Source organism: Coregonus lavaretus, assembly GCF_964263955.1.
Source record: "Coregonus lavaretus genome assembly, chromosome: 24".
NCBI classification, from domain to species: Eukaryota; Metazoa; Chordata; class Actinopteri; order Salmoniformes; family Salmonidae; genus Coregonus; species Coregonus lavaretus.
Window position 1 is genome coordinate 9,322,063 of NC_140011.1, and position 144,179 is coordinate 9,466,241.

A 144,179-nucleotide genomic window follows, 5' to 3' on the forward strand; every position below is an offset into this window, starting at 1 on the left:
TAAATTCATGGTTAATGCATCATTTTCAGATCTATTAGAAGCGATTAATAAAAATCAAATCACATTTATTGGTCACATACACATGGTTAGCAGATGTTATTGCGAGTGTAACGAAATGCTTGTGCTTCTAGTTCTGACAGTGCAGCAATATCTAGCAAGTAATATCTAAAAGTTCCACAACAAATACCTAATACACACAAATCTAAGTAAAGGAATAAGACATCGGGTGCTGTAGGTGTCCTGGAGGGCAGGTAGTTTGCCCCCGGTAATGTGTTGTGCAGACCATACCACCCTATGGAGAGCCCTGCGGTTATGGGCGGTGCAGTTGCCGTACCAGGCGGTGATACAGCCCTACAGGATGCTCTCAATTGTGCATCTGTAAATGTTTGTGAGGGTTTTAGGTGACAGGCCAATTTTCTTCAGCCTCCTGAGGTTGAAGAGATGCTGTTGTGCCTTCTTCACCACACTGTCTGTGTGGGTGGACCATTTCAGTTTGTCAGTGATATGTACGTTGAGGAACTTAAAACTTTCCACCTTCTCCACTGCTGTCCCTTCGATGTGGATAGGGGGGTACTCCCTCTGCTGTTCCTGAACATTTTTACAATCCATATCACGAGCAGATAGTTGCTTTCAAGGGGCTAACCTGTGGAATGCAAGTGGAGACGCAGTATTACACAGCGATCACAGTGTCATTCCCAGATGTGTGTGTCCATTGTGGATGTCCAGATGTTCTTGAGGGGGAAGAGGTGATGAGGCTCAAACAACAATTCCAACATGTCAGTGTTAAAGCAAGAAGAAAAGCAGTTCATTACGAGATCTCCAATAAATCTTAAAAAGAAATGAACACCTGTGAGACCAGAATAAACAACAAATAAAGGACAAAACAGACCGTGCTGTTGAACAGTAAAAAGCAGCAGGTGATTGTGCTATTGCCTCTGACCACAGAACATTGGCCGTCATTTTCATTTCCAGACGATTCTACAAGTTGAATCGCCATTGTTTGTTGACACCCAGTAGGTGATCTACTGCACACGGGCAACTTTAGTTATGGTGTCTTGTGAAGCTGTTCTTGATTTTTATCAGAGATTTTTTAAAATCAGGAATAAAGAAACTTTCACAGGTTATACTTCCCATTGTGTTTCATTTCTCATGGTTATAACAACATCGTAACATCTGCATTCTTTTAAGAAATATTGTGTAGGTTTTCAAATGGAACTCTTGAAGCTCACATTAGGTCTAGAGCCTGCAGAAGTGCCTAGGACAATGTGGTAAAGTACTGTTATTCCTTATCCAATCTGAAAGGCCTGAATAAGTTTGAAGAATAGTGAAATAGGGCGGTGAGTATGCTGTCAACTGGGCCTGTCAGATTGAAACAGACAAAATAAGAGGTTTGGGAAAACTGGTTTAGAAAAGGGCTCTATTCAACCCGTATTGCGGATGTTTAGCATTACAGTGTGATTGAAATACACTACATGACCAACAGCATGTGGACACCTGCTCGACGAACATCTCGTTCCAAAATCATGGGCATTAATATGGAGTTGTTCCCCCCTTTGCTGCTATAACAGCCTCTACTCTTCTGGGAAGGCTTTCCACTAGATGTTGGAACATTGCTGCGGGGACTTGCTTCCATTCAGCCGCAAGATCAATAGTGAGGTCGGGCACTGATGTTAGGCGATTAGGCCTGGCTCGCAGTCGGCGTTTCAATTAATCCCAAAGGTGTTCGATGGGTTTGAGGTCAGCGCTCTGTGCAGGCCAGTCAAGTTCTTCCACACCGATCTCGACAAACCATTTCTGTATGGACCTCGCTTTGTGCACGGGGGCATTGTCATGCTGAAACAGGAAAGGGCCTTCCCCAAACTGATGCCACAAAGTTGGAAGCACAGAATCATCTAGAATGTCATTGTATGCTGCAGTGTTAAGATTTCCCTTCACTGGAACTAAGGGGCCTAGCCCGAACCATGAAAAAAATCCCCAGACTATTATTCCTCCTCTACGAAACTTTACAGTTGACACTATGCATTCGTGCAGGTAGCGTCCTCCTGGCATCCGCCAAACCCAGATTCGTCCGTCGGACTGCCAGATGGTGAAGCGTGATTCATCACTCCAGAGAACGCGTTTCCACTTCTCCAGAGTCCGGTGGCGGCGAGCTTTACACCACTCCAGCCGACGCTTGGCATTGCACATGGTGATCTTAGGTTTGTGTGGGGCTGCTTGGCCATGTAAACCCATTTCATGAAGCTCCTGACGAACAGTTCTTCCAGAGGCAGTTTGAAACTCGGTAGTGAGTGTTGCAACCGACGACAGACAATTTTTAAGCGCACGCGCTTCAGCACTCGCCGGTCACTTTCTGTGAGCTTGTGTGGCCTACCAGCTCTAGCAGGGCAGAAATTAAGACGAACTGACATGTTGGAAAAGTGGCATCCTATGACTGTGCCACGTTGAAAGTCACTGAGCTCTTTAATAAGGCCATTCTACTGCCAACGTTTGTCTATGGAGATTGCACGGCTGTGTGCTCGATTTTATACACCTGTCAGCAACGGGTGTGGCTGAAAGCGCCAAATCCACTAATTTGAAAGGGTGTCCACATACTTTTGTATATATAGTGTATGTTGGCTCAATTGGAAATACCTTACCATTTCTACTGCGCAATCTGTAACGCTTCAGTGATACAGATTCAATAGAGCTCAAGAAAGTAGTGGACGGAAGACACTTTGGGTTATTTTTTTATTCAGCCAGCTGTGTCACTGAGTTGGGTTATTGAGCAATGATCTACCGGAACAGGTCATAAGACGGAGGCGTGGCTTAGTAGGGGCGTGGATTTCGGATTGATCTTTATTGCCACCCGTGAGAGAAAATGTAATTCCCGTTCATCTGTTCTGTTGTATTGTCAACATATGGTAGAGTATTGACATGTTTGTAGCATAATGAGCTGTACATAAGTTCAGTTACTGAAGTGCCTATATGTGTATTCCAGTGTTACCACTTTCTTATTATGTTTAAATAATAATGTTATTAATTGTGTATTAAAATATGAATGTATTTGTTTTGTTTTCCCAAACAGTTTTGAATGTGGCTTGCATGCTTTTGTATGTTAATTGTGTATTAAAATATGTAACGTGCCAAAAAGGTCAAAGGGAGATTCAAATTAGCAGAGTACGGACATAACATGATGTACAGCAATGATATTTACTCTCACATGACCAAAAATACCTATCTGAAATCCATGCCCCCAATAGGCCATGCCTCCTGAAAATAATATTGACCCATCTCCTGGGTCAACCCACATGAAAGTAAATGAAAACCCAACTGATGGTTCATTTAACCCATGTTTGGTTAATCCTAAAAGGTCTTGGCCTATTCGGGGCGTGGCTTCCAGATAGTTATTTTTGGCCACCAGTGAGAGTACATTTCATTCATGTTCATCATCTTACGTTTGTACACTTTACATTAACATTTGTCTTCAGAAATGTTTCTAATGACATTCTATTATAAAATTAATCACATTATTATTTAAATATTATTACAAAGTGGTAAATACCTCAACATTGCAATATGCATAGGCACTTAAGAAACTCATACTCTTGTGTAAGCCTTGATTAAAGCAACAAAAGTGTTAGTGGTCAACCTTAGTATAGCAACAGAACAGATTAACTAGAATTACATTTACTCTCATGGGTGGCTAAAAATAACTATCTGAAAGCCATGCCCCTACAAAGCCATGCCGGTGGATCATAGCTCAATAACCCAGCATCAACAACCCAACTTAAAGAAAACAATGGGATGTTTGTGACCCAACTAGCTGTTTTTAACCCAGCATTTTTTTTATTTGTGTAGGGCTTCATGAGAGGGCATGCCTGAACTGTGACGTGGGAGCTGTCCATTCATCACCACACCACCCTGGACAGCGATCTCTGACAAGGCATCAATACCCTTCTCATTTTCAGCACCATGGACAGCCCTGTACAAGCACTTACGCTCGCACGCGCACACAAGTGTCTCTGTCCTTGGTGGGTGATCTACCTTGCTGTTGGCCCAAACAAGGGCATACAGGCCAGGGTCTCTGTGTCCTTCACCTTCCTCTGCTTCCCCTCTGCTCTGCTTTGTGTAATTGTGCTCCTGGAAAAGTCACAACAGACACCTGATGCTTCAAAGTTAGGGTAGGCTTCAGTATTACTGTTGCTAAATAATTAGCAAGTGGCATAGCTAGAGGAATCTGGAATACACAAGACAATAGATACAGGAAACAAACATTATGCAGCATGATGAAATGAAATGCAACTTTCAGAGTGCTAGGGGGTATGTTGTGTGTGTGGTGGGGGGGGGGGGGGGTAGTCGTAGGGGTGCAGTGTGTGTGTGTGTGTTGTGTGTGAGAGAGATGGGGGGTAGAGGATGCTGAAGGTTGATGTAGCGGTGTTGTGAGTCTCAGTGTGCCCGCCAATCACACTCTTAAACATGGAAATGTATTCGGTTCTTGATTGACAGCTCATTGTAACACACTCAGAGGCCTTGTTCAGAACATGTTATATCTTTCTTATTGTTTATTTTTTCTTTCTTCTTTCTCTTTCAGTTTTTCTCCATCGCTATGTCTTTCCTTGTGGAGACCAAGGATGCATGTATTGGCCAAGCACTCTCACTGAAAATAGAAGCAATCATTTATTCATCGATTGAAACATCAGAGGACTCTGGAAGCATGAGAGAGAGAGAGAGAGAGAGAGAGAGAGAGAGAGAGAGAGAGAGAGAGAGAGAGAGAGAGAGAGAGAGAGAGAGAGAGAGAGAGAGAGAGAGAGAGAGAGAGAGAGAGAGAGAATGGCTGAAGGATGAAGAGGGGGAAAGAGTGGACAGGAATAGGGAGGGGAGAGAGAATGAGGGTTAAACAGGGAGAGGGGAGAGAAAGGGTTGGAGGCGAAATACAGAACGAGATGGAGAAAGAGGAGATATATGGAGCGGGCAGAGAAATCAAACAAGATCGAGAGAGAGAGAGTGAGAGGAGTTTGATAGAAGCAGAGAGCGGGAAAGAGAGAGATAGTGGCAGAGAGTGAGAATGGTAGACTTTGTGAACTTTACACCAAAGTCACTTTACACCAAAGTATTTTATCTCCACAAGAGATTAGATTTGACCCATTTTAAGGAGACTCCACAGATTGCTGAGAAATAGTTATACTAAGGAAGGAAACATGAACAACCCCCATCCCTATCAGTCTCTGTGAAAGCCCACTGTGATATAAAAAAATCTGCTTAAAATAAATACTTTTTTAATGGGTTACATTGTGCTTTGTGATGTTTGATGTTAGACGTGTGATAACACAATTATGACACTTACCGGTAATTATGTTTGGGAAATTAGCATTATAAAGGACTAGTGTTTTCCCACAGTGTTGTGAATGTGACCTACAGGCAAGCAGATAGTGCACATGAAGTCTAATCCGCCATTCTTAACATTGTTGGGGAAGCTACTCTGAAAATATAGTTTACCAAGCTACCAATTACTTCAAACGGGAAGACATTAAGCTACACTAAAGCTACCCTTAAGAATAATATAGTTTACTTAACTAAAGTTACTTTGAAAAAGTAGTTCACTACATCAAAATTCCTTCATAAAAAATGTTTATATATACAGTGGGTATCATAATGTATTCACCCCCTTGGATTTCTTCACATTTTATTAAAAATGATTAAATTGTCATTTTTTGTCAATGATCTACACAAAATACTCTGTAATGTCAAAGTGGAAGAGAAATTCATTAAAAAAAAAAAAATTAATTACAAAATAAAACACTAATATACGTTGATTAGATCATTATTCACCCCCCTGAGTAAATACATGTTAGAATCACCTTTGGCAGTGATTACAGCTGTGAGTCTTCTTGGGTAGGTCTCCAAGAGCTTTGCAGACCGGAATTATGCAATATTTTCCCATTATTCTTTTCAAAATTCTTCAAGCTCTGTCAAGGTGTTCGGGATCATGGCTAAACAGCTATTTTCAAGCAGATTTAAGTCAAAACTGTAACTTGGCCACTGATGACCATTCACTGAATTCTTGGTAAGCAACCACAATGTAGATTTGGCCTTCTGTTATAGGTTATTATCCTGCTGAAAGGTGAATTCCTCTCCCAGTGTCTGTGTAAAGCAGATTGAAGCAGGTTTCCCTCTAGGATTTTGCCTGTGCTTAGCTCCACCCTATTTATTTTTATCCGGAAAAACCCCCCTGTCTTTGCTGATGTCAAGTACACCCATTCCATGGTGCATCTACCACCTTGAAAATAAAGAGGCAGTTACTCACTGATGTATTGTGTTGGATTTGCCCCATACATAAAGCTTTGTATGTACACAAAAAGTATTGCTTTGCCGTGGGTTTTTTTCAGCGTTACTTTATTGCCTTGTTGCATGTTTTGGAGTATTTGTATTCTGTATATTTGTATTCTTCTTTTCACTCTGTCATTTAAGTCATTATTGTGAAGTCAGTACAATGTTGTGGCACCATCCTCAGTTTTATCCCATCACACCCATTGAACTCTGTAGCTGTTTTAAAATCATGGTGATATCCTTCAGCTGTTTCATTCCTGTCCTGCAGCTAAGTTCAGAAGGACTACTGTATCTTTGATGTGTCTGGGTGGTTTAATACATAATCGACAGCATAATTATTAACTTGCCCATGCTTAAACAGATATTCAATGTCTGATTTGTTATTGTTACCCATCTACCAATCACAGCCCTTCTTTATGAGCCTTTCGAAAAGCTTACTGGTCTTTGTAGTTGAATCTGTGCCTGAAATACAATGCTTGACTGAGGGACCTTACAGATGTTGTATGCATGGGGAAGAAAGGAAGGGGTAGTCATTTAAAAATCATGCCAACCGGGAGTCCAAATTTTACTCCTGAACTCATTAAGGCTTACCTAAACAATGGGGGTGAATACTTATGCAACACCTATATGTAGTTATATAATTTGTATTAATTTGTAAAAATGTGTATAATTGTATTTTTTTGTGTAGATCAATGAAAAACATCACTAATCTATTTCAATCCCACTTTGTAATGCAACATAAAAAATTGTTTTAATGAAAAAGACTACAAATTGCAAGAACAGTTCACTCGGGAATCAGATGTTGACAGAATGTGTAATTTAGTCTATTAAACACAAAAACTATGTTTCAAGTGAGTATTAGGCAGTTCTGATGATGAAAAAGAAAGGACATACTTGCCGATTGTCTTTTCTTTCCGCAAAAAAAGTACTGTGTAGTTCCAGTAGTTAAGTACACCGCTAACATGGCAGAAAAGTAAATAACTATTGAAAACACTAACAAGATTTGAATGTAGGTAAACTACCACCAAGTTACTACAAAATGTACAGTGCCTTGCAAAAGTATTCATCCCCCTTGGCGTTTTTCCTATTTTCTGCATTACAACCTGTAATTTAAATGGATTTTTATTTGAATTTCATGTAATGGACATACACAAAATAGTCCAAATTGGTGAAGTGACATTCTATAAATTCTAAAAAAGAAATAACGGAAAGGTGGTGCGTGCATATGTATTCACCCTCTTTGCTATGAAGCCCCTAAATAAGATCTGGTGCAACCAATTACCTTCAGAAGTCACATAATTAGTTAAATAAAGTCCACTCCACCTGTGTGCAATCTAAGTGTCACATGATCTCAGTATATATACACCTGTTCTGAAAGGCCCCAGAGTCTGCAACACCACTAAGCAAGGGGAAACACCAAGCAAGTGGCACCATGAAGACCAAAGAGCTCTCCAAACAGGTCAGGGACAAAGTTGTGGAGAAGTACAGATCAGGGTTGGGTTATAAAAAAATATCAGAAACTTTGAACATCCCAAAGAGCACCATTAAATCATTACAAAAAAATTGAAAGAATATGGCACCACAACAAACCTGCCAAGAGAGGGCTGCCCACCAAAACTGAATAGTTATGCACGCTCAGGTTTTCTGTTTTTTTGTCTTATTTCTTGTTTGTTTCACAAGAAAAAATATGTTGCATCTTCTAAGTGGTAGGCATGTTGTGTAAATCAAATGATACAAACCCCCCAAAAATCCATTTTAATTCCAGGTTGTGAGGCAACAAAAGAGGAAAAATGCCAAGGGGGTGAATACTTTCGCAAGCCACTGTAGTTCAATTACTAGTTTAACTACATGTAGTTCACTACTCCCACCACTGATTCTGAAACACTTGTCCACATACAGGAAATATCTACAGTAAATTATCTACATTCAGGGACTAATCTTTCTTTAAGTTTTATCTGAAGCAGAATAAACTCCAAAGACATGAGTTGATCTTGCAGTCAGTCACACGCACACGCACAGAAACAACAGCCATAACCTGGGGTCTGCAATCTGTGGTTCTGTGCGGCTCTTCAACTGCCCTGTTGTGACTCCATGGCAATCAATAATGGGTCATTCAAACTGCGTGAGGCATCAGCTCAGAACAAAGATTCTCTGTTTATTGACACAAATCATTAACTATCTCATCTCAGGTACAACACACGTCCAGCAAAAGCACAAAAAGAGTGAAAAGCCATTGTCCTCTGCAAGAGGATTTACATTTAAACAGCATAATCCTTTGCTAGGTGGGTGGGAGGGGAGATATACATTTAATAGCATTACCCTCGACTAAGAGGGATACTTCAAACAATAGGCTGATGATGATTCAGTTGAAGCCATAGGACTGAGCCCAGGTCTCCAGGATACATTACGTGGTACATTCTATTGTTTTCTATTCTTCTGAAATATATAAGCTGGATATGAGCTAGGGTTCTCCTACGCACGTTCCAAGTAAACACAGACAGAGAAGCAAAGCCGGTGCCAACAGTTAGGGGGTGATACAAGAACATTACCCCCCCCCAAAAAAATCTGAATGGAAGAAGAAAAAAACATTCTAAAAACAAACAAGTGAAAAAGCAAACAGCTTTGCAACTCCCCTCCCCTGAAATCCCAAAGGTAACTACACTAACCCTTTACCCCGCCCCATCCCCCTCTTTTATAGGTATAGCATCATACAGCAAAACGACGTTCAGAAGGTAGCAGACCAGAGTGGTAAAAAACACTCATGCAAATCAAGGCTGTTTTACACGGAGTCACAAACACAGGAAAGTCTTCAACCGGGATTCAATCCATTAGGCGTGTCTTAGCGCAGTAGACAATTTGGCTTTTAAAGGCAAAGTTCGCGGAGATCGCGCCTACGTAAACACTGCAGATGTTGGCTCAATCAATTTACCTTTAAATGTCAAGTGCGCTACTACACGGCTTTGATTGAATCCCGACCTTCTTCTTGTACAGTACAACAGTTCGCCCCAACAGTCAGTGCCTTCAGGGACCGTATTCAAACATCCATGAGAATACCTGGGCCTGTATTCACCAAGAGTCTCAGGGTAGGAGTGCTGATCTAGGATAAGATTTGCCCTTCAAACATAACAGATAAAAGAGGGGACCTGATCTGAGACTCTTGGTGAGTAAAGGCCCAGGTCTTCTCATGGATGTTGATGTTGTTGTTGCTTACTTGTTTACAGACTTCTTTATTTTCTACTGAACGGATAAAAAGGATATGTGTGTGACAGACTGTGGTCATAGGCTCCGTGGTCTTCTGGACATAATATCCTGGTTCTTCCCATGGTTCTCCAAATAATGTCCTAGTTCTAACCGTTTGACCAGGTTCTCCTCGGTTTTCCCCTCATCTGTTCGAGGGGCGAGGTTCTCCCTCTCTAGCTGAGGGTCCAGGTTGGCAAACAGTTAATAACCAATCCCATAGTCTTTTGCTAGGACCTCCCTGACCCTGAGATAAGTCCAGGAGGGAGGAAGGAGAAGGGAGGAGGGAGTTACAGTACTTCCAGAGACAGAAACAGAGCCACAAAGACAATCTTCTACGATGGTTACTATTCATTATTAAAAAAGGCATGATGTTTTTTTGGCATTTGTTCTTTTCAGTCCAATATATCATTTTGAACTCTAAATGTATCATGTTCCCTTTCTTTTTAGCAAACAGTTATCTTTTTAATTCCAATAGATAGTACACATTCATCTACGTTGCAGTTCCATTCACATTTAATCTAATCTCTCTTAGTACAGTCTTACGATATACTATATATGATGCTCTTTCCATTAAGTATTTCTCTCATAGATATATGTTCATATATAGGATGATCTCTCTCTCTCTATTGTGTATATAGCATATTGTATATAGTCCTGTCTCTGTGGTTACAGTTCCTGTGAGCTGATGACGTGGAACAGTGTGACGTTATATAGAACCTGGTGTCCGTTGTTCCAGGCGTAGAGCGCACGGTCCCGAGGGTTGTAGTCAAGCATGGAGATATGGGAGTACTTGTTCTGGAAGGCGATGTCTATGTACTCGTATGTGGAGGAGTTAGTGCTATAGGCGTAGTACACCTTAGTCCCTCCAGAGTAACCATTGGTAACATAGAGAGTACCACAGATCATGAAGGCTTCGCCGGCGCTCCTCTTGGGGTGGTTGGTGGTCCAGCTCTTGATGATCTGAAGCGTGCTGGGATTCAGCTTGCTGATCACGATGTTTCCCGCATTCTGATTGGTGGCGTAGACGGCCCAGAGCCCGCCCTCGTCCACCATGAGGTCGATGTCAGAGTGGCCGCCCCAGGCGTAGTGATACATGTTGTTGAAGCCAGCGTTGTCCAGCTGCCGGGACTTACTGATGGCGGAGGTCTTGAAGTCAAACTTGATGATGACATGGCTCTGAAACTTGTTGAAGTAGATGGAGCCATTGTAGACCACCTGACCCGTCCCGGACCACGGGTGCGGGAGGCGGTGAGACGTGAAGTTGTCCGTCGTCATGAAGTCCGCCATGGACTTGTACTCCCGCACGAAGCGGTTGTTGTGGTAACCATCCATGTACCACACCTAACAGACAGAACAGATAAGAAGGAAGAACAGAGGAAACATTAACAGTCAGAAGCAACTCTATAACACAAACAAGATAAAACACACCCTGCAGTCATTTTAAAACCCTCATATCAAACTCCTCAGTGCACCATTACGTGGATGGGAGCCATATACATGTGGATCTCAGAAAGCCTCATTAAATCGGAGGCTCGGCTCAGAGCGGAGCGGGGAGCAGTGTTCCTGCCTCCTGATGGAGCAGACCAAGCTGAGATTCTGCCTGCTGCTTCGGAATACAGACAGTCAGGAATGACAGGCAGCTGCAGGTGGAGGGAGGCCAAGATCGGGGATGAGCACCACAGGGATAATGCGGATCATTCCAGATAAAAGGCTAGTCTCAGCTGCCTTCTCCCTGTGGTTTTGGTTGTGGCATTAAGGAAGGCGCTTCCGGAGCACCAGCTTGGACCACTTCCCCCTCCCTCCCTCCCTCCCTCCCTCCCTCCTCCAAGCTCTTACACACCTCAACACCCCCCCCCCCCCCCCCCCCCCCACCTCCACCCCTGTAAACTATGAGTTTCAGGTCACTGTATAAAGCCTTTTCATATATGTAATGATTCAATCATAATGTTAAGATTAGCTTAGAAACTCACTTGGTGAAGGCCACTGGACTGAAAATGAACTAATTCAACAACCATGTCTCTGTCACTAACAAATACAGTGGGGGAAAAAAAAGTATTTAGTCAGCCACCAATTGTGCATGTTCTCCCACTTAAAAAGATGAGAGAGGCCTGTAATTTTCATCATAGGTACACGTCAACTATGACAGACAAAATGAGAAAAAAAAATCCAGAAAATCATATTGTAGGATTTTTTATGAATTTATTTGCAAATTATGGTGGAAAATAAGTATTTGGTCAACAACAAAAGTTTCTCAATACTTTGTTATATACCCTTTGTTGACAATGACACAGGTCAAATGTTTTCTGTAAGTCTTCACAAGGTTTTCACACACTGTTGCTGGTATTTTGGCCCATTCCTCCATGCAGATCTCCTCTAGAGCAGTGATGTTTTGGGGCTGTCGCTGGGCAACACAGACTTTCAACTCCCTCCAAAGATTTTCTATGGGGTTCCTTCGTTGCCCGGGCGGTGTGTTTGGGATCATAGTCATGCTGAAAGACCCAGCCACGTTTCATCTTCAATGCCCTTGCTGATGGAAGGAGGTTTTCACTCAAAATCTCACGATACATGGCCCCATTCATTCTTTCCTTTACACAGATCAGTCGTCCTAGTCCCTTTGCAGAAAAACAGCCCCAAAGCATGATGTTTCCACCCCCATGCTTCACAGTAGGTATGGTGTTCTTTGGATGCAACTCAGCATTCTTTGTCCTCCAAACACGACGAGTTGGGTTTTTACAAAAAAGTTATATTTTGGTTTCATCTGACCATATGACATTCTCCCAATCCTCTTCTGGATCATCCAAATGCACTCTAGCAAACTTCAGACGGGCCTGGACATGTACTGGCTTAAGCAGGGGGACACGTCTGGCACTGCAGGATTTGAGTCCCTGGCGGCGTAGTGTGTTACTGATGGTAGGCTTTGTTACTTTGGTCCCAGCTCTCTGCAGGCCATTCACTAGGTGAGTGGGGTGAGATCTTGCGTGGAGCCCCAGATCGAGGGAGATTATCAGTGGTCTTTTATGTCTTCCATTTCCTAATAATTGCTCCCACAGTTGATTTCTTCAAACCAAGCTGCTTATCTATTGCAGATTCAGTCTTCCCAGCCTGGTGCAGGTCTACAATTTTGTTTCTGGTGTCCTTTGACAGCTCTTTGGTCTTGGCCATAGTGGAGTTTGGAGTGTGACTGTTTGAGGTTGTGGACAGGTGTCTTTTATATTGATAACAAGTTCAAACAGGTGCCATTAATACAGGTAACGAGTGGAGGACAAAGGAGCCTCTTAAAGAAGAAGTTACAGGTCTGTGAGAGCCAGAAATCTTGCTTGTTTGTAGGTGACCAAATACTTATTTTCCACCATAAATTCATAAAAAATCCTACAATGTGATTTTCTGGATTTTTTTTCTCTCAATTTGTCTGTCATAGTTGACGTGTACCTATGATGAAAATTACAGGCCTCTCTCATCTTTTTAAGTGGGAGAACTTGCACAATTGGTGGCTGACTAAATACTCTTTTCCCCCACTGTACATTCATGGATGGTAACTCTACAATTCAATCGAAAAGGCAAGGCACACTGGGAAATTATAATTAAAACTATAATTTTGTAAATGCATTTGGTGTGTCATCATAGTGGTATCTGACTTGTGGTCAGACTCGCTCAGGTGGAACAAACTTAAAATTGCAGCTTTTTTCAATGCTGATTTGAATATCATTGAGAAAACAAAAAAGTGTCCAAATATATTTTTTTGCGCAAACATCCTTTCTGAATTTAAAAGTAATCCTAGAAGTAATCATCTAGTTTTTCAAAGTATCTGTAATCTGATTAAAATATTTTTGCTGGTAACGGAACGGATTACAGTTATAGTCTTTGTAATCTGTTACATGATTGACGATTACATGTAATCCGTTACTCCCTAATCCTAAACGTTACACAGACAAACCAAGGGTAAAAAGCAATAGCAAGGATACCCACATATGACTTAATAATGTAACGTACAAATCACATTCATGTACACATGATTAAGACTATGAAAGAATCGTGTGTATGTTTTTAAAAAAACATCTTGGCTGACATACTGTATAAAAATATTTGCTGACACCCTCCCTTCATTAGTGGCTGTCTGGGCTCAGGTGTAAACCACACAGATGTATCCTCTGCATTTGCATTTTTATGTGTTTTAGTAATGAAAGCCTCGCCTTTTCATTTTTTCAACAGACCGACTGACTGACAGACAGGTGTGTGGGTGTGTCAGGGCTTTTAACAGCCTAGCCACTTCAACTCAGCGCCATTAGTGATGTCATCTGAGTGAGGGTAATGAAGTGTGTGTGTGTGTTTTTGGTTTTACTATCCTTGTGGGGATCAGAAGTCCGAAAAGCCGGAAAAGTGGGGACATTTCGCCTGTCCCAAGGAAAAAGGCTATTTTAGGGTTAGGTTTAGGGTTAGGGGTTAGGGAAAATAGGCTTGAATGGGAATAAATTGTTTGGTCCCCACAAGGATAGTAAAACAAACGTGTGTGTGATCTGAGTGAGGGTAATGCAATGTCAAGCACTTCAAATCAAATCACATTTTATTGGTCACATACACGTGTTTAGCTGATGTTATTGCGGGTGTAGCGAAATGCTTGTGCTTCTAGCTCCGACAGTGCAGTAATATCTAACAATTTCACAACATATACCCAATACACACAAATCTAAGTAAGGAATGAATTAAGAATATATACATACATGGATGAGCTATGTCAGAGCAGCATGGACTAAGATACAGTAGAATAGTATTGAATACAGTATATACATATTTGAGATGAGTAATGCAAGATATGTAAACATTAAAGTGACTAAGATACCGTAGAATAGTATAGAATACAGTATATACATATGAGATGAGTAATGCAAGATATGTAAACTTTATTAAAGTGGCTAGTATTCAATTTCTTAAAGTGGCCAGTGATTTATAGTCTATGTCTATAGGCAGCAGCCTCTAATGTGCTAATGATGGCTGTTTAACAGTCTGATGGCCTTGAGATAGAAGCTGTTTTTCAGTCTCTCGGTCCCAGCTTTGATGCACTGACCCCGCCTTCTGGATGATAGTGGGGTGAACAGGCAGTGGCTCAGGTGGTTGATGTCCTTTATGATCTTTTTGGGCTTCCTGTGACATTTCAGTTTGTCAGTGATGTGTACGCCAAGGAACTTGAACCTTTCCACCTTCTCCACTGTGGTCCTGTCGATGTGGATAGGGGGGTGCACCCTCTGCTGTTTCCTGAAGTCCACGATCATCTCCTTTGTTTTGTTGACGTTGAGTGAGAGGTTATTTTCCTGGCACCACACTCCCAGAGCCCTCAAATCTCGTCATTGTTGGTAATCAAGCCTACTACTGTTGTGTCATCTGCAAACTTGATGGCCACGCAGTCATGGGTGAACAGGGAGTACAGGAGTGGGCTGAGCACGCACCCTTGTGCGGCCCCAGTGTTTAGAATCAGTGAAATGGAGGTGTTGTTTCCTACCTTCACCACCTGGGGTGGCATATCAGGAAGTCCAGACCCAGGGCCTCAAGCTTAAAGATGAGCTTGGAGGGTACTATGGTGTTGAATGCTGATCTTCCAGTAGAAACAGGACTAAAACACAGTACGCATAAGTATTCAGACCCTTTGCTATGAGACTCGAAATTGAGTTCAGTTGCATCCTGTTTCCATTGATCATCCTTCAGATGTTTCTACAACTTGTTTGGAGTCCACCTGTGGTAAATTCAATTGACTGGCCATGATTTGGAAAGGCACACACCTGTCTATATAAGGTCCCACAGTTGACAGTGCATATAAGAGCAAAAACCAAGCCGTGAGGTCGAAGAAATTGTCCATAGAGCTCCGAGACAGGATTGTGTCGAGGCACAGATCTGGGGAAGGATACCAAAACATTTCTGCAGCATTGAAGGTCCCCAAGAACACAGTGGCCTCCATCATTCTTAAATGGAAGTTTGTAACCACCAAGAATCTTCCTAGAGCTGGCCGCCCGGCCAAACTGAGCAATCGGGGGAGAAGGGCCTTGGTCAGGGAGGTGACCAAGAACCCGATGGACACTATGACAGAGCTCCAGAGTTCCTCTGAGGAGATGGGAGAACCTTCCAGAAGGACAACCATCTCTTCAGCACTCCACTAATCAGGCCTTTATGGTAGAGTGGCCAGACGGAAGCCACTCCTCAGTAAAAGGCACATGACAGCCCGCTTGGAGTTTGCCAAAAGGCACCAAAAGACTCTCAGACCATGAGAAACAAGATTCTCTGGTCTGATGAAACCAAGATTGAACTCTTTGTCCTAAATGCCAAGCATTACATCTGGAGGAAACCTGGCACCATCCCTATGGTGTAGCATAGTGGTGGCAGCATCATGCTGTGGGGATGTTTTTCAGCAGCAGGGACTGGGAGACTAGCAAAGATGAACTGAGCAAAGTACAGAGAGATCCTTAATGAAAACCTGCTCCAGAGTGCTCAGGGCCTCAGACTGGAGCGAAGGTTCACCTTTCAACAGGACAACGACCCTAAGCACACAGCCAAGACAACGTAGGAGTGGCTTCGGGACAAGTCTCTGAATGTCTTTGAGTGACCCAGCCAGAGCACAGACTTGAACCGGATCTAACATCTCTGGAGAGACCTGAAAATAGCTGTGCAGCAACGCTCCGCATCCAACCTGACAGAGCTTGAGAGGATCTGCAGAGAAGAATGGGAGAAACTCCCCAAATACAGGTGTGCCAAGCTTGTAGCGTCATACCCAAGAAGACTCAAGGCTGTAATCGCTGCCAAAGGTGCATCAACAAAGTACTGAGTAAAGGGTCTGAATACTTATGTAAATGTGATATTTCCGGGGGGTTTTCTTCATAAATTAGCAAAAATGTCTAAAAACCTGCTTTTGCTTTGTCATTATGGGGTATTGTGTGTAGCTAGATGAGGGAAAATTAATTAATCAATTTTAGAATAAGGATGTAACCTAACAAAATGTGGAAAAAGTCAAGGGGTCTGAATACTTTCCGAAGGGTGTGTGTCTGTGCGTGTGTGTGTGTGTCTGTGTGTGTGTGTGCATGTGTTTGTGTGTGTGTGTGTGTGTGTCTAAGCCAGTGTTGTGTTCGAGACCACCTAAAGCAAAACTGATTCAAGACCAGAGCAAATTGAGTCCGAGTCAAGACCAAGATCGGAGGGGGGGCGAGACCGAGGCCAGACCGAGACCGGGAGGGGGACAAGGGGTGCGAGAATGAGTCAAGACCGAGACCAGATCAATGCGAGTCCAATTCAAGACCATGATTGTAATTTTGTCACATCACCACATAATAAGAGTTAAAAATATCCAGTATTTCTGTGTTCATATTTCAGAAGAACATATGGATTCTTTAGACATTCAGAATAGTGAAAAAATGCATGCTGAGGGAATATAAAGCCACCCTACAAATTACTACTAACCGAAACACAGTGGGGAACAATGGGCCTTCTACACCTTCAGAGAAGGGCTAATGATTTATAAATTAATGATTATAATAATATAATAATAATGATAATTATAATATTATTTTAAATAATGCTCTGATTTAATCTCCTCAGTTTTTGTTGGGGTTAACACGTTTGCTCTCTGGGGAGATAAATCTAGCTAGCTAAGTCAGCCATTGGCTAGGCCGTCAGAAGCTAGATAAAGGCATCTGCCATTCAACTATATTAGGGCAAAATTTTTGAAGTGACAGCGGAATCAAGCAATCACATTTTGACTTAATGAGTGGGACCGTTTTTACAAAAACATATGGAAACTTTTGTGAAAATTCGTTTTGATAATTAATAGACACTGCAGTAAATAAAACCAAATAAAAACATCTGTCTTGTCCAGGACCGGAGTCTACACAGACCGGTGCACTATAGCCAATCAGAGCTATAGTAGGCCTTTATACAAACAAGCCATTTGCCACAAGGGCCTGCCATCATTCACTTTGAACTGGACTGTGTGTTTACAGGCAGTTACAACAATGTGACTTTAGATCATTAGAATGCATTCTCCAAAAGCCACAAAATACACCTGAATGAACTTCTGCAAATACTGTATGCAGTGGTGGAAAAAGTACCCAATTGTCATACTTGAGTAAAAGTAAAAATACCTTAATAGAAAATGGTTTTAAATATACTTAAGTATCAAAAGTAAAAGTAAAAGTATAAATTATTTAAAATTCCTTATATTAAGCAAACCAGATGGCACCATTTTCTTTTTTCTTTTTTTACGGATAGCCAGGGGCACACTCCAACACTCAGACATAATTTATAAAACCAAGCATGTGTTTAGTGAGTATGCCAGATCAAAGGCAGTAGGGGTGACAAGGGATGTTCTCTTGATAAGTGTGTGAAACAGACAATTTTCCTGTCCTGCTAAGCATTCAAAATGTATCGAGTACTTTTGGGAAAATATATGAAGTAAAAGTACATTATTTTCTTTAGGAATGTAGTTGAAGTTAAAGTAAAAGTTGTCAAAAATATAAATAGTAAAGTAAAGTACATATACCCCAAAAAACTACTTAAGTAGTACTTTCAAGTATTTTTACTTAAGTACTTTACACCACTGACTGTATGTAAACACCACGGGAGTCCTCTAACATTTGGGAACTTTACAGTTCTATTGATCAAACAACCATGAAAAGGTAGGCTCTCTCTCCCTCAGTTATGCACATCAACAACAACAAGATCAACAACTATTGCTAGCCAGAGCAAGATGAGCTAAAAACCTAATGAAGGAACATTTGATAAACCCTCAAACTTTTTCAGCTAGTTGGCTGTCAAAATTGCAGTGGGTGGGCCTCTGTCGACCCAGGCCCATCCATGTCTACGCCCCTGATAAAAACAGTGCATGATGACAATTGCGCATCACAAATAGCCTACTAACCAACACTTCGGACTAAACTTGTTCAATACGTGGTTTGCAAACCCATTGTTGCATTACTTTGCATTTACTGGTTGATATCATAGGTTGAAACGTCTTTCATACCCTACCGGCTACCGATGTCATTCTTCTGGGAGCTGCTCCATGCCAAAACCAGTTGAGAGCTGCACACTCTTGCTGCCTGCAGATGATATTCTGCTGAAACTAGGCTATATGTGCGGCGAGCATATTCATATATTTCACGTGCTTTGTGATTGTGTAGGCTACTTTGTGCATGATTTGTCTATTGTACTACATAATTGATAAATTGCATACCTCCACTACACTACTTTGATACGCATCAGTGGGGATTAAGAAGTGAGTATATGCAATGCCCACTGAAAAAAAAGTTGGTATACGGCTTATACCTGTGTATACCCTCTACTACACCACTGGCCCTTTGTGTTTAAAAAAAAGTGCATTCTCCTACATGAGTGTGCTGGTATTACGGTTGCTGTCCTTTCAGAATCACAAACCTGTCACACACTGAAGGCCTACAGGTTCGCCACTGCGTAAACATGTCTATAATAGATATATAGGCTGTTAAGATATGAATGTATATATTTGGCCTGGAGAAGTGGTTTTATGCACTGACTGAATGGAAGCTGATAATTATGAGTTTTTTTACTCTGCTGGTCTCGGCTGGTCCCAGGAAGAAATTACGAGTCTTCACTGTCCGAGACCGGTGTAATTCTCCTGTCCTATCTGGTGTCCTGTGTTAATGTAAGTATGCTCCCTCTAATTCTCACTCTCGGACGTGCTACCTTGTCCCGTACCTGCTGTTTTCGACTCTCCCTCTCTCTCTCTCTACCGCACCTGCTGTCTTGACCTCTGAATGCTCGGCTATGAAAAGCCAACTGACATTTACTCCTGAGGTGCTGACCTGTTGCACCCTCTACAACCACTGTGATTAATATTTGACCATGCTGGTCATCTATGAAGGTTTGAACATCTTGAAGAATAATCTGGATTTAATGGCCATGTACTCTTATAATCTCCACCTGGCAGAGCCAGATGAGGACTGGCTACCCCTCAGAGCCTGGTTCCTCTTTAGGTTTCTTCCTAGGTTTCTGCCTTTCTAAGGAGCTTTTCCAAGCCACTGTGTTTCTACATCTGCATTGCTGGCTGTTTGGGGTTTTAGGCTGGGTCTCTGTATAAATACTTTGTGGCATCTGCTGATGAACACGGACATGAATTATCTGTTTAGTGTGCTAACACACTCTTGGCAGTTTGTTGTAACCAAGTATTGGTGCTAAATTGTGTGTTAATGGATGCCAGCTTGCTAGTTAGCTATGGCGTCATAGCTTGTGGGTAGTTACTGTAGGTTGGCAGTGTCTTCGGCCGTGCCGGCTGTAGCACGAAGCGAGCTAACTTGCCGTTTTTCGAACAGAGTCAGAGTCAACACAGTAGCCATTGTGTGCCGGGTGTAGCACGAAGCTAGCTAGCTAGCCGTTCTTCAAACAAAGTCAACACAGTGGCCATTGCTAGCTACCCAACACGACCAGCTAACTGTACTGTAGTAGCTAAATACAATATACTTGTCCTAGCTAGCCAACGTTTAATCATTGCTGCGTCATGAAAGGAACTTGACACAGACACGAATGATCTGTTTAGTGTGTTATCACACTATTGGTGTGTCTTGGCAGTGTCTTCGGCCGTGCCGGCTGTAGCACGAAGCGAGCTAACTAGCCGTTTTTTCGAACAGAGTCAGAGTCAACACAATAGCCATTGTGTGCCGGGTGTAGCACGAAGCTAGCTAGCTAGCCGTTCTTCAAACAAAGTCAACACAGTGGCCATTGCTAGCTACCCAACACGACCAGCTAACTGTACTGTAGTAGCTAAATACAATATACTTGTCCTAGCTAGCCAACGTTTAATCATTGCTGCGTCATGAAAGGAACTTGACACAGACACGAATGATCTGTTTAGTGTGTTATCACACTATTGGTGTGTCTTGGCAGTGTCTTCGGCCGTGCCGGCTGTAGCACGAAGCGAGCTAACTAGCCGTTTTTTCGAACAGAGTCAGAGTCAACACAATAGCCATTGTGTGCCGGGTGTAGCACGAAGCTAGCTAGCTAGCCGTTCTTCAAACAAAGTCAACACAGTGGCCATTGCTAGCTACCCAACACGACCAGCTAACTGTACGGAAGTAGCTAAATACAATATACTTGTCCTAGCTAGCCAACGTTTAATCATTGCTGCGTCATGAAAGGAACTTGACACAGACACGAATGATCTGTTTAGTGTGTTATCACACTATTGGTGGTTTGTTGTGACCAAGTGTTGGTGCTAAACTGTGTGTTACTGGATGCTAGCATGCTAGTTAGCTAGTTAACACACTATTGGTGGTTTGTTGTGACCAAGTGTTGGTGCTAAACTGTGTGTTAAACTGTGTGTTATTGGATGCTAGCATGCTAGTTAGATATGGTGTCATAGTTAGCTAGCTGAATAAAGTGGGTTGAGTCTATTCCTTTAAACATTGAACCGCTGTGGTTCACAACAATTCTGATTTCTAAAGGTGGAAGCTGGGAGAGTTTTTGTTCGGGTGGTTCAGTGAAACAATTTTAGTTTCTGAGGTAGAAGTTTTTGGTGAGGGAGGCCCTGCTCTCTCCTCTCCCAGATGCTTAGCTCATTTCATTCCGATCTCCTCTGCATTTTTGTAGCCATTTGCTACAGCCTGTCAACTATGCCTCTGCCTATCCCTGTTCTCTCCTCTCTGCACAGGCTACACAAACGCACCACACCGCGCGGCTGCTGCCTCTCTAACCTGGTGGTCCCTGCACGCACCCCACACCTGGAGTTCCAGGTCGCAGGCAGCCTCTGGAACTGCCGTTCTGCTGCCAACAAAGCTGACTTCATCCCAGCCTATGCCAACCTCCAGTCCCTCGACTTCCTGGCGCTGACGGAAACATGGATCACCACTGAAAACACTGCTACTCCTACTGCTCTCTCCTCGTCTGACCATGTGTTCTCGCATACCCCGAGAGCATCTGGTCAGAGGGGTGGTGGTACAGGAATCCTCATCTCTCCCAAGTGGACATTCTAAATTTTTCCCCTAACCCATCTGTCTATCTCCTCATTTGAATTCCATGCTGTCACAGTCACTAGCCCATTTAAGCTTAATATCCTTGTCATCTATCGCCCTCCAGGTTCCCTTGGAGAGTTCATCAATGAGCTTGACGCCTTGATAAGTTCCTTTCCTGAGGATGGCTCACCCCTCACAGTTTTGGGGGATTTCAACCTCCCTATGTCCACATTTGACTCATTTCTCTCTGCCTCCTTCTTTCCACTCCTCTCCTCTTTTGACCTCACCCTCTCACCGTCCCCCCCTACTCACAAGGCAGGCAATACGCTTGACCTCATCTTCACTAGATGCTGCTCCTCTACTAATCTCACTGCAACTCCCCTCCATGTCTCCGACCACTACTTTGTTTCCTTTTCTCTCTCGCTCTCCTCCCACACTACTCACTCTGCCCCTACACAGATGGTAATGCGCCGCCGCAACCTTCGCTCTCTCTCTCCCACTACTCTCTCCTCTTCCATCCTATCATCTCTTCCCTCTGCTCAATCCTTCTCCCTCCAATCTCCTGATTCTGCCTACTCAACCCTCCTCTCCTCCCTTTCTGCATCCTTTGACTCTCTGTGTCCCCTATCCTCCCGGCCGGCTCGGTCCTCCCCTCCAGCTCCGTGGCTTGATGACTCATTGCGAGCTCACAGAACAGAGCTCCGGGCAGCGGAGCGGAAATGGAAGAAAACTAAACTCCCTGCCGACCTGGCATCTTTTCACTCCCTCCTCTCTACATTTTCTTCATCTGTTTCTGCTGCTAAGGCCACCTTCTACCACTCTAAATTCCAAGCATCTGCCTCTAACCCTAGGAAGCTCTTTGCCACATTTTCCTCCCTCCTGAATCCTCCACCCCCCCCCCCCCCTCCTCTCTCTCTGTGGATGACTTCGTCAACCACTTTGAAAAGAAGGTTGACGACATCCGATCCTCGTTTGTTAAGTCTAATGACACTGCTGGTCCTGCTCACACTGCCCTACCCTATGCTTTGACTTCTTTCTCCCCTCTCTCTCCAGATAAAATCCTGCGACTTGTGACTGCAGGCCGCCCAACAACCTGCCCGCTTGACCCCATCCCCTCCTCCCTTCTCCAGACCATCTCCGGTGACCTTCTCCCCTACCTCACCTCGCTGATCAACTCATCCTTGACCGCTGGCCATGTCCCTTCCGTCTTCAAGAGAGCGAGAGTTGCTCCCCTTCTCAAAAAACCAACACTCGACCCCACTGATGTCAACAACTACAGACCAGTATCCCTTCTTTCTTTTATTTCCAAAACTATTGAGCGTGCCGTCTTTAGCCAACTCTCTTGCTATCTCTCTCAGAATGACCTTCTTGATCCAAACCAATCAGGTTTCAGGACTGGTCATTCAACTGAGACTGCTCTTCTCTGTGTCACGGAGACTCTCCGCACTGCTAAAGCTAACTCTCTCTCCTCTGCTCTTGTCCTTCTAGACCTGTCTGCTGCCTTTGATACTGTGAACCATCAGATCCTCCTCTCCACCCTCTCCGAGCTGGGCATCTCCGGCGCGGCTCACTCCTGGATTGCGTCCTACCTGACCGGTCGCTCCTACCAAGTGGCGTGGCGAGAAGCTGTCTCCGCACCACGTGCTCTCACCACTGGTGTCCCCCAGGGCTCAGTTCTAGGCCCTCTCCTTTTCTCCCTATACACCAAGTCACTTGGCTCTGTCATATCCTCACATGGTCTCTCCTATCATTGCTACGCTGACGATACACAACTAATCTTCTCCTTTCCCCCTTCTGATAACCAGGTGGCGAATCGCATCTCTGCATGTCTGGCAGACATATCAGTATGGATGACGGATCACCACCTCAAGCTGAACCCTGGCAAGACGGAGCTGCTCTTCCTCCCGGGGAAGGACTGCCCGTTCCATGATCTCGCCATCACGGTTGACAACTCCGCTGTGTCCTCCTCCCAGAGTGCGAAGAGCCTAGGCGTGACCCTGGACAACACCCTGTCGTTCTCCGCCAACATCAAGGCGGTGACCCGCTCCTGCAGGTTCATGCTCTACAACATTCGGAGAGTACGACCATGCCTTACACAGGAAGCGGCACAGGTCCTAATCCAGGCACTTGTCATCTCCCGTCTGGACTACTGCAACTCGCTGTTGGCTGGCCTCCCTGCCTGTGCCATTAAACCCCTACAACTCATCCAGAATGCCGCAGCCCGTCTGGTGTTCAACCTTCCCAAGTTCTCTCACGTCACCCCCCTCCTCCGCACACTCCACTGGCTTCCAGTTGAAGCTCGCATCCGCTACAAGACCATGGTGCTTGCCTATGGAGCAGTGAGGGGAACGGCACCTCTGTACCTTCAGGCTCTGATCAGTCCCTACACCCAAACGAGGGCATTGCGTTCATCCACCTCTGGCCTGCTGGCTCCCCTTCCTCTGCGGAAGCATAGTTCCCGCTCAGCCCAGTCAAAACTGTTCGCTGCTCTGGCACCCCAATGGTGGAACAAGCTCCCTCACGACGCCAGGACAGCGGAGTCACTCACCACCTTCCGGAGACATTTGAAACCCCACCTCTTTAAGGAATACCTGGGATAGGATAAAGTAATCCTTCTACCCCCCCCCCCCCCCCCCCCCCCAAATTGTAAAGTGGTTATCCCACTGGCTATAGGGTGAACGCACCAATTTGTGAGTCGCTCTGGCTAAGAGCGTCTGCTAAATGACGTTAATGTGCCCTTGAGCAAGGCACTTAACCCTAATTGCTCCTGTAAGTCGCTCTGGATAAGAGCGTCTGCTAAATGACTAAAATGTAAATGTAAATGTAATGTAAAAAGGGCTTTATAAAAAAATTTGATTCATTGTCTGTGTCTTACCCGTGTATCTCCCTCCGGCGCTGCAGGGTCGGTCATCCAGGATCCGAATCTGGATCCAGACGTCTTGATGGTGACAGGATCACTGATACCCGTCAACTTCCCACATGCTGTGAAGGAATAACGAACATAGAAATACCTCTCATAGATACATATACTTCTCATAGATTCAGCATTCAAGGGCACATCTGTATGATTTATATTGTCTAGCGTGCTGTAATAAAGAAAGCATCTTGTACTTGCACATAATAGCATAATTTACAAAACATTCACTTGTAGCCTTCATTCACAAAAGGAGAATGGAATGTGTGTGTTTTATTGCTGTGTGTGTCTATGTTCGTTCCTCCATCTGTCTGTCATCCTGAGAGAATAGAGGTAATGGTCTTTGGTATTCTGTGCTTATGTTTGTGTCTGTGATTTAATTGTTATTCCAGTTGTGTAGGATTGTGCTGTTGCTCCTGCTTCTATTTGTTCTAAACTGTGTGAGCTGAGCATATTGTTAATTAGGCTTGATTGAGGTGTTAATATGAAGTTGACATATCTAGCGCTGAATGCTCGGCTGTGCCTCCCTCCCTGATGACAGCCAGGTAGTTGGACTAATGGGCTGTTTCCTTTAAACAGATGGGGAACAACCTCGTTCCAGTGGTTAGATCTTAATGTTAACTAAAGAGCAAACAGCTCAAACACACTGAGATTATGGTTCATTCATTTGAAAGGCAATATTTTGTTAAATGGATTTAACGCTTTGTTTGATGAATTGAAGGTGAATTAGATCATTTTTGATGAGTTTATTTATATCACTGAACTTGTTTAGTATGCTAATGGAAAACAATATACAGTGGGGGAAAAAAGTATTTAGTCAGCCACCAATTGTGCAAGTTCTCCCACTTAAAAAGATGAGAGAGGCCTGTAATTTTCATCATAGGTACACGTCAACTATGACAGACAAAATCCAGAAAATCACATTGTAGGATTTTTTATGAATTTCTTTGCAAATTATGGTGGAAAATAAGTATTTGGTCAATAACAAAAGTTTCTCAATACTTTGTTATATACCCTTTGTTGGCAATGACACAGGTCAAACGTTTTCTGTAAGTCTTCACAAGGTTTTCACACACTGTTGCTGGTATTTTGGCCCATTCCTCCATGCAGATCTCCTCTAGAGCAGTGATGTTTTGGGGCTGTCGCTGGGCAACACGGACTTTCAACTCCCTCCAAAGATTTTCTATGGGGTTGAGATCTGGAGACTGGCTAGGCCACTCCAGGACCTTGAAATGCTTCTTACGAAGCCACTCCTTCGTTGCCCAGGCGGTGTGTTTGGGATCATTGTCATGCTGAAAGACCCAGCCACGTTTCATCTTCAATGCCCTTGCTGATGGAAGGAGGTTTTCACTCAATATCTCACGATACATGGCCCCATTCATTCTTTCCTTTACACGGATCAGTCGTCCTGGTCCCTTTGCAGAAAAACAGCCCCAAAGCATGATGTTTCCACCCCCATGCTTCACAGTAGGTATGGTGTTATTTGGATGCAACTCAGCATTCTTTGTCCTCCAAACACGACGAGTTGAGTTTTTACCAAAAAGTTCTATTTTGGTTTCATCTGACCATATGACATTCTCCCAATCCTCTTCTGGATCATCCAATTGCACTCTAGCAAACTTCAGACGGGCCTGGACATGTACTGGCTTAAGCAGGGGGTCACGTCTTGCACTGCAGGATTTGAGTCCCTGGCGGCGTAGTGTGTTACTGATGGTAGGCTTTGTTACTTTGGTCCTAGCTCTCTGCAGGTCATTCACTAGGTCCCCCCGTGTGGTTCTGGGATTTTTGCTCACCGTTCTTGTGATCATTTTGACCCCACGGGGTGAGATCTTGCGTGGAGCCCCAGATCGAGGGAGATCATCAGTGGTCTTGTATGTCTTCCATTTCCTAATAATTGCTCCCACAGTTGATTTCTTCAAACCAAGCTGCTTATCTATTGCAGATTCAGTCTTCCCAGCCTGGTGCAGGTCTACAATTTTGTTTCTGTTGTCCTTTGACAGATCTTTGGTCTTGGCCATAGTGGAGTTTGGAGTGTGACTGTTTGAGGTTGTGGACAGTTGTCTTTTATACTGATAACAAGTTCAAACAGGTGCCATTAATACAGGTAACGAGTGGAGGACAGAGGAGCCTCTTAAAGAATAAGTTACAGGTCTGTGAGAGCCAGAAATCCTGCTTGTTTGTAGGTGACCAAATACTTATTTTCCACCATAATTTGCAAATAAATTCATTAAAAATCCTACAATGTGATTTTCTGGATTTTTTAAAATCATTTTGTCTGTCATAGTTGACGTGTACCTATGATGAAAATTACAGGCCTCTCTCATTTTTTTAAGTGGGAGAACTTGCACAATTGGTGGCTGACTAAATACTTTTTTTCCCCACTGTATATAACAATTTAAAAGGTCTAATTCTCTCTCTATGCTTCTCTCTCTCTCTCTCTATGCTTCTCTCTCTCTATGCTTCTCTCTCTATGCTTCTCTCTCTCTATGCTTCTCTCTCTCTATGCTTCTCTCTCTCTGTGCTTCTCTCTCTATGCTTCTCTCTCTATGCTTCTCTCTCTATGCTTCTCTCTCTATGCTTCTCTCTCTCTATGCTTCTCTCTCTATGCTTCTCTCTCTCTATGCTTCTCTCGCTCTATGCGTCTCTCTCTCTATGCTTCTCTCTCTATGCTTCTCTCTCTTTGCTTCTCTCTCTTTATGCTTCTCTCCCTATGCTTCTCTCTCCCTATGCTTCTCTCTCTCTATGCTTCTCTCTTTATGCGTCTCTCTCTCTATGCTTCTCTCTCTCTATGCCTCACTCTCTATGCTTCTCTCTCTCTATGCTTCTCTCTCTATGCTTCTCTCTATTCCTTTATCCCGCTCGCTCCCTCCTTCTCCAATTCTCTGTCTGGCACTAAAGTGGTTGTGAAATGCAGTTATGTGATGGAGTCATAGAATCCAGATTAGATTTTTGCTCCTTCTTTTCATTTCACCACCCTCAGTCTCTCTCACATGTCCATCTTCACCCCTCACAATTTCTATGACAACTGTATTCCTTTTTCACAGTCACACTTTGAAAACATCTGCAGCAGCGAGACAAACACAACATCACATGTGCAAACAAGCACCAATACTAGCAGCCCCTTACATAATACTTTGGTGGGAGTACCAGACTATAGTAATAATCTTTAGATCAACACCATTATCCCAGAAACCATAGACCCACTCCAATTTGCATACCGCCCCAACAGATCCACAGATGATGCAATCTCTATTACACTCCACACTGCCCTTTCACACCTGGACAAAAGGAACACCTATGTGAGAATGCTATTCATTGACTACAGCTCAGCGTTCATCACCATAGTGCCCTGAAACCTCATCACTAAGCTAAGGACCCTGGGACTAAACACCTCCCTCTGCAACTGGATCCTGGACTTTCTGACGGGCCGCCCCCAGGTGGTAAGGGTAGGTAACAACACGTCTGCCACACTGATCCTCAACACGGGGGCCCCTCAGGGGTGCGTGCTTAGTCCCCTCCTGTACTCCCTGTTCACCCATGACTGCATGGCCAGGCATGACTCCAACACCATCATTACGTTTTACGATGACACAACAGTGGTAGGCCTGATCACCGACAACGATAAGACAGCCTATTGGGAGGAGGTCAGAGACATGGCCGTGTGGTGCCAGGACAACCTCTCCCTAAACGTGATCAAGACAAAGGAGATGATTGTGGACTACAGGAAAAAGAAGAGGACCGAGCACGCCCCCATTCTCATAGACAGGGCTGTAGTGGAGCAGGTTGAGAGCTTCAAGTTCCTTGGTGTCCATATAACCTACAAACTAACATGGTCCAAGCACACCAAGACAGTCGTGAAGAGGGCAAGACAAAACCTATTCCCCTTAAGGAGACTGAAAATATTTGGTATGGGTCCTCAGATCCTCAAAAGGTTCTACAGCTGTACCATCGAGAGCATCCTGACTGGTTGCGTCACTGCCTGGTATGGCAACTGCTCGGCCTCCGACCGCAAGGCACTACAGAGGGTAGTGCATACGGCCCAGTACATCACTGGGGCCAAGCTTCCTGCCACCCAGGACCTCTATACCAGGCGGTGTCAGAGGAAGGCCCTAAAAATATAGCCTCGCTATTGTTATTTTACTGCTGCTCTTTAATTATTTGTAACTTTTATTTTATTTTTAGGTATTATTTCTTAAAACGGCATTGTTTGTTAAGGGTTTGTAAATAAGCATTTCACTGTAAGGTCTACACCTGTTGTATTCGGCGCATTTGACAAATAACATTTTATTTTATTTGATTACCTTTTGGTCTGGACCTCTGGGAGAGATATGCACATGAGGTCTAATCTAATCCCCTATTGGCCTGAATATGGCTCCAGCCAACCAGACTTAGACTAGGGGAAATCTCATGTAAATCACTACTAGACTATAGAATTGAAATTACCCAAACACCATCAGTCAGACATTGTGGAATGCAATGATGATTTGAGGATGATCAAATCAGTGAATGAATGTGGACACATAAGAGAGGGAACAGCCTGATCCTAGTGTGAAGGGGACAGAGATATTTCAGAGATAGAGAAGACTGGTTTTATTACCTTTAGGTTTTATATACTGAGCTGGGGTCAGAGAGAAGGACTATAGGAGAGAGTAGGAGGATTGTCTACTGAGACATAGAGAGAGAAAGAGAAAGGACAGCAGTGATAAAGTGGAAGATATAGCCATGATGTAATGTATACACTTAGAAAAAAGGGTACCACATGGTTATTCGGCTGTCCCCATAGGATAACCCTTTTTGATTCCAGGTAGAACCCATTTTTGGTTCCAGGTAGAACCCTTTTGGGTTGCATGTAGCACCCTCTGTGGAAAGAGTTCTAGCTGGAACCAAATAGGGTTCTTCAAAGGGTTCTCCTATGGGGGCAGCCGAAGAACCCTTTTAGGTTGTAGATAGAACCTTTTTTTCTAAGAGTGTAAATATAGAGAATAGAAAAGAGAGAGAGAGAGAGAGAGAGAGAGAGAGAGAGAGAGAGAGAGAGAGAGAGAGGGAGAGAGAGAGAGAGAGAGAGGGAGAGAGAGAGAGAGAGAGAGAGAGAGAGAGAGAGAGAGAGAGAGAGAGAGAGAGAGAGAGAGAGGGGGAGGGAGGGAAAGAGTGACTGTGTGTTTGAGAGAGAGAATAAGAGAGAAAGGGAGAAGGAGAGTGATGGAGAAAGATGTGTCTGGGGGCTATGTGAAGCAGTGATAGAGAGGGAGATATAGGTATCTCGGGGCTAGGTGTAGCAGTGAAAGAGAGAGAGCTGTAGGTGCCTGGGGAGCTAAGTGAGATTGCCTTTCTGCTCTATCCATCAGTACGTGATGGTGTCGTTCCACTGCCTGTGATGTCACACACAGGAGTCAGACTTGGGTTCAGATACTATTTAAAATATTACACAAAAAATTGTGTTTGCTTTAGCCTGCATGAAGTGCCAGATGGGCGGGGTTTGCACTTTTGCAACTTGTCTAGCTCAATCAAGCCCAGCTAAAGAATTTGAAATTATATCAAATAGTATTTAAACCCAGGTCTGAAAGGAGCTGCTGCACGTCTCGCCCTGTCATGCAGAACGTCACCGGCACAACCAGAGCCAGGAGCACTACAGGGTGATTTATTTATTTGATTATATCCCTGTGAGATGCCATGTCCCTGTGATGGATGGCCATTGTGTCCCCAATGTCACAGCGCTGTTACTCTCTCTACCACAAAACAGCCTGAAGGAAAGGCCTTCAGCAATCCATTCTCGCTATCTCTCGCTCTCCTTCAGCTGTCTCTCTATCTCTATCCATCTGTCTCTCTCTCTATCGCACTCTCTATCTAGCTCTAACTCACCTTCTCTCTCTCTCTCTAGCTCTCTTTCTCTCCCTTTACCTGTCTCCTTCACTATTTATCCTTCACTCTGTCATGCTCACTCATTCCCTATGTCCCTCTCCATCACTCCCTCCTGTCTCTCATTTCCGGAGTCGCTCTCTCTCTGTCAGTCGCTCTATGATTTTGCATTTTTCTTTGTCTCTTATTCTCTCCCCACTCTCTCCCTCTCTCTCCCCCCTCCATTTGCTGTTTTCTGATGCAAACCTAGTTGTTTACCTTGCTCAGGTCAGTCCCAATGAGTATGAGTGTCCTGTGTTTCCTGTGTGAGTGGCTGCATAATGCGTTCAGTGGCTGTGTGTGTGTGAATTCCATTTAGTTCTGTTTTTTTCTGAGCCCAACTCGCTGTTTCTCTAGAGAGAAATCAAATAATTCACGAGAGAGTGGGACGCTGGGCTGAAGGGAGTTATAGTTTTCATTAAGCAAATATTCAACCTAGTTCAGCGTAGAAACATGGTAATTAACTACAATGACCATAATCCATTGCGGCTCGCACAGCGATGGATACACTATTGATGTACATTCTGAGTATTTTCGGTGAGCCGGCTCATTTGGCTTAAAAATTGATGTAAAACAATGAAAAAAATGCAAATCTCCAATGTAAAGCCCAAAAGGTAGGCTACCATTATGTCAGATTGTGAAAAGCGAGTGAAAAAATGTATTTGGGGGGGGCAAATTATTAGATGTTTTTAGGCACTGACAAAATCTGCGTGGACCAGATTGATGCGCTCTCCCTACTCTTTATTGTTTCTGCAGTGAGGATTCACCCTCTTTAGAGAATTATTTTGTAACTTATCTGAAGAAAAACATTGTTTTGAGCTCAAAAAGCAGTAGTAACAGTATGCAAATCAGGGAGCCAAACAACCCATCACTAGGATACACTTTTACGCCTGCTACGTTACATTAGATACACACAGACCGCATGAGAGAAGAAAGTACACAACACAACGAAGAGAGAGCGTGATAGAGACAGTTCGTGAAAGTATGCCTACTACTTTGAAGAACTAGTAAAACGATTTGGTCCGACAGCTCTGCAGCATACATAGGCAGGCTAGCCTAGCTAAATAAGATGACTAAAGACAGTAGGCCTACAGTTTGGGGAGCAGAGAGAACATTGTCTGGCTGTTTGTCTGCTACTGCCTGAGCAGAGATGAGATGATATACGGTACATTTAATTATTTCATAGTAATTTCCTATTTTTCTATTGATGTCTACCCAATGTGGACCTGACAGAGATAGTGGAATACTTCCAATGTTTTGGAAATTGAATGTTCACTTTTTTCTGGCTTTGGAATGTCCATTAAAAAGCTGTAAAATCATTTAATGTCATTATTTCGTAACTATACTGGGTGGACTGTCTCCTGCAGTTGTTTCTCTTCATCCTCACAGAACTCTACATAGATAAGAGGCTTTGCATGTGGATTGATCTCGTGTGTGTCCCAAATAGGGGGGGGGGGAGATAGAGAACATGAAATAGAAAATGAGGGAGAGTGTGTATGTTACAGAGAGTAGTGTGTGTGTGTTTAGCATATGTGTGACAGAATACGTTTATGAATAAGTTAATCACACCTCAAATTGGGCATAAGTTGTGCATACAACTCATCTATGTTGTCAATCAAATTCACCTATATCACATTGGCTAATTGGCTAACCAGAGGCTAGATTGAGGCAAACATATGGGATAATGAGTGTAAAATGGGACTAAACAAAGATGGGCCTGTAGAATATTGAGAAACAGGTGTTTTGAAACACCTGTGTGAAAGATACATACAGTCAGGTACATAAGTATTTGGACAGTGACACAATTTGCATCATTTTGGCTCTGTACTCCACCACAATGGATTTGAAAGGAAACAATCAAGATGTGCTTTAAGTGTAGACTTCCATCTTTAATTTAAGGGTTTTGTCAAAATTAGTGTATGAAGCGTGTAGGAATTACAACCATTTTAGACATAGTCCCGCAATTTTAGGAGCTCAAAAGTAATTGGACAAACTAACAATCATAAATTCACTTGTGAGTTTTAATGCTTGGTTGCAAATCCTTTGTAGTGAATGACTGCCTGAACTCTGGAACCCATAGACATCACCAGATGCTGGGTTTCTTCCCTGGTGATGCTCTGCCAGGCCTTTACTGCAGCGGTCTTCAGTTCCTGCTTGTTCTTGTGGCGTTTTGGCTTCAGTTTTGCCTTCAGCAAGTGAAATGTATGCTCAATTGGATTCAGGTCAGGTGATTGACTTGGCCACTGCAGAACATTCCACTTCTTTGCCTTAAAAAAGTTTTGGGTTGCTTTCCAGTATTCCTCGGGTCATTGTCCATCTGCACTGTGAAGCGCCGTCCAATGAGTTTTGAAGCATTTGGCTGAATCTGAGCAGATAATATAGCCCTAAACACTTCAGAATTCATCCTGCTGCTTTTGTCAGTAGTCACATCAGCAATAAATACAAGGGAACCAGTTCCATTGGCAGCCATAACACTACATTTACATTTTACATTTTAGTCATTTAGCAGACTCTCTTATCCAGAGCGACTTACAGTTAGTGAGTGCATACATTATTTAATTTTTATTTTTTCATACTGGCCCCATGGGAAACGAACCCACAACCATGGCGTTGCAAACGCCATGCTCTACCAACTGAGCTACATCCCTACCGGCCATTCCCTCCCCTACACTGGACGACGCTGGGCCAATTGTGCGCCGCCCCATGGGTCTCCCGGTTGCGGCCGGCTACAGCAGAGCCTGGATTCGAACCAGGATCTCTAGTGGCCTTAGACCACTGCGCCACTCGGGAGGCACTACCTCCACCATGCTTCACAGATGAGGTGGTATGCTTCGGATCATGAGCAGTTCCTTCCCTTCTCCATACTCTTCTCCTCCCATCATTCTGGTACAAGTTGATCTTTGTCTCATCTGTCCGTAAGATGTTGTTCCAGAACTCTACAGGCTTTTTTAGATGTTTTTTTGGCAAACTCTAATCTGGACTTCCTGTTTTTGAGGCTTACCAATGGTTTACATCTTGTGGTAAACCCTCTGTATAAACTCTGGTGAAGTCTTCTCTTGATTGTTTACTTTGACACAGATACACCGACCTCCTGGAGTGTATTCTTGATCTGGCCAACTGTTGTGAAGGGGTTTTTCTTCACCAGGGAAATAATTATTCTGTCATCCACCACAGTTGTTTTCCATGGTCTTCCGGGTCTTTTGGTGTTCCTGAGCTCACCAGTGCGTTCTTTCTTTTTAAGAATGTACAAAATAGTTGATTTGGCCACACCTAATGTTTTTGCTATCTCTCTGATGGGTTTGTTTAGATCTTTCAGCCTAATGATGGCTTGCTTCACTGGCAGTGACAGCTCTTTGAACTTCAAATTGAGGGTTAACGGCAACAGATTCCAAATGCAAATGCCACACTTTAAATAAACTCTAGACCTTTTTTCTGCTTACTTGTAAATGAACTAATGAGGGAATAACACACACCAGGCCATGGAACAGCTGAGCAGCCAATTGTCCAATTACTTTTGGTCCCTTAAAAAGGGAGGGACCACATATAAAAAGTGCTGCAATTCCTACACCGTTCACCCGATTTGGATGTAAATACCCTCAAATTAAAGCTGAAAGTCTGCACTTTCAGTTCACATTCAGTATTTAATTTCAACTCCAATATGCTGTGGTAGACAGCTAAAATAATAATAACTTGGTCAATGTCCAAATATTGATGGACCTGACTGCATAATGCATAGATCAAATGTATGTAATAGTATGTCTGCTCATGAGATTTCCAAAGAAGCTAAGGTGTGTTCCAATGAGTTAAAATAAGGATTGTGTGTTTCTTTTAAGGTGTATCAATTGCGTACATTGTATGCCTTGATGTTGAATGTTTCTGAGGTGAGTACTACATGTGCCCGAAGCTCTAACTTTAGTCTAAAACTATAAAGAACTTGTCCATGAACAATAGAAATGTGTAAAGGCTGTGTTTACACAGACAGCCAATTCTGATCTTTTGCCCAATTATTGACAAAAGATCTGATCTGATTGGTCAAAAGACCAATTATTGGCAAAATATCTGAATTGGGCTGCCTGTGTAAACGCAGCCATAGCGTGTGAGTGTGTGTCAGAAACTTTCTCAGCCTACCTAATTTTTGCATGCATGCTCGGAGTCTCTCCTCAAGATTTGACACTCTGCTGTGGAGTTCCTCGTAGTCATAGGCTCCCATCTCCTCCTGGAGCTCGCTTAGAACTGACGTCAGATTCTGGACCTCTTCCTTAAACTGCAATACCAATTTGGCATCGGCCTTGTACTCCTCCAACACGGGTATCAACGGCCTAAGCTCCTCCATTTTCACTTTTATGGCCTGAAAGGATTCAAATAAACTGGGTTCAGTGTCATGCTTGGCGACAAAAAAGAAGAAACTCCAAAAAAGTAAAAAAAAAAAAATGAGAAAACACCTTTCTGGCCCTGACTACTCTAGCCTTCCCTACTCTGACTCTCTGACAATTCACAACTCTGTAACAACACCCTGTTTGATAGTGTTTGTGGGTGTACAATGTTTGTACCTGTGTATGTGTGTGTCTGAGTGAACAAACCCAGTGTGTGTTCCACCGTATCGGCGAGCTAGCAGAGGCTCCATCCTGATGCAGACGAGCCGTTGCGTTAAACACAAGCTCTCAGTACACCAGAAAACAATTGGGAAAGCTCTTTATTGGTCATCATCGTTTAAAATGCAACATCTTTAAAAGTTACATGCTTTTACATGTCACACACAACAAAGGGTTTGGGATTTTATTATCACTAATGTTTATAAGTACGTTGTAGTCTTTAGTAACCAAATATACATAGACAAAAAACTAAAGTAAAAGAACAATAATAATAATAATAATAATAATAATAATAATAATAATAATAATAGTAATAGTAATAATAATAATAATACTAATAATAATAATAATAATAATAATAATAATAATAATAATAATAATAATAATAACAATATTAATCATTGTAAATAACTCAATTTTTACTTTTGAAAAAGCTTTTGTATGGAAAATGTTGTAACAGTAACATGCAGGAAGTGATCAGTGGTAGGCAGATAGGTAGGTAGGCTGGCTGGTTGGGAAAGGCGATAGGTGGGGTTTCTTAGTTGTAGTACTAATGGTGCTAAAGGTAAATCATAAACTGTTTGATGCTCAGTACTGTGGTAGCCCAGTTCAGGTGGAACATGGGATTGACCTGCCCCTTCTTCTCTCTTTACATGTCCTAAAGTTAGCCCTGCAAGCAAGAACATAACACACTGTTGACATCTAGCTCACTAACCTATCTAACAGACACAAAACAACGCACACAGTAATACACACTGGATTAGAGAGTATGTTAAGCAGGCTTTGATTTTGCATTCATGATATGAAGGTGGGGGACATGCATTGGAAATGTAGACACTCCGAAAGGAATGCAGGAGGTGGAAATAGTTGTTTCGAAATTGTCATCGACACTGCTGTTTATGTGGAGATGTATAATATGTCCAAAGATGTACAAAATGTATCTATTTTTCAGAGTGCCAGGAAAGTAACATCAATGTGCAGGTGTAGCTTATGATTATGTGGTTTAAAAGGGGTAGTTGGTTAGCTATGACTTACAGGTGGATCTACTCTCTCATTGATTAGTCAACTCAATCAATAAAAAAACTATGTGGTGCTTAATTTGCATTGTTGATAATCATTTAACAGGGAGCAGAGGGAGGAGGGAGGGAGGGAAGGAAGGAAGGAAGGAAGGAAGGAAGGAAGGAAGGAAGGAAGGAAGGAAGGAAGGAAGGAAGGAAGGAAGGAAGGAAGGAAGGAAGGAAGGAAGGAAGGAAGGAAGGAAGGAAGGAAGGAGAGCTAAGCAATGAATGAATATCTGGTTGATGATAGTTTTTGCATGTGCCCACTGAATGGTCCAGAATCCCACCAGTACCAGCTCATACACTAGAATTCATTATCGTTACTAGTATTAGTAGTAGTAGTAGTAGTAGTATTTGTTGCAGTGGTAGTTGTTGTAATAACGGTTATTGTTGTGGAGGAAGAAGACTGTTTTTCAGTAAGAGAGAATTCAAAATGTTACTATTCAAAAGTTAATTTTGATACATACTGATGCATTAAATTCTGAGAGCTTTTCCTAGAGAATATAAAAAGCTCTCTAGACGAGGTTGGTAATGGTGAACCATAGAAAAAGGAAATATACAGCACTCCAATGGTTCAATATCAATACTCATTCATTAACCATTGATTAAACATGCATGGATAATAGAGAAGTATTGAAATTGCATTTTTGGGAGTGCACTCCATTGATTATCTGTGAGGATCCAGCACCCTACTATTTTTTCAAATACTTTTTGAGTGAGAATGTCGTTGTTCATCATCTGATGCTGGACCATATCCAGAGTGGGCAGTGGGCACACACATAAACCGATCCATGGTGGATGGAGGTGGTTTTTATCAGATGAGTGGTGGTGGTGATGGTGATGGTGATAGCCCACATAGGTTTAGGTATGCTGGTCTGCTGCTGTACCTTGTATTGCTTGGCAATGTTCTGCTTGTGGCTCTCCTCCACCTGTCTGAACTTGGTCTCCAGACCCCTCAGCTGCACCTCCATTTTCTCCACGTACTGCAGGTCTCTCTGGGTCCGCTGGTCCAGCACCTGGATGGACTGGGTCATGTTCTGGACCTACACAGGGGAGAACAGGGAAGATATGGAGATGGGTATGCCTACACTCAACATGGCCACCGATTCATTCATCACAGAACATCGACTTGAATGGGAATGCCCATTCTAGTCATGATATTTCTATGGTCTGGGCTCAGAGTCTGACTTCTGCAGAACACGTCTTAGCTTCGTGTGAAATCAGTGATTGGTACTAATTGGTGAGACGAGAAAGGGCCTGATCCTCTCTAGTAGGTGATGTTGTTATGTCCAATTGTATTGTACTCTATTTCTATACTTGTCCATAATAATGCAATGCATTATTAGTTGCCTATTGTATGCCACAGACAACTCCACAGACGTGACTGGACAACAAATCACTTAGTCTACGCAAGAGAGATTGTTATGCATCAGTTATACTTATTGGCAGCTTGTTCAATAATATGGACACTCGCCAACTGTTCTAATACACTCTGGGTTATTTTGAGATTAGCCTAACCCTTTGCTAGCCAAACCAGCACAAACCTTGCATCATAAATACCACAAACATTTTATAATTGTTCCCTCTCTAAGCACTGTTCTGCAGGGTTTTCCAAACTCAGTTTTGTCCCCCGGGGGCACGTTTTGGTTTTTGCCCTAGCACTATACAGCTGATTCAAATAATCAAAGCTTGATGATGAGTTGGTTATTTGAATCGGCGGTGTAGTGCTAGGGTAAAAACCAAAACGTGCACCCAGGGGAGCCCCAGGACCGAGTTTGTAAAACCCTGCTGTACTGTATATGCATTGAGCTGGGTTGCATCATCTGTGGTGTTGTTTGGCTAGTGTACAGTGATGTAATAGTGACTCCCATAATGCCTGCTTCCTGCCTGAGGTTTCCAGGGAACTCATTAGTGGCTGACTGGTTCCCGGTTCCCATTCTAGTCTTATGAACAACAGGGTGGATGATGATGGGGCCCGCAGGTAGGTGCGTGCGTGCGTGCGTGCGTGCGTGCGTGCGTGCGTGCGTGCGTGCGTGCGTGCGTGCGTGCGTGCGTGCGTGCGTGCGTGCGTGCGTGCGTGCGTGCGTGCGTGCGTGCGTGCGTGCGTGCGTGCGTGCGTGCGTGCGTGCCAACCATTCTGTATAGCTACACTATAAAATCAAGTGTTTAGGATCTGAACACAACTAAACACTTTTAACACCTAAAGGCATTTAGAATTTCAATGAAAATGCATCACAGTGTTTAGATTCTACATACCAGAACATGTTTATTTGCTCTAACACTTTGTAAACACATGAACACGTTTATTCAGCACAAGGTGTTTAGGTTATAAACACTGGGATGTTGTTTTAACACTGTAGGACAGGGCTCTCCAACCCTGTTCCTGGAGAGCTACCCTCCTGTAGGTTTTCACTCCAACCCAAGTTGTAACTGACCTGATTCATCTTATCAACTAGCTAATTATTAGAATCAGGTGCACTAGATTAGGGTTGGAGCGAAAACCTATAGGACGGTAGCTCTTTAGGAACAGGGTTGGAGAGCCCTGCTGTAGGGTGTAAAGCTATATTTGCATATTTCCCAGCATACCTTTCGAATGAATGTGAGAAATACCCACATACGACTGTGTTTGTTAGTGACAGAGACATACATGGTTGTTGCATTCAAAAACGTATAATCCTGAAGTGACCGCCTAAGTGAAAGTAAAACCTTTATGACCACATTTTATAAGGCAATCAGCTATCCTGGCCATCGGCATCTGAAAATCCTGGCTCACAGGCCTCATAATACCCACAAGTCACAACACACAAGTTTGAGAAGCGATATATAACTGCTATCAAAATCAAACCAGAGGGAGAACATCCAACAATCATAATATTTTATCACCCACAACCTGCACTCAGAATGACTGTTATGGTGAAGGATCCAACAAAGGAGACTACCTAAACCATCTAAACTGGAACAACCATCTCAGCAATGGGTACAATAAATCCAAACCCTTACAGACTGGATTAGTTATTAGTTATTTATCTTTGTATAGTATAAGATCAATTAATCAATCAATTTGTATGAGGAAACATAGATATTAAAACAAACTACTCTAAAAATCTACCTAGAACAAAGCATGCTGGGAAATATGATCATGAAACCCTTCCCACGTCTTTTTCACTCAGAGAGAGTTAACAGAAATGAATTCAACACAGTTGAGTAACAACAACACCATGTGATTGAAAATATTTATTTAATCAAAGGTCTTATTCACTTGTGCTGAAATGTAGGTAAGGTGACAGACATTCCTAACACTGATCTGAATAAAAGGCATGGCAAGTTCCATCAATTTCTAATCACTAAATGCACTCTAAACAGGACGATTGGAAAGTAAACACTAGTTTATAAAATCTGAACACTTAGGAGATATAGGTGTTCTTCTGGTTGGAAGCAGACTGGGAAAAGATGACTATCATGTTTAATCTTGCATTCTAAACGCCTGTGTTTATGAGAACACTTATTGGCAAATCTAAATGCCTAATGTTTAAGTTTTAAACACTGACGTTTAAGTTATAAACGTGTCACATGTTGCATGGTTTTACAGTGTAGCTACACTCAATTTGGGTAAATATTGGACAGAACGCATGTTGGGTTATTTTGACGCAGTCAGTTGAGTCACAAACAACCCAAGTTGGGTTGTTGATGCTAGGTTATTGAGCTATGATCCATCAGGTCAGATAAGAAGACTGGAGGTGTGTCTTAGTAGGGGCGTGGCTTGCAGATTGTTATTTTTGGCCACCCGTGAGAGGAAAAGTCATTCCGGTTTAACTGTTCTGTTGTATTGTCAACAAATGTTAAAGAAAACAATGCTAAATAACCCAATAACTTTTTCTGGGGGAGAGATTTGGGATGAACAAGTTCAAGCAGGATGCTGCAGTAGTGCCTTGTCTGGGTGAGTTGAATAATTACTCTTGAGTCTGTGAGGTAAGACTTGACAGGCCATTGGTTGGTGTTGCTGTGGACATTAAGTAATAATATACTGAACAAAAATGTAATCACAACATGTAAAGTGTTGGTTCCATGTTTCATGAGCTGAAATAAAAGATTAGACATTTTCTATACGCACAAAAAGCATATCTCTCAAATTTTGGGAACAAATTTGTTACATCACTGTTAGTGAGCATTTCTCCTTTGCCAAGATAATCCACCCACCTGACAGGTATGGCATATCAAGAAGCTGATTAAACAGCATGATCATTACACAGCTGCATCTTGTGCTGGGGACAATAAAATGCCACTCTAAAATGTGCAGTTTTGTCACACAACACAATGCCACAGATGTCTGAAGTTTTGAGGGAGCGCGCAATTGGCATGCTGACTGCAGGAATGTCCACCAGAGCTGTTGCCAGATAATTGAATGTTCATCTCTCTACCATAAGCCACCTCCAACGTCGTTTTAGAGAATTTGGCATTACATCCAACCGGCCTCACAACCACGTGTAACCACGCTAGCCCAGGACCTCCACATCCGGCACCTTCACCAGCAGGATCGTCTGAGACCATCCACACGGACAGCTGATGAAACTGTGGGTTTGCACAAGCAAAGAATTTCTGCACAAACTGTAAGAAAGCATCTCAGGGAAGCTCATCTGCGTGATCGTCGTCCTCACAAGGGTGTTGATCTGACTGCAGTTTGGCGTCGTAACCAACTTTAGTGGGCAAATGCTCACCTTCGATGGCCCCTGGAGAAGTGATGAATCCCGGTTTCAACTGTACTAGGCAGATGACAGACAGTGTGTATGCCGTTGTATGGGCGAGCAGTTTGCTGATGTCAACGTTGTGAACAGAGTGCCCCATGGTGGCGGTGGGGTTATGGTATGGGCAGGCATAAGCTACGGACAACGAACACAATTTGAATGCACAGAGAAGCGGTGACGAGATCCTGAGGCACATTGTCATGCCATTCATTTCAGCATGATAATACACAGCCCCATGTCGCAAGGATCTGAACACAATTCCTGGAAGCTGTCCCAGAAATGTCCCAGTTCTTCCATGGCTTGCATTCTCACCAGACATGTCACCCATTGAGCATGTTTGGGTCGCTCTGGATCGAAAGCATGTTCCAGTTCCCGCCAATATCCAGCAACTTCGCAAAGCCATTGAAGAGGAGTGAGACAACATTCCATAGACCACGATCAACATCCTGAACAACTTGTGGTCACACCAGATACTGACTGGTTTTCTGATCCACGTCCCTACCTTTATTTTTTAAGGTATCTGTGACCAACAGAGGCATATCTCTATTCCCAGTCATGTGAAATACATAGATTACGGCCTAATTAATGTATTTCAATTGACTGATTTCCTTATATAAACTTAGTAAAATGTTTGAAATTGTTGCATGTTGCGTTTAAATTTTTGTTCAGTGTAGTTACCTTCTCTAGCAGTTGCCTCAACTGTTTGGTGCGGGCATCTCGTGAACACATGGACTGCTGCGGTGCCACCACGGTGCACACACACCTCCCCTCACTGTCCTGGGCTGAACTGTACACCTGCCACGACTCCTCTGGGTTCGCTGGCAACACCTGGAGGAGAGAGATAGAGAGGGGGAAAAAAACAGAAAAAACAGATGAGACAAGAGAATAACAAAAGCATCCATCCTATAATCCAATTGTCAGGGATTTGTTGAACAAATAACTTATTCTACCCCATCTATCCCCGCCTGCTCTCTGACTGCATAGGCTTAGCTTGGCAGCACATTTCAAACATCCACTCTAGGCTTGTGGTGACGTATCGCACCATTTGGAGTGGTTAAACCCTCACTATTACATGTTTATTTTCTCTCCACAATGAGCGCTTACATAATGTCTGTCTGTGGGAGGCATGCAAACACAGGATTACGCACGGGGACATATGGCAATGACGAGAATCGTTGAACTCCTCCAACCTCCCAGCCCGCTCCATCCAATCATCAAATGGCAACAGAGGGGAACAGCAGCCAATCGAACTGGTCAAGATGTCGGAATACTCATGTATGTGTACATTATCAAAGTTATTGGTGTCCAACTATTTAACAATACGAGTATGAGGTGTGAGATTGTCAAGATTAAACAATGAACATAGTCCAATCAGTTTGCATTGAGACTGGGCTAAACTGGGTATGCAGTGAGGTCATTAATGAATACTGAATGTGGTGCTGATGCTGGTCTCACAACCAATGAACCACAATCTGATAGGGATCTGACAACAGTGTTGATTGACATATCTCTGTCCACACTCAAAAAAATGCTGGGTTAAAAACAATCCAGTGCTGGGTAAATAGTGGACAGAACACACGTTGGGTTATTTTTGACCCATCCATTTGATTGACTTAGTTGGGTTATTGAGCTATGATCCACCAGGTCAGAGCCGAAGACTAGAGGCATGGCTTAGTCAGGGCATGGCTTACAGATAGTAATTTTTTTGAGTAAATGTCATTCCAGTTGATCTGTTCTGTTGTATAGTCACCACATGTTAAGGTTGAGCATGGACACTTTTGTAGGTAGCTTAATTAGGCTTACACACACAAAAAAAAGAGCCAACTATTAACCCTCATTAAAAAAAAAAACACACCATTCCACTATTTTAACCCTTTCCAATCCTGCACCAGGCCGAGTGCCTGGGATGACAGAACACTATCAAATCAACACTCCCTGTAACTCTTCTGCAGTAAAATCTCGTAACGCCAAGTACTTCTCTGCAGCTGCCACCACATGTATTTTCCGTGACTCACATTCCATTTTTGCGGTACAGTTGATAACAATGGCTATCGGGTAAAGACTCTGTATCAAAACTCAGCAGGACAGACAGTCTCTTCTCTGTTTCACCACGCTCTCCACTGGGTCTGCGTCGCACCAAATGGCGGGCATCACATACACCTGGATCTTCCATTTCAGTTGATCCTCCTCAACACTTAACACCATCACTCCCTTCGATGGCACCCTGCTCCAGAGCGAAAAACAAGTCACAGTTCTTGTCCCAAGGTGCGTGGTTGTGAGCGCCCGTGTCCTCTGGACGGAAGAAATGCAAGAAATCATCACAAGTCCAATTCAAGTTACTTTCACTGACTCTTCTTCTTCTTCTTCGTTGGGATTGGGTTGGCGGGTCGCATCCAACTTTTAGGTGCATACACTGCCACCTACTGTACTGGAGTTTGAGGCCAGTCACGGCCTACCTACATTAACTTCCGGTAATACAAAATTGGGAAAAAGGAAAAAGAAAATTACCCTGCCAACTATTAGCCCTCACTAAAAAAAACACCACCCCATTCTACCATTTAACCCTATCTAATCCTACTCCAGGCCAAAGGTCTGGGAGGAAATAACTACCACTCAACACCCCCTGCAAATCTTCTGCAGTAAAACCTCACAATCCCAAGTACTTCTCTGCAGCTGCCACCACAACCTCTATTTTCTGTTACTCACGCTCCATTTCGCAGTACAGTTGACAACCACGGTGCTAGAAACCGACCTTACTGAAGCACATATTATTCACATCCCTCTCTATTGGTCTCTGCATACTCACAGAAATCCTCTCAGGATCCCTCACCATGTACCCATCTTCCTCTACCATTCTCTTCACTGTTTCAGCATATAACACTTTCTGTACTACTCTGACCCTGGCAACCTCAACCTGCCTTTGGCTCACCGGACATCTCCGATCTCCAGCCCCATAGATACCGCCACATCTAACACACAACTTTCTCCACCGATACTACACATTCCTTCGTCTCATGCCCTCCTGCACACTTGTCACATGTAGGAATCTCCCTCCTACACACTTCTGCAACATAGCCATGAGCTTGGATCCTAATACACCACAGTATTTACAGAACAAAAGCTCTCACAGGATAACTAACACATCCTAACTTGAACTTGTCATGGAAAGACTTACATCAAAACTCAGCAGGACAGACAACAGCTTCGCCGATTCTCCACCGAGTCTTTCACTGACTCAACCCTAATAAGTATTTGACAATACAACAGAACTGATTAACCGGAATGACATTCACTCTCACGGTTGGCCAAAGATAACTACCGGAAAGCCACGGCACTACTAAGCCACGCCTCTAGTCTTCTGATCTGACCGGGTGGATCATAGCTCAATAACCCAGCATCAACAACCCAACTTAAAGAAAACAATTGGTTGTTTGTGACCCAACTGGCTAGGTCAAAATAACCCAATATGTGTTCCGTCCAATATTTACCCAAATTGGGTTGTTTTTAACACAGCACTTTTTAGAATGCAGATAGCTTAGAAATTAGTAATCACAAAGCCTGTCAGCCAAAGACTCCTGCTCCATCTGTACATGTATCTACAGGCATGAACATAGGAAATAGCCAATACATATCTGCATTGTTCATCTGAAACCGTTGCACTTCCATTCCATTCAGTCTCTATACCTGAGCCATTACATATCTGCAGGATTAATCTGAAATCATAGCACTTTCATTACTACTGTACATAAAAGCCAACAGCGTCCTGATCCTGAATCCACACACTCATTCCACAATCCATAGTTCGACTGTACATCATGACCAGGGTGCAAGAGAAGCCTATTCCAATAGTGAATATTAATCTGAGTAAAATGTCAGGTGGCTGCTGAGAGTGAATGGATAGTGCTTGGATGCAGTTTCAGTTATCCCTACATACATCCCTACCTTATAGCCCTAAAGGGAACCAAAGAGATCACCAACAATTGACTTAAAATGTGGTAAATTAATTTGAATGTTTAAAGCCAACTGGCAACCTTTCCATATTCCCTTCACAGAGGCATTGACTGAATATAGTGAAAAGGTAGATGCTCAACTACACACAAGACAATAAAGGTTCTAAATAATACCAGATAGGGGTTATTTGGCTTGTAACCATAGCGGAACCCTTTTTGGTGCTATATAGAACCCTTTTTTGAAGGTTCAATAAAGAACCATGCTAATAAGGTTCTAAATGGAACATGTATGGTGATATAAAGAACCATTCTCAACATGAAAGGTCATTTGTAAATCCTTTCGGAAAACAATACAGGGTTTTTTATTCTGGTCAGCCAAATTATATTGTTATTGTTAAATTATACTCTAATATGTCGCCCCTACATTACAGTGCAGCCTTTATATTAGACTAGATAATATATATATATATATATATATATATATATATATATATATATATATATATATATATATATATATATATATATTAAGACATTATTGAAATTGTTTATGTTTTAATCAAATAGCTTTTTGCCAAAAATGTAAACCATGAAGGAGTGCGTTTTATGAATAGTTTCTTACTCAACCTCATTGCGTAAAATCACATTGAAAAATCATTCTATAGGTTTCACAAAATATTTCACAAAGTGTTAGCTATTTATGTTTAATAATAATTACATTTTCTTCGATTAACCAAAAGGTCAGATAGTGCTTGACAAAGATACAACGAGAAGAAGCCCTGTACCCCAAGTAATAACAGGACCCAATGATTTATCTGGTGCGCTTTTCATTCGATGTTTAGAGAATCAGAGACCCCACTGAGGGTGCCTGAATGCCGGGGACAAATATGAACACAGCTGTCTTCACTTTAAAGGTCTGGCTGCGAAATGTCCTTTTCAATTAATTTTCACCTTGCAGCGTTTTATCAATGACAGCATCCAAGTCCATTAACGCTCTCAGTTTCCACCGCGCTCCCTTGTTCTCCTACACCTCTCAGCGCGCTCCCCCGCCCCACCTCGAAAATACAGTAACCTACAACTAGGCTATCTCTCTCTCCATCTCCCTCGAGTGATATCAAGCTGAGAGATGCGATATCAATCATGCCTCTGAAATTCCATTTGCTTTAAGATCTGAAAGCCAGCCAAGCGCTGGAAATATAGACAGCACAACATAAAAAAATACTAGTGACCCTGTCAATCCCAAAAAAAAAAAAGAGCTTTAAGAGAAGCTCTTTTATATGTTTAATAATTAATGAACCAATGAGAGCGAATAAAATGAAAAATAATAGTTGAGAAAATAATATGCAGCCAAAATGAAGCCGCGAGAAGCGAAAAGTTGTGGTGACACTTACTCCGGTACTCCTGTCCGGGTAGCCTGCCCTCTCCGCGGTGATCTTGGTGGTGTTGAGCCCCACCAGCGAGGGCAGCGTCTGCGACATCCAGTTAGTGATCATCGCCATGGTGCTCAGCACTACACCGATCTTCAACAACGGTACCGACATCTCTTCACTCCGCGTTTAACCCAAACTAGCTTCATTCTATTTCAGCACAATCCGGCGAGAAACGAGCAAGGCAATCCATGTTGCCTGGTGAAGCCATAGCCTGCTGGTGTAACACCCGTAACCCCGTTTCGGACGGTCGTTTCTTGGACATCACTTGTGAATGGCGGAAGGGTTCGGAGCTGGAAAAAGCTCGGAGGAGCAGGTTTGGATCAGGTCAATGAGAATAAAGCCAATCGGACAGACCCGATTGTCGGGAGAAAGTGAGATTGAGGAGTGGGTTAGAGATGGATAAATCTGGATGGATAGGCCTATCTCTTTCAATTCAATTCAAAGGGCTTTCTCTCTGTGTGCTGTCCCGCGCTCTGGTGGCGTTCCCGTTCTCCCTTCCTCTTTCGTTCACGCCCTCAGTCCGCCTCCTGCCTCGTGCGCTCCGTGAATATAAGTGCGAGTGACTACATACAGGCTGTTCCAAAAGGAGAAGGAGGGAGGACGTGCCTTCGGATCTATACACACAAAAAAATGGATGTAAATACTGCCAGATAGGGGATATTTGGCATGTAATCATAGCGGAACCCCTTTTGGTGCTATACAGAGCAATTTTTTGAAGGTTCTAAATGGAACCTGTACGGTGCTATAAAGAAACCTTTCCCAAGGTTCCAAAAGAAACATTAAAATGTTTTCTATAATGCACCAAAAACGGGTTACGCTATGGCTACAACCATTGTTGGGGCTATATAGCACCCTTTATTATGGATCTTTATATAACTTTATGGAGAACGGTTCCATAAATAATCTTTCTCAATCTGAAAGATTCTTTCTAGATCATTTTGAAGAACCACCGTTTTTTATTTTGTATATTCTTGTCAGCCATATCATACTGCTAAAATTCCTTAGGTGTTATTATTGTGTTAATTGACAAGGTGAATGAAGTGAACTCACTCTGGAACAGCTACGGAAACTTGATACCCACGGCTTGATCAGGCAACCGTTCTCAATTAACACAAAACACCGTTACTGGCCATATTTACTGGCCATAGTCATATATAATGCCATAACACAACACATTAGATAAATTGGAATGACACTCTCACTCACGGTTGCACAAAAAGAGCTGGTCGCAAACCTTGCCCCAAAATATTCTTATGAGCCGCTCCCCTACGTTTTAATGATCACTAAAAGAGCAAATAACCCTTTTGTGAACTGTAAAGAACCATTGAAGAGCTCGAAGGGTTATTTAAATAATTATGTTTCCACATAGAACCATCACCTTTCCCAAAGTACCCTTGAGGAACCCACATTTCTTAGTGTGTATAGCAACGCAATCAACGCGCAAAGGTATTGATGTCAGCCAGGTTCGAGACTCTCTTCCCCGTCCCACCGGAGGCCCGTGACTGCTTGGCTGGTATTATCTCGGATTGCGCTCCGTTATTGTCCTCAGTCGCGCCCACGGAGGAGATAGGGGAAAGAGCAGTTCCCGATAAGGTTGCCCCACTTGTCTGGTCGCAAGATGCTGAGCGCTTCTATTGCCAAGTTTAAAAAAACTAGGAACTCGGAAAAATATGAGGTCAAATCATGAAGTCAGTGATCTTCAAGTCGGAAAGTCGGAGCTCTAGAAAGAGGCCCGAGTTCCCGAGTTGGAACTACGAGTTGGATGACCATTCAAATAGATTTTATCCAGTCGGAGATCGTTTTTTTTCATGAGTTCCCAGTTGTTTTGAACGCACTGAAGTCGGAAGTTGGAGATTCCCAAATTCCGAGTTGTTATGAACGTGGCAATTATCCCGGGCCGCGGCAGGTGAAATTTCTCACTCCCACACCCCACACGGACCCCGAGATGTTAAGGTACCGAGAATTAATCAACTTGACCTTAATTAAATGAACAACCTCATGCAATTAAAGTTCATTATGATTTGATTCAAACACTCCCCCAGTTCAGAAGTTGATCAGAGGTTGTGGTGGGCATATTAAGGTGAGATAGGCAAATAAGGGTCGTACATATGCGTAATAGGGCACACAATAAGGATAACAAGCATATATCATCCAATAATGCAAAAAAGTGCATTAAAACACATAAACGATTTTAACACAAACCCAGGCTTTATTCAAAAGTCCCCAAAGCGAGCCCCTATCATCATCAACACTGCGTTTACAGTATCATCTAAAACTGATGATGTGGAAGACTCTGGCACCATCTTGTAGCTGCTTTCGGTGTTGCTGGTACATCAAACTGTCTTAAAGGGACAGTAGTCCTAAGGCAATACTGTTCTTCATTAAATAGCAGTGAAATATCACATAAATGTCACAACCCAATTTAGATGTGTTGTGTGAATGACTTACCCAACAGTTGGCGACTAATTTCGTGCTGGAATGTGTGCCTAAAATTGTCACCAAAAATGATTTCTGAAGGTGTTACAGGCAAAAGAACAAGCACAGCAGGGATAGGTAACCCTGTTCCTGGAGTGCCGCAGGTACTGCAGGATTTTGTTCCAACTAGGCACCACACCTGGCCAACTGAGCTAATTGATCAGTTCAGTGATTGCCTAAATTCAACACACCTGGTCTTCCAGGTCGGTTAAATCAAAAACATGAAGTGCCTGCAGCACAACAGGACCAGGGTTGCCTACCTCTGAGATACAGGTTCGGGTGGATTGATTCTTTCTTTCTCACTCACTCACTCACTCACTCACTCACTCACTCACTCACTCACTCACTCACTCACTCACTCACTCACTCACTCATTATTTGAATCAGCCGTGTAGTGGTAGGGCAAAAACAAGAATTTGGGAAACCCTGCTATAGGCCATATAGGCTCCCAAACCAAATCTCACTTCTCAGCTGATTTAGGATCAGTTTTGCCTTCAAGCGCACAATGAATAAGATTACAGGGGGGGGGCTGATCCTAGATGAGCACTCCTACTCTGAGAAGCGAGATTTGGTTTGGGAGCCCCCCACCTCGCGGGTAAAGCATTTTAGTGGTCCACCTCTTGATGCCGAAGAGAACAAATGATGTTTTAAAGTTAATTTCCTGCAATTCTACACATTTTGCCATTGGGCGTAGAGAAAATGTTGCAGTTTTAAAGCACATTTTCTGCAATTCTACACATTTTGCCACAGGGTGGAGAGAAAATCTTTCCGTTTTAAAACACATTTCATGCAATTCTACTCATTGTGCCATGCGGTGGAGATACATTTTTGCAGTTTTAAAACTAATTTCATGCAACTCTAGTCATTTTACCATGACTTATGCCCTTGTTCATATGATACCTGAGTGAGAGTGACTAACAAAATCAATGGGGGCCACCTGAAGGTCAGGGCCCCTAGGCACATGCCCTGCGTGCCTGGTCAGTAATATGGACATGATTACTATAAGGTGTAGATAGATGCCTATCAATGTAAAAAATAAAAAAAAGTTTGCTGACATGGGTTAATTGAGTGACTGACATTACAAGAGAAAAACTGCTGATGCACTACCAATTTCGATTAGCTGCCGGGGCCCTAAGCAACCGCTTATGTTACTTATGCCCAGGGCCGGCCCTGCATACAGGCCCTGAACCACAGCCATTGCCACAGCAGAAGGATGGCACACCAGTACTCTAGACCCCATACTTTTATCATATCCCCTCTCTCCCATCACCTTGTGACTATTTTGAATCCTCACTTTAATAATTCCCACAATTTGACTCAACAAATAATAGAATTAGACAGCGTTTTGGTTCATGTGACCGGAGTGGTGTCACACTTTTTCCCATCCCTAGCAAACACAGCTGATTAAACTAATTGCATTCTAAACTGAAGATCATGATTAGTTTATTATTGGATTCAGGTGTGCTAGCTGGGGATGGGGCAAAAGAGCATCACAATACTTGGGTAGTGCTCTACCTATAGGCTTAGCTGTAAGATAGAAGATATTACATCACGACCCAAAATATCCACAGTGTTATATGGGCTATTTATGTCCTCTCAGTAATGCAGTATGCTGATATAAATAAAAGACTCAAGTCTCCCATTCTCTCTCACCCTCAGTCTCTCTTTCCTCCTTCCCTTTTCCTCTCTCCCCCCTCCTACTATGCATCTGTCCCTTTGTCCCCCCTCTCTCTGTGACCTTTGTCAGTGTACAGTACACAGCAGTTGTGACTCTACAGGACAGTGTGAGGTATCAGAGGGGGTCAACTCACCTCTGTGTGTGCCCTCTCCTACCCTGCCCATCCCAGCCCTGACCTCCCCTCCTCTCTCCTGCCCTGCCCTGTCCTTCCCTTCCCAGCTCAGCTCTGCTCACCCAATCCCATCCCATCTCATCTCTGCCAGCCAGTTAGCATAGCAGTACTAAGCATTAATACTCTGCCTTAACACTCTCTGGGTCGGTTTCCCCCACACAAATTCAACCTAGTCCTTGAGCATGGTTTTTAGTCCATGACTAGGCTTAATCTGTGAAGGGGAAACCGTCCCTCTGACCATCCCCTGGACAGATCAGCTAATACGGGATAAACCACTGGAACAGATCAGTCAGTGGAGGACTGGCTCAGGCGTGTCACGCTAGGCTGGCTTGGCTGACCGTGTCACAGAGAGTGACAGAGAGGAAATTAAGGGGTCAGAGGTCATATTTAATAAAAGGAACATTACAGAAATTATCATGCAAACTGGCAGAAAACCCTGAGGTTCACACATCACCAATTACGTCTCTCATTGAGTCAGACTGGGATATGTAATTTAAAACTGCTATATTCTCCCATGTTATATGATTACTATGACCATATGGCATGCATAACTACTGCTGCTGCTGCTACTACTACATACACAACTGTGAAAGTACAGTATGACATATGATCGTCAATTATCTCTCCCATTGAGTCAGATGGAGATGTGCCAATTAAAATGGACAACTTCTCCTATGTTTGTATGATTACTGTAAAAGGACAATGGTTTTTTTTCAGAGCTTCTATGTGTACAACTGAAAAAGTACAGTATAACATATGTACACTAGTACAACTCTGTAATGCCAACTCACTTACTTTTATAGTTTCACTCAAACTGAATTATGAATAAATAAAATCCAAGATGTCAATCACAACATAATGCAATGCAGCTGCAGAGACTGAATTGATTATAGTGTAAACCTTGCATTATTAACCCCCTCCCCCTCTCTCTCTCTCTCTCTCTCTCTCTCTCTCTCTCTCTCTCTCTCTCTCTCTCTCTCTCTCTCTCTCTCTGAAATCCTTCTCTTGGATCCCTACACACTAAAAAGTAAAGGTCCTTGGAGGATTCTTTAGGGGTTCTTCAAATTGAAACTGTGGGGAAATCCCTAAAAGTTATTCGAAGAACTCTTTAAATATAGGAGTCTCCCTGCATCGCAATGCTAGCTGTGCCACTAGAGATCCTGGTTCGAATCCAGGCTCTGTCGTAGCCGGCCGTGACCGGGAGACCCATGGGGTGGTGCACAATTGGCCCAGCGTCGTCCAGTGTAGGGGAGGGAATAGCCGGCAGGGATGTGGCTCAGTTGGTAGAGTATGGCAACGGCAGGGTTGTGGGTTGTGGGTTCGATTCCCACGGGGGGGCAGTATAAAAAAGAATGTATGCACTCACTAACTGTAAGTCGCTCTGGATAAGAGCATCTGCTAAAATATAAATGTTCTTCAAAGAATACCTTTTAATGGACCTCGAAGAACGTTTTGGGGTTAATTTTTGAACTCCCCCCTTCCCTATTATTAGTAGTAATATGCTTAACAATAACAACAATAACACAATATTTTAGTTGTCAGTGTTTATTAGGATTTTAGTTTCAAAGCAGAATAAAAAAATCTAAATATGAGGTAAACTCCCAGCAGAGCCCCAAGTCCAATTGGTATATCCTCTGGCATGTTGATGTTAATGTGTTGATGTTCTCTGTATCCATAGCCAGAATGATTTTGCAGTGCATGGTATTCGAACAGCTTTCCTGTTATATTCATCAGAGGTGTAGGGAGGGTCTGTGAATCCAAAAAATTGTAATTATACAGATGATTAACAAAACATGCACACGACAGTATTCATACCTTGGTTTTTGTGGTAAATGTGAATGAAAAAAACTATTTTGATAATGATTTTCATGCACATACCTTGTCCATAATGTAGAGGCCTATGGGATTTTCATTGAAGAGGAGGGAAGGGAGGAGGATGGTACATGTGATCTGCATAACATACCAACACCAATTGACATACCTTTGTATGCCTACTCTTCTGTAAACCTGCAGACACAGACACAAAAGTGAACAGTTCAGTCATCTGCAGCCAATACAGCTAGCCTTCAACATATTCTTATAGCATACATATTCTTACCTCTTTGTTGATTGATATCCATTGAATTGTATCCATTATCTGTTTTAGAAAGATTTGCACAAATATGAAAAGATAGATGGTATCATCATAAAACAATATCAATTTAGATCATACAAGGGACAAACCTTACCTTAAATTGAGGAGATCTTCACATTATTCAGTTAAGTGCCTGCACCTGCTGTCCTTTCAAATTGAAATCCAAATGTTTCAGTTGGGCAGTTAGGTTCCTGCAAGAACCCCCACCAACTAATGAGGTTCCTCGATGAACCCCACCTCCTATGGGGTTCTTGGAAGAACCTTTTGGAGGCAATTTTCAGAGCCAAGAACCATAAGGTTCTTCAAAGAACTTTGAGGATCTTAGAAGAACCCTTGTTGAACACCTAATTTTTAGAGTGTAGTTCTAACTGGGTGAGATATTTAGCTGAAGCTGAACAGCACAGGGGACATAAGTGTTTGGAATTTTGTTTCTACAAATGTCTTGTCTGCATGAGTGTGTTTGTGGTTATGTGTACATTTGCTGAGGATTTATGTATGTGTTTAGTGAATGCATTTGAATGTGTCTATGATGTTAGGATGAAACATTCAGAGGTCACCAAGCGCATTATAGCTTCAGCGTGTAAATTAGCTAGAAATATGTGTCGGCATCGAGTAATTGTCTCTGGCCCCCTCCCAGTTAGGGGGAGTGATGAGCTCTACAGCAGAGTCTCACAACTCAATTGCTGGTTGAAAACTGTTTTCTGCCCCTCCCAAAATATAGAATTTGTAGATAATAGGCCCTCTTTCTGGGACTCACCCACAAACAGGACCAAGCCTGGCCTGCTGAGGAGTGACAGACTCCATCCTAGCTGGAGGGGTGCTCTCATCTTATCTATCAACATAGACAGGGCTCTAACTCCACTAACTCCACAATGAGATAGGGTGCAGGCAGCAGGCTGTTAGCCAGCCTGCCAGCTTAGTGGAGTCTGCCACTAGCACAGTCAGTGTAGTCAGCTCAGCTCTCCCCATTGAGACTGTGACTGTGCCTCGATCTAGGTTGGGCAAAACTAAACATGGCGGTGTTCGCTTTAGCAATCTCACTGGAATAAAGACATCCTCCATTCCTGTCATTATTGAAAGAGATTGTGATAATATCTCACATCTCAAAATAGGGCTACTTAATGTTAGTTCCCTCACTTCCAATGCAGTCATAGTTAATGAACTAATCACTGATCATAACCTTGATGTGATTGGCCTGACTGGAACATGGCTCAAGCCTGTTGAATTTACTGTGTTAAATGAGGCCTCCCCTCCTGGTTACACTAGTGACCATATCCCCCGCGCATTTTTCTCTAATAAAAAAAAGAAAAGACGTTTTCGTCTTTTGATCTTCTAGTCATGACATCTATGCAGCCTATTTGATCACTTTTCATAGCTACTGTTTACAGGCCTCCTGGGCCATATACAGCGGTCCTGAATTCCTATCGGACCTTGTAGTCATGGCAGATAATATACAAATTATTGGTGACTTCAATATTCACATGGAAAAGTCCACAGACCCACTCCAAAAGGCTTAAGAAGCCATCATCAACTCAGTGGGTTTTGTCCAACATGTCTCCGGACCTACATATTACCACAGTCATACCCTGGATCTAGTTTGTCCAGTGGAATACATTTATTTTTGATACTGTCGCAAAGCTAACTAAAATCCAGCATTCCCCAAGAGAGGATGGCTTTCACTTCAGCAGTGATGAATTCATTAACTTCTTAGACGAAAAGATTATGATCATTAGAAAGGAAATTACGCACTCCTCTTTGAATCTGCGTATTTCTCCAAAGCTCAGTTGGAGTCTGCACAGAACTGCCAGGACCTAGAATCAATGGAAATACTCAAAAAAAATTTATCCTGTATCTCTTGACATTCACGAAAATAGTCATGCTGCATACTGGACCCTATTCCAACTAAACTACTGAAATAGCTACTTCCTGTGCTTGGCCCTCCTATGTTGAACATAATAAACGGCTCCCTATCCTCTGGATGTGTACCAAACTCACTAAAAGTGGTAGTAATAAAGCCTCTCTTGAAAAAGCCAAACCTTGACCCGGAAAATGTAAAAAACTATTGGCCTATATCGAATCTCCCATTCCTCTCAAAACATTTAGAAAAAGCTGTTGCGCAGTAACTCACTGCCTTCCTGAAGACAAATAATGTATATTAAACGCTTCAGTCTGGTTTTACACCCCATCATAGTACTGAGACTGCACTCATGAAGGTGGTAAATGACCTTTTAATGGCGTCAGACAAGGCTCTACATCTGTCCTCGTGCTCCTAGACCTTAGTGCCGCTTTTGACACCATCGATCACCACATTCTTTTGGAGAGAATGGAAACCCTAATTTGTCGTCACGGACAAGGTTTTGCCTGGTTTAGATCTTATCTGTCGGAAAGATATCAGTTTGTCTCAGTGGATGGTTTGTCCTCTGACAAATCAATTGTACATTTCGGAGTTCCTGAAGGTTCCGTTTTAGGGCCACTATTGTTTTCAATATATATTCTACCTCTTGGTGATGTCATTCGGAAACACAATGTCAACTTTCACTGCTATGCGGACGACACACAGCTGTACATTTCGATGAAACATGGTGAAGCCCCAAAATTGCCTACCCTGGAAGCCTGTGTTTCAGACATAAGGAAGTGGATGGTGGCAAATGTTTTACTTTTAACTCGGACAAAACAGAGGTCCCAAGAAAAAGGTCCCAAGAAATAGGTCCCAAGAAAAAAAGAGATCTGCTGTTGGATCTGAAAATTAATCTTGATGGTTGTACAGTCACCTCAAATAAAACTGTGAAGGACCTCGGTGTTACTCTGGACCCTGATCTCTCTTTTGACAAACATATCAAGAATATATCAAGGGCAGCTTTTTTCCATATTCGTAACCAAACATTATGCAGAAAAGCTAATCCATGCTTTTGTCACTTTCAGATTAGACTACTGCAATGCTCTACTCTCTGGCTACCTGGATAAAGCACTAAATAAACTTCAGTTAGTGCTAAACACGGCTGCTAGAATCTTGACTTGAATCCAAAAATGTGATCATATTACGCCAGTGCTAGCCTCTCTACACTGGCTTCCTGTTAAGGCTAGGGCTGATTTCAAGGTTTTACTGTAACCAGTCGACCTGGTCGTGCTGCTGCTCCAGTTTCAACTGTTCTGCCTGTGGCTATGGAACCCTGACCTGTTCACCGGACATGCTACCTTATCCCGGACCTGCCATTTTCGACTCTCCCTCTCTCTCTCTCTCCCTCTCTCTCCCTCTCTCTCGCTCTACCGCACCTGCTGTCTTGACCTCTGAATGCTCGGCTAGGAAAAGCCAACTGACATTTACTCCTGAGGTACTGACCAGTTGCACCCTCTACAACCACTGTGATTATTATTTGACCGTGCTGGTCATCTATGAACGTTTGAACATCTTGAAGAACAATCTGGCCTTAATGGCCATGTACTCTTATAATCTCCACCCGGCAGAGCCAGAAGAGGACTGGCTACCCCTCAGAGCCTGGTTCCTCTCTAGGTTTCTTGCTGTTTGGGGTTTTAGGCTGAGTTTCTGTATAAGCACTTTGTGACACCTGCTGATGTAAAAATGGCTTCATAAATACATTTGATTTGATCTATGAGGGAGTCCGCATGTATTTGCATTAGTGGGAGTATGTTACATATTGCTCTGAGTTAGCCTGTAACTGTGTGTGGGTTTGTATTTGTTGTAGCTGTGTTGTGATTTGTAGAGGTTTACACTTTGCTGCGGATTGTAGGTGTGTGATATGTAGCATGGAAATGTAGGCCTGAAACCTTAAGGTTTACAGAGGAGAAAGTTGGTATATTACTGTAACAGCAGCATACCTGGGCTCAAATACTATTTCAAATATTTAAAAAATACTTTGCTCTAGCCTGCATAGAGTGCCAAATGTGGGTATACCGTTTTGGGACTACTATATTGGTAAAATAAGCCAGGCAAGCTCATTCAAGCACAGATAAAGTATTTGAAATGATTTCAAATAGTATTTAGAAATGATTTCAAACCGTATTTGAACCCAGGTCTGAACATCAGGCCTTTGTAAGAATGCAGGGACAGAGAGGTGGAGGGAGAGGGAGAGGTGGAGGGAGAGGTGGAGATATAGTGGATCTGAAACCTTGAAGGTTACAGAGGGCTGTTATCCTACTGTTACAGCAGCATACCTGGATTCAAATACTATTCAAAATCATTTCAAATACTGTGCTTGATTGAGCTTGACAGGTGCAATGTAACCAATAGAAAAGTCTCAAACGTGCAAACTGCGCCCACCTGACACTCCAGGCGCTCTAAGTATTTGAAAGATTTCAAATAGTATTTGAACCCAGGTCAGGAGAGCAGGCCTCTGTCAGAAGCTGGAGGGAGAGGTGGGCCTGAAACCTTGAGGGTTACAGAGGGTTGTTATATTACTGTAACAGCAGCAGCTGCTTTTCAGGTCTCTGTGAGAGGGCAGGCAGGGAGAGTGGTCTAAAGCTGCCACGCAGGGAGATGTAGTGGGCCTTAAGCCTTGAGGGTTACAGAGAGGGCAGGCAGGGAGAGTGGTCGAAAGCTGCCACGCAGGGAGATGTAGTGGGCCTTAAGCCTTGAGGGTTACAGAGAGGGCAGGCAGGGAGAGTGGTCTAAAGCTGCCACGCAGGGAGATGTAGTGGGCCTTAAGCCTTGAGGGTTACAGAGAGGGCAGGCAGGGAGAGTGGTCTAAAGCTGCCACGCAGGGAGATGTAGTGGGCCTTAAGCCTTGAGGGTTACAGAGAGGGCAGGCAGGGAGAGTGGTCTAAAGCTGCCACGCAGGGAGATGTAGTGGGCCTTAAGCCTTGAGGGTTACAGAGAGGGCAGGCAGGGAGAGTGGTCTAAAGCTGCCACGCAGGGAGATGTAGTGGGCCTTAAGCCTTGAGGGTTACAGAGAGGGCAGGCAGGGAGAGTGGCCTAAAGCTGCCACGCAGGGAGATGTAGTGGGCCTTAAGCCTTGAGGGTTACAGAGAGGGCAGGCAGGGAGAGTGGTCTAAAGCTGCCACGCAGGGAGATGTAGTGGGCCTTAAGCCTTGAGGGTTACAGAGAGGGCAGGCAGGGAGAGTGGTCTGAAGCTGCCACGCAGGGAGATGTAGTGGGCCTTAAGCCTTGAGGGTTACAGAGAGGGCAGGCAGGGAGAGTGGTCTAAAGCTGCCACGCAGGGAGATGTAGTGGGCCTTAAGCCTTGAGGGTTACAGAGAGGGCAGGCAGGGAGAGTGGTCTGAAGCTGCCACGCAGGGAGATGTAGTGGGCCTTAAGCCTTGAGGGTTACAGAGAGGGCAGGCAGGGAGAGTGGTCTAAAGCTGCCACGCAGGGAGATGTAGTGGGCCTTAAGCCTTGAGGGAGCTGCCAGGTGAACAGCTGGCCATTCTCTGCACGACTGATAACCTGAACCAACAACAACAACAAATACTGCCCTCATTATCTATGCTAAAAACATGTTAATTAAGGAATTCTGGAATACATACTGCCCACATACTAGCTATGCTCTGAGTACATCTTCATTAAGGAACTATGGGATATGTAGTGCTCTAGGGCAGGAGTAGGCAACTATTTTATAATAATGATAATATACTGAACAAAATTATAAATGCAACATGCAACAATTTCAATGATTTTACTGAGTTACAGTTCATAGAAGGAAATCAGTCAATTGAAATAAATGTCTTAGGTCCTAATCTATGGATTTCACATGACTGGGCATGGGTGCAGCCATGGGTGGGCCTGGGAGGGCATAGACCCACCCACTGGGGAGCCAGGCCCACCCCTGGGGAGCCAGGCCCAGCCAATCAGAATGTGTTTTCCCCCATAAAATGACTTTATTACAGACAGAAATACTCCTCAGCACACCCTCAGATGATCCTGCAGGTGAAGAAGCCGGATGTGGAGGTCCTGGGCTGGCGTGGTTACACGTGGTCTGCAGTTGTGAGGCTGGTTGGGCGTACTGCCAAATTCTCTAAAATGGAGGTGGCTTATGGTATAGAAATGAACATTCAATTATCTGGCAACAGCTATGTTGGACATTCCTGCAATCAGCATGCCAATTGCGGCATTGTGTTCTGTGACAAAGCTGCACATTTTAGTGGCCTTTTATTATCCCCAGCACAAGGTGCACCTGTGTAATGATCATGCTGTTCAATCAGCTTCTTGATATGCCACACATGTCAGGTGGATGGATTATGTTGGCAAAGGAGAAACGCTCACTAATAGGGATGTAAACTAATTTGTGCACATAATTTGAGAGAAATAAGTTTTTTGTGCATATGGAACATTTCTGGGCTCTTTTATTTTAGCTCATGAAAAATGGGACCAACACTTTACATGTTGGTTTATATTTTTGTTCAGTATAATTTGTACACTGCAAATTGACCAAAACTAAGCCCAAATAGAGATTGATTTGAAAATAACAATAATTGCTGACCTTAATTACATTGAGAAACAATCACGTCTCTTTTTTTTGTGTGGGAATACTTGGAAACAGATTTCCTAAATTAAACACATTTTAGCTGAATTCCTGGTGATTTTAGAGTATTTTTTGACAAAAACCTAAAATCCACAAAAAACTAAAGTAATATTGCTGACCCCTGCTCTAGGGGGTCTGAAGGGTATGCTAATATAATTTATGCTAATATAGGCCTAGATTAAATCAGTACAGCGTTAACCCACGATAACCGACAACTGTATAGCATATAATTTCAATGTCAAATCCACAAGCGGCTACCAGTGTTATACCTATCGCGTACATTAGTAGAAAACCCATATAGCCATGTAACAAGTTTAAACACTGGAATGTGTGATCTAATCTACACCTACTGTAGATTAGGCTGATACAAATCCTTATTATTTCATTTAAATTAAAGTTTTTAAATAAATAAGAGCAGCAACCGCTCGCTGATTTAACAGCTCCAACGAAGTTACACCTCTGACATCGTCTAAACAAAAGCAATGATTATGCTATGCAGTTGACAGTTATCGCGGGTTAATGCTGAACTGATTGAATCTAGCCCATAATGCTGTTATGAATGTGGTCGGGAATCATGTGATGTCTTATGGTAGTAGATCTGTCAAGATGTGTGGAGGGATGTCAGTTACATTGCCTGAAGAATTGACGAACAGTGTGTGTCTGTCTGTCTGTCTGTCTGTCTGTCTTTCTTTCTTTATTTCTTTCATTCTTTCTTTCTATGTGTGTTTGTGTGTCTTTGTGGGGTTGAGAGAGAGTGAGTGTCTGCGTGAATGAGTGTGTGTCTGATAGAGAGAGAAACAGAGAGAGAAATAAAACAACAGAGAGAGAGAGAAATATGATTTCCAGCATTGTGACTTGTTGTTCTGCTCCAGAATCTGACACAAATGATCCTCCACACTACACAGGTATGAATAATAGATTTCATTCCAGCACATACTGCTGTTTGTGAAATAACCCAGATGTATCTGTACACTGGCTACCTCCATGGCTATTCCTATATACTCTCACTGTTCCCTCTAAAAGCAAACAATAGCCTGCAGTGGCATAGCTTTCAGAAAGACATCTGTATCTGCCTAGGCTGTAGGGGGAAATTGAAGTGGGCATGTTATGATGAAACTTGAATGGTACAGAATCTATTGACTGACCTTGTACAAATTACATCCATCCAAGGCGCACGCACGCACGCAATCACATACACACACTCAAACACACTCACACAATCACACGCCAGTGCCATCCAAGGCCACAGACTACAGTGTGAACACATCCACAGCCTCTTACTGACTACACCATGCAGCACCCAAACTGCATAACACAGTATGAAGCCCAAAGCACAGTACGTTCCCTAACATCATATGACTTTTCCTCTTCAATCAATGAGATCAGAAGGGCAATAGGTACAACAGAGTCAGCATTACTGAGAGCTCAGCACTGTGTTTGTGTCACAGTGTTACAGTGAGACCACAGTAGGTTGTTGGTCATGGTGAGAGGTGCATGGGCACAAGCTTTGGGAGAGATAAGGGCAGTAGAGTGTCTATGTGATGTGTGAGGTCAGCTATTTTTCGCCGAAGCTGTGTACACACAAAAAAAATGTATTGTAACCATAGTGGAACACTTTTTTGTGCTATATAGAACCCTTTCCTAACCATTAAAGGTCTCGAACAGTTATTCTGATTCCCATATAAAATAGCCTTTAGAGTGACTAAAATATCACCCATAATATTTGTTTTGGATAGAAATGCTCAAAATGTGAGAAAATGTGTTTTTTATCTCATGGCTAGTTACCAGGAAGTTTGAAAATACAGGCTGAGTGGGCAGGGAGCTTACATTTATGAGCTCGCCTTGACTGACAGCTCTTTGAAACACCTATGTCAAGCAACTTGGATTCAGTGAGCAGTGTTGCAGTAAAATCATCTCAAGCAAATTTGGAGATACACAAAGAAACTCATACAACATCAAAATTGCTTCAATGAGTTCAGGTTAAGAAATATATTTAAAAAAAACGTATATATATATATATATATATATATATATATATATATATACCATTTGGCATGTCTCTTGTGATGCAGTTCACAGCAATACTGATTGATGTGTTGACATGACAACTGTGACAGAGTTTTGAACGACCCTTCCTCCACTTTTGTTCTATGCTGGCTGAAGACCTAGCTAGCCAGTAACTAGCGAACACCAGACACAGATGAAAGGGGAAACTTATACGTATCTTTGCCATAGATGAACCAGGTAAACGTTTAATTATACACTATTTGCAGAGACCCTACAGTCAAATTTTGGCCCCGGTAGAGTAGCTATCTAGCTATATAAACCATGCCCCTCTCCAAACATGCCTTCTCCGATGTTGGTTACAAGGTGGTACTTATTTACAGTGGCTTGCGAAAGTATTCACCCCCCTTGGAATTTTTCATATTTTGTTGCCTTATAACCTGGAATTAAAATGGATTTTTGGGGGGTTTGTGTCATTTGATTTACACAACATGCCTACCACTTTGAAGATGCAAAACACTTTTTTTTTTTTTTTACAAACAAGAAATAAGACAAAGTCAATACTTTGTAGAGCCACCTTTTGCAGCAATTACAGCTGCATGTCTCTTGGGGTATGTCTCTATAAGCTTGACACATCTAGCCACTGGGATTTTTGGCCATTCTTCAAGGCAAAACTGCTCCAGATCCTTCAAGTTGGATGGGTTCCGCTGGTGTACAGCAATCTTTAAGTCATACCACAGATTCTCAATTGGATTGAGGTCTGGGCTTTGACTAGGCCATTCCAAGACATTTAAATGTTTCCCCTTAAACCACTCAAGTGTTGCTTTAGCAGTATGCTTAGGGTCATTGTCCTGCTGGAAGGTGAACCCCAAGTCCCAGTCCCAAATCTCTGGAAGACTGAAACAGGTTTCCCTCAAGAATTTCCCTGTATTTAGCGCCATCCATCATTCCTTCAATTCTGACCAGTTTTTCCCAGTCCCTGCCGATGAAAAACATCCCCACAGCATGATGCTGCCACGACCATGCTTCATTGTGGGGATGGTGTTCTCGGGGTGATGAGAGGTGTTGGGTTTGCGCCAGACATAGCGTTTTCCTTGATGGCCAAGAAGCTCCATTTTAGTCTCATCTGACCAGAGTACCTTCTTCCATATGTTTGGGGAGTCTCCCACATGCCTTTTGGCGAACACCAAACGTGTTTTCTTATTTTTTCTTTAAGCAATGGCTTTTTTCTGGCCACTCTTCGGTAAAGCCCAGCTCTGTGGAATGTACGGCTTAAAGTAGTCCTATTGACAGATACTCCAATCTCCGCTGTAGAGCTTTGCATCTCCTTCAGGGTTATCTTTGGTCTCTTTGTTGCCTCTCTGATTAATGCCCTCCTTGCCTGGTCCGTGAGTTTTGGTGGGGGGCCATCTCTTGGCAGGTTTGTTGTGGTGCCATATTCTTTCCACTTTTTAATAATGGATTTAATGGTGCTCCGTGGGATGTTCAAAGTCTCAGATATTTTTTAAAAACCCAACCGTAATCTGTACTTCTCCACAACTTTGTCCCTGACCTGTTTGGAGAGCTCCTTGGTCTTCATGGTGCCGCTTGCTTGGTGGTGCCCCTTGCTTAGTGGTGTTGCAGACTCTGGGGCCTTTCAGAACAGGTGTATATATACTGAGATCATGTGACAGATCATGTGACACTTAGATTGCACACAGGTGGACTTTATTTAACTAATTAAGTGACTTCTGAAGGTAATTGGTTGCACCAGATCTTATTTAGGGGCTTCATAGCAAAGGGGGTGAATACATATGCATGCACCACATTATTATTAGTTATTTTTTTCATTTCACTTCACCAATTTGGACTATTGTGTGTATGTCCATTACATAAAATCCAAATAAAAATCAATTTAAATTACAGGTTGTAATGCAACAAAATAGGAAAAACGCCAAGGGGGATGAATACTTTTGCAAGGCACTGTACATTTCTCAACCTGAAAGGTTCTCTGTAGATCCTTTTGAAGAACCATACCATTTTTATTCTGGTCAGCCATCTCATGTTGTTAAAATTCCATAGGTGTTATTATGTTAATTGCCAAGTTGAATCAAGTGAGCTAGCTCTGGAACAGCTGGGGGTCACTGAGAAGAGCATTACAAAATACTGACAAATTTACTCAACCATTCTCAATTGATACAAGCCCATACATGAGTGTTTCATACAACACTATCACTAACCATAGGCATATATAACATGCAATTGCATAACACAACACATTGGATAAAGTGGAATGACCTAACTCACGGTTGCACAAAAAGAGCTGTGCGCAAACCACGCACCAAAATATTCGAATGAGCCACCTTCCCTACATTTTAATTATCACTAGTAGACCAAAGAACCCTTTTGTGAACTGTAAATAACCAAAGTTCAAAGGGATACTCAAGTCATTATGGTTCCACATAGAACCATCACCCTTCCCAAAGAACCCTTGAAGAACCCAATTTTTTTGTGTGATGCACAGAGATGGGCAAAAACTACAAAATATAATTACATAATTATGATAGAAAATACAATGACGATCAGTGTATCAAAATAAACTACAAAACACTTGTATTTTGTAATGTATTTAATTAAAATACAAAAATAAATGTGCAAGTAGCCAGCCCGAACAGCAACAACATTTTCAGTAATGGTTACAAAAACCTTTTTCTTGTTATGACTGTGAAATGTTGTTCTTTATCTACCTTAGTTGAGCAAGTCACTCTAGATAGGAGTGTCTGCTAAATGACCAAAATGTAAATGTGAAAATGAACATACCAAAATGAACAGCAAAGCACACTGGGTATTATTAATGGCCTCGTTTCGATACAGAGCTCATTAGAATAACACTCAGCATGCTTTGCAATTTTTACATTAAAATTTTAGTGATTTAGCAGAAGTACCGCTTAAAGAGCAAAGAACCCTTATGTGATCTGTAAAGAACCATTGAAGAGCTCAAATGGGTTCTTGAGTCATTATGGTTCCACATAGAACCATCACCCTTCCTAAAGAACCCTTGAGGAATCACTTTTTTGGTTACTACATTTGTAAGTCGCTCTGGATAAGAGCGTCTGCTAAATGATGTAAATGTAAATGTACATGATTCCATATGTGTTATTTCATAGTTGTGATCATAACTTCACTAGCATTATTTTCGTCTCTATCTCTGTAATGTGTCTGTATCTATGTAATTGTATATGTATTTATGTAAAAAAATAGGCACCACAATGGAAATAAGTCCCTGACATTAATGTGCAATCCCTGTCACTTAAAATAATTTTTGTGTATATATGTGTTTTTTTAATTGACAAATAAAATCAATCAATCCAAACTGCGCAGCAGCCAATTGATGAATGGAAAGAGACATCTGTTACAAAACACCAAAAAGTTTAATGACGTTCAGACATTGTCAAGACAAGCCTTTGATACTGGGTAAGCCTAGAAGGTAGGGAGGAATGTATTTTCTGTTTGTCGAGATTGATATAATCTAGTTATTGTGTTGAAAATGCAAACCATGATATTGAAGTGCCCGAAGTCGGTATGCTTTGTTTATTGATTGTGTGGTGCATTGGCACAGAAACCTGTTGGTGGAAAATTAGTTGCATACATTTTATATAATTATAAATATTGCATCAGAATTTTGAAAATCTGATTTCCCCCTAGTTGATCATTGTCTGCAGCCAGCTCTAATCGTAGTGTAATGAAACAGGCAGGGAGAGGGAGCTCGTCTGGGGTGGTCGGCGAACCCTCAACCTTTTGGCCCGTAGCCCTGCGTGGCATCAACTGTGCCACAAAAGCATGCTGAAGTGGCAAAGTCGATATCCACGTTTATAAACACATGATCCCTAGAGTTATTGTTATTTGTGGTCATAAACACATTATTTTGAGTTAATTCTATGAGGGGGGAGGGTGTTCCATATATTGTACAGTACAAGGGGAGGGTCATGTGAGAATATTTTGAACTTTGGGGAGGGGGGTGCATTTTTGTTTATGACACCTTGAGGTAGACCAGTCCCCAGTAAATTTTGATCGGTCCCTAACATTAATGCATTAATGCAATCTGAAATTAGTTAAATCTTGAGGCCTGGGGTTGAATTTGAATTAAAAGCAGGGTTCAAATTTGGTAGAATATTGTGTGGTCTATGTTTGTGCATTGCCAGATAGATTTCCACATAATGTATTCATGTTGACAGGATTATTATGTTGAACTAATGTCCATTTTGTTTGTTAACCAGTTGTCCACTTGTTTATGCCTAGGGGGAAAGGACAGTGTACAGACAAAAAAATATTAGGATTCCTCAAGGGTTCTTTAGGAAGGGTGATGGTTCTATGTGGAACCATAATGACTCAAGAACCCATTTGAGCTCTTCAATGGTTCTTTACAGATCACATAAGGGTTCTTTGCTCTTTAAGTGGTACTTAAAATGCAGGGGAGGTGGCTCATTAAGATATTTTGGGGCTCTTTTTGTTCAACCGTGAGTGAGAGTGTCATTCCAGTTTATCTAATGTGTTGTGTTATGCTATGATTATGGCCAGTGGCATGTCTTGTGAAAGATTTTGTATGGCCTTGTGTCAATTGAGAATGGTTGACTAAATCAGTCAGAGTTTCTCAATTCTCTCCTCAGGGACCCCAGCTGTTCCAGAGGTAGCTAACTTGATTCAACTTGTCTATTAACACCTATGGAATTTTAGCAATATGGCTGACCAGAATAAAAAACCCTGTATGGTTCTTCAAAAGGATCTACAAATAACCTTTCAGATTGATAAAGGTTGTGTATAGAACCATTCTCCATAAAATAACCATTCTCTATAAAGGTTCTATAAAGAACCATAAAAAAGTGTTAAATATAGCCCCAAAAAGGATTGTAACCATAGCGGAGCCCTTTTTTTTTTGGTGCTATATAGAACCTTTTTAATGGTTCTTTATAGAACCCTAGGAAAGGGTGTTTTATAGCATCATACGGGTTCCATTTAGAACCTCATGAGCATGGTTCTTTATAGAACCTTGAAAAAAGGGTTCTATATAGCACCAAAAAGGGTTCAGCTATGGTTACAAGCCAAATAACCCCTATCTGATACTATTTAGAACCATTATTCTGTACGTCTCTGGGAATGAACAGACACACGTGTAGTTTTGTGAAACAGAAATAAATGCTAGAATATCTGAGTAACCCTGTGCTTTAAACTATAGAGTGAAATGTGCACACTGTGAGTTAAAGGCAACTCCCTCACAACAATAAACCAACCATCAGCACCATGGACAGCACCACCGTAAGCATCTCCCAGAAGTGCTGTGTGTGTGGTTCAGACAGAGAACAACACTTGGCAACATTCTTCCATCACATTGTCAACTCATGCATTACAGCCTTGGATCCATTTTTGGTGATTGGATCGATATGTTGGATAATGCTTTATACCAGACAAATAAAATGTACTTCGTTGGTTAAAATGAAGACCTCCTTACTCCTCTCAGAAGTCAAATTCTTCCTGCTCCTTTGGGCATCTTCAAAGGACCAGCTGTGCTGTGCTACTTGAAATGCAATCATCTTTGACTGCTTGTTATTCAAAACAAACGACACATGCAGAATAACGCTACATCTAGCAGACAAATCACAACGATTCGATTTGGAATTCAAAACTATAACCATTCTGACATAATCCTAACCCGCACAAGGATTATTTGGATGGGTAGATTTGTCATTTGATTAATTACATTTGCTCATAATTCATACGTGTGTAATATATTTGTATATTGACACATATTTGTGCGTTTAGGATTTTGTATATCTTTCTATCTCTGCGCGTTAGACAGAGAGCCCGGTAGGGTCAGGCTATGTGACATTCATTAGGCGCTGCTGGCGCTATCTGCGCCCGTGTAGCACAATGTATCCACATCATCGCCATGTAATCCCACCCGTTAATCTGTTTAAGTGCTAAAACTGTCAGATTTACCAGAGCTCTGTCTAGCTAGCAGGCACTGGGTACTCTTAATCTTTTATCGGATCTCGAGCCAATTAACCGCCTGCCACGTTGTAGCTCTAATACAGAGGGGAAAATGGCGTGTGTTCAAACCTACTTGGGTGAGTTCTGTGCCCATCAAGACGAGGACGATAAGACTCAGGATCTTGCTCGAGGGCTGCATCTCTTGCCTCCGCTGTGTGGAACGTACCAACGCTCTCACATGCAGATCGGTTCCTTTACGTCCACCGCACGGCAGTCCACTCCTCTCGGCTCCCTCGTAGCGCTGCGGTCGCTTGCCCTCTGTTTATCCCTCAGCAACCAAATAGTGGAAAGCGATAAATCTGTGCGGAATCACAGTCTCTTCGCATATTTTTATTTCATCTCGGCTCCTCTCAGTCTCCGTGTTTCTGCTCTCCCTCTTTCGTCCTCCCTTTCTTCCTCTAATCGCCACCACGGGTTCTGATAAACATTTGCTAAGGAAGATGTTGGTTTACGGAAAGCTGCACCGGTTACTCAGATTTTGCCAAAACTTTCCTCCCCTGCCTCGAGCCTCAGAATAGCGATGGGTGAAAAAATTAGAGAGACGGCGGAGCTGTCCACGGTGTTGAACCAGGAAGTGACATGCCAGAGCGTGGGAAATTCAAACAGGGAGCGCACGAGAGATATGGGAGTAGGCCTAATATTTGGTGATTTTTATGATTAAGAAAACATGTCCCTCAATTCTAGTATTTTATTTATTTATTTGTCACAGGTCTATTAAACTAAAGCTGGCCTGTAGTCTATTTAGTCCATTGGGAGTTATTTGATTTGGCTCATATCCCAAAATACTGGTATTAATTTCACATACACCTCTGTTCATTGATATTGAAGTAATACATGATCATAGTCTGTAAGCTGAAATTGTGTATTGGTTTCTAAATTGAGAAATTGATCAGGCAGCAATGGCGGTAACAGTGGCTTCACTGAAAAAAATAGAAAGACTCAAAACACTGCTATTGTGTAATGTTGGTTGTGTTGCATGAAACCATGAAAAGTAGTGCACCTAAGCTGAGATCTGGTGTTTGGAGGGTGTTTGAATGTAAACCCAATGTAAGTGTTATGATGCACAGAAAGTGTTTTGAAAACAGAATAGCATTGTTCTGAAACGCCCAAAGTGGTTCTTCAATCTGAATATTAGTGTTTTTAAGAGAGAGTTTGAAAATACTTTTTGCAGTTTCAGTGTATGTAAAAGGCAGTATCAAAACACAGAGAAATATATTTTTTTGCAGACTGTGTGAGACTGAGAAATGCAAGTGGTTTATAGCTTAAAATATTGATTGATGATAAGGGTATACAGAGAAATGTTTGTTGTGGAATTCCACCTTTATTTAGACAGATTAGAAACAGGAGAAGACAGAGAAGGAGTGAACGTGAGACAGGCGGAAGTGGGAATTTAACCCCTGACTTCTGGGGCAGTAAAATGGTAAATTTGATTGGAATTTCAATGGCATTTTTCACAATCAACACAGCCACACTGTAAAAAAAAGATATATTCTGGGGTGAATTGAAATTGGCAAAAAAAACAAAAAAAACAACAACATATACTTAATAAAATGAATGCAAGTTGTTTCAATGCTTTGTTCATTTCATTTTACAAAAAATAAATCCAACGTAATATGTTGCTCAAAATGTAAATATATTTTATGAGGATAACCAAATACGGAGAAAATGTAGTTATTGAACTCATTGGAAGTCTGGTTTTAATTTCCTTGCACTTCCTATCTTGCCATGTGGCTGTTTTTGAGGACTGTAGGTAATTCAACATTTTCTGACTTTATGATTATTTTACACAATGTTGTATGCATGTTTGAAGAAATATAAGTATACTTCTACATTAGTATTAATAATCAGCTTGTTGTGCCATGAGGTGTAATTGCTCATGATGAACAGATTTCAAAACCGTCAGGCAAAATGAAGTTCAATGATGAGAAGACCCATTCCCACATTTACAGCTTGTAATGTTGGAGGCAAATACCATATCCTGAAATGTTTGCTGTAAAACCAGCAGTTACTCCTGGTGGATTGAGCACCGTGCTGAACAGTGTCTGCCAAAATGGGTTAAACTAGCAAATTATCAGATACATAAATCAATGTTGAACCAGCCACAGGTAAGTGTGTATAACTGAGTTCCTATGCTACACTATTATACATAAAGAGAACATAACTATTTGTATTGATATATTAGTGCACAGGGGGTCTTGTTTGTTTAGGCATTAGCCTACAGTACCGCTGTGTGGGGGCCTTTGTGTGTAAGCCTATGTGCTTTGTCACTTTAGTGGTCTATTTAGCATTCTCCCTCTGTGCCAAGCTCATTTCAGTGTTCCTCAGTAATGGCCTCTTTTCTCTCAGATGCAGACCAAAAGTAATTCCTCTGTCAATTGCATGCCTGAGAATTCTTTGATGCGATTCCATGGCCGCCAGGCTGCCTGTCTCACTGGAATTGTATCATACACTAACAGCTTAAAGGCATGTCGCATCAGACACACAAGCCTAAATGTGTTAAACAGCTTACAGAGGGACCCAGCTAGCCGTAGCTGGCTAAATGTGCTCACTTACATCTACTCTGGTTACAAAGTACTGAGCCAAGGAAATACATAGAGTATGTCCCAAATGGCACCATGTTCCCTTTATAGTGCATTACTTCTGACCAGAGCCTGTCTACGGTAGTGCACTATATGGAATAGGGTGCTATTTGGGATGAATCCAGAGAGATACTGTGTGGTAATGTAATATGGAGAACATGCTGCGTAGACTACTAGTTGTTCATTTTACTAACTGTTTTTCCTTAAGGTAGTGAAGTCGAGTAAACATCTTATTACACTTTTACCCTCTATTGCTTTGTGTACAAAATTGTTTTTTATACGGGTGGGCTTTTGAAAGGAAAATATAGCTACAGTAGGTGCCCTCAAATTAGCTGAGAGGTTAATGCGAAAAAGCTTGACTGCATGTAGCCTAAAAGCTATTGTTGTTCAGAACCAGCAGAGGATAACCGCCTGAGTCCCAAATGGCACCCTATTTCCTACATAGTGCACTACTTTTGACCAGGGCCCATATTGCTGTTGTCTAAAGTAATGCTCTATATAGTGAATAGGGTGCCATTTGGGATGAACACACTGTCTGTTTAGAGTGGTTGAGCTGCTCCACTCTCACTCTTCAAAACAGTAATACAATATGCCTACAATCTAAACACATTTTATGGAGCTTCCATTATCATGGGACTTGAATAATCTAATATCACAGTATACAGTACAGTGTATAGTACACTCTTAGAAAAAAGGGATCCAAAAGGGTTCTTTGCGGAGGGATAGTGTTCTACCATTAACCGTTGTCATCTGAAGAAGCCTTTTTGGAAGACAAGGGTTCTTAGGCAGAGTTCAACCTAGAACCTTTTTCATCCTAAGAACCGTTTTTGGAAGAAAGGGTTCTTTGATGATTGTTTGGAAGGCAAGAAGGATTATTTGGAAGGCAAGAAGGGTTCTACATAGAACCCTTCTGATTCTGAAATAAGTTTCTTATTGTATTTTTTCTTTCTTTCTTTTAAATTGTGCATGAGCATTAATGTTTACCTCAGTGTTAAACTTTAACACCAGGAGTTTGAGTAGTCTGATCAATTTAAAAAGGTACTGTAGGTGTGAGAATGTTTTAAACTACACTGAGTATACCAAACATGGGGCATGGACTCTACAAGGTGTCGAAAAGCGTTCCACCGGGATGCTGTCCCACAGTTGTGTCAAGTTGGCTGGATGTCCTTTGGGTGGTGGACCATTTTTGATACAGACAGGAAACTGTTGAGCGTGAAAAACCCACCAGCGTTGCAGGACACAAACCGTTGTGCCTTTTTCACTACTACCATACCCCGTTCAAAGGCACTTATCTTTTGTCTTGCCCATTCACCCTCTGAATGGCACACATGCACAATCCATGTCTCAATTGTCTCAAGGCCTAAAAATCATTATTTAACCTGTCTCCTCCCCTTCATCTGCACTGATTGAAGTGAATTTAACAAGTGGCATCAATAAGGGACCATAGCTTTCACCTGGATTGACCTGGTCAGTTTATGTCACGGAAAGAGCAGGTGTTCTTAATGTTTTGTATACTCAGTCTATATATGGGGAATATGTATGCATGCATCTGGTATTCCCTTAATCATTTTACATATGCAGTACTGATATATTTGATATCTTGATCATGATTTCTGTCATTCAAATGAGTATTTTCTGTAATTTTATTGAGCAGAGAGTAGGAGAATAGAAGGGAGTACCAGTATTTATTGTGTGGTACAAAACAATTTGGCCAGTTTTACCTAGTGTTGATTTTTCAGTGTAACCTTTCTAGTGTTGACTCAGGAGTTACATTCAACACTCAGTGGTGTGAAATAACCCCTGTGTTGGTGTTAATAACCAGAGTGTGATTGGTTCATTTTTGGTCTGTGTGGAGTAAAACACTCAAAACCACACCCATCATTATCAGATTTCCCACCATGCTCTATTGCAGGTTGATTTTCAGAATTGTTTGTTTCAATGTCTGTGTTTTTGCATGTACATTGATTGGTTGATTAATCTTACGCTACATAAAGATAAATAATTGATAAACCAATCCAATCTCTTAGTATTATTACATATTGCATATTATTTAGGTAGTCGAATTAATCAATCTTCCCTAACCTGGCAGTCATTCTGGATGCCGGTTGTGGGTAATCAAAAGTTCCAATTGTTGGATATCCTCACTTTGGCAATAGGTAGTGATGGGAAACTGAGGCTTTCTGAAGGCTTCGGCGCTTTCACCAAATTGTGCAGAAAAACAGTTCATTACACTGAGCTTCATTATCGGTTCACAATGCACATTAGTGACATCCGCTGGTCAGCAATAAATAGCAGCGTGTGATTATCAGTTAGAGGTATTCTTTCTCTGCTGTTTTCATTATAACACCGTGGCGCAGCGGTAAGTTGTTGACTTTAGTAGCCTATAATCAGTTGGAATACCAGGTTTGCATCTTCCATCATGCTTCCCTTTTTTGCCTTCAAGTTTACTATAAAAAATATGGTATTAATTAGGATGCTTTTAACGGTATTAATTAGGATGCTTAACACAGAAGCTTTTACCATATTAAATAAAACAAATTATTTTAACAACAGTGCAGAAACTGTGGTTTCACATAAAAAAAATCGAATTGTTTGCCTTTAACGGAATTCGCCCTAGATACCCTCACGTCCCTGAATGTTCCATAGTTCCCTGCTCTACCTTCTAAGCTACCGGTCCAGTGAAACGTTTTGTACAAAATCTTAACCATATTTGTAAGTACGGTGTCCAGTAGAGGTCGGTGTTTGAAAGCAGCTTGGAATCGAAGAAAGCACCGGAACCACGGCAAAATCAGTGGGATCTCGCATTTTGCAACACACGGTTTGAAAAAGCACGTGATCAAACGAAGCTTCGGACATAATTGATGATGTACTTCTGTGATACACACATCGGCAAACTTCTTAGAAGTTAGTTGATTAGCGATTTAGACGCATGCCTTGGAGCTCCGGTATCAAACATAGCATCACTAGAATTTCACATCACTTTGCAAGCCAGCATAATGTAAACTGCAGGCCTGTAAACCAGGAGTTTCCTAACACCACTGTGTTAGGGTATAACTAGACCTCGAAAGAAAGGCCTTATTATATATGTAATGTATTGTCATAAAGAGTTTAGTTTTAAAGACTAACAAGGCTGGTGGAACCATTCATAGAGGGTTCTAGGAAGAACATTTCAATATAAAGGGATTCTTGGTAGAACCCTTCATAGAGAGTTCTAGTTAGAACTATTTACAAGGGGATCTATGAAGAAACCTACATGGTTCTAGGTAGAGCCCTCTGCAAAATAGTTATACCTAGCAACCAAAAAGGGTTCCCCTATGGGGACAAACCGAAGAATGATACATGGTTCCACGTAGCACTTTTTTTCTAAGTGTGTAGTTCCTGCACTGGATCAGATGTGATTATGAGGTGTTGAAATTATGGTTCTGATTATTCTGAGTGATGTAGGATCAATTTGTACTAAGAGGAAGTACCTATACTCCCAGTTATTTAACAGAGGTCATCAATGCTCTCCACTCCAGCCCACATGCTATAGTCCAGGGAGTAAGCCATGAGTAATCTAACAGAGTGCCTAGACAAGCTACATAATTGGTGGCATAGAAGGCCCTTCTTGCCTTGTCTCTCAGATTGTTCACAGCTTTGTGGAAATTACCTGTGGCGCTGATGTTTAGGCCGAGGTATAGTTGTTTGTGTGCTCTAGGGCAACGGTGTCTAGATGGATTTTGTATTTGTGGTCCTGACAACTGGACCTTTTTTGGAACACCATTATTTTTGTCTTACTGAGATGTACTGTCAGGGCCTATGTCTGACAAAATCTGTGCAGAAGATCTAGGTGCTGCTGTAGGCCCTCCTTGGTTGGGGAAAGAAGCACCAGATCATCAGCAAACAGTAGACATTTGACTTCAGATTCTGGTAGGGTGAGGCTGGGTGCTGCAGACTGTTCTAGTGCCCTCACCAATTTGTTGATTGCCTTTGGAAAGTATTCAGATCCCTTGACTTTTTCCACATTTTGTTAGGTTACAGCATTATTCTAAAATGAATTAAATATATTTTTTCTCAGTAATCTACACATAATACCCCATAATGACAAAGTGAAAACAGGTTTTTAGAAATGTGAGAAAAACAGAAATACGTTATTTTCATAAGTATTCAGACACTTTTCTATGATACTCGAAATTGAGATCAAGTGCATCCTGTTTCCATTGATCATCCTTGAGATGTTTCTACAACTTGATTGTGGTAAATTCAATTGATTGGCCATGATTTGGAAAGGCACACACCTGTCTATATAAGGTCCCACAGTTGACAGTGCATGTCAGTGCAAAAACCAAGCAAGATTATCTGGTCTGATGAAGCCAAGATTGAACTCCTTGGCCTGAATGCCAAGTGTGACATCTGGAGTAAACCTGGCACCATCCCTACGGTGAAGCATGGTGGTGGCAGCATCAGGGGTGCGTGCTCAGTCCCCTCCTGTACTCCCTGTTCACCCATGACTGCATGGCCAGGCACGACTCCAACACCATCATTAAGATTGGCGACCACACAACAGTGGTAGGCCTGATCACCGACAATGATGAGACAGCCTATAGGGAGGAGGTCAATGACATGGCCGTGTGGTGCCAGGATAACAACCTCTCCCTCAACGTGACCAAGACAAAGGAGATGATTGTGGACTACAGGAAAAAAAAAGAGGACTGAGCACGCCCCCATTCTCATCGACGGGGCTGTAGTGGAACAGGTTGAGAGCTTCAAGTTCCTTGGTGTCCACATCACCAACGAACTATCATGGTCCAAACACACCAAGACAGTCATGAAGAGGGCACGACAAAGCCTATTCCCCCTCAGGAGACTGAAAAGATTTGGCATGGGTCCTCAGATCCTCAAAATATTATACAGCTGCACCATCGGTTGCATCACCGCCTGGTATGGCAACTGCTTGGCCTCCGACCGCAAGGCACCACAGAGGGTAATGCGTACGGCCCAGTACATCACTGGGGCCAAGCTTTCTGCCATCCAGGACCTCTATACCAGGTGGTGTCAGAGGAAGGCCCTCAAAATTGTCGAAGACTCCAGCCACCCTAGTCATAGACTGTTCTCTCTGCTACCGCACGGCAAGCGGTACCGGAGTGCCAAGTCTAGGTCCAAAAGACTTCTCAAAAGCTTCTACCCCCAAGCCATAAGACTGCTGAACAGCTAATCATGGCTACCCGGACTATTTGCACTGCCCCCCCACCCCCACCCCCACCCCGTCTTTTTACGCTGCTGCTACTCTGTTAATTATTTATACATAGTCACTTTAACTCTACCCACATGTACATATTACTTCAACTACCTCAACTAGCCGGTGCTCCCGCACATTGACTCTGCACTGGTACCCCCCTGTATATATAGCCTCCCTATTGTTATTTTATTTTACTTTTTTATTAAAAATAAATGCACTGTTGGTTAAGGGCTGTAAGTAAGCATTTCACTGTAATGTCTGCACCTGTTGTATTCGGCGCATGTGGCCAATCAAATTTGATTTGATTTGATCATGCTGTGGGGATGTTTTTCAGTAGGGACTGGTAGACTAGTCAAGATTGAGGCAAAGCTGAACAGAGCAAAGTACAGAGAGATCCTTAATGAAAACCTGCTCCAGAGCGCTCTGCGGCGAAGCTTCACCTTCCAACAGGACATCGACCCTAACTACACAGCCAAGACAACGCAGGAGTGGCTTCGGGACAAGGTGTCTTTTATACAGGTAACAAGCTGAGATTAGGAGCACTCCCTTTAAGAGTGTGCTCCAAATCTCAGCTCGTTACCTGTATAAAAGACACCTGGGAGCCAGAAATCTTTCTGATTGAGAGGGGGTCAAATACTTATTTCCCTCATTAAAATGCAAATCAATTTATAAAATTTTTGACATGCGTTTTTCTGGATTTTTTTGTTTTGTTCAAATAGACCTACCATTAAAATTATAGACTGATCATTTCTTTGTCAGTGGGCAAACATACAAAATCAGCAGAGGATCAAATACTTTTTTCCCTCACTGTGCTCAGACCCCTTGACATTTTCCACATTTTGTTACGTTACAACCATATTCTAAAATTTATTTATTTAAAAAATCCTCAGCAATCTACACACAATAACACAGAATGACAAAGCGAAAACAGGTTTTTAGAAATGTTTGCAAATATATTACAAATAAAAAACTGAAATACCTTATTTACTTAAGTATTCAGACCCTTTGCTATGAGACTCGAAATTGAGTTCAGGTGCATCCTGTTTCCATTGATCATCCTTCTACAACTTGTTTGGAGTCCACCTGTGCTAAATTCAATTGATTGGCCATGATTTGGAAAGGCACACACCTGTCTATATAAGGTCCCACAGTTGACAGTGCATGTCAGAGCAAAAACCAAGCCGTGAGGTCGAAGGAATTGTCCGTAGACCCCCGAGACAGGATTGTGTCGAGGCACAGATCTGGGGAAGGATACCAAAAGAATTCTGCAGCATTGAAGGTCCCCAAGAACACAGTGGCCTCCATCATTCTTAAATGGAAGTTTGTAACCACCAAGAATCTTCCTAGAGCTGGCCGCCCGGCCAAACTGAGCAATCGGGGGAGAAGGGCCTTGGTCAGGGAGGTGACCAAGAACCTGATGGACACTCTGACAGAGCTCCAGAGTTCCTCTGAGGAGATGGGAGAACCTTCCAGAAGGACAACCATCTCTGCAGCACTCCACTAATCAGGCCTTTATGGTAGAGTGGCCAGACGGAAGCCACTTCTCAGTAAAAGGCACATGACAGCCCGCTTGGAGTTTGCCAAAAGGCACCTAATGACTCTCAGACCATGAGAAACAAGATTCTCTGGTCTGATGAAACCAAGATTGAACTCTTTGTCCTAAATGCCAAGCATTACATCTGGAGGAAACCTGGCACCATCCCTATGGTGTAGCATAGTGGTGGCAGCATCATGCTGTGGGGATGTTTTTCAGCAGCAGGGACTGGGAGACTAGCAAAGATGAACTGAGCAAAGTACAGAGAGATCCTTAATGAAAATCTGCTCCAGAGCGCTCAGGGCCTCAGACTGGGGCGAAGGTTCACCTTTCAACAGGACAACGACCCTAAGCACACAGCCAAGACAACGCAGGAGTGGCTTCGGGACAAGTCTCTGAATGTCCTTAGTGGCCCAGCCAGAGCGCCGGACTTGAACCCAATTGAACATCTCTGGAGAGACCTGAAAATAGCTGTGCAGCAATGATCCCCATCCATCCTGACAGAGCTTGAGAGGATCTGCAGAGAAGAATGGGAGAAACTCCCCAAATACAGGTGTGCTTGTAGTGTCATACCCAAGAAGACTCGATGCTGTAATCACTGCCAAAGTTGCTTCAACAAAGTATTGAGTAAAGGGTCTGAATACTTAAAAAAATTACGTAAATGTAATATTTCCATTTTTTATATTTAATAATTTAGCAAGAAATTCTATTCATGTCTATTCAAATTCTAAGTAATTATGGGGTATTGTTTGGAAATTGATGAGGGAAAAAAAACAATTTAATCAATTTTAGAATGAGGCTGCAACGTAACAAAATGTTGAAAAAGTCAAGGGGTCTATATTCTTTCCGAAGGCACTTTATATGTTGAAGAGGGTGGGGCTTAAGCTGCATCCCTATCTCACCCCATGGCCCTGCGGAAAGAAATGAGTGTGTTTTTGCCAATTTAAACCGCACACTTGTTGTTTGTGTACATGGATTTTCCCCCCAACACCACTTTCCATCAATTTGTATTTCAGACCCTCATGCCAAATTGAGTCAAAAGCTTTTTTGAAATCAACAAAGCATGAGAAGACTTTGACTTTGTTTTGTTTTGTTTGTTTGTCAATTAGGGTGTGCAGGGTGAATACGTGGTGTGTCGTATGGTAATTTGGTAAATTTTGCTCAGTACATTGTTTTCACAGAGGAAATGTACGAGTCTGCTGTTAATGATAATGCAGAGGATTTTCCCAAGGTTGCTGTTAACACATATCTCACGGTAGTTATTGGGGTCAAATGTGACCCGTTTCAGGAAACTAGGCATATGTCGCGGATCACTACTTCACAGGAGAGCCGTTAGAACTTAAACTTTTTTAAAAAATCAAAATGCGTATTTTGGCAGAAATGCCTTCTCGAACATGTGAACTTTCATGTGCCTTGATAACAAACTTGTATGCCATCTGTGAATATGAATACAATTGTTAAATTACGAGCCTAGTTGGTTTATCCAAAGAAAAAGACAGCAACCGTCCCGCTAGCCATGATTGGCTGAGACAATGAGTGGGCTGGACATGCAGAGATATGAGTTTGGATTGGTCTGCCATATAGCACGCTTCTGTCTATTTGAGCTGGTCAGTATGTCTAGGTAATCCTGTCTAACGCAGCCTAATTTTTTTTTATTGTGTATTAAAATTGCATAGGTGTTGCTCTCCACTTTCTGGAGGACCGAGTTTTGAAATCAGTGTAATTTGAGTATGATAGCTAAGGAGACGGAGAAAACACCTGTCTCCGGATTACATCTTCAAACTAAGGTCAACCATGGCATTCGACAGGAGACATGTCCATCCATGAATGATGTATACGGGTAAGATAGTCTAGCTAGCTACATTTTCGGATATTACATGTTTCTAATTTTGACAGAAAGAGCCATTTGCTTTGCTAGCTTATAGCCTAATGTTAGCAAGCTAACATTGAACCTGGTTGGTTAGCTACCTGCAGATTCATGCAGGGTAGTAACGTCATGAGTTGTGATTATGGTTCATTGCTTAGTTAGTTAGCTAACGTTAGCTGGCTGGCTCGCTAGCTAACGTTACATGTATTACCTTATTATTCGTATCTCAGAGCCATTTGCTTAGCTAGCTATAGCCTAATGTTAGCTAGCTAACATTAAACCTGGTTGGTTAGCTACCTGCAGATTCATGCAAAAAAGCGTAATTAAATTGTAGCCAACAGCACAGTTACAGTCAACAACGCTGTGGATAACATGAAAAAAGCCTAACCAGCTCTGCTAGAGTGAGTAAAATGGTCAGAGTGGGGAGTTCTCTCATTATGTGTCTGGAAGTAGTTCGCAAGCTAGTCAATGTTAGCCAGTTAGCTTGGGTGCTTGTCTGCCATTGTGAGGTCAGAACGTTCAGATCAACCCTACTCATAGGCCAGAGCGTCTGGTGTGCATTCTGAACACTCCAAGAGCGAAACATTTTGAATTTACGAGAGGACAATCTGACAGCACAGTTGCAGTCACCAACGCTCTGGATAACATAACAGCCTAACCAGCTCTGCTAGGGCGATTAATGTTCAGTGAGCTGTTCTGTCATTTGTGTCTGGAAGTAGCTAGCAAGTTAGCTTGACTTCTGTTGTTAGTACAGAACGCTCGGATCAACCCTTTAAAAAATGGGTGGGGCTAAACCTTAAGAGGGAGTGAACGATGCAGAATGGGTGTAGACAAAGGAGGGCTCTCCAGTAGTAGTAACAAAAGATTCAACTTTCAAAGCAAAATTACTTTCCCATTGTTCCTCAACTGTAGTGTATGATATACCATTTTGTGGCTCCGAGTCTCTACTTTTATTCAATGTAAAAAAACACAATTTCAAATGTTGCTACATAAGACTGATTTGAGCCAAGCGGTCACAAATTTGTCTCCACTTTTGTGGATTGGGGTGATCAGTCCTTGGTTCCAAATATTGGGGAAGATGCCAGAGCTAAGGATGATGTTAAATATAGCCAATTTGAATTTGTGGTCTGTATCATCAACACCACAGGCCTTTTTGTTGTTGGAGGGTTTGTATTTTATCCTGTAGTTCATTCAATGTAATTGTAGAATCCAGTGGCTTCTGGTAGTCTTTAATAGTTGATTTTAAGATTTGTATTTGATCATGTAAATGTTTTTGCTGTTTTTTCTTTGTTATAGGGCCAAAAAGATTGGAGAAGTGGTTTATCCATACATCTCTGTTTTGGATAGATAACTCTTTGTGTTGTTGTTTGTTTAGTGTTTTCCAATTTTCCCAGAAGTGGTTAGAGTCTATGGAATCTTCAATTACATTGAGCTGATTTCTGACGTGCTGTTCCTTCTTTTTCTGTAAAGTATTTCTGTATTGTTTTAGTGATTCACCATAGTGAAGGTGTAGGCTTAGGTTTTCTGGGTCTCTATCTTTTTGGTTGGATAGGTTTCTCAATTTCTTTCTTAGGTTTTTGCATTCTACATCAAACCGTTTGTCATTGTTGTTAATTTTCTTAGGTTTTCTGCTTGAAATTGTTTGATTTGATAGGAATGCTGGGAGGTCAAATATACTGTTTACGTTTTCTACTGCCAAGTTTACACCTTCAGTATTAAAGTGAAATGTTTTGTCCAGGACGTTGTCTAAAAGGGATTTAATTTGTTGTTGCCTAATGGTTTTTTGGTAGGTTTCCACACTACTATCCTTCCATCTATAGTATTTCTTAATATTATTCAGTTCCTTTGGCTTTGATGCCTGATGATTGAGTATTGCTCTGTTCAAGTAGACTGTGACTTTGCTGTGATCTGATAGGTGTGTCAGTGGGCTGACTGTGAATGTTCTGAGAGACTCTGGGTTGAGGTCAGTGATAAAGTAGTTTACAGTACTACTGCCAAGAGATGAGCTATAGGTGTACCAACTGTAGGAGTACTCTCGAAGCCTACCATTGACTATGTAAAGTTGAAGTTGGAAGTTTACATACACTTAGGTTGGAGTCATTAAAACTTGTTTTTCAACCACTCTACTAATTTCCTGTTAACAAACTATAGTTTTGGCAAGTCGGTTAGGACTTCTACTTTGTGCATGACACAAGCAATTTTTCCAACAATGGTTTACAGACAGATTATTTCACTTATAATTCACTGTATCACAATTCCAGTGGGTCAGAAGTTTACATACACTAAGTTGACTGTGCCTTTAAACAGCTTGGAAAATTCCAGAAAATGATGGCTTTAGAAGCTTCTGATAGGCTAATTGACATCATTTGAGTCAATTGGAGGTGTACCTGTGGATGTATTTCAAGGCCTACCTTCAAACTCAGTGCCTCTTTGCTTGACATCATGGGAAAATCAAAAGAAATCAGCCAAGACCTCCACAAGTCTGGTTCAACCTTGGGAGCAATTTCCAAACGCCTGAAGGTACCACGTTTATCTGTACAAACAATAAGTATAAACAGCCGTCATACCGCTCAGGAAGGAGACGCGTTCTGTCTCCTAGAGATGAACGTACTTTGGTGCGAAAAGTGCAAATCAATCACAGAACAACAGCAAAGGACCTTGTGAAGATGCTGGAGGAAACAAGTAAAAAAGTATCTATATCCACAGTAAAATGAGTCCTATATCAACATAACCTGAAAGGCCGCTTATCAAGGAAGCAGCCATTGCTCCAAAACCGCCATAAAAAAGCCAGACTACGGTTTGCAACTGCACATAGGGACAAAGATCTTACTTTTTGGAGAAATGTCCTCTGGTCTGATGAAACAAAAATAGAACTGTTTGGCCAAAATGACCATCGTTATGTTTGGAGGAAAAAGGGGAATGCTTGCAAGCCGAAGAACACCATCCCAACTGTGAAGCATGGGGGTGGCAGCATCATGCTGTGGGGGTGCTTTGCTGCAGGAGGGACTCGTGCACTTCACAAAATAGATGGCATCATGAGGAAGGAAAATTATGTGATATTGAAGCAACATCTCAAGACATCAGTCAGGAAGTTAAAGTTTGATCGCAAATGGGTCTTCCAAATGGACAATGACCCCAAGCATACTTCCAAAGTTGTGGCAAAATGGCTTAAGGACAACAAAGTCAAGGTATTGGAGTGGCCATCAAAAAGCCCTGACCTCAATCCTATAGAAAATGTGTGGTCAGAACCGAAAAAGCGTGTGCGAGCAAGGAGGCCTACAAACCTGATTCAGTTACACCAGCTCTGTCAGGAGGAATGGGCCAAAATTCACCCAACTTATTGTGGGAAGCTTGTGGTGAAAAACTGAGTTTAAATATATTTGGCTAAGGTGTATGTAAACTTCCGACTTCAACTGTACAATTCAGAGGAATGCATACCATTTTCTCTGTCTCTCCTCTTGTGTGAGAGAGCGAGAGAGTGCGAGAGAGAGAATGAGAGAGAATGAGAAAGAGAAAGAGAAAGAGATAGAGATAGAGAAATGAGTGTAAGTAAAGGGAGAGAGTGAGAGGGGAGAGAGACATTACATTCGGTATTAACTTGGAGTCACGGAGAGAGAGCGAGAGAAAATAAGAGAGAGAGAGAAAGACAGAGGGAGAGTTTTAGTCTGTGACATTTTTGTCCTAATAGAATTCACGTCCCTCCTTCCAGGCAGTCGGCCTTTATACTCCCCATCCATCATCACCACCTCTCAGCGCTTATCAGCCCCCTCCACGGAGACACAGCGGCAGATATTACAAATATGATTCTCACCCATTTTATGTCTCATTCATTCAGATTGGCTGCTGTGCAGCCTTTGAGGCCGCCCATTGCTTTGGGTCATGATCAATCTGGGGCTGACAGAGAGAGAGAGAGAGAGTGAGAGAGAGAGAGAGGAGGGGGGGAAGAGAGACAGAGAGAGTATGTGTGTGACAGACAGACAGAGACAAAGAGAGAGCGAGAGAGAGAGAGCTCCATAAAAGTCTGGTTGAACAGCGGGACTGGACGGAGGGCCCAGAGGGGGAGGGCAGGCAGGCAGCATCTCATGACTGAGTGATAATGAGTCTAATTATTTTCATTTCAGTTGGGCTCCAGATTCTCCTCAGAGAGAGGAAGAAGGGAAGAAGGAAGAAGGGAAAGGAAAGGGAAATAGTAAAGGGTTTTATGTCTTTGTTTTTGGCTTTGGGTTGTATCTATTTTTCTATCTGCTTTGATAGTTTAATTTTCACACAGTAAAGGACATTGGGGGGAATGAGAGGATAGCGAAGGGGCAGAGGATACAGCTGTTGATTCTAGGGATGTTTATGTGGATTCTTATGGGCTGTTAGTGTTGTGGTCACACTCAAAATGGAACAGAGGCATTTACTCACAGACAGAATAATTTCTCTCTCACGCACGCACGCACACACACATGCACACGCACACACACACAGCAAGCAGGCATCAACAATGAAAGCAACACTGTTTATTTGGGTTACTCTGTGTGCATGATGTACACACTAAAAACAAATGGTTCTATATTGTGCCAAATAAGGGTTCTTTGGCTTGTAACCATAGCGGAACCCTTTTTGATGCTATGTGGAACCATGCTCATAAGGTTTTATATGGAACCTGTATGGTGCTATAAAGAAACCTTTCCTAAGGTTCTATGAAGAACCATTAAAAAAAGTTATATATAGAACTGATGGGGAAACAAAGCTTTCTGAGGTATGGAGGTTTTCCAGCCAATTGTGTCTAAAATAGGTTAATTACTCAAGGCTTTGATCAACACAGTGTATACTAGTGGTACCTGCTGGTCAAATTATTATAGATGACGTCCCACACCCCATAGCGCGTGCGCAGCGTAGCCTTTTTGACTTCTACCAAACCAATACTAAACGTATATCGACAAAACAAAACTTTGGACGACGTTGATCACATGCTTCTGCTAAAGTGATACAGGCATCGGCACACTAATTAGCAATTTCGATGCATGCCTCGGTATCAAACGTAATATCCCTAGTTATCTTCAGTTGGGTTTTCATTCTCTTTCATGCTGGGTTGACCAAGCAGATGGGTCTTTTTTTATGTAATCCATAGGTTATTTTCAGGAGGCATGGCCAATTGTGGCCGTGGATTGCCAATGGGTCTCTTTGGCCAGCCATGAGAATAAATGTCATTCCTGTTCACTTCCCCTCAATATATTTGCACATTACGTATTTTAATGTACAATTAATATTTAAATATCATAACATAGTTGTAACTATCCCAACATACACATAGGAACTTGTGGAAGGCAACTTGTGTAAGCCTCATTAGCCTACAAATATGTCAATGCTGAACCTTAACATTTGTTGACAATGCAACACAACAGATGAACCGGAATGACATTTACTCTCACAGGAGACCCAAAATAACCATCTGAAAGCTACGCCCCTACTAAGCTACACCTCCTGTCTTCTGATCTGACCCGGTGGATCATAACTCAATAACCCAACTAAGTGATCCAACTGGCTGGGTCAAAAATATCCCAACGTGTATAAACCAACTATGACTATCCATTCCACTTCCCTACCCATTTTATATCCTCCTCTCTTTGTGTTTGAACAGGGATTTGTGTGTGTTTTTGTATGGGTGAGATGTACTGTGCATGTATGAATTTGCTTCAGGGCTTGTGTTAATTAATGGGGATATGTGTCTCTCTCTCGTGTGTGTGTATGATACATGCAATATTGATGAATAGGGTTTATGTAAATCAGAATAGAATGATGCAGGAAACAAAAAAGAGAGAGTGATAGCATACTGACAGAGAAAGAGAGGAATAAACTGAGGAAAGAGAGTAAGGGGGGGGGGGGAGAGAGAGTGAGAGAGAGAAGTTTAGGGAGGCCATGTTGGGTCATGATTCAGGTATCGTTGCGATGCAATCCGTTTGTTTGATCAACACACACACACACACACACACTTTGCTCCAATCATCACTCCCTCAATCCTGACTAGTCTCCCAGACCCTGCCACTGAAAAACATCCCCACAGCATGATGCTGCCACCACCATGCTTCACCGTAGGGATGGTGCCATGCTTCCTTTAGACGTGACGCTTGGCATTCTGGCCAAAAAGTTAAATCTTTGTTTCATCAGACCAGAGAATCTTGTTTCTCATGGTCTGAGAGTCCTTTAGGTGCCTTTTGGCAAACTCCAAGCAGGCTGTCATGTGCCTTTTACTGAGGAGTGGCTTCTGTCTGGCCACTCTACCATAATTGGTGGAGTGCTGCAGAGATGGTTGTCCTTCTGGAAGGTTCTCCCATCTCCACAGAGGAACTCTGGAGCTCTGTCAGAGTGACCATCGGGTTCTTGGTCACCTTCCTGACCAAGGCCCTTCTACCCCGATTGCTCAGTTTGGCCGGGCGGCCAGCTCTAGGAAGAGTCTTGGTGGTTCCAAACTTCTTCCATTTAAGAATGATGGAGGCCACTGTGTTCTTTGTGACCTTCAATGCTGCAATGTTTTGATACCCTTCCCCAGATCTGTGCCTCGACACAATTCTGTCTCGGCGCTCTACGGACAATTCCTTCGACCTCATGGCTCATGTGCTGTCAACTGTGGGGCCTTATATAGACAGGTGTGTGCCTTTCTAATGTCATGTACAATCAATTGAATTTACCACAGGTGGACTCCAATAAAGTTGTAGAAACATCTCAATGATGATCAATGGAAACAGGATGCAACTGAGCTCAATTTCGAGTCTCATTGCGAAGTCAAAGGGTCTGAATACTTATGTAAATAAGGTATTTCTGTTTTTATTTTTAATACATTTGCAAAACAATTCTAAAAACCAGTTTTTGCTTTGTCATTATGGGCTATTGTGTGTAGATTGATAAGGATTTGTTTTTATTTAATACATTTTAGAATAAGGCTGTAATGTAGCAAAATGTGGAAAAAGTGAAGGGGTCTGAATACTTTCCGAATGCACTATGTCTGTGGTTGTAAGACATCATTATCAGTTAGAGTTGCCAGATTTGCACAATTATTAATTATGGCCCATAAGGTCCGAGCTCTTCCCTTCTACCTGCATTTCCTGCTCAATCCGTTGGGTTGCATGATTCTCAGATCTCTTAATTACTCCCAGCATAGCACAGGACACAGACGGCACTCATCATATAACTAAATCTGTTCCATTTAATGTGTTGTTTTAATATGGGGTGCTCTCCATGGTGCTGAATGGGTTAGGAATTACTTGCAGACTTGGTTGGTGAACTATTGTTTGCTGTCCATTGCGCTATTTGTGTATGTCGTCGCTGTCTAAAGAAAAACATGTAACTACTATGTTCATTAATTGGAATATATGGTCATTTTTTCAATTTCCTGAAAAATGTCTGTTTTAGAGATGAGGTTTTCATCAGACAGCGATAATGTGTGATGGGGTTAACAAACTCCTTAGCAAGATCCTCTGTGTCTTCTACTGTATGGGTTGCCTTTACAAGCATAGAATTTGTGGCAGTATACTTCCCATTCTTGCCTGTACACAATGCCAGCCTGCTACTTCCACACATAAGATAAATCACTACTTCTCATGACAAACAAATCATTCTCTAAATCAGTTGTGATCAGCGGTGGGTGGGAATGGAATTGATTTTGTTAGGCTGTTGTATTATCAGTACTCTATACATACAGTACATCACACAATTACTAAATCCTAGTTTACGTGGTGCATGGGGACATAACACCTCCATCTTGGTTGGTATTGAAAGTTGGTCCAGAGCACGCACACACACACACGCACGCAGGCACAAACGCACACACACATCTCTTCTGATGATTTATCAGGTAAAATGGGCCTGATTTGTTCCTGCCAGTTAAAATTGCCCCCTCAGTTCAGATAGGTGGTGATTTGAAAGCAGCTAATGATTCAGCTCATGATTCCAGCGCAGCACATTATAGCAGCCCTCAGTTATACAGTACATCAAAGTGAGAGCTCAGTTTATTTCTGATTCATTTCACGGTTTACCGAGGCTCCATCCCAAATGGCATCCTATTGCCTATGTAGTAAATGACTTTTGGGCCAGGGCCCATAGAGCTCTGGTCAAATGTAATGCCCCATGAATATGGTGCTATTTGGGACTGTGTGATTGTCTGAAAACACGGAAGGAATTATACATCGACCAAAGATCCAAATCCGTTTGACAGGCTCTTCCTGCAGCGCAATGTATCGAAGTACAAAACATTTCTAGATTATTTACTAGCCCTTTGACACGTACGATCACATATTTGTGATCATTGTTGAGTGGTCCCTGCAACGTACCATCGCAAATATGTGATTGGAACAGTAGCAACAGAATGTATGATGCAACAAACTCGTTGTTGTCTGAAAAGCATCTAAACAATGTTTTGCACTGAGGGGAAATAAAGGTCTTCACAACTTTATTCCTCAATGTCATCTATATTGTAAAAGATAAATGTGAACTTCATCATCCAAGCATCACACGGGACACCTCCACAGCCAAACTCATTCCATAAACCAGTGTAAATAACAGGTTGCACTGACAAAAAACTAAACATAAGTTAGCGACCTAACAGCTAGACTTGTTTATAATGTATCTCTGGTGAGCACAAGGAAGAAATGTAATATTGTTTAGAAAAGAGATGCGTGTCAGCTAAGCTAACAGAAGCTAAATTCTTTATGATGGCAGCCATGTTTGTTTATGGCATTCATTCACTATCAGAAGCAAATAAACAAAGTCAAAATCAAAGATGGCTGCTCCCATTGCCTGAAAAATATGAACTTCGTTTGGCCACTTTTCAGTGTATTAACAATCTTCGGTGTACTTGTTACAGTGTATACAAGAACCGGAGCACATGACTTGACAAGTAGTTTACAGTTTTTGACAAATCACAAAGCAAATAAAATGTTATCACCACACAGATCATCACCCCAAATACAACCCTACTGGCTAGCCTAACCATAGCGCGAAAGCTAATCAGGGATGACACCATTTTAGGGGGGTTTGTGGTTGGGTTCATTTCATTTGTGGGGGGTTTTCAAGTCCATGGGGGGTAGAAATGGGGGAAGGTATCGTGGGGGGGATATGTTGCAGGAAATATTACTATCATGAGGGATTTATCCATAAATGGGGGGCAAACTCAGGAGAAGTTTATAAGCTAAATAAAAATAAAACCCCTGGAAAGGGGGGTCTGAGCTGGCAACCCTGAGGTACCATAGTTACAATCTGATGCTGTGTTCAAAACAACTGGGAACTCGGAAATCTCGAACTTCCAACTTCACTCCGTTTAAGACAACTGGGAACTCAGAAAAACAAGCTCAGACTGGGAAAAATTGTTTTGAACGGTCATCCAACTTGGAATTCCAACTCAGGAACCCGGGCCTCTTTCTAGAGCTGTGACTTTCCGACCGGAAGATCACTGATGTCGTGATTTGACCTCGTATTTTTCAGAGTTCCCAGTTGTCTTGAAAGCACCAAAAGTCAGCCGAGTGAACTATCCCTTCACCTCATTTTGTTATTACATCTTTGGTCTGACAGATGCTTACGTGACAACCAGAATGCATTGTATGATGTCAACAAACATGGCGGAAGTTTACATACACTTAGGTTGGAGTCATTAAAACTAGTTTTTCAACCTCCACAAATGTCTTGGTAACAAACTATAGTTTTGGCAAGTCGGTTAGGACATCTACTTTGTGCATGACACAAGTCATTTTTCCAACAATTGTTTACAGACAGATTATTTCACTTGTAATTCACTGTATCACAATTCCAGTGGGTCAGAAGTTTACATACACTAAGTTGACTGTGCCTTACAACAGCTTGAAAAATTCCAGAAAATGATGTCATGGCTTTACAAGCTTCTGATATGCTAATTGACATCATTTGAGTCAATTGGAGGTGTACCTGTCGATGTATTTCAAGGCCTACCTTCAAATGCAGTGCCTCTTTGCTTAACATCATGGGAAAGTCAAAAGAAACCAGCCAAGGCCTCAGAAAAAAAATTGTAGACCTCCACAAGTCTGGTTCCTCCTTAGGAGCAATTTCCAAATGCCTGAAGGTACCACGTTCATCTGTACAAACAATCGTACGCAAGTATAAACACCATGGGACCACGCAGCCGTCAAACCGCTCAGGAAGGAGACGCGTTCTGTGTCCTAGAGATGAACGTACTTTGGTGCGAAAAGTGCTAATTAATCCCAGAACAACAGCAAAGGACCTTGTGACGATGCTGGAAGAAACAGGTACAAAAGTATCTCAAGACATCAGTCAGGAAGTTAAAGATTGGTCACAAATGGGTCTTCCAAATTGACAATTACCCCAAGCATACTTCCAAAGTTGTGGCAAAATGGCTTAAGGACAACAAAGTAAAGGTATTGGAGTGGCCATCACAAAGCCCAGACCTCAAGCCTATAGAAGATTTGTGGGCAGAACTGAAAAAGCGTGTGCGAGCAAGGAGGCCTACAAACCTGACTCAGTTACATCAGCTCTGTCAGGAGGAATGGGCCTAAATTCACCCAACTTATTGTGGGAAGCTTGTAGAAGGCTACCTGAAACGTTTGACCCAAATTAAACAAATTTAAAGGCAATGCTACCAAATACTAATTGAGTGTATGTAAACTTCTGATCCACTGGGAATGTGATGAAATAAATAAAAGCTGAAATAAATAATTCTCTCTACTATTATTCTGACATTTCACATTCTTAAAATAAAGTGGTGATCCTAACTGACCTAAAACAGGGAACCTTTACTAGGATTAAATGTCAGGAATTGTGAAAAACTGAGTTTAAATGTATTTGGCTAAGGTGTATGTAAACTTCCGACTTCAACTCTAGCTGGCAAATAGCTTAGCATTAGCTCATCATAATCAGTACAACCTTCAAAAAAGTATTTTACACACGTGTCCATTACAATCTATCCAAGAATCGGAATGCATGATTTGTCACCAGTACATGAATAAAACAGTGAATACATGATGCTCCATACATACGGTATGCCTCAGTAGAAACGACAACATGATATACAGCAAATAAGGCACTTACTTTGACAGGAACGCACACATGTCCAAAGTTATTATTTGTAAGGAAAAGAACAATGAAGACTATGTGGGCGCCAGCCAGAAAATGTGCCGGGGGAAACAGTTTGTGCAAGGCCTGTTCTGACTAGAGATGCGCAAATGTGTCATACTTCAACAGTGAAATGGGCTACTTCTTATGTGAATGAATGAGGAGATGGAGCACACTTCAATTCAAACTGTAAATAGAAAATAAAACTTGTTAGAAAATGTTTTGAAATTGACAAGTTGAAACAGCCTATAGATAATTAGCAGGCAACGTGCCTTGGTTTGAAGGCAGCGTGGGTTAACTGTCCTGTTGCGTAACAATCACATTTTGGAACAGTGAATGTATTCTGACATTACAATCATAAAATAACTCATGCTGGGGCGACCATTGGAGATATTTGAAACTCACGCGTGAAAAGGCAATTTACTCTTTGTGATATTCTAGCTTCTCAATCTGAGCACAGATTATTATTTGTAGTTTCTCAATTTCGAGATTTTGGTTTGGGCAGAGTCTATCCCAAGTCCCCAAGTTCAACTCTGTGCAACTTTAATTCCAATTCATTTAAACACCTGAGTCATATACGAAGACGAGTTCATTAAAAGTGAATACTAGGCGAATAGACATCCTCTACACAGAACAAACACATTCTGTCTATTTACCATTAAGCATAATTATATTACCATGACTCCAGCTTTGTCTCCAAGTTAATACAGAATGTAATGAGTCTCTCTCTCTCTCTCTTTCCCGCTCTCTCTCTCTACCTCACACTCATCTCTCGCTCGCTCTCTCTCTCTCTCTCTCTCTCAGCCTGTGTCACAGTGCTGTGTCTGGAGGCTAGCCAGATGGAAGAATTCATCACACTAAAACAGCGTGTAGAAGCCCTTGTTAAAACCCCTGTATTGCTTTTTTTCTATATTCATTATGATTAAAATATTTCCGCTGCATTTGCCATAGGCAACTTGTGCAGCCAGTCAAAAGAGCATAATTGAAAAGCATGAAATCCGAACAGAATCTGTAAGAACTGCAAGGCAAGAGCCGGCTGTTCAAAATGTGTTACCACCCAAGCCAAAGAGATGCGTCTCAAATTATACATGTGAGAACAATTGCGCACACACACACGCACACCCACACAGGCACACACACTACAGAATGAATAGCTATAGCAAATCTAAAGGGAATTACTAATGGAGCATTTTGCAAGCACAACACAAAATCATGCACATAAGTAGAACAAAATGAATGAATGTCTTCCATGCTAAGAGCACAAACACACCTGCATACACACACCGCCACATGTGGCAGGGGCTACGGTCCATTACGGATTACAAACCAAGACACAGGCGTGATCTACCCAATAATGCCTCTCTACCAGAGGAACTCAAAGCATTTTGTGCACGCTTCGACAAAAACTACACCGAGCTGTGCATCAGGGCCCATGTCGACCCAGAGGACTGGGAGACCTCGCTCGCCGAGGCCGACATGAGCACGTCTTTTAAACAGGTCAACATTCGCTAGGCCGCAGGGCCGGACGGTATTCCAGAGGGTGTGTTCTCAGAGCATGCGCAGAACAGCTGGCAGGCATATTCACAGTCATTTTCAAACTCTCCTTGTCCCAGTCTGTAATCCCCACATGTCTTAAGCTGACCACCATTATTTCTGTTCCTAAGAACTCTAAGGCTACCAGCCACAGTGACTACTGCCCTGTAGCACTCACACCTGTAATCACGAAGGTGGTCATGCCACACATCAACTCCATCATCCCAGACACCCTAGACCCACTCCAACTTGCATACCGCCCCAACAGATCCATAGACGACGCAATCTCAATTGCACTCCACACTGCCTTCACCCACCTAGATAAGAGGAATTTCTATGTGAAAATGCATTTCATTGACTACAGCTCAGCGTTCAACACCATTGTCCCCTCCAAGCTCGTCACCAAGCTTGGGACCCCGGGACTAAACACCTCCCTTTGCAACTGGATCCTGGACTTCCAGACGGGTCGAACCCAGGTGGTGAGGGTAGGCAACATCACCTCTGTCATGCTGACCCTCAACACGGGGGCCCCACAGAGGTGTGTGCTTAGTCCCCTACTGTACTCCCTGTTCACCCACGACTGCGTGACCACGCACGACTCCAACACCATCATCAAGTTTGCTGACGATACGACGGTGGTAGGCCTGATCACTGGCGACGATGAGACAGCCTACAAAGAGGAGGTCAGTGACCTGGCAGCGTGGTGCCAGGACAACAACCTCTCCCTCAACATCAGTAAGACCAAAGAGCTGATTGTGGACTACAGGAAACGGGGAAGCAACCAACATGCTCCTGAACAGCTTCTATCCCCAAGCCATAACACTGCTAGCTAGCTGAGAGCTAACAAAATTGCTAAACGGACTATCTGCATTGACCGTTCTATTGTATTTTTGCACTGACTCTATACACACTCATACACACTAACACTGACACTCCAACACACACAACACACACACACATACTCACACACACATTCATACTGACTCTACACACATGCACACACACTCATATACAATCATCATATTCGCTGCTGGTACTCTGTTTATCATATATCCTGATGCTTAGTCACCTTACCCCTAAACATATCTAACCCTACCATTCCAGTATCCCTGCACATTGTAAATGTTGTATTGGCCCTGACCCTGTACATAGCTTCTTACTTTCTCGTGTTCTTCTTATTTCTATTTCCTGTGTGTTTCTGTTCTACTTTACTTTATTTGTTGTACTACCGATACTGATTACTGCATTGTTGGGAAAGAGCTTGCAAGAAAGGCATTTCACTGTACTTGTGCAGGTGACAATAACACAATAACAAATCTAAAGCGTATCCTCAAGAAATTCTCTTCAGTATTCATTTTGATTGAGAAACAAACACACATGGAGACCTGGACCAAATCCAAATGAAATTTCCACAGGAATATCATGCATCTTTAGAGGGCCACGCACACACATCACACACACACAAACAATACCCACATCACACACACACACACACACGCTCAAGACAACCACACAGGCACACAGAAACACAGACACGTGCTCACATACATCTCTGAACCAAACGAAAATGAAAATCCTTATGCAAATGTAGAAGCACAGTGGCTAGGAAAAAGTCCTTAGAAAGGCAGGAACCTAGGAAGAAACCTAGAGAGGAACCAGGCTCTGAGGGGTGGCCAGTCCTCTACTGGCTGTGCCAGGTGGAGATTATAAGAGTACATGGCCATTAAGGCCAGATCGTTCTTCAAGATGTTGAAATGTTTGTAGATGAGCGTCAGGGTCAAATAATAATCACAGTGGTTGTAGAAGGTGGTCAGCACCTCAGGAGTATGTCAGTTGGCTTTTCATGAGAGAGAGAGAGAGAGAGAGAGAGAGAGAGAGAGAGAGAGAGAGAGAGAGAGAGAGAGAGAGAGAGAGAGAGAGAGAGAGAGAGAGAGAGAGAGAGAGAGAGAGAGAGAGAGAGAGAGAGAGAGAGAGAGAGAGAGAGAGAGAGAGAGAGAGAGAGAGAGAGAGAGAGAGCGCTTAAGTTCACACAGGACACCAGATAGGACAGACTGATCCTAGCCTCCCGGCACATAGACTATTGCAGCATAGATACTGGAGGCTGAGACACTCTGGCCTCATCACCAATACCCCTGGACAGGGCCAACCAGGCAGGATATAACCCCACCCATTTGCAAAAGCACAACTCCCACATCACTAAAGGTATATCAACAGACCACCAACTTACTACCCTGAGACGAGGCTGAGCATAGCCCACAAAGATTTCCTCCACCGCACAAGCCCAAGGGTCAACCACGATACAAGTTAGTATTCAACGTCCATCTGAGGACATCGGGCAGTGACGTGGAAACCAGTGCTGTGGTGAGTGCTGTTACCTTTAAGTAGGTTTCGGTTTTGCTAGGGCGTTGTGGACAGGGAATAGTGTAAGCATCTGTTTTTAGAAAGTCGTTTTTTATCTTTTTGGGATAGACTTAAAACAAAAATATCGCTGGGTTTGAACTTGCAACCTTCATCAGAGGCAGATGCTGGAATTTGATGACTTGAGACTCGACTTGATAGAAAATAAAATAACTTGAGACTTGACTTGAACTTGGAGCATCAAGACTCGGGACTTGACTTTTACTTGTGACTGTTGACTTGAAATGATCTGGCCAGGTTTTGTAATGTTTTGTCACTCATTTTGTGGACTTGAGTCTACGTGGATTAATCTACACACAGCCAGTGACAGTAGCCACAGCATCGCTCTTGCAAAAAAAACTGCAACAGATTGGCTAGTGAAACGTACACTTGGTACTCTGATTGGACCAGCAAACTGTCAAGCAACACAGGTTGTGTGAGCTAGCGAACAGATTGCTGATTTGCTGTACGGTGATAGGATCGGGTGCAGTGCAAATGTCAAATTGTAGGGAGAGAGGATAGCCATAATAAATAAATATGCAGTTCCAAAATGTTTTGGTTATCAACTGTTTACTTTGCAAGCTCACCAGCAATGGGGCAACAATTACTAGCATAGGTCTACTGGTATTTTTGTATGTAACAATTGCTTGATATTTATAATTTACTTATGAAGCTTGCAATCATTTGGAATTTGTTGTTAAAATTAATTATTACTGTGGCGAAGACGCACCATAGGCGCTTCTCTTCACTTGCGCTCTCCAAACTCCCGCCAGTGGAGTGCTTTTTTTATCTTTTTTGAAATGTTTGCTGTTTCACACATTTAAATGCATAGATCATATGTGGTAAATCTATATTCCATCTAATACTACAATAATTGCAAGCGTTTCATCAATCCATTACCTTACTGTTTATTGCAACACATAGACATTTCTGTTTCATGTTTGATAGGCCTACAATATATTTTCATTTTATAGACAACCATTTCTTAGCCTCGATAAATAGACAAAGATTTGTAGTTGAACAAGTCATTGCATGTATAGATTTTTTTTTTAACTTGATTTGAGACTTTGAGACTACAGGAAAAAGAAGAGGACCGAGCACGCCCCCATTCTCATCGACAGGGCTGTAGTGGAGCAGGTTGAGAGCTTCAAGTTTATTGGTGTCCACATCACCAACAAACTAACATGGTCCAAGCACACCAAGACAGTCATGAAGAGGGCACAACAAAACCTATTCCCATTAAGCAGACTGAAAAGATTTGGCATGGGTCCTCAGATCCTCAAAAAGTTATACAGCTGCACCATCGAGAGCATCCTGACTGGTTGCATCACTGCCTGGTATGGCAACTGCTCGGCCTCCGACTGCAAGGGACTACAGAGGGTAGTGCGTATGGCCCAGTACATCACTGGGGCCAAGCTTCCTGCCATCCAGGACCTCTATACCAGGCGGTGTCAGAGGAAGGCCCTAAAAATTGTCAATGACTCCAGCCACCCTAGTCATAGACGGTTCTCTCTGCTACCGCACTGCAAGCGGTACCGGAGCGCCAAGTCTAGGTGCAAAAGGATTCTAAACAGCTTTTACCCCCAAGCCATAAGACTCCTGAACATCTAATCAAATGGCTACTCAGACTATTTGCATTGCCCCCTCTTTAATCATGGGTTACTTTTATTTCATATTATTTTATATTGTATTTCTGTGTGATTTTTTTTTGGTATTATTTCTTAAAACTGCATTGCTGGTTAAGGGCTTGTAAGTAAGCATTTCACTGTAAGGTCTACACCTGTTGTATTCAGCGCATGTGATGAATAACATTTGATTTGATTTGATTTGATACTCCGTGAAGAAGGAGAATGAATGTTGCAATATCCAATAGGCCCATGTGTTTTTGTCTAACAATAAAATAAAAAATGTCATTGAACTTCCATTGCTCTCCACGGTTGACTGAATAAATATATCCAGTTTGGCTCTCAGTTCATATGTGGCTGACTGTGGCTTGAACCCGGGACTCCTGCGCAACAAGACTATGTTAGCCCACTGAGCTAAAGCCCATGCATAAGCTTGGAGAGATAACATAATTATTCAAGTGCAAGGTTGTTCATCACAGAAGCTGATATACTAGTTAAATAACGCGTGCAGACAGGACAATATCTCTCAACTGTAAAAATGTGCCCTGGACTCGTTTTGAGCTGGAGGTTGGGTTGTCTAAATCCCCTCCGTTACACATCGACCTTGCTTGGACTGTGAGGCAGCTGCGACACTATACTTCCTACCTACACATGATGTGTGTGAAATAGAGAAGAGTAGATGGTCGGCCTTTATAGTCCAGCACCCAGCTTTAGCAGACCACAGGGATTAGTGTTGATCACGTGTCCATCCTCTCCTGATGGGCCTAAGGTAAAATCAATACAGTCACTCAGCTCACGGCCTCCTCCCCATAGTACTATAGCCCCACAGTACAGCGGACTGCCTGCTGCAGGGGAGAGATCAATGACCAACCCAGAGGCACCTGCAGAATCCAATTACACCTTTGGAGCACCAAGCATCCATCTCACTGACACACACACATAACATGTAGCCTACACACAGGCAGGCATGCGCATACACACACACATATACCGTGAAACCTACCCATACTAGACAAGCAGGCATGCACACGCATATACACACACACTGGCGAACACACAGATGCACATGCACACAAGCAAACATACCCTTACACACCACATGTACTTGTGTAAACTTTCTGTCACACACATGCGCAGACATACGGACAAATATATCGCATGAACACACACACACACAGACACACAGACAGACACACACACACACACACACACACACAGACACACAGACAGAGCAAAGACTAATCTACAGATCTTTAATACAGCCTGCCAGTACACAGTACATTTTGCAGTGTTAAATTAACACCTAAAGAGTTAATTTTAACACTACCTCAGATAACATATGGTCCCACTACAGAGTTTGAAATGTATAATAATGTTACATTTTGAGTGTTAATGTAACACTGCGTAGTGTAAACAATTTACACTGCATTACACTTGCAAGTGTTAGTCAAATGTAACACTATAGGGTAATTAACACTCACAGTGTTATTTCTATTCAACACTAGTGTTAATCTAGAGTTAACTCCTATTAGTGTTATGCAACAACACTGTTACAGTAAGTGATTTTGGGTGTTGTTTTAACACTATATGGTGTAAAGCCTAATTTTCATATTCCCATGGTGCCTTTTATTTTCGAGTGAATTGTAGATTTACCACCCAAGACTGTATTTGTTAGTGACAGCAACATGGTTGTTGAATTCTTACCTGTACATATCATATATCATAAATCCTTACTATGATGACCTAGTTTTACCTTAATGCAGTGGTGTTACACATCAGGCCTTCAAGTCACATTATGCTGGCTGGTGAAGTGATGTATAATTCCTTTCGGAATCCAGACAGAATTTTTATTCACCGGCAACGTGCATTCAGAATGACTACTAAATCAAATCAAATTGTATTTGCCACATGCGCCAAATACAACAGGTGTAGACCTTCCAGTGAAATGCTTACTTACAAGCCCTTAACCAACAATGCAGTTTTTAAGAAAATAAATACAAAATAAAAAATATATGTTAGGTAAAAAACAGAAAATAGCAAAAAAAGATAATTGAGGTAATATGTACATGTGGGTAGAGTTAAAGTGACAATGCATAAATAATAAACAGAGTAGCAGCAGCGTAAAAGAGGGGGAGGAGTGGGGTGGCAATGCAAATAGTCCGGGTAGCCATGATTAGCTGTTCAGGAGTCTTATGGCTTGGGGGTAGAAGCTGTTAACCTCTACGGGATCGCTGTCCCGTATACGGGACGGTTGAGCTAACGTGCACTAATGTGATTAGCATGACTGTTGTAAGTAACAGCAAACTTTCCAGGACATAGACATGTCTTATATGACCAGAGAGCTTAAATTCTTGTTAATCTAACTGCACTGTCCAATTTACAGTAGCTATTACAGTGAAGAAATACCATGTATTGTTTGAGGAGAGGACACAACAACAAAAAACGTATCACGGCAACTGGTTTGATACATTCACCTCTGAAGGTAAATAATACACATACATTCAGTAATCTTGCTCTGATTTGTCATCCTAAGGGTCCCAGAGATAAAATGTAGCCTAGTTTTGTTTGATAAAATCCATTTTTATATTCAAATGTAGGAACTGGGTTCTACAGTTTGAACCCCTGCTGTCTCTGGCTCCACACCCACCCCGCCTGGCCATCTAGATGTGTGAAAGTAAGTGTATAAGCTAATGATCCATCATGTATGACATTCCTGGGAGTGTGTAAATTTACATTTTGTATTACCATATCATTTTTGTATGTTCACTATAGTTATGTACATGAAAATGTATCAGTTGACCAATTCGGCACATTTGGGCATGCTTCATAAAAAATAGTCCAGTATTGCAGTGCTTCACTGGATCAATCGGAAACTTTTCACACACACTTCTTTTCACACAGTGGCCAAAATCTAAATTGCGCCTAAACTGCAATATTATATTTTGGCCTTTCTCTTGCATTTCAAAGATGATGGAACAAAAAATTAAAATAGAAAACACATGTTTTTGTGTTTGTATTATCTTTTACCAGATCTAATGTGTTAAATTCTCCTACATTAATTTCACATTTCCACAAACTTCAAAGTGTTTCATTTCAAATGGTATCATTTCAAAGTATATGCATATCCTTGCTTCATGTCCTGAGCTACAGGCAGTTCAATTTGGGTATGTCATTTTAGGCAAAAATTGAAAAGAAGGTCTTATCCTTAAGAGGTTAAGAAGCCTTTTGGACCTAAACTTGGCACTCCGGTACCGCTTGCCATGCAGTAGCAGAGAGAACAGTGTATGACTAGGGTGGCTGGAGTCATTAACAATTTCTAATGCCTTCATCTGACACCGCCTGGTATAGAGGTCATGGACGGCAGGAAGCTTGGCCCCAGTGATGTACTGGGCCGTACACACTACCCTCTGTAGTGTCTTGCAGAGCAGTTGCCATACCAGGCGGTGATGCAACCAGTCAGGATGCTCTCGATGGTGCAGCTGTAGAACCTTTTGAGGATCTGAGGACCCATGCCAAATCCTATCAGTCTCCTAAGGGGGAATAGGCTTTATCGTGCCCTCTTCACAACAGTCTTGGTGTGTTTGGACCGTGTTAGTTTGTTGGTGATGTGGACACCAAAAAACTTGAAACTCAGCCCCGTCGATGAGGATAGGGGCGTGCTCAGTCCTCTTTTTTTTCCCGTAGTCCACAATCATCTCCCTTGTCTTGATCACGTTGAGGGAGAGGTTGTTATCCTGGCACCACACAGCCAGGTCTCTGACCTCCTCGCTATACCCTGTCTCATCATTGTCGGTGATCAGGCCTACTACTGTTGTGTCGTCGGCAAACTTAATGATGGTGTTGGAGTCGTGCCTGGCCATGCGGTCATGGCTGAACAGGGAATGCAGGAGGGAACTGAGCACGCACCCCTGAGGGGCCCCCGTGTTGAGGATCAGCGTGGCAGATGTGTTGTTACCTACCCTTACCACCTGGGGGCGGCCCGTCAGGAAGTCCAGGATCCAGTTGCAGAGGGAGGTGTTTAGTCCCAGGGTCCTTAGCTTAGTGATGAGCTTTGAGGGCACTATGGTGTTGAACGCTGAGCTGTAGACAATGAATAGTACTCTCACGTAGGTATTCCTCTTGTCCAGGTGGGAAAGGGCAGTGTGGAGTGCAATAGAGATTGCATCATCTGTGGATCTGTTGTGGCGGTATGTAAATTAAGTGGGTCTAGGGTTTCTGGGATAATGGTGTTGATGTGAGCCATGACCAGCCTTTCAAAGCACTTCATGGCTACAAACGTGAGTGCTACGGGTCGGTAGTCATTTAGGCAGGTTATCTTAGTGTTCTTGGGCACAGGGACTATGGTGGTCTGCTTGAAACATGTTGGTATTACAGACTCAGTCAGGGACATGTTGCAAATGTCAGTGAAGACACTTGCCAGTTGGTCAGCGCATGCTCGGAGTACACGTCCTGGTAATCCGTCTGGCCCTGCGGCCTTGTGAATATTGACCTGCTTAAAAGTCTTACTCACATCGGCTATGGAGAGCGTGATCATATAGTCATCCGGAACAGCTGATGCTCTCATGCATGCTTCAGTGTTGCTTGCCTCGATGCGAGCATAGAAGTGATTTAGCTCGTCTGGTAGGCTTGTGATTTAGCTCGTCTGGTAGTCTAATAGTTTTCAAACCCTGCCACATCCGACGAGCGTCAGAGCCGGTGTGGTACGATTCAATCTTAGTCCTGTATTGACTCTTTGCCTGTTTGATGGTTCGTCGGAAGGCATAGGGTGATTTCTTATAAGCGTCCGGGTTAGAGTCCCGCTCCTTGAAAGCGGCAGCTCTACCCTTTAGCTCAGTGCGGATGTTGCCTGTAATCCATGGCTTCTGGTTGGGGTATGTACGTACGGTCACAGTGGGGACGACGTCATCGATGCACTTATTGATGAAGCCAATGACTGTTTTGGTGTACTCCTCAATGCTATCGGAAGAATCCCGGAACATGTTCCAGTCTGTGCTAGCAAAACAGTCCTGTAGCTTAGCATCTGCGTCATCTTTATTAACCAAGTAACTGGTGCTTTCTACATTAGTTTTTGCTTATAAGCAGGAATCAGGAGGATAGAGTTATGGTCAGATTTGCCAAATGGAGGACAAGGGAAAGCTTTGTATACGTCTCTGTGTGTGGAGTAAAGGTGGTCTAGAGTTTTTTTCCCTCTGATTGCACATTTAACATGCTGGTAGATATTAGGTAGAACGCTTTTAAGTTTCCCTGCATTAAAGTCCCCTGCGACTAGGAGCACTGCCTCTGGATGAGTGTTTTCCTGTTTACTTATGGCCTTATACAGCTCATTGAGTGCAATCTTAGTGCCAGCATCAGTTTGTGGTGGTAAATAGACAGCTCCGAAAAATATAGATGAAAACTCTCTTGGTAAATAGTGTGGTTAACAGCTTATCATGAGATACTCTACCTCAGGCGAGCAAAATACTTCCTTAGTATTAGATTTTATGCACCATCTGTTGTTTACAAATATACACAGACCGCCCCCCCTTGTCTTACCGGAGTCAGCCGTTCTATCCTGCCGATGTAGCGTATATCCCACCAGCTGTATGTTATCCATGTCGTCGTTCAGCCAAGACTTGGTGAAACATGAGATATTACAGTTTTTAATGTCCCGTTCGTAGGATTACCTTAATCTTAGGTTGTCTAATTTATTTTCAAATGATTGAACATTGGCTAATAGGAATGATGGAAGAGCAGATTACTTGCTCGCCGTCGGATCCTTACAAGGCACCCCGACCTACGTCCACAATATCTCTGTCTCTTTCTCATGGGAATGACGGGGATTTGGGCCTTGTCGGGTGTCTGTAGAATATCCTTTGTGTCCAACTCGTTGAAGAAAAAATATTCATCCAATACGAGGGGAGCAATCGCTGTCCTGATTTCCAGAAGCTCTTTTTGGTCATGAGAGACAGTGGCAGAAACATTATGTACAGAACAATTTTCAAATAACGCTAAAAAACACACATAATAGTACAATTTGTTAGCGGGCTGTAAAACGGCAGCCATCTTCTCCGGCGCCATTCTTCAGAGGGTTAGGAAATCTGGTAAAGGAGACTTCCAAAGCCATTTAAACTGGAAAAAACATTTCAGTAACGGGTGCAATAAATCCAACTAACTGATTGGATTAGTTAAGTAAAATGTGTTATTTATCTTTGTGTAGCGTAAGATTAATCAATCACATACTGTACATGCAAAAACACAGATCTTAAAAACATTCAAAAAAAAATCTGCCTGCATAGGATGCTGGGAAATATGATAATAATGGGTGTGGTTTTGATAGGACCGTTTTACTCTCCACAGTGTAAAATAATAACTCTGGTTATTAACACCAACACTGGGGTTATTTTACACCACTGAGTGTAAATGTCACTCTATCCGAGTGAATTTAACTCCTGAATCAACACTAGAAATTTTACACTGAAAAACCAACACTGGCCAATTTACTGTGTACGCTAGATACAGTACGTGTGCACAGTGCCATATCATCCTCTGCTCTATAAGTTGCTGCTCCTCTATTATTTCAGCCGGCTGCACAAACTAAATCACTGTCTGTCTGTCACACCGCACATTTTCACCTGACAATATATATTATATTCATTTTGAGGAGGGAGGAAGTTGTGGGTATAGTTGACATATATCAGTGTCTGGGAAAAGAACATTGGTGTGTGGCAGCTTTGTGTTGACAGTCACATAGACACCTCATAATATAATGACGTGTTGTGAGAGAAAACATTTACATGTAACATGTTTACCTGCTTTGTTTAATATTAATAGTTAACAATTATATACTTAACAAATAGTGGTCCTCTGTAGCTCAGCTGGTAGAGCACGGCGCTTGTAACGCCAAGGTAGTGGGTTCGATCCCCGGGACCACCCATACACAAAAATGTATGCACGCATGACTGTAAGTCGCTTTGGTTAAAAGCGTCTGCTAAATGGCATATTATTATTATTATTAAATAGTAGACATTTCTGTTCTACTAATGCTGTGTTTTTGTAAAGGGATGGTTTCTACTCCAGCTCACTGCAGCTAGTCTATACGTGTGGTCAAGGACATGGGTTTTACTCGAAATAGGGGTATCTGGAGCTGACAATTGATTTATGAATGTTTTGGTGATAAAACCTACAGCATGCATTCCATAGAATGAGTTGGTGTTTGTGTAATGTAAGGTAAGGTACCAGGGAGAGATGGCTCTGATATGGATAATGATGAGAGGAACCTTGTATTAGGGGCTGAACTCTGATTTCTGTACAATAAGAACAGTCTTGACAGCAAATGCTATCTGGCTGGGGGATACTCCTTTCTCACCCTTTGATCCATTCCACACATCTGCTGTTTGTTATGTAGAATAGGAGGGGGTATCTTGCTATAAAATATATTTGTATTCTTTGTATTTCAATTCTTTGAATTGTTTGAAGAAGGTCATACCAAGCATTATTTTGCTATTTGATTTTGAATTTTAAGACCCCTTGAAGTATAATTTTCTTAAATAAAAAAATTATGAAACATTTTATTTGGCCTTAATGCTATTAGCCCATACAAACGCATTGAATAACAGATTCATTACATGGAAAAGCAGATAGCCCCCCCAAAAAATCAAAAGGAAGTTTGTTCTGAAGTGTCTCTTCTATATCTGAGAGATATAAGAAAGATCAGGAAACACTGAACAAAAAATGTTACGCAACATGCAACAATTTCAAACAGTTCATATAATGAAATCAGTCAATTTAAATAAATAAATTAGGCCCTAATCTATCGATTTCACATGACTGGGAATACAGATATGCATCTGTTGGTCACAGGTACCTTTAAAAAAAGAGGAGTGGATCAGAAAACCAGTCAGTTTCTGGTGTGACCATCATTTGTCTCATGCAGCGTGACACATCTCCTTTGCATAGAGTTGATCAAGCTGTTGATTGTGGCTTGTGGAATGTTGTCCCACTCCTCTTCAATGGCTGTGTGAAGTTGCTGGATATTGGCGGGAACTGGAACATGCTGTCGTACACGTCAATCCAGAGCATCCCAAACATGCTCAATGGAGGACGTCTGGTGAGTATGCAGGCCATGGAAGAACTGGGACATTTTCAGCTTTCAGGAATTGTGTTCAGATCCTTGTGACATGGGGCCATGTATTATCATACTGACACATCAGGTGATGGCAGCGGATTAATGGCATGACAATGGGCCTCAGGTTCTCGTCACGGTATCTCTGTGCATTCAAATTGCCATTGATAAAATGCAATTGTGTTTGTTGTCCGTAGCTTATCCCTGCCCATACCATAACCCCACTGCCACCATGGGGCACTCAACGTTGACATCAGCAAACCGCTCGCCGCCCGCCCACACGCTGTCTGCCATCTGCCCGGTACAGTTGAAACCAGGATTCATTTGTGAAGAGCACACTTCTCCAGCAGCATGCCAGTGGCCATCGGAGGTGAGCATTTTCCCACTGAAGTCGGTTACGACGCTGAACTGCAGTCAGGTTAAGACCCTGGTGAGGACGATGAGCACGCAGATGAGCAATTTGAGAGAAATATGTTTTTTGTGCGAATGGAACATTTCTGTGATCTTTTATTTCAGCTCAAGAAACATGGGACCAACACTTTGCATGTTGCGTTTTAAGTTTTGTTCAGTGTACGTAGGGGCAATACCAAAATACATTCCCTAATTCTGTTTATTTTTGGCAAAATCTGCAGAGCTGAGATAGTTGTCCCTCCATTTACAGTGGGGAGAACAAGTACTTGATACACTGCCGATTTTGCAGGTTTTCCTACTTACAAAGCATGTAGAGATCTGTAATTTTTTATCATAGGTACACTTCAACTGTGAGAGACGGAATCTAAAACAAAAATCCAGAAAATCACATTGTATGATTTTTAAGTAATTCATTTGCATTTTATTGCATGACATAAGTATTTGATACATCAGAAAAGCAGAACTTAATATTTGGTACAGAAACCTTTGTTTGCAATTACAGAGATCATACGTTTCCTGTAGGTCTTGACCAGGTTTGCACACACTGCAGCAGGGATTTTGGCCCACTCCTCCATACAGACCTTCTCCAGATCCTTCAGGTTTCGGGGCTGTCGCTGGGCAATACGGACTTTCAGCTCCCTCCAAAGATTTTCTATTGGGTTCAGGTCTGGAGACTGGCTAGGCCCCTCCAGGACCTTGAGATGCTTCTTACGGAGCCACTCCTTAGTTGCCCTGGCTGTGTGTTTCGGGTCGTTGTCATGCTGGAAGACCCAGCCACGACCCATCTTCAATGCTCTTACTGAGGGAAGGAGGTTGTTGGCCAAGATCTCGCAATACATGGCCCCATCCATCCTCCCCTCAATACGGTGCAGTCGTCCTGTCCCCTTTGCAGAAAAGCATCCCCAAAGAATGATGTTTCCACCTCCATGCTTCACGGTTGGGATGGTGTTCTTGGGGTTGTACTCATCCTTCTTCTTCCTCCAAACACGGCGAGTGGAGTTTAGACCAAAAAGCTCTATTTTTGTCTCATCAGACCACATGACCTTCTCCCATTCTTCCTCTGGATCATCCAGATGGTCATTGGCAAACTTTAGATGGGCCTGGACATTCGCTGGCTTGAGCAGGGGGATGTTGCGTGCGCTGCAGGATTTTAATCCATGATGGCGTAGCGTGTTACTAATGGTTTCCTTTGAGACTGTGGTCCCAGCTCTCTTCAGGTCATTGACCAGGTCCTGCCGTGTAGTTCTGGGCTGATCCCTCACCTTCCTCATGATCATTGATGCCCCACAAGGTGAGATCTTGCATGGAGCCCCAGACCGAGGGTGATTGACCGTCATCTTGAACTTCTTCCATTTTCTAATAATTGCGCCAACAGTTGTTGCCTTCTCACCAAGCTGCTTGCCTATTGTCCTGTAGCCCATCACAGCCTTGTGCAGGTCTACAATTTTATCCGTGATGTCCTTACACAGCTCTCTGGTCTTGGCCATTGTGGAGAGTTTGGAGTCTGTTTAATTGAGTGTGTGGACAGGTGTCTTTTATACAGGTAACGAGTTCAAACAGGTGCAGTTAATACAGGTAATGAGTGGAGAACAGGAGGGCTTCTTAAAGAAAAACTAACAGGTCTGGTTGGTAGGTGATCAAATACTTATGTCATGCAATAAAATGCAAATTAATTACTTAAAAATCATACAATGTGATTTTCTGGATTTTTGTTTTAAATTCCGTCTCTCACAGTTGAAGTGTACCTATGATAAAAATTACAAACCTTTACATGCTTTGTAAGTAGGAAAACCTGCAAAATCGGCAGTGTATCAAATACTTGTTCTCCCCACTGTACATAACATTCTGTTTGTGCCAAGAATTTTGTATAATCATTTAAATTGAAAAACTCGAAGTTTTGAATCAAGCATTGTTTTGTGTATCAGTTCACAAATCATGTGCTATGGAATCGGCACATCGAAAATCTCTTCCCAACTATTTTGCAACCTGTATGGCGCTGCTGTCAACATTTTGGTCCTCAAGTAAAACTGGTATATTTTTTTATTTATGACAATTTGTTGTTGTTGTTGCCAATTTTTGTCTTTAATAAAGGGCAAACAAGTTCCCTACCTTCTCTCCCTTCCATTTCCCTCCTCCATTTTTGCAGTAATGCTGCAATCAGTTGGTTGTGATTTTGGATAAAGCAAACATTTCCATATACAGTCTGTTTGTTAACTGCACATGTGACATAACTCCACCTTTCCTATTCATAATATTATTAACAAAGATAATTCCTTTTTCAAATGTTGTTATTGTTTTATAAAGGGCAATATTTTGAAAAAGGTTCAATTTTCAATTAACTGAAAGTGAAATCTGTTGTAATCTGGAAAAAGGGAAAAAGGTCATTTTTGAACAAGGGGTGAGCCATTCTTACCAATCTACTGGAGAACCAGTGTGGGTTTAAGTATAACTTTTGTATGATTGATGCTTTTAGTGAGAGGTTTAATGTTTTAATATTTAATAATTTTAGCCCCCTGAACTCATATTCATTATAGAAATAAGTACGTTTAATTTTGACTGGCTTGCCATTCCAAATAAAGTGAAATAGTTTTTGCTCAAATAATTTAAAAGACTAATTGTTCGGCGTTGGCAGGGCCATAAGTAAATAGGTCAACTGGGATATGACTAAAGAAGTAATCAGTGTGATTTTTCCACAAAGAGACAGGTATTTACCTTTCCATGGTAGCAAGATCTTATCAATTTTTTCTAACTTTCTGTTGAAATTTGTTGTAGTAAGTTCCTTTATTTCTTTAGGAATATGAATACAGAGTATGTAATATGGTACCCTTATCATAGTTCATTTTTAAATTTTAGTCATTTAGCAGACTCTTATCCAGAGCGACTTACAGTTAGTGAGTGCATACATTATTTATTTTTCATACTGGCCCCTGTGGGAATCGAACCCAAAACCCTGGCGTTGCAAACGCCATGCTCTACAAACTGAGCTACATCCCTGCCGGCCATTCCCTCCCCTACCCTGGGCCAATTGTGCTGTGATGTTGAGGCTGTGGTCAGGATCTGGGGTGGGCTGTTCTGCTGGCTCCTCTGCGGGGTTGGCCAGCTCCCTCATGGGTTGTTCTCTGTCACACCTTTCTCACCTTCTTCTCCAGCACTCTCACCTCCTCCTCTAGTGCTCTTATCTTCTCCTGCTGCTGGGCCTCCTCCATCCGCTTTCTCCTGTTGAAGTTGTCTCACCACAGTCCAGAGTGCATACACCTCTCTATCCCCCTCCAGCTCTCTGGGTCTGGTTGAGGGCGTGTTGATGTGCTGGACTGTTGTCTGTGCCTGTGCTTACTGGAGTGTGTTGACCTGCTTTTCGAGCTCCACCTGCCTTACCTCCAGCTGGATGAATTTACAACCTGGTCTCAGAGTATTTTGTATTATTCTGTATGTAAATCCGAGACACTCCATTTAGTATTACATTTACGTCATTTAGCAGACGCTCTTATCCAGAGCGACTTACATGAGCAATTAGGGTCAAGTGCCTTGCTTAAGGGCACATCGACAGATTTTTCACCTAGTCGGCTCGGGGATTAGAACCAGCGACCTTTCGGTTACTGGCACAACGCTCTTACCCACTAAGCTACCTGCCGCCCTAGTATGACATGTTACGTTTCGTATGTTATGTATTCATTTGTGGATGTCCATCACCCATTTCGTATGTTATTTGTGAAATGTACAATATGTTACGAATTTGCAAAACATACAATATGTTACACATTTTCTAAACACATTATATGTTACAAATTCTAGCTAGGTGGCTAGGCAATTTTTATTAAAGACTATTTCCTATTTTCTAGTGGGAACTGAAGCCAGTAACAAGTCAATGGGATTCTGAACAGCACTTTTCATGTGCAGATGCACCAGAGAAACTCCAGCATGATGCCTACACACTGTCAAATTATTCAAATCCTCTTCGACAATGGCCCTCTGACTGAAGCTGTCACGGTGGTCTCTGCTCGCAGCTCCTCCAAATTGGCGGAGGAGGCAATTTGCCAGTGTGATGGCGACTGAGGTGGTCTGAGGCGACCGTCATAGCTTGGCTGCTCATTTTGCGATGGAATTTCTAATGCAATTTCAGGGCTTCAATGGGCATCATTTTTGTTTGATTGTTTGATTTAGTGGCGAAGTGTCTTTGAGAAAATAAGATATTCTAGTATTTGCAAATGAATTGGAGCTCTAATGCCAGTTGGAAAATTCCATCCAAACATCACTAGCGTGTGAATTTCTCCCAAGTATAGTGGAGTTTTATTTATTTATTTTATTTTTTTAACCTTTATTTAACCAGGTAAGCCAGTTGAGAACAAGTTCTCATTTACAACTGCGACCTGGCCAAGATAAAGCAAAGCAGTGCGATACAAACAACAACACAGAGTTACATATGGGGTAAAACAAAACATAAAGTCAAAAATACAACAGAAAAGATATATACAGTGTGTGCAAATGTAGCAAGTTATGGAGGTAAGGCAATAAATAGGTACATACAATTAGTATTAACACTGGAATGATAGATGTGCAAGAGATGATGTGCAAATAGAGATACTGGGGTGCAAATGAGCAAAATAAATAATTATGGGGATGAGGTAGTTGGGTGGGCTAATTTCAGATGGGCTGTGTACAGGTGCAGTGATCGGTAAGGTGCTCTGACAACTGATGCTTAAGGTAGTGATGGAGATAAGAGTCTCCAGCTTCAGAGATTTTTGCAATTCGTTCCAGTCATTGGCAGCAGAGAACTGGAAGGAATGGCGGCCAAAGGAGGTGTTGGCTTTGGGGATGACCAGTGAGATATACCTGCTGGAGCGCATACTACGGGTGGGTGTTGCTATGGTGACCAATGAGCTAAGATAAGGCAGGGATTTGCCTAGCAGTGATTTATAGATGGCCTGGAGCCAGTGGGTTTGGCGACGAATATGTAGTGAGGACCAGCCAACAAGAGCGTACAGGTCACAGTGGTGGGTAGTATATGGGGCATTGGTGACAAAACGGATGGCACTGTGATAGACTACATCCAATTTGTTGAGTAGAGTGTTGGAGGCTATTTTGTAAATGACATCGCCGAAGTCAAGGATCGGTAGGATAGTCAGTTTTACGAGGGCATGTTTGGCAGTATGAGTGAAAGTGGCTTTGTTGCGAAATAGGAAGCTGATTCTAGATTTAACTTTGGATTGGAGATTCTTAATGTGAGTCTGGAAGGAGAGTTTACAGTCTAACCAGACACCTAGGTATTTGTAGTTGTCCACATACTCTAGGTCAGACCCGTCGAGAGTAGTGATTCTAGTCGGGTGGGCTGGTGCCAGCAGCGTTCGATTGAAGAGCATGCATTTAGTTTTACTAGTGTTTAAGAGCAGTTGGAGGCTACTGAAGGAGTGTTGTATGGCATTGAAGCTCGTTTGGAGGTTTGTTAACACAGTGTCCAATGAAGGGCCAGATGTATACAAAATGGTGTCGTCTGCGTAGAGGTGGATCTGAGAGTCACCAGCAGCAAGTGCGACATCATTGATATACACGGAGAAAAGAGTCGGCCCAAGAATTGAACCCTGTGGCACCCCCATAGAGACTGCCATAGGTCCAGACAACAGGCCCTCCGATTTGACACATTGAACTCTATCTGAGAAGTAGTTGGTGAACCAGGCGAGGCAGTCATTTGAGAAACCAAGGCTGTTTAGTCTGCCAATAAGAATGTGGTGGTTGACAGAGTCGAAAGCCTTGGCCAGGTCGATGAAGACGGCTGCACAGTACTGTCTATTATCGATCGCGGTTATAATATCGTTTAGGACCTTGAGCGTGGCTGAGGTGCACCCATGACCAGCTCGGAAACCGGATTGCATAGCGGAGAAGGTACGGTGGGATTCGAAATGGTCGGTGATCTGTTTGTTAACTTGGCTTTCAAAAACTTTTGAAAGGCAGGGCAGGATGGATATAGGTCTGTAACAGTTTGGATCTAGAGTGTCACCCCCTTTGAAGAGGTGAAGAGGGGGATGACCGCGGCAGCTTTCCAATCTCTGGGGATCTCAGACGTTACGAAAGAGAGGTTGAACAGGCTAGTAATAGGGGTTGCGAAAATTTCGGCGGCTAGTTTTAGAAAGAAAGGGTCCAGATTGTCTAGCCCAGATGATTTTTAGGGGTCCAGATTTTGCAGCTCTTTCAGAACATCAGCTGGGGGGGGGGGGGGGTCAAGTTGCAGTGGAGGGTGCAGAGCTGGTGGCCGGGGTAGTGGTATCCAGGTGGAAAGCATGGCCAGCCGTAGGAGAATGCTTGTTGAAATTCTCGATTATTGTAGATTTATCGGTGGTGATAGTGTTTCCTAGCCTCAGTGAAGTGGGCAGCTGGGAGGAGGTGCTCTTATTCTCCATGAACTTTACAGTGTCCCAAAACTTTTTGGAGTTAGTGCTACAGGATGCAAATTTCTGTTTGAAAAAGTTAGCCTTTGCTTTCCTAACTGCTTGTGTATATTGGTTCCTAACTTTCCTGAAAAGTTGCATATCGCGGGGGCTAATTGATGCTAATGCAGTACGCCACAGGATGTTTTTGTACTGGTCAAGGGCAGTCAAGTCTGAGGAGAACCAGGGGCTATATCTGTTCTTAGTTCTGTATTTTTTGAATGGGGCATGTTTATTTAAGTTTGAGAGCAAATTACTTTTAAAGAACAACCAGGCATCCTCTACTGACGGAATGAGATCTATATCCATCCAGGATACCTGGCCCAGGTCAATTAGGAAGGCCTGCTCGCTAAAGTGTTTTAGGGAGCGTTTGACAGTGATGAGGGGTGGTCGTTTGACCACGGACCCCTTACGGACGCAGGCAATAAGGCAGTGATCACTGAGATCCAGGTTGAAGACAGCGGAGGTGTATTTAGAGGGAAAGTTAGTCAGGATGATATCTATGAGGGTACCCATGTTTACGGATTTAGGGTTGTACCTGGTAGGTTCGTTGATAATTTGTGTGAGATTGAGGGCATCTAGTCTGGATTGTAGGATGGCCGGGGTGTTAAGCATATCCCAATTTAGGTCACCAAGCAGTACGAACTCTGAGGATAAATGGGGGGCAATCAATTCACATATGGTGTCCAGGGCACAGCCGGGGACTGAGGGGGGTCTGTAGCAAGCGGCAACAGTGAGAGACTTATTTCTGGAAAGGTGGATTTTTAGAAATAGAAGCTCAAACTGTTTGGGCACAGACCTGGATAGTATGATAGAGCTCTGCAGGCTATCTCTACAGTAGATTGCAACTCCACCCCTTTTGGCAGTTCTATCTAGACGGAAAATGTTGTATTTGGGGATGGAAATTTCAGAATTTTTGGTGGCCTTCCTAAACCAGGATTCAGACACTGCTAGAACATCAGGGTTGGTGGAGTGTGCTAACGCAGTGAATAACTCAAACTTAGGAAGTAGGCTTCTGATGTTAACGTGCAGAAAACCAAAGCTTTTACGGTTACAGAAGTCAACAAATGACAGCTCCTGGGGAGTAGGAGTGATACTGGGGGCTGCAGGGCCTGGGTTAGCCTCTACCTCACCAGAGGAACAGAGGAGGACTAGAATAAGGATACAGCTAAAGGCTTTAAGAACTGGTCTTCTAGTCCATTGGGTTCAGAGAATAAAGGGGGCAGATTTCCGAGCGTTGTAGAAAAGATTCAGGGGATTATGTACAGACAAGGATATGGAAGGATATGAGTACAGTGGAGGTAAACCTAAGCGTTGGGTAACAATGAAAGAGATAGCATCACTGGAGGCACCGATTGAGCCGGTCTCGGCGTGTATGGGGGGTGGAACAAAGGAACTATTTGAGGCAGTTTGAGAGGGACTTGGGGTTCTACAGTGAAATTGTATAATAAGAACTAACTGGACAGCAATAGGCAAGGCATATTGACATGGGAGAGAGGTATAAAGCAATCACAGGTGTTATAAGAGAGAGCTAAGACAACAACTGGTAATGGCGATAAAGTTTGGGCTGAGGCTAAACAGAATAAACAGAACAGGGTACCGTATAAAGGAACAGTCCAGCAGGCATCAGCTGTGCAGCTGAGTGATCATAAGGTCCAGTGAACAGTAATTTGTGAGTCCGAGAGCAGTTCAAATTGGTGCTTCAGCACAGCGAGCAGGAAGCAAGGTTGTAGTTTGCGTGTGCTAGCGGGCCGGGGCTAGCAGATGGATCTTCATGGTCGTCGCAACGGGAAGCCTGTTGAAACCACAGACGATTACGTCGGCAGACCAGTCGTGATGGATCGGCAGGGCTCTGTGTTGACTCTAGGAGGTCCTGCCCAGTTGACAGAGAGGTAGATAGCCGGGAGATGTGCTTGACTCAAGGCTAGCTCAAGGCTGATTAGCCAACAACAACATTAATTTGGTTGCAGCTAGCTAGTTGCGATTATCCAGTGTTAAAGGTCCAGTGATTCAGTGATTCCGGCAGAAAATCCGATAGGTTCTGGGTCAATAACTCGCTTTGCAGACAGTGCAGACTGGCCGATAATAGTCCAGGCTAGAGCTGGCTGGTAGGTAGTGCAGGCCACGGACAATGGAGAAAAAGCCGCTAACGGTGGCTAATAGCAAGTAGCTAGTTAGCTGGTTAACTGGCTACTCCCGTCCGGTAGACAGAGAGGTAGATAGCTGGGGCTAGCTCAAGGCTCAAGGCTAACTGGTGCTACGGTGGCAGTGCTGATTAGCCTACAGCAACATCCATTCGACATCCATTCGGTTGCGGCCAGCTAGATCCGGTGTTAAGGTCCAGTGATTCAGTTATTCCGGCAGAAAATCCGATGTTCTGGGTGAAAACCGCTAACGGTGGCTAATAGCAAGTAGCTAGTTAGCTAGTTAGCTGGCTGGCTAGTTTCAACTGGAGATTCTAGATAAAGGTGAGTAAATAATAGAATCCGTTCCACATTGAGTGAGGCGGGTTGCAGGAAAGTATATTTAGTAGAAGGATGAAAAGTGTGATAGGGAAATATAGACGTAAAATAAAAAAATAAAAATACAAAAAACAGGCTATTTACATGGACACACAAGAGAACACGACAGCACTGCTACGCTATCTTGGAGTTAGAGTTGCGTCAGCAGTGAATAATTAATTTACATTACATTGGCCATCGTTAGCTGTTATCTTTTGACCTAGTCAGGCTGTCTTCAATTGTCTTTTTTTTGCGGAGAAAGGAAAGATAATATTCTCTCACCCAAAATAATATGTTGGTGGTGACAGAAAGGAGAAGTCACAATGACGTTTTTCACCCCAATCAGTGACATTTTTGTCTCCAAAGGTGTAATTTCGTCTGTGAATGTCTCATCAAAATCCCATCTCAGACCGACACCTCTGACAGTGTAGCGCACGCACACACACACACGTATACCAGGAGGTATTCTACCGTGTCTGTTCAACACTTCGTATTCAGAAGGCTTCCTCCCCTTTCCCCATTTCCCAATACAGCTCTCCTCTGTGTTAATGGTCTGTGTCTGCCACACTTCACTGGGATATACTGTCAAGCTATACTGTCTGGTCTAAGCTGGGAGACACATCTGATGTATTACTGTAGCCACAGTATATGAGCAAGAGAGAGCGAGAGAGAGCGAGAGAGACCGAGAGAGCGAGTATAGAGAGAAGATGAGAAATATATGTTGGCAGTGTGTGTGGGAGAGTGAGAAGCCCTGTGGTTGAAAACCAACTGATGTGATTTGTGATTTACCAACTGATTCAATATTCCCCAATAAACAATAAATAACTTCACATAAAAACACACCTGGTGTACACATTAACCTCTTACACAATCACAGACAGGCTTGTCTAGTTTAAACTATAATTGTCATCTGCTATTTCCATAACAAACATTCCAATTCCAGCTGTTCAAAAAAGTAGCTGTCTACAGGAGTGTCTACTCCTGCCTATTCCACCCCCCCCCCTCTCTCCCTCTCTCTCTCTCTCTCTCTCTCTCTCTCTCTCTCTCTCTCTCTCTCTCTCTCTCTCTCTCTCTCTCTCTCTCTCTCTCTCTCTCTCTCTCTCTCTCTCTCTCTCTCTCTCTCTCTCTGCGGTGGTACTGTAGTAGGATGAGAGGAGATTGAGTTGTGACACCTGCAGTCTGTTGTGCCTCAGATCTCTAGTGAAGTAGTGGATTACTGTCTACACGGTAGGAGGGATTAAATGGCGGCCAGCCACTGGGTCTGTCACGCTAACTCACTCAACATCAGATCCAATAACACAACAGCCAAGTCATCTGTGTTTGGGTATGGAATAGAGTTTGTGATTTCTGTCTATAAATGAAATGCGCTCTACAAATACAATGTATAATTTTTATTAGAGTAGGCCGAGAGCAAAATGAAATTGTGTGATGCTGTCTAAAGGCCTTCCCCTGCTGTACGTTGTATTCAGTCTTTTATGATTATTACGTCACTCAGTGCAATATTACCAAATTGAAAGCTTGATATCTGAAAGTATGCATCTTAGAAAAACTGAAAAACTGAAAGTATGCATCTTAGAAATAGTTTTCACATACAAACCTTATACAGGCAACTGACAAAATAATGGAAACACTTGAGCAAATGAAGGATACAAAGTATATTGAAAACAGGTTCTTCCACACAGGTGTGGTTCCTGAGTTAATTTAGCAAATAACATCTCATCATGCTTAGGGTCATGTATAGAAATGGGCAGGCCATTATTAAACGATGTAAACCATATGCGATGGCCATCTCAGTCACATGATCTCAACCCAATTTAACGCTTATGGATGATTCAGCGTTTTCCAACACCACCAACAAAACACAAAATGATGGAATTTCTCGTGGAAGAATGGTGTTCCATCCCCAAAAGTGTTCCAGCTGTTCTGGCTGGTGGTGGCCCAAAGCCCTTAAGACACTTTCTGTTGGTGTTTCCATTCTTTTGGCAGTTACCAGTATTCCCGAAACAACATGGTCACTGTGGTAGAACGTTTATTTTGATTGCCGATTTTGTGCATTTATCAAAATCCCATCATCAGGGAGCCTGATTTCAGATGTGTCATGTAAACAAGATTATTAGGGAAATAATTATTCTTGCAAAGCATTTCAATGTTTAATCAAACTATAAAATGAATGTGACTTTTCACAGTAATCGTATTATTGTGTGCATACTCAGTGCCAGCCGTGTTCCTATTGGTCAGTCACCAGGATCGGCTCGTAACATCAGCCACACTACACGATAAAGGCTCAACATTTCTGACACTGACATAACTTTGTCGGAGCCTACGACCACACGTAGTGGTACTTAAATGGCAGAACTAGAACCTGTCACAATGAATGAGCCAAGACGTCCAACAATCGTTTACGACCTAAGAATTAGTCCACAACGAGGACATTTTGTCTGGGATGGCAAAATTTTGGTATAAGACGGCTAAAATCGTACAGTGTGCGGGCTTTAAGCCTGTCACAGTTTTCTGCTTTTTACTTTTAGTTGGCAAGGCCTAAGTGAATATGAGGATTTTCTGAGCCATGTCCAGTTAGCCAATGGTAGTTAATCCAAAAAACTATATGGTGACCATTGATGAACCCAGGTCAGAGGGATAAAGATAGGACGATTTTGCCTCTGTCAACAAGCCAGTGCGCTTTACCAAAATCTGCTGTGGGAGAGACAGAAGACAGTAAAAGAAGGAAGTAAAGTAATACCTCAAAGCTCAAACTCTCACTACCTCCCACCTCATCCCCCCACTCTCACTGTTTACCACCACTCTAGAAGTTAACTTTTAGACTTTCATAAATGTAACGCTTTGTCAGGTTATTAAAAATGTACCCATCACGACACATGCTATTTGCCTGTCCTTTTTTAAATATATTGTTTTTATTTACGCTGTTCTGTTCCCTCTTTCTTTCTTTGTGGTGGATGTAATATTAATTAGGTTCTAAGAAAGTATGTAACTGAGTTGTAACAATATTAGCAGAAACAGTCAGGTGTATATAGCGGTGAATGTGTGTGTCTGTCTACTGTGGTGCCCTGTCTCACCCCTCCTTTCACCCCTAGTCAGGCTAATTAGGCTGAGTGTGTTATCTCCCTGTCACTCCCCTCTACCCCTCATCTCACCTCCTCTCTCTCCCTGAAGGCTCTCTTTTTGTTTTCTTCACCCCCTGACGCTCTGTCTCTCCCTGTCTCCTTGTCTGTCTCTCCCTGTTTCCCTGTATGTCTCTCCCCCCGATGCCCTGTCTTTCCCCTCCTCTCACTCTGTCTCCCCCCTTCACTGGCTGACGCTCTGTCTCTCCCTCCCTGTCTGCCTCGCTCTGTCTTCCCCCTCCTCTCCCCTCTCCTCTCACCCCATAGGCTATGGTCTCATTATAACATAATTAGCATAATGACTGGCGGGTCTGTGCTCTGTTTATAGAGATGTAGCTGGAAGACCTCTATCAGCTTATTTACCCATGATGTCAGGGAAGCAGAGAACAGAAAAACACTGCATGAAAAATTATTCAAGCCTTACTGACTGAGGACGAAAAAAAGAGTGAAAGATGTAAATTAAAGACAGGCAGAATAAGAGATTGAGGAGAATAAAGAAGTGTGGTGTGGTGGATGAGCAGAGAGTAGACAGGTGAAGGACAGGGAGAACAGAGGAGGTATAGGAGAGGGACAGGGACAGTGGGAGAGAAGGGGGCAGAGAGAGGTATTGATGAGAGAGGGACAGCTGGAGAGTGGGAGAGTGACAGAGATTGGGAGAGCAAGTGAGAGAGGGGAGATTAAGAATTGGAGAAAGTGACATAGAGTGGGAGATGGACAGGGTGAGTGGGAGGGAGGGACGTGAAGAGAGAAAGGGAGAAACAGTGACTGTGTGCAGAGATAATGAAGGAGAAAAAGCTATGCTGTGTTGTGAGTGACAGGAGGAGACGGTGACACAGGGAGAGAGGACAGCCCCGGCAGCACATAGACACACAGGTGAAGCTGCCTATGTTTTACTACCAGGAACGAGGGACAGGAGGGAAAGGAAAGGAGAAGAGGAGAGAGGGGTAGAGTAACGAAGGAACAAAGGAACACAGTTTTATCTCATTACTTGGTTGTTGCGTTAATGATTACCTCTCACAGTGTCTTAACTGATATGATAGATTCAGGCACTCAGCACACACACACACACCAATCCTCTGGGTGTCTGGCTCCATCCCTCTGTGCCTTTTTTCATTCCTCTCTTTTCCTTCCTTGTTGTTTTTCGTTGTCTAAGGCCTCTATTCAATCTGTATCACTGAAGCGTTACAGATTGCGCGCTAGAAATGTGAAGGCAATTTCCGATTGATCCGACATATGCAGGACTTTTCTGTGAATACAGTCTCTGCCAACGCAGGAACATTGCCTTTAAATTTCAATTGGGCTTTGGTGTGAATAGAGCCCTCAGCATCTCTAATTAGAATGGGGATTAGATGAGGGGGATAATGTGTTGTCATCTCAGACTGCTCAGACTACTGTCTGGCTCTGTTCTGTAATAGCTGTTCTCAGATCAGCTCAGCAATTGGCTCTGTAGTATTGACGGATAAACAATAGCTACGTATGGAGTCGTATTAGTGTAGGGTGTGCTATCACTATTGGACAGAACACGAAAGTAATTAACGCTTCAGTCATGATAAATAGCCAACTTTGGTAACGTCAATTTTATGTTCTTAGACCATGACATTCTTATCTTAGACCAATTAAGAAACAACTAAATGCCAATGTAGAGCATTCCAACTGTTCAAAGTACTTTTATTTTTCTGTGAGGGAACTCACAGAACTTTCTTTGAACTCACAGTTCATAGAAGAAACATGGTAATAGGCTAGGACTAGCCTACACACAAACAGCAGGACGTAAAAACAAAACTACAAAAACAGCGCAGCTCTCCATGGTGCTGGCTGGCCAGCTATGAAGGAGGATATTGAGAATCTGGTGCCGTGGGCTGTAGCTCTCAACTAATAAAAATCCTTAAAACTTGTGAGTCACTCTTACAGTGGGGAAAAAAAGTATTTAGTCAGCCACCAATTGTGCAATTTCTCCCACTTAAAAAGATGAGAGAGGCCTGTAATTTTCATCATAGGTACACGTCAACTATGACAGACAAAATGAGAAAAAACAATCCAGAAAATCACATTGTAGGATTTTTAATGAATTTATTTGCAAATTATGGTGGAAAATAAGTATTTGGTCAATAACAAAAGTTTCTCAATACTTTGTTATATACCCTTTGTTGGCAATGACACAGGTCAAACGTTTTATGTAAGTCTTCACAATGTTTTCACACACTGTTGCTGGTATTTTGGCCCATTCCTCCATGAAGATCTCCTCTAGAGCAGTGGTGTTTTGGGGCTGTCGCTGGGCAACGCGGACTTTCAACTCCCTCCAAAGATTTTCTATGGGGTTGAGATCTGGAGACTGGCTAGGCCACTCCAGGACCTTGAAATGCTTCTTACGAAGCCACTCCTTCGTTGCCCGGGCGGTGTGTTTGGGATCATTGTCATGCTGAAAGACCCAGCCACGTTTCATCTTCAATGCCCTTGCTGATGGAAGGAGGTTTTCACTCAAAATCTCACGATACATGGCCCCATTCATTCTTTCCTTTACACGGATCAGTCGTCCTGCTCCCTTTGCAGAAAAACAGCCCCAAAGCATGATGTTTCCACCCCCATGCTTCACAGTAGGTATGGTGTTCTTTGGATGCAACTCAGCATTCTTTGTCCTCCAAACACGACGAGTTGAGTTTTTACCAAAAAGTTATATTTTGGTTTCATCTGACCATATGACATTCTCCCAATCCTCTTCTGGATCATCCAAATGCACTCTAGCAAACTTCAGACGGGCCTGGACATGTACTGGCTTAAGCAGGGGGACACGTCTTGCACTGCAGGATTTGAGTCCCTGGCGGCGTAGTGTGTTACTGATGGTAGGCTTTGTTACTTTGGTCCCAGCTCTCTGCAGATCATTCACTAGGTCCCCCCGTGTGGTTCTGGGATTTTTGCTCACCGTTCTTGTTATCATTTTGACCCCACGGGGTGAGATCTTGCGTGGAGCCCCAGATCGAGGGAGATTATCAGTGGTCTTGTATGTCTTCAATTTCCTAATAATTGCTCCCACAGTTGATTTCTTCAAACCAAGCTGCTTACCTATTGCAGATTCAGTCTTCCCAGCCTGGTGCAGGTCTACAATTTTGTTTCTGGTGTCCTTTGACAGCTCTTTGGTCTTTGGCATAGTGGAGTTTGGAGTGTGACTGTTTGAGGTTGTGGACAGGTGTCTTTTATACTGATAACAAGTTCAAACAGGTGCCATTAATACAGGTAACGAGTGGAGGACAGAGGAGCCTCTTAAATAAGAAGTTACAGGTCTGTGAGAGCCAGAAATCTTGCTTGTTTGTAGGTGACCAAATACTTATTTTCCATCATAATTTGCAAATAAATGTGATTTTCTGGATTTTTTTTGTCTGTCATAGTTGACCTGTACCTATTATGAAAATTACAGGCCTCTCTCATCTTTTTAAGTGGGAGAACTTGCACAATTGGTGGCTGACTAAATACTTTTTTTCCCCACTGTACATATAAGTATGTCTGACTGGCCCAAACACACACGCACAAACACACACTACAGAGCGTAACTGGCCGGAGAGGCAGAGCAGAGAGGCAGAGCAGACAAGGCAGAGCAGACAAGGCAGAGCAGACAAGACAGAGCAGACAGGCAGAGCAGACAAGGCAGAGCAGACAGGCAGAGCAGACAAAGCAGAGCAGACAAGGCAGAGCAGACAGGCAGAGCAGACAAGGCAGACAGACAGAGCAGACAAGGCAGAGCAGACAGGCAGAGCAGACAGACAGAGCAGACAAGGCAGAGCAGACAGGCATAGCAGGGAGAGCAGACAGGCAGGGAGAGTAGAGGGAACAGGCAGAGCAGCTATCCCACCATCTGTGCTAGTGGGGTATCAGGTGTGGAACACTACGTGGTTTAGTTTCCAGCTCTTCCAGCTAATCCCTTAGTCCCTGTGGCTACAGTGCCGCCATGACGGGTTTTATAAATCAAGGAGCCAAGACAAATTATAAGAATATGGATGGTGAAGGATTAGGGTCCAATATGGAGGCTAAGGAAGAGAGAGATTCACCACCCTTCTGTTGAAGTGTAAACTTGCAAACTTTCCATCATGGATTTACCAATGGTGAGACTCCTTCTAGCTAATGATTACACCAATACAATGCTTTTAAATCAATGATGGGAAGTGTGCACCTTAGAGATTTACTCCCAGTTCTTAAAAATTCTGACTCTTTCATATATTTGCTGGAAGCAGTACAGTTTTGCCTGAAGCAGTGTTAATTTCGTCAACAATAACTATAATGAAAAATATTTGTCAATAACCTATTTTTCCTGACGAAAACTAATGACGATAATGAGATGAGGTGCCCGTAAAAACAACAATGCAACGAGAAGAGAATTCCATGTGAGACTAACAGTATTCGATTTCACATAAAGCTAATTTTTGATCTCCTTTTGATCTGTGTTGTCCAATCATAATCATGCATGCCTTTGCAGAATCTAATTCAATCCTCTCATTGGTCTTTCAGTTGCTCGGGCTGATTGAGCTGACCTGCCCTGCTCTCCCACACACACAGCTACCAGGCGGTCACTTCAGTCACTCGTCTCTCCTTTGAACTGATGCAGGCAGGACAAGGGCAGTAACAACATATGAGGACACCACTTGTACATAATAAAGAAAATACATTATGGGTTAACATCTAAATATTGGTCCCAGCATTTATCAAAGTTCAGAACGCTTATATTGTAATAGCGAAAGATTGGAATCATGAACAGTGTTTTTTTCATGTTCGCCTGCGTCCACCAGATTTGCCTTAGCAGCACATTTACCACTCTCTCAAATGGCTAACTCAGCCCTCTTGAGAGGGACTGAGACGTGAAACGAGCTACCCCAGCAAGGAGTCGGCTCAAGTAGCTTGTCCAGCAACTCCTGCCATGTCTATAGGCATATCCTAAACAAACAAAAACCGACTCTCAGAGAATGAGTGCACAACTGGTAGATAGTCGCTTATAGATACAGTTGAAGTCGGAAGTTTACATACACTTAGGTTGGAGTCATTAAAACTTGTTTTTCAACCACTCCACACATTTCTTGTTAACAAACTATAGCTTTGGCAAGTCGGTTAGGACATCTACTTTGTGCATGACACAAGTCATTTTCCCAAAAATTGTTTACAGACAGATTATTTCACTTATAATTCACTAAAGGCACAGTCAACTTAGTGTATGTAAACTTCTGACCAACTTAGTGTATGTAAATTAGGGTTTGTGATACAATTCCAGTGGGTCAGAAGTTTACATACACTAAGTTGACTGTGCCTTTAAACAGTTTGGAAAATTCCAGAAAATTATGTCATGGCTTTACAAGATTCTGATAGGATAATTGACATAATTTGAGTCAATTGGAGGTGTACCTGTGGATGTATTTCAAGGCCTACCTTCAAACTCAGTGCCTCTTTGCTTGACATCATGAGAAAATCAAAAGAAATCAGCCAAGACCTCAGATAACAAATTGTAGACCTCCACATGTCTGGTTCATCCTTGGGAGCAATTTCCAAATGCCTGAAGGTACCACGTTCATCTGTACAAACAATTGTACGCAAGTATAAACACCATGGGACCACGCAGCCATCATACCGCTCAGGAAGGAGATGCTTTCTGTCTCCTAGAGATGAACGTACTTTGGTGCGAAAAGTGCAAATCAATCCCAGAACAACAGCAAAGGACGTTGTGAAGATGCTGGAGGAAACAAATAAAAAAGTATCTATATCCACAGTAAAATTAGTCCTATATCAACATAACCTGAAAAGCCGCTCAGCAAGGAAGAAGCCAATGCTCCAAACCGCCATAAAAAAGCCAGACTACGGTTTGCAACTGCACATGGGAACAAAGATCGTACTTTTTGGACAAATGTCCTCTGGTCTGATGAAACATAAATAGAACTGTTTGGCCATAATGACCATCGTTATGTTTGGAGGAAAAAGGGGGTCGCTTGCAAGCTGAAGAACACCATCCCAACCGTGAAGCACGGGGGTGGCAGCATTGTGCTGTGGGGGTGCTTTGCTGCAGGAGGGACTGGTACACTTCACAAAATAGATGGCATCATGAGAAAGGAAAATGATGTGGATATATTGAAGCAACATCTCAAGACATCAGTCAGGAAGTTAAAGCTTGGTCGCAAATGGGTCTTCCAAATGGACAATGACCCCAAGCATACTTCCAAAGTTGTGGCAAATTGGCTTAAGGACAACAAAGTCAAGGTATTGGAGTGGCCATCACAAAGCCCTGACCTCAATCCTATAGAACATTTGTGGGCAGAACTGAAAAAGTGTGTGCGAGCAAGGAGGCTTACAAACCTGACTCAGTTACACCAGCAGGAGGAATGGGCCAAAATTCATCCAACTTATTGTGGGAAGCTTGTGGAAGGCTACCCGAAACATTTGATCCAAGTTTAACCATTTAAGTTTAACTGGGAATGTGATGAAAGAAATAAAAGCTGAAATAAATCATTCTCTCTACTATTATTCTGACATTTCACATTCTTAAAATAAAGTGGTGATCCTAATTAACCTAAGACAGGTAATTTTTACTAGGATTAAATGTCAGGAATTGTGAAAAACTGAGTTTAAATGTATTTGGCTAAGGTGTATGTAAACTTTCGACTTCAACTGTATGATACGTCAATCTAGCTACCAGCAGAGACTTCTATTGCATTTATGTTGAAGGGCTCTGGCTAGCTAGTATTACTTATCCAGCTAGAAGGATGAAGTAAGATGCTCATTTTAAGGAGCTTACCCCATTAGGAGCAAAAAATAGGCTACTAAAATCTCATTTTGCTTTACAGAGAGTAGCCTACTGAGACAGATAGTGATGTGATGCTCAGTGGTGAGGCTGAGGCAGGCTGCAATGCATGCAGGAGGAAGCAGAGAGAGAGCTTAGTACAGTGGTTCCCAAACTTGGGGTCGGGGCCCCATGTGGGGTCCCTGAGAAAATCTGCACTAATCTTATCAAACAAGTTAGGAACTTACACAAATAAGATATGTTTCAATATGAACATCTCCACTTGCCTATCTTCCCTATACATTACAATGCAATCAAAATGCAAACAATATAGTTCTAAAAACTTTTTGGTTTATATTGGTGGTTGTTCATCTTATCGCGATAGCCCACTGAAGTTTATAGTTTACCCATTACCCACCTTTTTACAACTACATCACTGATATTAATACAGAATCGTAAGTAATATTCTAATAATTCATGTGAATGTGATAATGCGATCATTTGTGTGATCCACTGTCTGTTTGTGTGGAGCTTGATTAGTAATGCCTAGGAATGCAAATGTGAACGCTATGTAATTTGAGAAAATAGATATCTATGTGAAGAGTTTATGATTTTAAGCAATTCATCATTAAAACTGACTGAACATTCGCTAATGCTACGTGTCAGTGTGAATCGTTTCTCATATTTCCCCCCTTTCAGGGGTATAACATAAATTGTATAGCTAATAGATTGTTGTTACTATAAATCGACTGAGGCGAATGAACCTACATCAGCCAAGGTTATAATGTCTGGGGTCATTTTTGCTTGTTTTTGCTGTTTTCCAAATAGCATTTTGCATGTTTTAATTGTATTGAAATGCAGTAAATGAGCAGTAGTGCAAAGTACTTAAGTAAAAATACTTGAAAGTACTACTTGCTTGGGTATCTGTACTTTACTTTACTATTCATATTTTTGACAACTTTTACTTTTACTTCACTACATTCCTGATGAAAATAATGTACTTTTTACTCCATAAATTTTTCCTGACAGCCAAAAGTACTCGTTACATTTTTTATGCTCAGCAGGACAGGAAAATGGTCTACACACTTATTGTAGCGGGTGATTTTGGACTGAGTTAGGCGCAGTAGGGTAAATCACAGAATACAAGTTTTTTTCGGCAATACAGTGGTACGCAGCAATGCGTAAAACACTCCAGTGCGGTAAAATGGCGTGAAACGAGGGGTTAATACGGTAATCAGGAGTGAGTAGTAACCTATACGTAACCTCGTTTACTCTCCTCAGGACTTTGAATGGCCCCACAAACCGCAGGCTCAGCTTCCGGCAGGGCAGGCGGAGGGGCAGATTCCGGGTCAAGAGCCAGACCCGATCACCCGGAACAAAGACCGGGTCCTCACTGCGGTGGTGGTCAGCGTTGGCCTTCTGGCGACACACGGCGCGCTGGAGGTGGATGTGGGCAACATTCTACATCTCTTCCATGCGCCAAAACCAGTCATCCACCGCAGGAGCTTTGGTCTGGCCCTGATGCCACGGTGCCAGGACCGGCTGATAACCTAAAACACATTGAAATGGTTAGTGGAGGATTGGCGGAGAGAGTTCTGGGCATATTCGGCCCTTAGCAAGAACACCGACCACTCCCCCGGCCGGTCCTGGCAGTAGCACCGCAGGAACCTACCCACATCCTGATTCACCCATTCCACCTGCCCATAAGACTTGGGGTGAAACCCAGAGGTCAGGCTGACCGAAACACCCAAACGTTCCATGAACGCCTTCCAGACCCTGGACGTAAACTGGGGACCCCGGTCAGACATTATGTCCTTTGGCACCCCGTAGTGCCGGAAGATGTGAGTAAACAGGGCTTCCGCAGTTTGCAGGGCCGTGAGGAGACCGGGTAGAGGAAGGAGGCGGTAGGCTTTAGAAAAGCGGTCCACAACAACCAGGATGGTGGTGTTACCCTGAGAGAGGGGAAGATCAGTGAGGAAGTAAATTGACAAGTGGGACCATGGCCATTGTGGAACTGGTAAGGAATGTAACTTATACGCTGGGAGGTGCCTAGGTGCCTTACTCTGGGCGCACACCGAGCAGGAGGAGACATACACCCTCACATCCTTAGCCAAGGTAGGACACCAGTACTTCCCGGTCAGGCAGCGCACTGTACGGCCGATACCTGGGTGACCAGAGGAGGGGGACGTGTGTGCCCAATAGATAACAGTGTGTCTGCCTTCATGTTCTTAGTACCTGGTATGTATGACAACGGGTGAAGAACAAGGCCCACCTGGCCTGGCGAGAGTTCAGCCTCCTCGCTGTCCAGATGTACTCCAGGTTACTGTGGTCAGTCCAGACGAGGAAAGGGTGTTTTGCCCCCTCGAGCCAGTGCCTCCACACGGTCAGGGCTCTGACAACAGCCAACAGCTCCCGATCACCAACGTCGTAGTTCTGCTCCGCCGGGCTGATCTTCTTAGAGAAGAAGGCACAGGGGCGGAGCTTGAGTGGCGTGCCCGAGCATTGAGATAGGACAGCGCCTATCCCTACCTCGGATGCATCCACCTCCACTACGAACGCTAATGATGAATTGGGATGGGCCAGTACCGGGGCTGAGGTGAACATTGCCCTCAGGTTACTGAAAGCCCTGTCAGCCTCAGCAGACCAGCGGAGCCGGGACGGCCCACCCTTCAACAGAGAGGAAATGGGAGCTGCAACCTTGCCAAAGCCCCGGATAAACCTCCGATAGTAATTGGCAAAACCAATAAAGCGCTGCACCTCCTTTACCGTGGTTGGAGTCGGCCAGTTACGCACGGCTGAAATGCGATCTCCCTCCATCTCCACACCTGAGGTGGTGATGTGGTATCCGAGGAAGGAGACAGACCGTTGGAAGAACAGACACTTTTCTGCCTTGGCATAAAGGTAATGTTCCAAGAGTCGGCCCAGCACTCTGCGAAGCAGGGACACATGCTCGGTGCACGTAGCAGAATACACCAGAATGTCATCGATGTAGACCACCACACCACGACCAAGCATGTCCCGAAACACCTCATTCACAAAGGACTGGAAGACTGATGGAGCATTCATTAACCCGTACGGCATCACCAGGTATTCTTAATGCCCTGTGGTTGTGCTGAATGCTGTCTTCCACTCGTCCCCTTCCCAGACACGCACCAGGTTATACGCACTCTGGAGATCTAATTTCCTGAAGTAGCGCGCCCCATGCATTGATTCAATAACAGAGGAGATGAGGGATAGAGGGTAACTATTGCGAATGGTAGTTTGATTAAGTACCCAGTAATCAATGCAAGGGCGCAGACCTCCGTCTTTCTTCTTCACAAAAAGAAACTTGAGGTGGCGGGCGAAGTGGAGGGATGTATGAAGCCCTGGATTCAGGGACTCGGAGACATATGTCTCCATAGCCTCCGTTTCAGCCTGCGACAGGGGATAGACATGACTCCTGGGAGGCACAGCATCTAACCAGAGGTTTATCGCGCAATCCCCTGCCCGATGAGGTGGTCATTTGGTCGCCTGCGTTTTGGAAAATGCATGCGTCAAGTCGAGGTATTCGGGGGGAATGCGCACGGTGAAGGTAGTGTCTGGACTTTTCACCGTGGTTGCACCAACGGAAACAGCTAGACACCTACCTTGACACTCTCACGACCACCCCGTGAGAACCCTCTGCAGCCATGAAAAGGTGGGGTCGTGTAATGCGAGTCAAGGAAGACCCAACACAACAGGGAAATCAGGGGACTCAATAATATAAAAGGTGATTTGCTCCCTATAGGTCTCCTGCATAATCAACGTGACTGGTGATGTAACCTCCCTAACAAAACCTGACCCTAATGGTCGACTGTCAAGTGCTTTGATGGGGAACCAATGTGATACATAACCTATTAGCTAACAACCTGTCCATAAAGTTCCCAGCAACGCCTGAATCGACCAGCGCCTTACACTGGGGAACTACCGTGTGCTCAGGGAAGTTGATGTGTATGGTGAAGTGCGCAGCAGAGGGCTATGAACGAGTGTGGGTTTGTGCTACTTGGAGTGACGTGAGAGTGCCCTGCATGCCGCCTCCAGACCCAGAAGAACTCTGACGACAGCGTGCATCAGAATGTCCTCTCTTGCCACAAGAGTGACACTGGATCAGTTGTCCTCCGTTCTCCCGTTTCGCTGCACCACCCAGCTCCATCGGAACGTAATCCGGGTTGCAGCGGGGTGAAACGGGCAGGCCACTTCCAGGACGTCCTCTGGAAGCCAGCAGGTTGTCCAACCAGATGGCCATGTCCACCAGCTGGTTGAACGTCAACGTGGTATCCCAGCAGGCTAGCTCCCTTCGGACGTCCTCCCGCAGGCTGCACTGGAAGTGGTCAATGAGAGCCCACTCGTTCCACCCGGACCCCGCCGCTAGAGTTCTAAACTCCAGGGCAAAGTCTTGCACGGTCCTCGTCCCCTGCCTCAGATGGACCAGGCGCTCGCTGGCCTCTCTTTCTTCGGGGGGATGATCGAAGACTGCCCGGAAGAGGTGAGTAAACGTCACGTAGTTGTCCAAAGCATCTCCTCCTTCACTCCAGACCGCGTTGGCCCACTCCAGGGCTTTCCCCGAGAGGCAGGAGACGAGGGCGGACACCTTCTCCCGCTCGGAGGGAGCCGGGCTGATGGTGGTAAAATAGAGGTCCAGCTGCAGGAGGAATCCCTGGCAGCGGGCCGCTGTCTCGTCGTACTCCCTCGGTTGGGATAGGTGAATCCCTCTGGGTGCTGGGGAGTGGGTGGCTGGATCCGGTCACTCAGCTGGTCCTGAAGGGTCGGGTCCACTCTCCAGGCATTGGACGACCTGGAGAACCCGATCCATCGCTTCGCCCAAGCTGGCTAGCATGTTAGAATGCTCCCGGACCCGCTCGACGAATCCAGGCATATTCCCGTTTCCTGCTGACTCCATGCTGTTGGGTGTGTGATTCTGTAGCCGGTGATTTTGGACAGAGTCAGGCGCAGGAGGGTAATTCACAGAATAAATGGTTTATTCGGCAATATAGCGGTACGCAGCAATGCGTAAAACACTCCAGTGCGGTAAAACGGTGCACTGGGGAAAACAAGGGGGTCGTAAAGCAAAATGGAGAACAGCATCGTGTTCACATTAGTTTGTAGCCCACACGGTTTGGATGCTACCGAACAGAAGTTAGCACATATACGGTATCAACTTCAGACGAGTCACACAGTCTCCGTGTTCATGAGAGTCTCACCTTTCCATAGAGTGGTCATAATAGTTTTGTAGGTCAAACCGTTCGGACACTACAGACGTTTTCGTGAGAAGACCGATTTTCGGGATGTCTCATGGTCTGACAAACACTGCTCTAGCTCTGTCACCTTTCACCGCAGATGCGGAAGTGCAACACTTGCGGATGCAGTGGGGATTGTTTTGTTATGTAACTTGCATCAATCGACTCTAGGGGTTAAAATCTGACACACCAGCAATGTTGCCAGCTATATGAGGGGATAGTAGGCCTAGTTTGACAAGGCTATTTTAATGCAGACATATAGGTCAATATTAATTATTTCATGAATAGTAGCACAGTAAAAAATCACTCAAATGACTGTGACTAAAACTAGACTAAAATTGTCCAGAGTTTTTGTCGGCTGATAGTAACTTAAACTACGATGGATGAAATGACAAAAATGGGACTAAGACTGAAAAGTATTTTGGTCAAAATACTAAGATTAAAACTAAATCTAAAATAGCTGACAAAATTAACACTGTCTCTCTCTCTCTCTCTCTCTCTCTCTCTCTCTCTCTCTCTCTCTCTCTCTCTCTCTCTCTCTCTCTCTCTCTCTCTCTCTCTCTCTCTCTCTCTCTCTCTCTCTCTCTCTCTCACTTTATATACAGTGGGGGAAAAAGTATTTAGTCAGCCACCAATTGTGCAAGTTCTCCCACTTAAAAAGATGAGAGAGGCCTGTAATTTTCATCATAGGTACACGTCAACTATGACAGACAAATTGAGATTTTTTTTCTCCAGAAAATCAAATTGTAGGATTTTTAATGAATTTATTTGCAAATTATGGTGGAAAATAAGTATTTGGTCACCTACAAACAAGCAAGATTTCTGGCTCTCACAGACCTGTAACTTCTTCTTTAAGAGGCTCATCTGTCCTCCACTCGTTACCTGTATTAATGGCACCTGTTTGAACTTGTTATCAGTATAAAAGACACCTGTCCACAACCTCAAACAGTCACACTCCAAACTCCATTATGGCCAAGACCAAAGAGCTGTCAAAGGACACCAGAAATAAAAATTGTAGACCTGCACCAGGCTGGGAAGACTGAATCTGCAATAGGTAAGCAGCTTGGTTTGAAGAAATCAACTGTGGGAGCAATTATTAGGAAATGGAAGACACACAAGACCACTGATAATCTCCCTCGATCTGGGGCTCCACGCAAGATCTCACCCCGTGGGGTCAAAATGATCACAAGAACGGTGAGCAAAAATCCCAGTACCACACGGGGGGACCTAGTGAATGACCTGCAGAGAGCTGGGACCAAAGTAACAAAGCCTACCATCAGTAACACACTACGCCGCCAGGGACTCAAATCCTGCAGTGCAAGACGTGTCCCCCTGCTTAAGCCAGTACATGTCCAGGCCCGTCTGAAGTTTGCTAGAGTGCATTGGTATGATCCAGAAGAGGATTGGGAGAATGTCATATGGTCAGATGAAACCAAAATATAACTTTTTGGTAAAAACTCAACTCGTCGTGTTTGGAGGACAAAGAATGCTGAGTTGCATCCAAAGAACACCATACCTACTGTGAAGCATGGGGGTGGAAACATCATGCTCTGGGGCTGTTTTTCTGCAAAGGGACCAGGACGACTGATCCGTGTAAAGGAAAGAATGAATGGGGCCATGTATCATGAGATTTTGAGTGAAAACCTCCTTCCATCAGCAAGGGCATTGAAGATGAAACGTGGCTCGGTCTTTCAGCATGACAATGATCCCAAACACACCGCCCGGGCAACGAAGGAGTGGCTTCGTAAGAAGCATTTCTAGGTCCTGGAGTGGCCTAGCCAGTCTCCAGATCTCAACCCCATAGAAAATCTTTGGAGGGAGTTGAAAGTCCGTGTTGCCCAGCGACAGCCCCAAAACATCACTGCTCTAGAGGAGATCTGCATGGAGGAATGGGCCAAAATACCAGCAACAGTGTGTGAAAACCTTGTGAAGACTTACAGAAAACATTTGACCTGTGTCATTGCCAACAAAGGGTATATAACAAATTATTGAGAAACTTTTGTTATTGACCAAATACTTATTTTCCACCATAATTTGCAAATAAATTCATTAAAAATCCTACAATGTGATTTTCTGGATTTTTTTTTCTAATTTTGTCTGTCATAGTTGACGTGTACCTATGATGAAAATTACAGGCCTCTCTCATCTTTTTAAGTGGGAGAACATGCACAATTGGTGGCTGACTAAATACTTTTTTTCCCCACTGTATATATATAAACCATCAAGCGCTATGATGAAACTGGCTCTCATGAGGACCGCCACAAGAATGGAAGACCCAGAGTTACCTCTGATGCAGAGGATAAGTTCATTAGCCAGCCTCAGAAATTGCAGCCCAAATAAATGCTTCACAGAGTTCAAGTAACAGACACATCTCAACATCAACTGTTCAGAGGAGACTGTGTGAATCAGACCTTCATGGTCGATTGACTGTAAAGAAACTACTACTAACGGACACCAATAAGAAGAAGACATTTGCTTGGGCCAAGAAACACGAGCAATGGACATTAAACCAGCGGAAATGTGTCCTTTGGTCTGGAGTCAAAATTGAAGATTTTTGGTTCCAACCGCTGTGTCTTTGTGAGATACGGTGTGGGTGAATGGATGATCTCCGCATGTGTATTTCCCACCGTAAATCATGGAGGAGGAGGTGTTATGGTGTGTGTGTGCTTTGCTGGTGACACTGTCTGTGATTTATTTAGAATTCAAGGCACACTTAACCAACATGGCTACCACAGCATTCTGCAGCTATACACAATCCCATCTGGTTTGGGCTTAGTGGGACTATCATTTGTTTTTCAACAGGACAATGAACCAACACACTGGTTGAGAGAATGCCAAGAGTGTGCAAAGCTGTCATCAAGGCAATGGGTGGCTATTTGAAGAATCTCAAATCTCAAATATATTTTGATTTGTTTAACACCTTTTTGGATAACACATCGTTCCATATGTGTTATTTCATAGTTTTGATATCTTCACTATTATTCTACAATGTAGAAAATAGTACAAATAAAGAACAACCGTTGAATGAGCAGGTGTGTCCAAACTTTGACTGGTACTGTATATACAGTTGAAGTCGGAAGTGTGCATACACCTTAGCCAAATACATTTAAACTCAGTTTTTCACAATTCCTGACATTTAATCATCGTACAAATTACCTGTCTTAGGTCAGTTAGGATCACCACTTTATTTTAAGAATGTGAAATGTCAGAATAATAGTAGAGAGAATGATTTATTTCAGGTTTTATTTATTTAATCACGTTCCCAGTGGGTCAGAAGTATACATACAATCAATTAGTTTTTGGTAGCATTGCCTTTAAATTGTTTAACTTGGGTCAAATGTTTCAGGTAGCCTTTTACAAGCTTCCCACAATAAGTTGGGTGAATTTTGGCCCATTCCTCCTGACAGGGCTGGTGTAACTGAGTCAGGTTTGTAGGCCTCCTTGCTCGCACACGCCTTTTCAGTTCTGCCCACAAATTTTCTATAGGATTGAGGTCAGAGTTTTGTGATGGCCACTCCAATACCTTGATTTTGTTGTCCTTAAGCCATTTTGCCACAACTTTGGAAGTATGCTTGGGGTCATTGTCCATTTGGATGACCCATTTGCGACCAAGCTTTAACTTCCTGACTGATGTCTTGAGATGTTGCTTCAATATATCCACATCATTTTCCTTCCTCATGATGCCATCTATTTTGTGAAGTGCACCAGTCCCTCCTGCATTAAAGCACCCCCACAGCATGATGCTGCCACCCCCGTGCTTCACGGTTGGGATGGTGTTCATCGGCTTGCAGAAATCCCCTTTTTCCTCCAAACATAACAATGGTCATTATGGTCAAACAGTTCTATTTTTGTTTCATCAGACCAGAGGACATTTCTCCAAAAAGTATGATTTTTGTCCCCATGTGCAGTCGCAAACTGTAGTCTGGCTTTTTCATGGCGGTTTTGGAGTAGTGGCTTCTTCCTTGCTGAGCTGCCTTTCAGGCTATGTCGATATAGTACTCGTTTTACTGTGGATATAGATACTTTTGTAACTGTTTCCTCCAGCATCTTCACAAGGTCCTTTGCTGTTGTTCTGGGATTGATTTGCACTTTTCGCACCAAAGTACGTTCATCTCTAGGAGACAGAACGCGTCTCCTTCCTGAGCGGTATGACGGCTGCGTGGTCCCATGGTGTTCATACTTGCGTACTATTGTTGTACAGATGAACGTGGTACCTTCAGGCGTTTGGAAATTGCTCCCAAGGATGAACCAGACTTGTGGAGGTCTACAATTTTTTTCTGAGGTCTTGGCTGATATCTTTTGATTTTCCCAGATGTCAAGAAAAGAGGCACTGAGTTTGAAGGTAGGCCTTGAAATACATCCACAGGTACACCTCCAATTGACTCAAATTATGGCAATTAGCATATCAGAAGCTTCTAAAGCCATGACATCTTTTTCTGGAATTTTCCAAGCTCTTTAAAGGCACTGTCAACTTAGTGGAATTGTTATACAGTGAATTATAAGTGAAATAATCTGTCTCTAAACAATTGTTGGGAAAATTACTTGTGTCATGCACAAAGTAGATGTCCTAACTGACTTGCCAAAACTATAGTTTGTTAACAAGAAATTTGTGGAGTGGTTGAAAAATGAGTTTTAATGACTCCAACGTAAGTGTATGTAAACTTCCGACTTCAACTGTATATATATATATATGTCTGGTAGGTACTCTATGTTAGCCTTCTGCTTCTTTCTCTTACATGTGTTTATTAATAATGCATTCATTCTGCTAGCTAGCGCACAGTGTGGGCCTGACATGTTTTAAAATCTACATTTAAGGTTTGGAGAGCAAAGCAATGCCAGAGTTGACTTTAACTAAAGTGCCTGAAGCAAAGTTTATGAAGGTTCCAAACTAATACTCCCATGATGCTCCTGTCAAGGGGGACAAGTGGGTAAACAACCTTCAAGAACAGTGGACAGACAAGCTGAGAGTCATGATTCCTTTCTTGCATCTTGTAGTTCCTGTGTTTTCTCTCTTTTTTAGCTATTTTTCTCTTTTGCTCTCTCTCACCATCACTCTTGATTTGTTAGCCACAGAATTCTAATGTGATAGCACATCATTGCCATATTACACTTACAGAATACTAACCAACACCGGCATATAGGAGCCATTTCTCTTCACATAGCCAGTAGACCGCTGCTGGGCCTGTTCCACATGATCTACCCCTTGCTGTGGTGTGTTATTTTGCCTTCAGCAAGCCTCACTCCCAAATATTAGCTGAATTACGGCTGTGCCATTCAATTTGACCCAGAGTGTGCTCTACTAATGCTAGCTATCCTGAGTTAAAGCCACCCCACATATTAAACCCTGTTAAGTTTACGACTCTCCTCGCCATCGCTAGCAGAAATACAGCACTGCCATGCTACACTGCTATTTAACTTGGAATGAGTTCTCTCTCTGGGTAGTATGACTAATAACTCTCCAATGCAGGATCTATGGTAATGGTAAAATCTCAGCCTCGCTGCCTCTCTCATTCCACCTATATCCAATTTCCCCAGCCAGCCTGTAACCCCATCGTGACTGACTGACTGACTGACTTACTGAATGACTGACTGAATGAATGCAGAAGGAGTAATTCTCCTGAGTCCTTGTGTGCAAATCACTCCAACCTCTGTGTGTCCTCACATTGACTTTAGAGCTAATGCCTGAGCACCCTTCACCAGGGACCGGAAACATTACCCTGGAGAAGGAGAGAGAAAAGGATAATAGAAGAGAAAGGAGACATAGCGGAAAGAGCGAAATAGAGGGAGAGAAGGAAAGAATGACTAGTAATAGCAGAGGAAATGAGTCGTAGAGGAGAGAAGACATCCTCTCCAGACCTCCAGGCAGACAACCACGTCACCTGACTTTGCAGCAAATATTCTCCTTATTAAATGGACGGTTTCTGCTCATTACCATGAAGAAATGAATTGATTCTTCACCAAGGCCCTAACCACTTCCCTAGTCTGTCAGAAGATGGGTGGACTGAGAGTGGATGGTTGTGGACTGAGAGTGGATGGTTGTGGACTGAGAGTGGATGGTTGTGGACTGAGAGTGGATGGTTGTGGACTGAGAGTGGATGGTTGTGGACTGAGAGTGGATGGTTGTGGACTGAGAGTGGATGGTTGTGGACTGAGGGTTGACTGTATCATACTGTATATGCCTCTCATGACTCACTTCAGGGACGCCAGAAGGCCTAATAGTATCTCATGGTCATCTCTCTCTCAATTCAATTTCAATTTCAATTTAAAAGCTTTATTGGCATGGGAAACATATGATTACATTGCCAAAGCAAGTGAAATAGATAATAAACAAAAGTTAAATAAACAATGCAAAATTAACAGTAAACATTACACTCACAAAAGTTCCAAAAGAATAAAGACATTTCAAATGTCATATTATGTCTATATACAGTGCTATAATGATGTGCAGATAGTTAAAGCACACAAAGGAAAAAAAATAAACATAAATATAGGTTGTATTTACAATGGTGTTTGTTCTTCACTGGTTGCCCTTTTCTTTTGGCAACAGGTCACAATTCTTGCTGCTGTGATTGCACACTGTGGTATTTCACCCAATAGATATGGGAGTTTATCCAAATTGGATTTGTTTTCAAATTCTTTGTGGGTCTGTGTAATCTGAGGGAAGTATGTGTCTCTAATATGGTCATACATTTGGCAGGAAGTTAGGAAGTGCAGCTCAGTTTCCACCTCATTTTGTGGGCAGTGTGCACATAGCCTGTCTTCTTTTGAGAGCCAGGTCTGCCTACGGTAGCCTTTCTCAATAGCAAGGCTATGCTCACTGTACATAGTCAAAGATTTCCTTAATTGTGGGTCAGGTCAGGTATTCTGCCACTGTGTACTCTCTGTTTAGGGCCAAATAGCATTCTAGTTTGCTCTGTGTTTTTGTAAATTCTTTCCAATGTGTCAAGTAATATTTTTTTTGTTTTAGCCAGATCCTAATTGGTATGACATTACATTTTTTACATTTTAGTAATTTAGCAGACGCTCTTATCCAGAGCGACTTACAGGAGCAATTAGGGTTAAGTGCCTTGCTCAAGGGCACATTTACGTCATTTAGCAGACGCTCTTAAACAGAGCGACTCACAAATTGGTGCGTTCACCCTATAGGCAGTGGGATAACCACTTTACAATTTTTTTTTTGGGGGGGGGGGGGGGGTAGAAGGATTACTTTATCCTATCCCAGGTATTCCTTAAAGAGGTGGGGTTTCAAATGTCTCCGGAAGGTGGTGAGTGACTCCGCTGTCCTGGCGTCGTGAGGGAGCTTGTTCCACCATTGGGGTGCCAGAGCAGCGAACAGTTTTGACTGGGCTGAGCGGGAACTATGATTCCGCAGAGGAAGGGGAGCCAGCAGGCCAGAGGTGGATGAACCCAATGCCCTCGTTTGGGTGTAGGGACTGATCAAAGCCCGAAGGTACAGAGGTGCCGTTCCCCTCACTGCTCCATAGGCAAGCACCATGGTCTTGTAGCGGATGCGAGCTTCAACTGGAAGCCAGTGGAGTGTGTGGAGGAGGGGGGTGACGTGAGAAAACTTGGGAAGGTTGAACACCAGACGGGCTGCGGCATTCTGGATGAGTTGTAGGGGTTTAATGGCACAGGCAGGGAGGCCAGCCAACAGCGAGTTGCAGTAGTCCAGACGGGAGATGACAAGTGCCTGGATTAGGACCTGTGCCGCTTCCTGTGTAAGGCAGGGTCGTACTCTCCGAATGTTGTAGAGCATGAACCTGCAGGAGCGGGTCACCGCCTTGATGTTAGCGGAGAACGACAGGGTGTTGTCCAGGGTCACGCCAAGGCTCTTCGCACTCTGGGAGGAGGACACAACGGAGTTGTCAACCGTGATGGCGAGATCATGGAACGGGCAGTCCTTCCCCGGGAGGAAGAGCAGCTCCGTCTTGCCAGGGTTCAGCTTTAGGTGGTGATCCGTCATCCATACTGATATGTCTGCCAGACATGCAGAGATGCGATTCGCCACCTGGTTATCAGAAGTGGGAAAGGAGAAGATTAGTTGTGTATCGTCAGCGTAGCAATGATAGGAGAGGCCATGTGAGGATATGACAGAGCCAAGTGACTTGGTGTATAGGGAGAAAAGGAGAGGGCCTAGAACTGAGCCCTGGGGGACACCAGTGGTGAGAGCACGTGGTGCGGAGACAGCTTCTCGCCACGCCACTTGGTAGGAGCGACCGGTCAGGTAGGACGCAATCCAGGAGTGAGCCGCGCCGGAGATGCCCAGCTCGGAGAGGGTGGAGAGGAGGATCTGATGGTTCACAGTATCAAAGGCAGCAGACAGGTCTAGAAGGACAAGAGCAGAGGAGAGAGAGTTAGCTTTAGCAGTGCGGAGAGCCTCCGTGACACAGAGAAGAGCAGTCTCAGTTGAATGACCAGTCCTGAAACCTGACTGGTTTGGATCAAGAAGGTCATTCTGAGAGAGATAGCAAGAGAGTTGGCTAAAGACGGCACGCTCAATAGTTTTGGAAAGAAAAGAAAGAAGGGATACTGGTCTGTAGTTGTTGACATCAGTGGGATCGAGTGTTGGTTTTTTGAGAAGGGGAGCAACTCTCGCTCTCTTGAAGACGGAAGGGACATGGCCAGCGGTCAAGGATGAGTTGATCAGCGAGGTGAGGTAGGGGAGAAGGTCACCGGAGATGGTCTGGAGAAGAGAGGAGGGGATGGGGTCAAGCGGGCAGGTTGTTGGGCGGCCTGCAGTCACAAGTCGCAGGATTTTATCTGGAGAGAGAGGGGAGAAAGAAGTCAAAGCATAGGGTAGGGCAGTGTGAGTAGGACCAGCAGTGTCATTAGACTTAACAAACGAGGATCGGATGTCGTCAACCTTCTTTTCAAAGTGGTTGACGAAGTCATCCACAGAGAGAGAGGAGGGGGGGGGGGGATTCAGCAGTGAGGAAAATGTGGCAAATAGCTTCCTAGGGTTAGAGGCAGATGCTTGGAATTTAGAGTGGTAGAAAGTGGCCTTAGCAGCAGAAACAGATGAAGAAAATGTAGAGAGGAGGGAGTGAAAAGATGCCAGGTCGGCAGGGAGTTTAGTTTTCTTCCATTTCCGCTCCGCTGCCCGGAGCTCTGTTCTGTGAGCTCGCAATGAGTCATCAAGCCACGGAGCTGGAGGGGAGGACCGAGCCGGCCGGGAGGATAGGGGACACAGAGAGTCAAAGGATGCAGAAAGGGAGGAGAGGAGGGTTGAGGAGGCAGAATCAGGAGATTGGAGGGAGAAGGATTGAGCAGAGGGAAGAGATGATAGGATGGAAGAGGAGAGAGTAGTGGGAGAGAGAGAGCGAAGGTTGCGGCGGCGCATTACCATCTGTGTAGGGGCAGAGTGAGTAGTGTGGGAGGAGAGCGAGAGAGAAAAGGAAACAAAGTAGTGGTCGGAGACATGGAGGGGAGTTGCAGTGAGATTAGTAGAAGAGCAGCATCTAGTAAAGATGAGGTCAAGCGTATTGCCTGCCTTGTGAGTAGGGGGGGACGGTGAGAGGGTGAGGTCAAAAGAGGAGAGGAGTGGAAAGAAGGAGGCAGAGAGAAATGAGTCAAATGTGGACATAGGGAGGTTGAAATCCCCCAAAACTGTGAGGGGTGAGCCATCCTCAGGAAAGGAACTTATCAAGGCGTCAAGCTCATTGATGAACTCTCCAAGGGAACCTGGAGGGCGATAGATGACAAGGATATTAAGCTTAAATGGGCTAGTGACTGTGACAGCATTGAATTCAAATGAGGAGATAGACAGATGGGTTAGGGGAAAAATTGAGAATGTCCACTTGGGAGAGATGAGGATTCCTGTGCCACCACCCCTCTGACCAGATGCTCTCGGGGTATGCGAGAACACATGGTCAGACGAGGAGAGAGCAAATGGCGAATTTTACGTTCCTTTTGATGGCATAGAAGGCCCTTCTTGCCTTGTGTCTCAGATCGTTCACAGCTTTGTGGAAGTTACCTGTGGCGCTGATGTGTATTTGTGGTCCTGGGAAGTGAAACCTTTTTGGAACACCATTATTTTTGTCTATTTTTTGTATTTTTGGGCCCAGGTCTGACAGAATCTGTGCAGAAGATCTAGGTGCTGCTGTAGGCCCTACTTGGTTGGGGACAGAAGCACCAGATCATCAGCAAACAGTAGACATTTGACTTCAGATTCTAGTAGGGTGAGGCCAGGTGCTGCAGACTGTTCTAGTGCCCTCGCCAATTTGTTGATATACAGTGGGGGAAAAAAGTATTTAGTCAGCCACCAATTGTGCAAGTTCTCCCACTTAAAAAGATGAGAGAGGCCTGTAATTTTCATCATAGGTACACGTCAACTATGACAGACAAAATGAGAAAAAAAATCCAGAAAATCACATTGTAGGATTTTTAATGAATTTATTTGCAAATTATGGTGGAAAATAAGTATTTGGTCAATAACAAAAGTTTCTCAATAGTTTGTTATATACCCTTTGTTGGCAATGACACAGGTCAAACGTTTTCTGTAAGTCTTCACAAGGTTTTCACACACTGTTGCTGGTATTTTGGCCCATTCCTCCATGCAGATCTCCTCTAGAGCAGTGATGTTTTGGGGCTGTCGCTGGGCAACACGGACTTTCAACTCCCTCCAAAGATTTTCTATGGGGTTGAGATCTGGAGACTGGCTAGGCCACTGCAGGACCTTGAAATGCTTCTTACGAAGCCACTCCTTCGTTGCCCGGGCGGTGTGTTTGGGTGCTGAAAGACCCAGCCACGTTTCATCTTCAATGCCCTTGCTGATGGAAGGAGGTTTTCACTCAAAATCTCATGATACATGGCCCCATTCATTCTTTCCTTTACACGGATCAGTCGTCCTGGTCCCTTTGCAGAAAAACAGCCCCAAAGCATGATGTTTCCACCCCCATGCTTCACAGTAGGTATGGTGTTCTTTGAATGCAACTCAGCATTCTTTGTCCTCCAAACACGACGAGTTGAGTTTTTACCAAAAAGTTATATTTTGGTTTCATCTGACCATATGACATTCTCCCAATCCTCTTCTGGATCATCCAAATGCACTCTCGCAAACTTCAGACGGGCCTGGACATGTACTGGCTTAAGCAGGGGGACACGTCAGGCATTGCAGGATTTGAGTCCCTAGCGGCGTAGTGTGTTACTGATGGTAGGCTTTGTTACTTTGGTCCCAGCTCTCTGCAGGTCATTCACTAGGTCCCCCCGTGTGGTTCTGGGATTTTTGCTCACCGTTCTTGTGATCACTTTGACCCCACGGGGTGAGATCTTGCGTGGAGCCCCAGATCGAGGGAGATTATCAGTGGTCTTGTATGTCTTCCATTTCCTAATAATTGCTCCCACAGTTGATTTCTTCAAACCAAGCTGCTTACCTATTGCAGATTCAGTCTTCCCAGCCTGGTGCAGGTCTACAATTTTGTTTCTGGTGTCCTTTGACAGCTCTTTGGTCTTGGCCATAGTGAAGTTTGGAGTATGACTGTTTGAGGTTGTGGACAGGTGTCTTTTATACTGATAACAAGTTCAAACAGGTGCCATTAATACAGGTAACGAGTGGAGGACAGAGGAGCCTCTTAAAGAAGAAGTTACAGGTCTGTGAGAGCCAGAAATCTTGCTTGTTTGTAGGTGACCAAATACTTATTTTCCACCATAATTTGCAAATAAATTCATTAAAAATCCTACAATGTGATTTTCTGGATTTTTTTTTCTCAATTTGTCTGTCATAGTTGACGTGTACCTATGATGAAAATTACAGGCCTCTCTCATCTTTTTAAGTGGGAGAACTTGCACAATTGGTGGCTGACTAAATACTTTTTTCCCCCACTGTACATGTTGAAGAGGGTGGGGCTTAAGCTGCATTCCTGTCTCACCCCACGGCCCAATGGAAAGAAATGTGTGTGTTTTTTTTGCCAATTTTAACCGCATACTTATTATACTTATGGATTTTATAATGTCGTATGTTTTTCCCCCAACACCACTTTCCATCAATTTGTATATCAGATTGATGGAAGTCTCCCGAGTGGCGCAGTGGTCTAAGGTGTTGCATCGCAGTGCTAGCTGTGCCACTAGAGATCCTGGTTCGAATCCAGGCTCTGTCGTAGCCGGCCGCGACCGGGAGACCCATGGGGTGGTGCACAATTGGCCCAGGGTAGGGGAGGGAATGGCCGGCAGGGATGTAGCTCAGTTGGTAGAGCATGGCGTTTGCAACGCCAGGGTTGTGGGTTCGATTCCCACGGGGGGGCAGTATGAAATTTTTGTTTTAAACAAAAAAATTAATAATAATGTATGCACTCACTAACTGTTAGTCACTCTGGATAAGGTAAATGTAAAAGCTTTTGAAATCAACAAAGCATGAGAAGACTTTGCGTTTGTTTGTTTGTCAATTGGGGTGTGCAGGGTGAATACGTGGTCTGTCGTACGGTAATTTGGTAAAAAGCCAATTTGACATTTGCTCAGTACATTGTTTTCACTGAGGAAATGTACGAGTCTGCTGTTAATGATAATACAGAGGATTTTCCCAAGGTTGTTGTTGACGCATATCCCACTGTAGTTATTGGGGTCAAATTTGTCTCCACTTTTGTGGATTGGGGTGATCAGTCCTTGGTTCCAAATATCGGGGAAGATGCCAGAGCTAAGGATGATGTTAAAGAATTTAAGTATAGAAAATTGAAATTGTATAATTTAATTGAGGATACCATCAACACCACAGGCCTTTTTGGGTTGGAGGGTTTGTATTTTGTCCTGTAGTTCATTCAATGTAATTGGAGAATCCAGTTGCATCTGGTAGTCTTAAATAGTTGATTCTAAGATTTGTATTTGATCATGTAAATGTTTTTGCTGTTTGGCCCAAAAAAAGATTGGAGAAGTGGTTTATCCATACATCTCCATTTTGGATAGATAACTCTTCGTGTTGTTGTTTGTTTAGTGTTTTCCAATTTTCCCAGAAGTGGTTAGAGTCTATGGATTCTTCAGTTACATTGAGCTGATTTCTGACGTGCTGTTCCTTCTTTTTCATAGTGTATTTCTGTATTGTTTTAGTGATTCACCATAGCGAAGGTGTAGGCACAGGTTTTCTGGGTCTCTTTGTTTTTGGTTGGATAGGTTTCTCAATTTCTTTCTTAGGTTTTGCATTCTTCATCAAACCATTTGTCATTGTTGTTAATTTTCTTTGGTTTCCTGTTAGACATGTTTAGATTTGATAGGGAAGCTAAGAGGTCAAATATACTGTTTAGGTTTTCTACTGCCAAGTTTACACCTTCACTATTACAGTAAAACGTTTTGTCCAGGAAGTTGTCTAAAAGGGATTGAATTTGTTGTTGCCTAATTGTTTTTTGGTAGGTTTCTACACTACTGTCCTTCCATCGATAGCATATCTTAATATTATGCCTCATGATTGAGTATTGCTCTGTTCAAGTAGACTGTGATTTTGCTGTGAACTGATAGGGGTGTCAGTGGGCTGACTGAACGCTCTGAGAGACTCTGTAGTAGTCTACAGTACTACTGCCAAGAGATGAGCTATAGGTGTACCTACCATAGAAGTCTCCTCGAAGCCTACCATTGACTATGTACAGTGAGGAGAAAAAAGTATTTGATCCCCTGCTGATTTTGTACGTTTTCCCACTGACAAAGACATGATCAGTCTATAATTTTAATGGTAGGTTTATTTGAGTGAGAGACAGAATAACAACAAAATGATCCAGAAAAATGCATGTTAGAAATGTTATAAATTGATTTGCATTTTAATGAGGGAAAAATAAGTATTTGACCCCTCTGCAAAACATGACTTAGTACTTGGTGGCAAAACCCTTGTTGGCAATCACAGAGGTCAGACGTTTCTTGTAGTTGGCCACCAGGTTTGCACACATCTCAGGAGGGATTTTCTTCCACTCCTCTTTGCAGATCTTCTCCAAGTCATTAAGGTTTCGAGGCTGACGTTTGGCAACTCAAACCTTCAGCTCCCTCCACAGATTTTCTATGGGATTAAGGTCTGGAGATTGGCTAGGCCACTCCAGGACCTTAATGTGCTTCTTCTTGAGCCACTCCTTTGTTGCCACAGGCCATGTGTTTTGGGTCATTGTCATGCTGGAATAGCCATCCACGACCCATTTTCAATGCCCTGGCTAAGGGAAGGAGGTTCTCACCCAAGATTTGATGGTACATGGCCCCGTCCATTGTCCATTTGATGCGGTGAAGTTGTCCTGTCCCCTTAGCAGAAGAACACCCCCAATGCATAATGTTTCCACCTCCATTTTTGATGGTGGGGATGCTGTTCTTGGGGTCATAGGCAGCATTCCTCCTCCTCCAAACACGGCGAGTTGAGTTGATGCCAAAGAGCTCGATATTGGTCTCATCTGACCACAACACTTACACGCAGTTCTCCTCTGAATCATTCATATGTTCATTGGCAAACTTCAGACGGCCCTATATATGTGCTTTCTTGAGCAGGGGGACCTTGCGGGTGCTGCAGGACTTCAGTCCTTCACGGCATAGTGTGTTACCAATTGATTTCTTTGTGACTATGGTCCCAGCTGCCTTGAGATCATTGACAAGATCCTCCCGTGTAGTTCTGGGCTGATTCCCCACCGTTCTCATGATCATTGCAACTCCACGAGGTGAGATCTTGCATGGAGCCCCAGGCCGAGGGAGGTTGACAGTTATTTAGTTTTTCTTCCATTTGCGAATAATCGCACCAACTGTTGTCACCTTCTCACCAAGCTGCTTGGCGAAGGTCTTGTAGCCCATTCCAGCCTTGTGTTGGTCTACAATCTTGTCCCTGACATCCTTGTAGAGCTCTTTGGTCTTGGCCATGGTGGAGAGTTTGGAATCTGATTGATTGATTGCTTCTGTGGACAGGTGTCTTTTATACAGGTAACAAGCTGAGATTAGGAGCACTCCCTTTAAGAGTGTGCTCCTAATCTCAGCTCGTTACCTGTATAAAAGACACCTGGGAGCCAGAAACCTTTCTGATTGAGAGGGGGTCAAATACTTATTTCCCTCATTAAAATGCAAATCAATTTATAACATTTTTGATTTGTTGTTGTTATTTTGTCTCTCACTGTTCAAATAAACCTACCATTAAAATTATAGATTGATCATTTCTTTGTCAGTGGGCAAACGTACAAAATCAGCAGGGGATCAAATACTTTTTTCCCTCACTGTACATACCCAGCATTCGACAGAGCTGCAGGAGTTGTGACCCGTTTTTGTTGGTTATGTTTTCGTAGTTGTGCCTAGGGAGGCATATGGGGGAAGGAATGCTGTCACCTCCAGGTAGGTGTTTGTCCCTCTGTATGTTGAGGGTGTCATGTTCTTGTCCATTTCTGGCATTTAGGTTGCCACAGACTAGTACATGTCCCTGGGCCTGGAAGTGATTGATTTCCCCCTCCAGGATGGGGATTCTAGTGGGAGGATATAGTTAGCACACAGGAGGTCATTTGTCTCTGTTGAGATAATTTCCTGCGGGGGGGCGGGGGGGGGGGGTGTCCCGCAGGTCTGGGAGAGTGTCTCCCTGGTCTGGGCGGGGTGTCTGTTGATCTGTTGCTCCTGTGTGAGGTTTTGGGTCTGCGGTTGAGGGTGATGTCCTTTAGGGTCCGGGCGAAGGTGGGCACTGCTGCCTTGTAAAGGTGGACCTGGTTGTAAAGGCTGTTCAAGTCCAGGGAGGAGTGGTGGGCCAGGTAGACATTTGGTTTTGAGGCACAGTCACGGGAAATACTTGCGTTTATCCGCTGTATGGTAGCAGGGTGGAAGTATTTTCGTGGTAGCAGGGTGGAGATAACCACTTGTCCGTTGGGGAAAGTAGAAGAAGCTTTTTCAATCACTCCCTTGAGTGCTGTGGCCACCCTTTCCTGCTGTGTTCTCAGGTTGTTTGTGCCTGTGTGTATTATTATGTGGCTGGGTGATCCTAGATGGTCCTCAGACAGAAGGTCTAGGGTGCGCTGGGTGTTTGGACAACAGAGTTTAGACACTGTGTGTTTGGGAAAAAGTTGATTTTCTTGTATGTATTTCCCATTTGAGTCCATAAGGAGTACAATCTGTGGCTTGTGTATGTCCTTAGCGGGTGTGGGGGGGTCATCAGGAGGGCTATCAGGATGGCTGACGGGGGGTGCTCAGAGGGGGTGGGATCCCCTGGATTTGGGGTTCTTCATTTGTTTGTCCGGCTGTGATGTCGAGGCTATGGTCAAGGTCTAGGGTGGACTGTTCTGCTGTGGTGTCGAGACTTTGGTCAGGATCTGAGGTGGGCTGTTCTGCTGGCTTCTCTGCGGGGGTGGCCAGCTCTCTAATTAGTTGTTCTCGGTCACCCGTCATCATTCTCACCATCTCCTCCAGCACTCTGATCCTCTCCTCTAATGCTCTATTCTTCTCCTGCTCCTGCTATTTCTCCTGTTGATGTTGTCTCACCACAGTCCTCACCACTCTCCACCTCCAGCTCTCTGGGTCTGGTTAAGGGGGTGTTTTTGTGCTGGACTGTTGTCTGGGTCTGTGCTGACTGGAGTGTGTTCACCTGCTGTTCCAGCTCCACCTGCCTTACCTCCAGCTGGGTGAATTTATCCTTCATTTCTGGGAGGTTGACTTTCCGCTAGGGGTTGCTCGTCTGTGGGGTTATATAATGAGGTCTAGTCTGACCAGCTCGGGGTTAGGGTATCTTTCTCAAGGGAGAGCTTCTCCTGCTGAGCTATTTCTTTGATTAGGTGAAAGTCCAGCTGAAACTGTTTGGGGTTGCCCTGTACCATGCTGTGGAGTGTAATATCCTGT

At 43.1% G+C, this 144,179-nt stretch overlaps 1 protein-coding gene across 2 annotated transcripts; it reads right to left on the reverse strand.

The window, feature by feature from the left end:
* Positions 1-10,212: 10,212 nt before the first annotated feature.
* Positions 10,213-67,183, reverse strand: LOC311099782 (noelin-like; the record flags this gene model as incomplete). Of its 2 annotated transcripts, none has more annotated exons than XM_084140529.1 (6): positions 10,213-10,887; positions 24,376-24,482; positions 34,438-34,657; positions 36,847-37,002; positions 41,380-41,529; positions 67,118-67,183. In XM_084140529.1, 6 exons carry the CDS (start codon positions 67,181-67,183, stop codon positions 10,213-10,215), a joined length of 1,374 nt encoding a protein of 457 aa, XP_083996655.1. The 2 variants fall into 2 exon arrangements, with proteins under 2 accessions (XP_083996655.1, XP_083996654.1); XM_084140528.1 differs by lacking the exon at positions 67,118-67,183 and adding an exon at positions 46,043-46,192.
* Positions 67,184-144,179: the final 76,996 nt, after the last annotated feature.